This window comes from Salmo salar, chromosome 19, assembly GCF_965601325.2.
Source record: "Salmo salar chromosome 19, fSalSal1, whole genome shotgun sequence".
Lineage (NCBI taxonomy): Eukaryota > Metazoa > Chordata > Actinopteri > Salmoniformes > Salmonidae > Salmo > Salmo salar.
Genome location: NC_138309.1, coordinates 30493073 through 30637251, shown reverse-complemented (window position 1 = coordinate 30637251; position 144179 = coordinate 30493073). Strand labels below are relative to the sequence as shown.

Sequence of the window (144179 nt, the reverse complement as noted above, 5' to 3'; positions counted from 1 at the left end):
GCAACTCCACGAGGTGAGATCTTGCATGGAGCCCCAGGCCGAGGGAGATTGACAGTTCTTTTGTGTTTCTTCCATTTGCGAATAATCGCACCAAATGTTGTCACCTTCTCACCAAGCTGCTTGGCGATGGTCTTGTAGCCCATTCCAGCCTTGTGTAGGTCAACAATCTTGTCCCTGACATCCTTGGAGAGCTCTTTAGTCTTGGCCATGGTGGAGAGTTTGGAATCGGATTGATTGCTTCTGTGGACAGGTGTCTTTTTTACAGGTAACAAGCTGCGGTTAGGAGCGCTCCCTTTAAGAGTGTGCTCCTAATGTCACGTCCTGACCAGTAATAGGGGTTATTTGTTATTGTAGTTTGGTCAGGACGTGGCAGAGGGTATTTGTTTTATGTGGTTCGGACTGGTTGTGTCAGTATGGGGTGGTTGATTTATTATTTCCGGGTTTTGGTTTATGTTCTATGTTTTGTATTTCTAGGTTCATTCTAGTTCTTTGTATTTCTATGTCTAGGTAATTGGGTGTTGGACTCTCAATTGGAGGCAGGTGTTTTTAGTTGCCTCTGGTTGAGAGTCCTATATATTGGTATGTGTTTTTGTTTGTGGGTAGTTGTATTTCGCACTGCTGTGAGTATTAGCCTGTGAAACTGTCGGTCTGCCATTCTTTGTTTTGTTGGGTTTTTTTTGTGTTCACATTTATTTAATAAAATATAATGATGAACATGCAACCCGCTGCGCCTTGGTCCTCTCTACCCAACGACACCCATTACACCTAATCTCAGCTCGTTACCTGTATAAAAGACACCTGGGAGCCAGAAATCTTTCTGATTGAGAGGGGGTCAAATACTTATTTCCCTCATTAAAATGCAAATCAATTTATAACATTTCTGACATGCGTTTTTCTGGATATTTTTGTTGTTATTCTGTCTCTCACTGTTCAAATAAATCTACCATTAAAATTATAGACTGATCCTTTCTTTGTCAGTGGGCAAACGTACAAAATCAGCAGGGGATCAAATACTTTTTTCCCCACTGTAATAATATCACATTCCGGTGTAGAAGCAGTGCGACTTGGTTGGGTTGTATTTCGGAAGACCTTCGCCTCTCCCAAGTTCATATGGGCGTTGCAGCAATGAGACAAGACTAACTACCAATTGGAAACCATGAAATAGGGGAGAAAAAGGGGTAAAAGCAACAACCCAAAATTAAATAAAAAAATACAGAAAATATAAACTTTCAAAATACAGAAATCATCCCAGTATGATGCATTTTGCATCATATGACGCAAAACGCAGCATTATATGACGCAAAATGCATCATACAGGGATGATTTCTGTATTTTGAAAGTTACATATAAACTCAGCAAAAAAATAAACTGCCCTTTTTCAGGACCCTATCTTTCAAAGGTAATTCATAAAAATCCAAATAACTTCAGAGATCTTCATTGTAAAGGGTTTAAACACTGTTTCCCATGCTTGTTCAATGAACCAAAAACAATTAATGAACATGCACCCGTGTAACGGTCAGCTTACAGACAGTAGGCAATTAAGGTAACAGTTATGAAAACTTAGGACACGAAAGAGGCATTTCTACGGACTCTGAAAAACACAAAAAAGATTCCCAGGGTCCCTGCTCATCTGCGTGAATGTGCCTTAAACATGCTGCTAGAAGGCATGAGGACTGCAGATGTGGCCAGGGCACACTGTGAGACGCCTAAGACAGCGCAACAGGGAGACAGGACGGACAGTTGATCGTTCTTGCAGTGGCAGACCACGGGTAACAACACCTGCACAGGATTGGTACATCTGAACATCGCACCTGCGGGACAGGTACAGGATGGCAATAACAACTGCCCGAGATACACCAGGAACGCACAATCCCTCCATCAGTGCTCAGACTGTCCGCAATAGGCTGAGAGAGAGGCTGGATGGAGGACTTTTAGGCCTGTTGTAAGGCAGGTCCTCAACAGACATCACCGGCAACAACGTTGCCTATGAGCACAAACCCACCGTCGCTGGACCAGACAGGACTGTCAAAAAGTGCTCTTCACTGAGGAGTCATGGTTTTGTCTCACCAGGGGTGATGGTCGGATTTGCGTTTATCGTCGAAGGAATGAGCGTTACACCGAGGCCTGTACTCTGGAGCGGGATCGATTTGGAGGTGGAGGGTCCGTCATGGTCTGGGGCGGTGTGTCACAGCATCATCAGACTGAACTTGTTGTGATTGCAGGCAATCTCAATGCTGTGCATTACAGGGAAGACATCCTCCTCCCTCATGTGGTACCCTTCCTGCAGGATCATCCTGACATGACCCTCCAGCATGACAATGCCACCAGCCATACTGCTCGTTCTGTGCGTGATTTCCTGCAAGACAGGAATGCCAGTGTTCTGCCATGGCCAGAGAAGAGCCCAGATCTCAATCCCATTGAGCACGTCTGGGACCTGTTGGATCGGAGGGTGGGGGCTAGGGCCATTCCCCCCAGAAATGTCCAGGAACTTAGTGGAAGAGTGGGGTAACATCTCACAGCAAGAACTGGCAAATCTGGTGCAGTCCATGAGGAGGAGATGCACTGCAGTACTTAATGCAGCTGGTGGGCACACCAGATACTGACTGTTCCTTTTGATTTTGACCCACCCCTTTTGTTCAGGGACACATTCAATTTCTGTTAGTTACGTCTGTGGTAGTTGTTCAATTGATGTCTCAGTTGTTATATCTTGTTATGTTCATACAAATATTTACACGTAAAGTTTGCTGAAAATAAATGCAGTTGACAGTGAAAGGACGTTTCTTTTTTTGCTGAGTTTATTAAAAACTTGATTGCTGACAAGAAAACATTTTTTGGGACTATGTCAACAATGGACTAATGAAACAAACCAAAATATCATTTTTGGGTGGTGTTTTCCTTTAATGGTTCATGTTAGTTGAAAAGTCGACTTTGCCGGCTCCATACCATACGGTCAACTACATTATGCAATAACTGATTTGTAAATACAGAGCACAACCATGCAGAGAACCATGCATAGAACGTAACTTTCTCCACCCAGAACTAAATTTGCTCGTTATTGTTATGGTGATCTCTTGTATTGAGATTGCAGTGGAAGGTTACTTCCACTCCGCTAGTGCGTCGTGGAACACCCCTTCCACGCTGTTCATTATTTTCCATAGAACGCATAGCTTCTTGTTGATTCTCCATTCATAGAGACTGTGGTCATTGGGAGGAAAAGTGAGAACTGAACCAATAGAACTCCAGATAGTTGGTAGTGGGAAAAATATGCCTAAGTGAGCTTTACAGACAACGCAAGTCTTGGTTTGTACCACAAACATGTAGACACAGAAAAAATATTCTTGGCATTTCTACTGCCTTCACTTTCAGTTTGTGTAAAGTCCCTTAACTGACTTCCAGTACGAGCTTAAATGAATCAGTAGCTTAGGGGAGGTTATTTCTCAATTACTAATCTTCAGACTCTCTTTAAGTGAGGAATAAACTCAAATATACTGTGTGGGTAGAATATAGAGAGCTTTTTAGCTGCTAAAGAATAGAGTAATATCTTACTGGGGGGGGGGGGGGTGGTATGTGCATTAAGGTGTGTGAATTAGTGGTAACAAGTCTGTGGAATAAACACCTTTGGCATGTCACTATTTGAGTGTTTCACAGTACAGCATGTCACTGTATGTTTGAGTCCTGTGTGTGGCAAGGAAATTGTCTGTGTGGAATGTGTGTGTGTGTGTGTGTGTGTGTGTGTGTGTGTGTGTGTGTGTGTGTGTGTGTGTGTGTGTGTGTGTGTGTGTGTGTGTGTGTGTGTGTGTGTGTGTGTGTGTTTTCAATCATCTGTAGCCACCTCCGACTTTGGTGGGAAAGTCAGTCATCCTAGCCACACTTGGTGTCAGGTTGTCTGGGAGGAAATGGATGACAGGGCATTCCAGTCCTCCTGAGGAGGGAGGAGGGGGACGACTGAGTTGACAGCAGTTTATTTTAATTAAATCTCTGTTTGTTTAACGCTCTCACTTTCTTTCAGATCCAATTGAGCTTAAAATCAGAGAGAGAGAGAGAGAGCGAGAGAAAGAGAACAATTAAAAACATAATGAGGCATCTAATCTAGACCTACAGTATCTTCTGTGGTTCAATGGCTTCTGGTACAAAGGCAACATATTTTGTTAGGGAATTTATAGTGCCTTAGTGAAAGTTACATAGTGGAGATTGGGGCATGGGTGGGGTGGAATTAAAATAATAATATGGTTAGAAACAATAATACATTTTGACTGAATCAGTTTGAGTAATGTTTGAACAAGCTAGTGTCTGCAACGCGATCTGTAAATGATGTCATTTAACTCTGTTTTATAAAAATGTGCACAGGTGAGGGTGTGGTTTGTATGTGTTGTGTCTTAGGTTCAGCGTCAGTGTTTGGTTTTGTGTAATAAATGAGCTTCAACTGCCCGTGGAACAGCAAGAAAACACAGTCAAATGAGCTTCTGCGAAAGTGAGAGATTTATTCAGACTCAAGCATTCTGCTCCAGACTCTTTCTGATTGACAAAAGAATGATTAGTACAGATGGATGGAATGTGACAGCTACTGACAGCGACCATCACAGGAGTACAAAGCATTCTGGACACAGGGGGGAAATAAAGCCAACAGCAGCATGGCCTCAACATATTTCAGCCTATACCATGAAAATACATGACTCCACTAAAGCCTTGTCAGTCAAACACAGACACACAGACTGAGACATTCACAGACATGCGGGCACGGTGGCACAAACATGCGGACACGCTGGCACAAACACACACACACACACACACACACACACACACACACACACACACACACACACACACACACACACACACACACACACACACACAACCTCCCCATAAAACTTTACATTGCACAACTCATCATATGCTCTTTTATATTCCAGTGTTCCGTTCCACTGAAAACTGACTTGTGTTTATTCATGCTAAGTGTAAAAGATTTTAACTGGGAAAATGAAATACCTCATTTACATAAGTATTCACACCCCTGAGTCAATACATGTTAGAATTACCTTTGGCAGCGATTACAGCTGTGAGTCTTTCTGGGTAAGTATAAGAGTTTTGCACACCCAGATTTGATCCAGCAACCTTCCGGTTACTAGCCCAACGCTCCTACCCATCAAGCATTTCGCTACACTCACATTAACATCTGCTAACCATGTGTATGTGACAAATAAAATTTGATTTACCTGCCGCAAACAGGATGCATGTTCTGGAATTTTTTATTCTGTACAGCCTTCTTTTCACTCTGTCATTTAGGTTAGTTTTGTGGAGTAACTACAATGTTGTTGATCTATCCTCAGTTTTCTCCTATCACATTTCTCCTACCATTAAACTCAAACTGTTTTAAAGTCACCATTGGCCTTGTGATAAAATCCCTGAGTGGTTTCCTTCCCCTCCGGCAACTGAGTTCGGAAGGACGCCTGTATCTTTGTAGTGACTGGGTGTGTTGATACAACATCCAAAGTGTAATTAATAACTTCACCATACTCAAAGGGATATTCAATGTCTGCTTTTTTTTATTTTTACCCATCTCCCAATAGGTGACGTTCTTTGCGAGGCATTGGAAAACCTACCTGGTCTTGGTGGTTGAATCTGTTTGATATTCCCTGCTCAACTGAGGGATCTTACAGATAATTGTATGTGTGGGGTACAGAGATGAGGTAGTCATTCAAAAATCATGTTAAACACTATTATATTACACAGAGTGAGTCCATGCAAATCATGTGACTTTTTGCTCCTGAACTTATTTAGGCTTGCCATAAGAAAGGGGTTGAATACTTATTGACTCAAGACATTTCAGCTTTTAATTTTTTATTAATCTGTAAACGTTTCAAAAAATATTCCACTTTGACATTCCGTTACAGAAAAACGACATGAATTTCATGTGATCATGTGATATTATGTAAAGTTACTGTAATGTGATAACATGTCACAACATGTAAAAGCAACATGTGATAACATGAAACTACACATGTGAAAACAATCTCATGTTAAATAAATGTGACAACATGGGGATGCCAAATTTCTAAGTTTTTCACATGTGAAAATGCTATTCCACATGTCAGAATTCGATTTTCACATGTGAAAGTTTGTAAAGTGTGAAAATGCAATTCCACATGTAAGAATTTGGTTTTCAATTCAAGTGTGAGGTGAAAACATGTTAATTATTCTCAATGTGAAAAGGTTGTGTTAATATTAAATGCAATATTTGTAAACATATGTTTTCACATGTGCACAACTGACCTGTTTTCACATGTGAAAATTGTGAATTTTCACATTTCACAATTGTATTTTTTGTAAGGGAAGTAATTAAGTGGTATGGGGGTTTTAGGCTAAGAGATACACTGTTCAGCTAAAATAATGTAAACATCTTTAATCAATATGATTAAACACTTAGTGCTGACTTTTAAATATGACCTCACCTGGGATTTGAACTCACAACCTCTGGATTTAGCAAAATAGCAACATCTGCACTGCTATGTTAGTTATCATCTCATGATTCAATTTACTTATTTCAGCAATTTGAGGGGTTTTCTATACAGTTGTCTAATGTTGGTGGGCCATATTATTCTGTTTTAATGTTACTCCTAAATCACTTTGATAAATATATAGTTTTTCTTGAGTGTATTTTTAACAAAGCTGGGATTTACTTTGAAGTCCAAAGTGTAGGAATACAGGTGAAATCAGTTATTGACACAGACATGGGTGCATAGCAGGAAGATCAGAATGCCGTGAACCAAGAGGTTGTGATTTCATATTCCAGGTGGGTTGAATAATAATTACTGTATAAATTAACATGCACAATGTCAGCATGTATGTCAAAGTGTTTCCAACATGTAAGTTGAAAACACTGCGACTGCGTGATGTTCCGGGTACATCCTAATGACTCATTTTTGTTTGCAGGGCATCGCCAAATTATCCACATGTGAAATATCATGACGTGAAGTGTTCCAAAACAACATGGTTTCACATGATTTCACATGTGAAAGGTTATGTACATGTGAAAATCCATGTGAAATATCATCACATGTGAACTGTTCCAAAACAACATGGTTTCACATGATAACATAACATTTTACATGTGGAAAACTTGGACATTTCACATGTGAAATCATGTGGTTCTTCCATAAGGGTTATGGGGTTTTGTGTGTAGGCCAGTGACACAAAATCTACATTTCATTCATTTTAAATTCAGGCTGTAACACAACAAATGTGGAAAAAGTCAAGGGGTGTGAATACTTTTTGATGGTATATTTCAACATAAGATTCCACCTAAAACAATGACATGAGCTCTGTCCCAATTAATCTCAGCTCAACTCTTCACTTCCTCTACCCGCATCCTTCTCAAAACCCATTGTAGGTCTGAGCCGATGGGGTTTTATAAGGAGGTACGGAAAAAGGATGCCAGGAATCAAAGAAAGATAAAATGGCATGGAGCTGTTCTATGTTTGCCTAAATATGGAATGGCAGACCTCACTATGTGGGGCTAAGCAAAGGTGTACAATCCATGTCAGTATTATTGAGCCATAAGAAACCTTCCTTGGATGTTTAGTTAAGAAACACATAAATGAGTATACAAGTATGTTGAAGTATGTTTAAGCAGTCATACATGACTGTTGGGAGTGCGGTGCCACACCTTTAGCTCCCTGGTGCTGCAGAGCTGACATGTTTAAGATGAAGATGCAGCAGATGTCTGTGGAGGGGGTCTTGACCACACTCGGTTAGTTCCAGCATTACCGCTGTCTTGAGAACAACCAGAGTCGGTGAGTGTGCATGGGTACTGGACATCACTGAGTGCAGAGTAGAGGGGAAAGCTCAGATGAACAGCGTAGTTCATCCCTGCCTCGAAACATTGGTCTGGGGAGCACCAAATATCTGAGGAGACGAGAGAGAGAGATGAATGTCGCAAAACACTGTACTAATCCACATACAAGAAAAGTGTGTGCAAACAAAACACAGGCATGTAATACAGGGTGTATACAGACTCAGAGTAGACTCATATACACAAAACGTATATCCTACTCTACACACACTTGCATATACAGACCCATTACTCACTCTCTCACGTGCAACAAACATACACAGAGAGAGAGTGACTAGGTGTGTGTTTACTGTGATCCAGGGTGGAGAAATATCATTTGGTTGACATCACCAGGCATGGTTTTGCCACAGCGGCTGTTTGTTGAGATCACAATGAAACACATCACTGTCATCAACAACTCCTACCACTCGTCCAGTAACTATGCCAACACAACAGGTGCATAGACATTGGATAGGACTCCACTGAGGAAAATGGAGGGATACATACAGTACCAGTCATAAGTTTGGACACACCTACTCATTCAAGGGTTTTTATAAATTTTTTACTATTTTCTACATTGTAGAATAATAGTGAAGACATCAAAACTATGAAATTACACACAAAAAAAGCTGAGCTCGTTGGCTGCTTTCCCTTCACTCTGCGGTCCAACTCATCTCAAACCATCTCAATTGGGTTGAGGTCGGGTGATTGTGGAGGCCAGGTCATCCGATACAGCGCTCCATCACTCTCCAGCCTGGAGGTGTGTTGGGTCATTGTCCTGTTGAAAACAAATAAGTGTGCCTTGAATTCTAAATAAAATCAATGAGAGTGTCACCAGCAAAGCATCCCCACACCATCACACCTCATCCTCCATGCTCACGGTGGGAACCACACATGCAGAGTTCATCCGTTCACCTACTCTGCGTCTCACAAAGACACAGCGGTTGGAACCAAAAATCTCACATTTGGACTCATCAAACCAAAAGACAGATTTCCACCGGTCTAATGTCCATTGCTCGTGTTTCTTGGCCCAAACAAGTCTCTTCTTCTTATTGGTGTCCTTTAGTAGTGGTTTCTTTGTAGAAAATTGACCATGAAGGCCTGATTCCCACAGTCTCCTCTGAACAGTTGTTGAGATGTGTCTGTTACTTGAACTCTGTGAAGCATTTATTTGGGCTGCAATCTGAGGTGCAGTTAACTCTAATGAACTTATCCTCTGCAGCAGAGGTAACTCTGGGTCTTCCTTTCCTGTGGTGGTCCTCATGAGACCTCGTTTCATCATAGCGCTTGATGGTTTTTGCGAGTGCACTTGAAGAAACCTTCAAAGTTCTTGACATTTTCTGTATTGACTGACCTTCATGTCTTAAATTAATGATGGATTGTCGTTTCTCTTTGCTTTTTTGAGCTGTCTTGCCATAATATGGACGTGGTCTTTTACCAAATACGGCTATCATCTGTATACCACACCTACCTTGTCACAACACAACTGATTACCCTCTCTGGGCTAGGTGGGACGAAATCGTCCCACCTACGCAACAGCCAGTGTAATCCCGTGGCGCGATATTCAAATACCTTAGAAATGCTATTACTTCAATTTCTCAAACATATGACTATTTTACACCATTTTAAAGACAAGACTCTCGTTAATCTAACCACACTGTCCGATTTCAAAAAGGCTTTACAACGAAAGCAAAACATTAGATTATGTCAGCAGAGTACCCAGCCAGAAATAATCAGACACCCATTTTTCAAGCTAGCATATAATGTCACATAAACCCAAACCACTGCTAAATGCAGCACTAACCTTTGATGATCTTCATCAGATGACAATCCTAGGACATTATGTTATACAATACATGCATGTTTTGTTCAATCAAGTTCATATTTATATCAAAAACCAGCTTTTTACATTAGCATGTGACGTTCAGAACTAGCATACCCCCCGCAAACTTCCGGTGAATTTACTAAATTACTCACGATAAACGTTCACAAAAAACATAACAATTATTTTAAGAATTATAGATACAGAACTCCTTTATGCACTCGCTATGTCCGATTTTAGAATAGCTTTTCGGTGAAAGCACATTTTGCAATATTCTAAGTAGATAGCCCGGCATCACAGGGCTAGCTATTTAGACACCCACCAAGTTTAGCCCTCACCAAAGTCAGATTTACTATAAGAAAAATGTTATTACCTTTGCTGTTCTTCGTCAGAATGCACTCCCAGGACTTCTACTTCAATAACAAATGTTGGTTTGGTTCGAAATAATCCATAGTTATGTTCAAATATCCTCTGTTTTGTTCGTGCGTTCAAGACACTATCCGAAAGGGTAAAGAAGGGTGACGCGCCCGCCGCGTTTCGTGACAAAAAAAATCTAAATATTCCATTACCATACTTCGAAGCATGTCAACCGCTGTTTAAAATCCATTTTTATGCCATTTTTCTTGTAAAAAAGCGATAATATTCCGACCGGGAAACCGTGTTTTAGTTCAAAGAGAGAGAAAATAAAAACATGGGGTCGCCTCGTGCACGCGCCTCAGTCTCATTGTCCTCTGATAGACCACTTACCAAAGGCACTAATGTTTTTCAGCCAGGGGCTGCCTCGACATCATTCAGCTTTTTCCCGGGTTCTGAGAGCCTATGGGAGCCGTAGGAAGTGTCACGTTACAGCAAAGATCCTACATTTTCAATAAAGAGAGTCAAGAAGCCTAAGGAATGGTCAGAGAGGGCACTTCCTGTACAGAATCTTCTCAGGTTTCTGCCTGCCATATGAGTTCTGTTATACTCACAGACACCATTCAAACAGTTTTAGAAACTTTAGGGTGTTTTATATCCAAAGCCAATAATTATATGCATATTCTAGTTTCTGGGCAGTAGTAATAACCAGATTAAATCGGGTACGTTTTTTTATCCGGCCGTGTAAATACTGCCCCCTAGCCCTAACAGGTTAACACAACAAATGCATTAAGAAGGAAAGAAATGACACAAATTCACTTTTAACAAGGCACACATGTTAATTGAAATGCATTCCAGGTGACTACCTCATGAAGCTGGTTGAGAGAATGCCAAGAGTGTACAAAGCTGTCATCAAGGCAAAGGGTGGCTACTTTGAAGAATATCAAATATATTTTCCCAACACTTTTTTGGTTACTACATGATTCCATGTGTTATTTCATATTTTTGGTGTCCTCACTATTATTCTACAACGCAGAAATAGTCAAAATAAAGAAAAACCCTAGAATGAGTAAGTGTGTACAAACTTTTGACTGCTACTGTATGTTCTCTACAGTCAAAATATGTCAGGAATTGTCAGAGTTCAATTGGAGTTGAAAAGTTTTGCATTCAAGGCAACAGTCTATTTTAGTATTGCAGCTGTATTAAGAGGCAACTATGGATAATCATTTAGCCAAGTAAGTGATAATACTGTATACAATGTGGGACTGAGCCAAGCTGTATTAATCCACGCCATTCGTCAGTCAGTATGGCTCAGTATTGAACAGCCTGCTGTCATTTCATGCCCGACCCTCGTCGTGGGGAGCTATCCTCCTATTGATTTTCACTTCATCCCTTACCTAACCTACTTGTACACATTCAGTATAGAACCATCCTCTGTATAGAACCATATTTCTAACCAAAAAGACAGCAGGTGGTCAAAGTCAATAATATGTCATCCTCTCTGCGTGACAGATGTCCTCATAACAATGCCTCCATACAGCATCAAAGCAATTAGAGGAACTTAGTACCACCAATGATTAAGTTACGGGGGTGATTGATAGAAGTCATGGTTACCTGCAGCAAGTCCCCAGAGTGCTGTGCATAGAAGAGACCCGAGGTACTTTAAACAGTGGACTCCTGTATCTCCTATCTCTGTCAGCCAAGCACTGAATAACTTCTCCACCACATAGTTAAAGTGGGCCTGCATGGAGAGGTAGATGGAGAGAGAGATGGTTAGAATCATTCTCTTTTGTTGTAACTGCACAAAAACTGCCAGAGTAAAAGTGAATCAAATCTGGGTTTCAAATAGTCTATAACTCAAAGTACGCAGTTAGCGGTTTATAATATTGGCTATTTACTTCAGAGTTTGATCTCTCTTGGCTCCCCCTCCTCTGCCACTCCCTCCCAGTTTTTGACAACTTTTACTTCACTACATTCCTAAAGAAAATGTACTTTTTACTGCATACATTTTCCCTGCCACCCAAAAGTACTGGTTACATTTTGAATGTTTAGCTGAATAGGAAAATGGTCTAATTCACACACTTATCAAGAGAACATCCCTGGTCATCACTACTGCCTCTGATCTGGCGGTCTCACTAAACACAATCTTCGTTTATAAATGATGTCTGAGTGTTGGAGCGTGCCCCTGGCTATCCGTAAATAAATAAAACAAAAAAATGGTGCCGTCTGGTTTGCTTAATAAGGAATTTGAAATTATTTAGACTTGTACTTTTACTTTTGATACTTAAGTATATTTTAGCAATTACATTTACTTTGATGCTTAAGTATGTTTAAAACCAACAGCTTTTAGAATTTTACTCAAGGTGTATTTTACTGGGTGACTTCCACTTTTACTTGAGTCATTTTCTACTAAGGTATCTTTACTTTTACTCAAGTATGACAATTGGGTACTTTTTCCACCACTGTAGACATCCTGCTTCAATAACAGAAGAACAAGTAACTAGCTAGCTTCCTACATCAATTTCAATTTCGAAATCACAGGTGATAAGTTGGTTGGTTAGGTTCTCTACTGAAAAACTATAGAGCTTACCTTTTTATCGTCAGCCATCGTCCCTACTTCACCACCACCACCAAAGATTTTTATAACAAACCCATCACCTTGCCTTTCACTGCCAAAATCCGGTTTCCACTAGATAACACAGCCACAAAGTCAACATTGGCTGTATCGTAAAAATGTAAGAAAACAAACATTGCTTTTTGGTCTTAACTTAAGGTTAGGCATAAGGTTAAATATGTGGTTAAGGTTCAAATCTGATTTTAATAAGTGAAATTGTAGAAATAGGCAGGGTTTGGGGCTCCATTACATTTTACATTTACATTTAAGTCATTTAGCAGACGCTCTTATCCAGAGCGACTTACAAATTGGTGCATTCACCTTATGATATCCAGTGGAACAACCACTTTACAATAGTGCATGTAAATCTTTTAAGGGGGGGGGGGGTTAGAAGGATTACTTTATCCTCTCCTAGGTATTCCTTAAAGAGGTGGGGTTTCAGGTGTCTCCGGAAGGTGGTGATTGACTCCGCTGTCCTGGCGTCGTGAGGGAGCTTGTTCCACCATTGGGGTGCCTGAGCAGCGAACAGTTTTGACTGGGCTGAGCGGGAACTGTGCTTCCTCAGAGGTAGGGGGGCCAGCAGGCCAGAGGTGGATGAACGCAGTGCCCTTGTTTGGGTGTAGGGCCTGATCAGAGCCTGAAGGTATGGAGGTGCCGTTCCCTTCACAGCTCCGTAGGCAATCACCATGGTCTTGTAGCGGATGCGAGCTTCAACTGGAAGCCAGTGGAGAGAGCGGAGGAGCGGGGTGACGTGAGAGAACTTGGGAAGGTTGAACACCAGACGGGCTGCGGCGTTCTTGATGAGTTGTAGGGGTTTAATGGCACAGGCAGGGAGCCCAGCCAACAGCGAGTTGCAGTATAATACTCCATAATAATGATAACTTTTTTGCTGTGTTAACCAGTGTTCATTGGCTAGAATTTTCACCTGTAATAAAAAAATTGAGTAAAAGATCGCAGTTGCGAGAGCAAGATTTCTTGTTGTGAGAGAATAAAATCCATGTGGGGAAGCGGTGTATTTGTGAAAACGCATTTGACAATTTTTTAATTTGCATGTCTCCGCTGCCTGTGCGCTCTCAGGACCCATCCTTTGCTGGCTCGACCACATTCTGCGCTCTCGACTTGTCTGTGCGCTTGTTGCAGTCATCCTCTGCTTGCAGTAACCATCCTCTGCGCTCTCGACTCAGTGTTTGCTTGCTTGCTCAACTATGTTTCATCTTGCTCGACAGCCCCATCTTGCCCAATTGGCTTTAGAGGCTGATTTGACGCCATATACCCACATAGAACAATGAGATAGATTAGAACATTGAGATAACTCTCGCATAGATGAATGTCTTTGTCAGGACAGACACACACGCATGAATGCACGCACGCACACATGCAGGCACTCACACACGTACGTACAGCATGGTGAGACTGCACGAGTACTGTTGCTTTCACTAGAATAAGACTGTGGTAAGCGGATGTGGTACTACATGACATTTGTGACATTAGGTACTTCCCGGCCACAGTACCGTTCACAATGTACCGTACCACTGGGGCCCCTTTCACGATGGGTCTGTCTTCAACATCAGCACGACTCAAAGAAAAGTGGAAGTGAGAAGTATGTAAAAACAAAGCTACTTCTTTCTTTCCTTTTTTATTTATTTATTTAACTTAAATTCTGACCTTCATAAAGCCTCTGGGTTTGTATTCATAAAGCATCTCTGTGTGGAAGTGCGGATCTAGGATCTTTATGAATACGAGCCCCAGTTGTAAAGCCAATAAGCAACTAGTTGTAAACTGAGTGGCAGGAGAGGAAGGAAAGGTGATGACCACTGTTTAAATATTCCCTCGGGACGCCCCTCAATCCCTGTCTTGACCTGGAGGTGTGAAGTGAACTGACCTCTGATAGTGTGTTAACGAGGGGAATTGTGTTACGTATGCGTGAGTGTGTCTGTATTAGCTTCAGAACTGAGTTATTTCACTTGACTTTATTCATAGATACACTTAAAAGGGAAGAAGTGGTCATTCTAAAACCATGTTCTATGGCTGGCTTCATATCATACAGCAGACTCCATTGATAAAAATATAAGGAACAGACATTACAACATAAAATCCCTTATTGAGCATGATCAAACTCCTTATTCTGTTTCCACCTTTTCAGTCTTTGCATCCAGGTCCATGTCTTGATTAGAGATCTGCTCATCCTGGTTGATTGACAGCTGAGTATAGCAGAAAGGGGAGGGTCGTCAACAGCCATCCTGCAAACACAGAGAAAAAGAAACTCATCAGAGGGCCATTACCAAGAGTGAAATAATTACCCTCCTTACTGATTTATGAGTGTGCATGTTAAAGCTGCTCTCCTTTGAAGGGAAACCATTTACCAGAAGAACTGTCTGGGTTTTTCACACTTGGCCCTAGTTTCATCTTAATTTATAAATCACAACTCTTAACGCAGAACCACTCGCAGGCCAAACATGCAGGCTAAAGTGCGTACACACACCCACTTATAATATGCATCCCAATTGGCACCCTATTCACTTCATAGTGCACTACTTTTGATCATGGCCCATGGGGCTCTGATCAAAAGTAGTGCACTACATAGGGAATAGGGTGCCATTTGGGACATACACAGTGTTGCCTCAGCTTTGTAAAAAATATGAATAGAGGATGTTAATCAACACAGCGTAGCCTAACTGCTAAACCAATAATGATCCATGCGACGGTTCAAACATATTAGCCTTTGACAGGTCTGCTGCACAGTAAATGCTAATGATTAGCCCAGAACATTTAGCTCTACAGCTCTGGGTGTTCATATCGATATAGCACAACTCAGAATGTGCTGATGTCATCAAATGACAAGGGTGTTCTTGCATACATGGGACTAGAAGAGTTGAGACAAATCAAGGCATTGAGGAGACAAGACCAACTGGAATGTGCATTCTGTTATTTTAAATAGCTCAATTTACACTCCACCTAATGTTGCCTAGCTGAAGGGAGCGTCACCTTTGGAATACCTATGCAGAACATGTCATATCTTGACAGTGGTGAGACCGTTTTTTCAATATTGTTTAACAGCTCTGTGAGAATGGATGCCTTAAAGCATCTCACGTTACACCCACTGGTTGCTTGTAGCTCAGGTATGGGGAAACAAGGTTTGCTAACAAAGAAAACAATGTTCTTGGTCATTGTTTGCCCTCTTAATCATATTTGTTCAGGAAATAGTACAACTCTTTGCAGAATGAAATCCATACCACGCATTCTCTGTGTATAAGATCATCTCTCAGCTATTTTGCCATGCTATAAAAATGTTTGGATTATAAACACACAATATCCTGGGAATAAATTTAAAGAGTACATATGAACATCAAATACACTGCTCAAAAAAATAAAGGGAACACTTAAACAACACATCCTAGATCTGAATGAAATAAATAATCTTATTGAATACTTTTTTCTTTACATAGTTGAATGTGCTGACAACAAAATCACACAAAAATAATCAATGGAAATCCAATTTATCAACCCATGGAGGTCTGGATTTGGAGTCACACTCAAAATTAAAAGTGGAAAACCACACTACAGGCTGATCCAACTTTGATGTAATGTCCTTAAAACAAGTCAAAATGAAGCTCAGTAGTGTGTGTGGCCTCCACGTGCCTGTATGACCTCCCTACAACGCCTGGGCATGCTCCTGATGAGGTGGCGGATGGTCTCCTGAGGGATCTCCTCCCAGACCTGGACTAAAGCATCCGCCAACTCCTGGACAGTCTGTGGTGCAACGTGGCATTGGTGGATGGAGCGAGACATAATGTCCCAGATGTGCTCAATTGGATTCAGGTCTGGGGAACGGGCAGGCCAGTCCATAGCATCAATGCCTTCCTCTTGCAGGAACTGCTGACACACTCCAGCCACATGAGGTCTAGCATTGTCTTGCATTAGGAGGAACCCAGGGCCAACCGCACCAGCATATGGTCTCACAAGGGGTCTGGGGATCTCATCGCGGTACCTAATGGCAGTCAGGCTACCTCTGGCGAGCACATGGAGGGCTGTGCGGCCCCCCAAAGAAATGCCACCCCACACCATGACTGACCCACCGCCAAACCGGTCATGCTGGAGGATGTTGCAGGCAGCAGAACGTTCTCCACGGCGTCTCCAGACTCTGTCACGTCTGTCACGTGCTCAGTGTGAACCTGCTTTCATCTGTGAAGAGCACAGGGTGCCAGTGGCGAATTTGCCAATCTTGGTGTTCTCTGGCAAATGCCAAACGTCCTGCATGGTGTTGGGCTGTAAGCACAACCTCCACCTGTGGACGTCGGGCCCTCATACCACCCTTATGGAGTCTGTTTCTGACCGTTTGAGCAGACACATGCACATTTGTGGCCTGCTGAAGGTCATTTTGCAGGGCTCTGGCAGTGCTCCTCCTGCTCCTCCTTGCACAAAGGCGGAGGTAGCGGTCCTGCTGCTGGGTTGTTGCCCTCCTACGACCTCTTCCACGTCTCCTGATGTACTGGCCTGTCTCCTGGTAGCGCCTACATGCTCTGGACACTACGCTGACAGACACAGCAAACCTTCTTGCCACAGCTCGCATTGATGTGCCATCCTGGATGAGCTGCACTACCTGAGCCACTTGTGTGGGTTGTAGACTCCGTCTCATGCTACCACTAGAGTGAAAGCACCGCCAGCATTCAAAAGTGACCAAAACATCAGCCAGGAAGAAAAGGAACTGAGAAGTGGTCTGTGGTCCCCACCTGCAGAACCACTCCTTTATTGGGGGTGTCTTGCTAATTGCCTATAATTTCCACCTGTTGTCTATTCCATTTGCACAACAGCATGTGAAATGTATTGTCAATCAGTGTTGCTTCCTAAGTGGACAGTTTGATTTCACAGAAGTGTGATTGACTTGGAGTTACATTGTGTTGTTTAAGTGTTCCCTTTATTTTTTTGAGCAGTGTATCAGGATTCAGTATCCACAAGTGGTTAGGGAAATGTTGCAAATGTTGAGTGCAATATAACAGCAAATCTTTGGTTTCTAGGGGTGGATGTTAATGTTACTTGAAGGTACATCCCTCCCCACAGGTACCATATACAGTAGTATACAGTAGTATACAGTAGCCATATCCAGTAGGCTCAATGAACACAGCAAGACTCCCTCCACATAACATATTTCCACTGACATATCCATTGCCTCCATCATTGTCCTGCATGTAGAGCACTATACACTGCCCTCAGGGGTGTGATTGCTTAGTAAGGCAGCTGACTGGTTGTAAAAGTAAGGTAGCTACAGTACACGTCAGTCTGACTGTGTTTCAGGAGGGGGACAAAGTATTGAAAGGAATGCGTGTGAGTGAAGGGAGGGGTTGTCGCTTTGGTCCCCAATCACGTGATGGTGGCACCCTATTTTTGGCAGGGTGGTATCCATGAGTGACCTGGCTAAATGACACACATATCATGTACAAAAATATATATAGTATATAGTGTCAAATAAGGGTTCTTAAAGCGGATCCCTTTTTGGTGGTATAGAGAACCGTTCTATAGACCTATTTAACAGCTTTCGGAGGAGGTGCGGAAGTGAACCCTGGAATCCCAAAGAAGTTCCGGTGCGTTTGTAAACAACGGCTGTTCCGTCGTGGCTGTAAACACCTAGCCAACTAAACACCTAGCCAACTAAACACCTAGCCTCCCCGGCCTTTACGACCGGGGAGGAATCTCTTTTTGAATATTGAAGTTGATACATTTTCCAAAGAAGCATTGCAGCGGGCTGCATTGCCTGCATGGATAGTAACATTAGCAGCAAGAAGTGGCAGCTTTAGGATGATGTGTAACAAACGGGTAAGTTGTTTATCAACAATGAAGCAAGTCCTGATCTAACTTAATCCCCTTTTGCCCCCAGAAAAGCCTAAATTCGTCAGGGCATGGACTCTACAAGGTGTCGAAAGCGTTCCACAGGGATGCTGGCCCATGTTGATTCCAATGCTTCCCACAGTTGTGTCATGTTGGCTGAATGTCATTTGGGTGGTGGACCATTCTTGAAACACATGAGAAACTGTTGAGCGGGAAAAACCCAGCAGCATTGGAGTTCTTGACACAAACCGGTGCGCCTGCACCTAATACCATACCCCATTCAAAGGCACTTAAATATTTTGTCTTTCCCATTCACCCTCTGAATGGCACATATACACAATCCATGTCGCAATTGTCTCAAGGCTTAAAAGTCATTCTTTAACCTGTCTTCTTCCCTTCATCTACACTGATTGAAGTGGATTTAACAAGTGACATCAATAGCCTGCACCTGGATTCACCTCGTGGAAAGAGCAGGTGTCCTTAATGTTTTGTACACTCAGTGTATGCTATTGGTTAGAATTGGTGTTAAAAGTAACAATGCATAGACGTAGAACATGCATGGCCAACCTTGCTCCTAGAGATCTAGCTACTGGACGTAGCTACTGGACGTGCAGGTTTCTGTTCCAGCCCAGCCCTGACATTCTGCTTATTATTTGTATTAGACAATATTCATTTAACTATTCAATCATCCCTTGTTTTGGATTAAGATGGATGGTAAACTCACTAACCCTTTACATGGGCATTCCTTGTATGATATGAAATAAAGTGTTGATTCTTTGAATTAAGTGTAGTGTATATTTTTTTTTTGGTCTGTTTTATTTGGTTGTCACGCACTCTCAATTTGTCTGATGATATTGCACAGATTTGCAGCTAAGGCTGATGTCCTCGATCATTGGGTGTGGGTGTAACAATCTCTATATGGCTGACCTTAGCACATGACTCTCAGTCCCATTACATTACACATAAGAGTCATTGGACGAAGGCAACCTCTGTATGGGGGAGTTTTGTTAAAGAGCCCAGCGCTGGGTCTAAACATTAACACACATCGCTTGTGGTACGGTTTTGGAAGCATAAGGACCTTATCTTTAATATCAGTGAGAAATAATTTCCAAAATACAAAAGGTTAAATTGATACAGACTTTTATAGTTAGTGTTCCCACACGGTCATATCTCCATGTTACAGAATATGTTGATGCTGCAATGATGCTCACGCATCAAGCACACAACAGGGAAGAGACTATGGACCCAACATACACATACTGTAGCAGCATACCCCCCTACATCCTACTGCTGGCTTGCATCTGAAGCTAAGCTGGGTTGGTTCTGGATGGGAGACTAGATTCTGCTGGAAGTGGTGTTGGAGGGCCAGTAGGAGGCACTCTTTCCTCTAGTGTAAAAAAAAGATCCCAAGACAGTGATTGGGGACATTGCCCCCGTGTAGGGTGCTGTCTTTCGGATGGGATTTTCAACGTAAATGAGAATGTGTCCTCAGTCAACTTACCTGGTAAAATGAAAAAAATCACCTCTACTGTACATATTGCATGCACACAGACTGGAAGTATAAGAAGTTATAATTTAACTGCTTAATTAATGTTTAAAGCATCAAAAGGAGGTTGCCGACAGAGTGCTTTTCCTTTACTATGCCATGCTTCAGTGGGAACGGGGAATCCCAATTTGACTTGGTGTTTATTCAAGCAGGTCACCTGTAGTGCTGAGCGAATAGTGCTTTTTGGGTTCGCTTTGATTAAAACATAATCGTGGTTTTCAACTTTCGGTTTCGATCATTTCTTTGGACATTAAATGCACTGCATTATGTGGGTTGAATGCTGTAACACAGAATAAAACAATTAATGAAAGTCCCATTACTGCTTATCACTTAACATAATTTATTCACATTACTTTAATAAAATATTTCAGTTGCTGTGTATATTACATTTGTTTTAGGCCTATTTGATTAATTTGTTATTGAATTCCAAGTCAATATCTCATGTCTGTAGAGCTGCGGTCTGACAAAATCATGATTTTAGGAGTTCTTCAAAGTAAATAAGGCATATTGTCACTAATAATCTTAGATTCTGAATTTTTCGAGATACCTCATGAAGCAACTGCTCTCTATCCCTCTCGATTGTGTATTCTTCTATCTCGTCTCTTTGTCTCAGACCGGACAAGTAGGCAGCGATGGACTATGGTCATTATAGTTAATTACCACGTTTTCTGCGATAAACTACACTGAGTGTACAAAACATTAAGAACACCTGCTCTTTCCATGACAGACTGACCAGGTGAACTCAATATTCGGAAGGTGTTCCTAATGTTTGGTATACTCAGTGTACTGTATGTAGAATATTGATCTGTTGGCAACTACAACTCCCTACTACATCGCACAGGTCGGGCTTGATCGAATTTATCTCTTGAGAAAATGTGCATTGCGCTCACAGATTGAACCGACGTAGGTCAATTAGTTGTTTAACCCTTTACACTCGTACCCGTGTACAGGTTGAAAATGGCAGACTTGGGCATTGATAAATGCCTAAATTGGAACACAGTGGCTGTACAGTAACACGCTATACATGATGTCAGAGCTCAGGCTCTGTGCTTCACAGCGTTGTATTGGTTCTGACTGACAGACGTTCTGAACTTGAGCACCCCAATCCCTCCCACTAATTGGGCAACTTTTGCAAATGTTTCGTTGTCTGAGTGAGGGAAATGGTTGTAAATGTATTTGAAAGATGAGACGTTGAGGATTATAAGAAATACCGCTGTCATACAAGCAAGCCAAACACCCATCCAAATGTGCACTTCACATAGCCATACCATAAAACTCATGTCATATACAGTGTCAACATTTATGATCACTCACTATGTTTGATGTACAGTCCAAAATGACATGGCATCATACCCTGGGTTGTCCTGAACAGAATTAGCCTGCGTTTGTCTATTGTGAAGAAAATTTGTTGCGGCACACGCACAAGAATGCACTCCTTTCTATTCGCACCAAAATTATCTGTTTCCTTGAATTGCATTGTGAAAGCCTAACATCGTGTTTTATAACTTAGTTAGTCATGTTTGCAATAGAACAGGCTTTCAAATGATGCCCACCTCACCCAGATTGGGATTTCTAATGGACCGTTTTTGGATTGCGTAAACCACAACAGTAATTGTGTGATGGTGGGGATGCAGGGCTACGTTCCAAACAAAACTACAAGTGTGTTTGCTCTAGTTCCTCAATGGCACAGCTAGGAGAGCTCAAAAAAGCACTTTATACAGTAGTTGAATACTCTTAGAAATTACTTATTTAGGAACTGTGCACATTTTGGAGAGGTGTGTGGCACTTGGCGACACCAGTTAGTCCAGCCAGGTGTGTGGCCACTTGGAGACACCAGTTAGTCCAGCCAGGTGTGTGGCCACTTGGCGACACCAGTTAGTCCAGCCAGGTGTGTGGCCACTTGGCGACACCAGTTAGTCCAGCCAGGTGTGTGGCCACTTGGCGACACCAGTTAGTCCAGCCAGGTGTGTGGCCACTTGGCGACACCAGTTAGTCCAGCCAGGTGTGTGGCCACTTGGCGACACCAGTTAGTCCAGCCAGGTGTGTGGCCACTTGGAGACACCAGTTAGTCCAGCCAGGTGTGTGGCCACTTGGCGACACCAGTTAGTCCAGCCAGGTGTGTGGCCACTTGGAGACACCAGTTAGTCCAGCCAGGTGTGTGGCCACTTGGCGACACCAGTTAGTCCAGCCAGGTGTGTGGCCACTTGGAGACACCAGTTAGTCCAGCCAGGTGTGTGGCCACTTGGCGACACCAGTTAGTCCAGCCAGGTGTGTGGCCACTTGGCGACACCAGTTAGTCCAGCCAGGTGTGTGGCCACTTGGAGACACCAGTTAGTCCAGCCAGGTGTGTGGCCACTTGGCGACACCAGTTAGTCCAGCCAGGTGTGTGGCCACTTGGAGACACCAGTTAGTCCAGCCAGGTGTGTGGCCACTTGGCGACACCAGTTAGTCCAGCCAGGTGTGTGGCCACTTGGAGACACCAGTTAGTCCAGCCAGGTGTGTGGCCACTTGGAGACACCAGTTAGTCCAGCCAGGTGTGTGGCCACTTGGAGACACCAGTTAGTCCAGCCAGGTGTGTGGTCACTTGGAGACACCAGTTAGTCCAGCCAGGTGTGTGGTCACTTGGAGACACCAGTTAGTCCAGCCAGGTGTGTGGTCACTTGGAGACACCAGTTAGTCCAGCCAGGTGTGTGGTCACTTGGAGACACCAGTTAGTCCAGCCAGGTGTGTGGTCACTTGGAGACACCAGTTAGTCCAGCCAGGTGTGTGGTCACTTGGAGACACCAGTTAGCCTGCTCACTCATGTTGCACCTACCCCACATTTTCCAAGAATATTCTTATCATGTTACTGAATGTATCCAGAGTATTTTCAGATTTTGTTATCAATAAATGCGGCGAAAAGTACAGTAAATGTAAAATGCACAAAAAAAATCTACAGTCCTAATGTTTGGATTCATTCTTGTGTATGGTGAACTGTTGTGTCCTCACCTTTTGGTCTAATAATTTTCCAATACTCTCCAAACTGTTACCTTTCAATTGCTACCATTGTCATGCATTTCATATTTCTTCTGTAAGAAACATTTAAATTTAGCCATATCCATATAGGCAATTTCCCACAAGTGTAAAGGCTTAAAAACGAGTCACCTGATAACAATGGTGTTTAAAGCAGTGCCCTGGTTTACAGTAGGTCACAAGAGGAGGAAAGTTTTGGCTGCGGCCCACACATTCTTTACGGAGAAGAACAAAGAAGCATTCCTGGCTTCACTAACAGAACAAATTTATTTTTCACAAGTTTTTCACACCACACATATTGGGAAATCCTCTTGCTGTACACCCATCAGGCCTGACAGGGTAATTATGCTCTGATTAACGAAAGATAACCATGATATGTAGGCGTACGTACAGTCATAAACGTTGTCAGAATTCCAATACTGAGTGACAAACAGCCCTATATTGGACTAGTCATACTGCAAATAAAATATTTCCCGGTCCCACTCTAGTTGGGTTTGTCTCCTCTCAGAGGGTGGGGCAGGAAGGGATCCAAATGGTTCCCCGAAAGCCATGTCAGCCCCCTCCAAGAGATCATTTACTGAATGTGTCAAACTCTAGCCAAGTGCTTCATATCTCCACTGAATCATGATACCTATGGAATGTGTGACTGTAGAGGGGGTGTCGGAGGGGAGGAGTTCGATCTCCAGGGTGTTAATCTGCTCTACTGAGTAATGAGCTTGTTGTCGATGACTGGCAGGCACTAATTCACGAATGGTGCAGACGCTTCTGGACGGAGGAGCCTGTCGCCATGCCAACAGGCTGCTCCGGAGATCTTGGAGTGAGGTGAAATGTTTGACCTGTGCGATGATGGCTCAGAGTACTTCACCGACTGAGTAACCAATGTGATCAACCCAGTCAACTACTATATAACAGTGACTGTGCAGTTAACATGCGACGCCTTACTACATACACAGTAAACAGAATAGACACTAAACCACATGAGGTATAATATCAGTCAACATGAGTCAAAGATTGAACAGAACATCCATGTTTTTTTGGGATCTGTTCGTACAGACGTCATATTGAACCCCCCCCCCCCCCCCCAACCCTTGGAGCCCCCCAGGAGTCCCCCAAAGGCAGCAGGTAAACCAATTCACTTAACGGGCTCCATGTGATGTGGCTTTTCCTCTAGAGGGTTCAGGGCCAGGTCTTCCTAAAGAGCTCAGGGTTCATTAGCAGTCTCTGTTCTAGGGATTACCCACTGACGCGCTGGCCAACAGCTGCTCCAGTATAGCAAGAGAAGAGAGAGAGCTGGAAGGGGTGAACGGGGTCATACGACCCCCTTATGAGGACTTCCTAAAACCATAAGATAACCAGCCAGGACTATTTCCCTTCAGATTTCTCCACAAACGTGTCGCACGACTTGTGGCTCTTACTGTATACAGTATGTGAATTTGCTGCCAATAATACCAGGAATAAATTGGCCCAATGTGTTTAGGCCACTCTGTGCAATGAGTTAGCGTGCCTAATGTCCCTCACAGCTGCTGGCCTCATAAAAGCATGAGTCCTTCTTCTGATGCCAAAGCCCACACAGCTACAGCACAGCTAGAGGTTGCATGGTAGTAAAAATAAATACAAATTAAATAAGATTTTTTGTTGTCACATACACTGGATAGGTGCAGTGAAATGTGTTGTTTTACAGGATCAGCCATAGTAGTACACCCCCCCCAGAGCACCACCCCTGGAGTTCACCTTGTCAGCTCAGGTACACTACCATTCAAAAGTTTATGGTCACTTAGAAATGTCCTTGTTTTTTAAATAAGAGCACATTTTTTGGTCCATTAAAATAACATACAATTTATCAGAAATACAGTGTAGACAATGTTAATGTTGTAAATGACTATTGTTGCTGGAAATGGCTGATTTTCTATGGAATATCTACATAGGTGTACAGAGGCCCATAATCAGCAACCATCACTCCTGTGTTCCAATGGCACGTTGTGTTAGCCAATCCAAGTTGATCATTTTAAAAGGCTAATTGATCATTAGAAAACCCTTTTGCAATTATGTTAGCACAGCTGAAAACTGTTGTCCAGATTAAAGAAGCAATAAAACTGGCCTTCTTTAGACTAGTTGAGTATCTGGAGCATCAGTATTTCTGGGTTCAATTACAGGCTCAAAATGGCCAGAAACAAAAAACGTTCTTCTGAAACTCGTCAGTCTATTCTTGTTCTGAAAAATTGTGTCTATTCTATGCGAGAAATTGCCAACAAACTGAAGATCTGGTACAACGCTGTGTACTACTCCCTTCACAGAACAGCACAAACTGGCTCTAACCAGAACAGAAAGAGGAGTAGGAGGCCCCTGTGCACAACTGAGCAAGAGGACATGTACATTAGAGTTTCTAGTTTGAGAAACAGATGCCTCACAAGTCCTCAACTGGCAGCTTCATTAAATAGTACCCGTAAAACACCAGTCTCAACGTCAACAGTAAAGAGGCGACTCCGGGATGCTGGCCTTCTAGGCAGAGTTCCTCTGTCTATGGTCTGTGTTCTTTTGCCCATCTTAATCTTTTCTTTTTATTGGCCAGTCTGAGATATGGCTTTTTCTTTGCAACTCTGCTAGAAGGCCAGCATCCCGGAGTCGCCTCTTCACTGTTGACCTTGAGACTAATGTTTTGCAGGTACTATTTATGCTGTTGGAAGTGGTATTGAAGGGCCAGTAGGGGGCACTCTTCCCTCTGGTCTTAAGATCAATGTCCCAGGGCAGTGAAGAGGATATTGCCCTGCGTAGAGTGTGGTCTTTAGGATGGGATGTTAAACTGGTTTCCTGACTCTTGTGGTCATTGAAAATCCCATGGCACTTATTGCAAGAGTAGGGGTGTTAACCCTGGTTTCCTGGCTAAATTCCAAACCTGGCCCCATTTTCGTCATGGCCACCTAATCATCCCCTTCATTCCTGATTGGCATATATCACTCCTCACCTCTCCACCATGCTATCAGAATTGTGGTCAGTGTTCTGGCACAAAATGGTTGCCGTGCATCACCCAGGTGGTTGTGCCACACAGTGGTGGAGTATGAGGTGAGTTTCCCCCTTACTATGTAAAGCGCTTTGAGTAGCCTACCTCAATTGGTAGAAAGGTGCTATTTGAATCCAAGCCATCATCATCGCAGCTTCTCTTCTCTCACAACCATAAGACACAAACAGTGAAATACAGCAGTCACCAACTAGAGCTCCACAATAATGAACCTCCAAGGAAACTTACTATGACTGTGATATGTGGTTCATCAAATTAGACAGATGTCAACTTTTATGGCCTGAGTTGATAATCAATATCTTTTACATGGGGAGTCAGCGAGGACATCCCAGCCAGCGGCTGTAGCCATCCTATAGAAGACAGAGTTTAATGTCGTTTCTACAGCTGAAGGCTATAAATTCAGGATGGAAAACGTGAAGGACAGAAAGCCACTCCACTCAACAGGTGTACATCTAGAATGAATGGAGAATGATTTTTCTTCTAAAGAGATTGAGTGTATAGAAACTTTATTATGCTCAATTAGGCTCGTCGTTGGTGCAGAATGTATGTCTGTGTATGTTTCATTGACACATTTACGGACCATGATTCCATGGTTAATATGATTTCCAAAGTATATTTTAGGGCTTAACTCTTCTCTATAGAAAAAGAGGTGGTAGAAAAAGGGGAATATTCAAGGATCTGGCAACTCTACTGTTATGTGGATTCTTCACGAAACTAGAACAACAACAAAAATATCGTGATTCGGATTTTCAGCTTATTCAAATTTATATTTTAAATATACATTTGGATATTTTTCAATATTCATTAATGTAAGAAATGTGTGATTGAAATGAAAATACTACTCACATTAAGGACAAGCGGAAAAGCTTCAGATGACACCAACTTTTGCTTTGTAGCACCTACAGATCAAACATTATAGAGTCTTAAGAAACCTGGGTAAGGACAAAATGTCAAATATTCCAACTTCAATTAATTATTTCACAATTATGCTTTAAGATACAAATATATGTCAACAACCCTTCCTCTAAAGGACCCTTCTATTGATTACATTTCGTGAAGAAAAAAATGAAAAAAAATCATGCAATTTTTACTGTTCTAGTTTGGTGAGGAATCACCGTTATACCAGACCAATTGCTCTTCAGTTCAGCCTAAAGGCTATATTCTATATTCTCTGCATCCCTCTCATGCTTCTTTCATCTCCACTTCCAGTTATTATTTCATTTTTATTCAATTTATTTATTTCACCTTTATTTAACCAGGTAGGCAAGTTGAGAACAAGTTCTCATTTACAATTGCGACCTGGCAAAAAAAAAAAGAAAAAAAAAAGATAAAAGATAAAAGATAATTATAGCGAAAAGCACAACTGTCTATGAGGCACAAGACATGACAAAATGATGTGCACCACGCTGCCACTTGAACTCACTGACATCTGCCGCGTCGACTTGAGTTGAACATCTCGGTTTCGTTTTACAACCTCATAGACTAGGAAAATTCACCTCAGGTGGTTCCACGTTCCAAAAGCCCAAGCTTTTCCAAGAACCCTTTTAGAGAATATTTCTGTGGGAACCTGCATTGTCTTTGAAGTTGATTAGATATGCATAGCTGTTTCATGGGCCTTGATAGACAGCTGTGACATTTCCCACAGTTAATTTGTCATGATTAACGGGTGGTCGGTTAATGAGCCTTCTGCTGTTGTAGATAATAAAAATGTGTTTCTGATTGATCTTTACTAATTTTGTGATTGTAAAACAGATCGTCAGGCCATGCTACTCCGGTACATCATGATAAAAGTTGCATGATATTATTGCAGTAAATAATATTGTCTCGGGGCAGGAGCTGATATTCAGTGTGCAGGCTAGGGAGTAAGACACAACCCACTGGGCACACACTGGTTGAATCAACGTTGTTGCCACTTCATTTAAATGAAATGACGTTGTACCAACGTGGAGTAGACTGTCTGTGCCCAGTGGGAAGTCAGTAAATAGAAGTGGCTTGGCATAACAAGTTTGATTGATCTAATTCATATGCTACTTGGATTTGCATGTAAACCTTCAGGTTGTCAAACAAAAAAAACAACATTTGACAAAAGATCATAATAATATTCGAAACGGTCCAGACAGGCTTATCCACATCAAATGATCGTGATGATTCATTAAGACATCCTAACCTTTAAACTTGGGATCAGTAGAGCTCTCGAACCCCAACTGATTAACGTCAGGAAGTTCTAAGGTTCTAAGGTTCATGACTTCTATGACCTGAATGTTCAGCTGGCAGTGGAAACACACCCAGCAGCATCTGAAGGCTATTACTCGTGTCTAAATGCCCACAGGAGCAGGACATCAAGGCACATAAGCTGTGTGATGCTTCCTACGGGTATTTGTGCTTTTAGTCCTTCTCAATTTGCACATCAAAAAACCTATTGGACCCGTGATCTGGTAGATTCTAGTTTAAATCTGGGGTTGGTCCAGTGTGTGTCCTCTATTCAACATGCAACACAAAAGACATTGTGATTAATTGCTTCCTCTGCCATAATGAAGCCATCGCCAGTTAAAGAGCAAATTACTTTTCCAGTTTACAGGTCTCTGGAATTTGCTTTGTTCTCCTGTTAGCACTCAGATATGGCCATTCATTTCAGACTCCGTTATCAGAGCTTAGATAAAATGCTGTGTTTACTGGGAAGCCAGAGAATGTTTTTCATTCACTTGTACAGGCCGCCTTTGAACTCGTGCAAACATGGAAGGCTAAATATTTACACGTTGGCCCCTGCTTGTTTAACGTTGCAGACACACTTGCGCCGTAGAGTAAATTAATGAAAAAGGTTTAAACAAAACACCTTCAGGCATGTGATGGCTGCCAGGCCACTTTGTGGTGCTGGCCTCCCCAGGTTCAACCTCCTTTTGAGGGCATGGGGACTGGGGAACCAGGGGGCTCGCTGGAGGGCCAGAACACTGCTGATGTTGTGGTCTCTCTCTGAAGAGAGATCAGAGCATTAAAGTTGTCTCAGGCTCAAAGAGATTACGCAGAGGTGTAGAGCACTAAGACTGGGAATTTCCAGGGACCTCACAATATAATATTATCACGATACATATGTGCCGATAAGATAAAGTGGCAAGAAAAAGTATGTGAACCCTTTGTAATTACCTGGATTTCTGCATCAACTTTGATCTGATCTTCATCTAAGTCACAACAATAGACAAACATAGTGTGCTTAAACTAATAACACACAAATTATTGTATCTTTCTTGTCTATATTGAATACATAATTTAAACATTCATAGTGTAGGTTGGAAAAAGTATGTGAACACCTAGGCTAATGACTTGTCCAAAAGCTAATTGGAGTCAGGAGTCAGCTAACCTGGAGTCCAATCAATGAGACGAGATTGGAGATGTTGGTTATAGCTGACTTTCCCTAATAACCTGTTGTGGATAGGGGGCAGTATTTTCACGGCCGGGTGAAAAAAACGTACCCGATTTAATCTGGTTACTACTCTTGCCCAGAAACTAGAATATGCATATAATTAGTAGATTTGGGTAGAAAACACTCTAAAGTTTCTAAAACTGTTTGAATGGTGTCTGTGAGTATAACAGAACTCATATGGCATGCAAAAATCTGAGAAGATTCCAAGCAGGAAGTGGCCTGTCTGACAATTTGTAGTCCTTCTGTTGCATCTCTATCGAAATTACAGTATCTGAGCTGTTACGTGACACTTTAAGGCTTTCCATTGGCTCTCTAAAGCCTTCAGAAACCGGATTGACACTTCTCCTGTCTCTGGGCAGAGTATACTAGCACAGTTTGTCAGTGGACTGCCTGGTGACAGAGAGATTGGAGATGCGCGTTCACGAGACCTCACTATTTTTTCTTTCCCTCTTTGAATGAATACAACATTGTCCGGTTGGAATATTATCGCTATTTTACGAGAAAAATAGCATAAAAATTGATTTTAAACAGCGTTTGACATGCTTCTAAATACAGTAATGGAATATTTTCAATTTTTTGGTCTCGAAATGCGCTCGCGCGTTACCCTTTGGATAGTGACCTGAACGCACGAACAAACGGGGATATTTGGACATAACTATGGATTATTTGGAACAAAAACAACATTTGTTGTTGAAGTAGAAGTCCTGGGAGTGTATTCTGACGAAGAACAGCAAAGGTAATCCAATTTTTCTTATAGTAATTGTGAGTTTAGTGAGCCCCGAAGTTGGCGGGTGTCTGAATAGCTAGCCTGTGATGGCTGAGCTATGTACTCAGAATATTGCAAAATGTGCTTTCGCCGAAAAGCTATTTTAAAATCTGACATAGCGATTGCATAAAGGAGTTCTGTATCTATAATTCTTAAAATAATTGTTATCTATTTTGTCAACGTTTATGATGAGTAATTTAGTAAATTCACCGGAAGTTTTGGATGGGAATGCTAGTTCTGAATATCACATGTTAATGTAAAAAGCAGTTTTTTGATATAAATATGAACTTGATTGAACAAAACATGCATGTATTGTATAACATAATGTCCTAGGAGTGTCATCTGATGAAGATCATCAAAGGTTAGTGCTGCATTTAGCTGTGGTTTGGATTTTTGTGACATATATGCTTGCTTTGAAAATGTCTGTGTGATTATTTTTGGCTGGGTACTCTCCTAACATAATCTAATGTTTTGCTTTCGCTGTAAAGCCTTTTTGAAATCGGACAATGTGGTTGGATTAACGAGAGTTATCTTTCAAATGGTGTAAAATAGTCATATGTTTGAGAAATTGAAGTTATAGCATTTTTAAGGTTTTTGTATTTCGCGCCACGCTCTACCATTGGATATTGGTGAGGTGTTCCGCTAGCGGTAGCCCCTTCTTTGTGGCCTCTGGCCTCAAATCTTGTTTCTTACAATGCCTATAGAAAGTCGACACCCCTTTCAAAATGTTCACCTTCTGTCTTGTAGCTGAAATAAAAATACATTGAAATAGTTTTTCCCGCCATTGATCTACATATCTTACCCCACAACTTCCAAGTGAAAAATCAATCAATTTAATCTGAAATAGCTTGGTTGGATAAGCGTCCACCCTCCTTGTAATAGCGATCATAAATTAGCTCAGGTGTAACCAATCTCCTTAAAAATCACACACCAAGTTAATTGGCCTCCACTTGTGTTAAATTGTAGTGATTCGCATGATTTCAGGATAAATTCAGCAGTTCCTGTAGGTTTCCTCTGCTGGGTAGTGAATTGCAAAGTAAACACAACCATGAGCAGGAGCTTTCAAAAGAATGCCGGGACAAAGTTGTGGAAAGGCACAGATCATGGGATAAGTATAAAAAGCGCTCTACAAATCTGGCATGTATGGTAGGGTGGTATGACAAAACTAAAATGTAACTTTTTGGCCTAAATGCAAAGTGTTATGTTTGGCACAAACCCAACACGGCACATCACCCAACGAACACCATCCCTACTGTGAAGAATGGTGGTGGCAGCATCATGTTATGGGGATGCTTCTCATTGTCAGGGACTATCAGGATTGAAGGGAAAATTAATGGAGCAATGTACAGAAAAGTCCTTGAGGAAAACCTGCTGCCGCTGCAAAAAAGCTAAAACTGGGATGGAAGTTCACCTTTCAGCATGACAATGACCAGAAGCACACAGCCAAAGTTACAGTGGAGTTGCTAAGTAATAAAACGTTAAATGTCCTTGAGTGGCCCAGTCAGAGCACCGCACTAAATCCAATGGAAAATGTGTGGCATAACTTGAAGATTGCTGTCCATCAACACTCCCCAAGGAACTTGACAGAGCTTGAACAGTTTTCTAAAAGGTCAAATATTGCCAAATCTAGGTGTGCAAAGTTGGTAGACACTTATCCCAACAGACTCACAGCTGTAATTGCTGCCAAAGGTGCTTCCACCAAGTATTAACTCAGGGGGGTGGAGACTTATCCAATTCTGATATTTCAGTTTTGTATTTTTTTTCACACACTAAAGAAATCCCCTTAAGTGTGGAGTAAGGAGTAATGTTTTAGAAGCTCGAAGACTGACATTTTTGGAACAATCATTTCTGCTCAGGGTCTGATTGGACAGCATGTCCTAGATATGTCCACAATGTGCCCTGTAGAGGGGGCTTGAAATCAGGGTATGTGGGTTCGCTACATGTTATGTGGTAGTAGAGCTGAGAGTCTATGGCAGCAGCAGCACATCTACACATATCCATAGGGTGACACCCCTGCCAGGACTCGGTCTCACTCCCAGAGCATAATGCAGTGAGTATATGACCTATGGGACAGGCTGTTATACAGGGGAACCAGTGGGGCTGAGGAAGATTGAGGATGCTCAGCGGCCAAGAAGTGCAAACAAGCAATGGCCCCAGTGGCCCATCTGTTGTTGGAAAATAAACGGAAGCTCAGTCAGTTCGGTCAATGGTTGAAATTAAGGCCTGCTCGTGTGCTCCTCTCCCCCTCAGGAGCCATAGTAGACAGCTCCATTAATCACCTCTAGAATGAGGCTCCTGCTCTCATGGTGAAATGACAGCAGAAGCTTCACGCTTTCCTTACCTCACAATTGCAACTCCATTACAAGGCAAGCTCACTGCTGTACTAACTCCTGTCGTTTCTGGTGTTGTCACCTGTGTTTTCACAACTGTCCCCCATCAAATTGCAAAAAACTAATGGTGAGATGGATGATTTGATTTGTAGACTGTCATTGATATCACCAGGTAAAGTTCATATTTGTTTTGCAACTCAAAAGGTGGTTTTACCTATACTGTAGGTGTGCAGGTGGGGATTGCTGCATAAAGTCATAAAATAATCATTTGTGACCTGGGTTCGATTCCGGCCCGCTGCTTTGTGACACACTCTTTCTTTCCCACGGTGTCTCCTTTATGCAATAAAACATGCACAAAATACATTAGATTTATTTTAGTTGTTAGCTATAATATGATGGGGGGGAAAAGTATATTTTGCACTCTGCAAATCCTCTATAGAACCTATATTGTTATAACTTCTCCACCACTTCCAACAACACGGTCTAAAAGTTTCCTGGGCAGATATGCACTGTGTGTCGGTGCCTTCAGAATGTATTCAGACCCCTTGATTTTTCCACAGTTTGTTACGTTACAGCCTTTATTCCAAAATGGATTTTAAAAAAAAACATCAATCTACACACAATACCCCATAATGACAAAGCAAAAACAGGTTTTCACAAAATGTTAGCAAAGTGAAATATCACATTTACATAAGTATTCAGACTTCACTCAGTACTTTGTTGAAGCACCTTTGGCTGTGATTACAACCTTGAGTCTTCTTGGGTATGACCCTACAAGCTTGGCACAGCTGTATTTGGGGAGTTTCTCCCAGTCTTCTCTGCAGATCCTCTCAAGTGCTGTTAGGTTGGACGGGGAGCGTCGCTGCACAGCTATTTTCAGATCTCTCCAGGGATGTTCAATCGGGTTCAAGTCCGGGCTCTGGCTGGGCCACTCAAGGACATCCAGAGACTTGTCCTGAAGCCACGCGTGCATTTTCCTGGCTGTGTGCTTAGGGTCATTGTCCTGTTGGAAGGTGAACCTTAACCTGCTCCAGAGTGCTCAGGTCGGGGCTTTCATCACATTCTCTCTGTACTTTGCTCCGTTAATCTTTCCCTCGATCCTGACTAGTCTCCCAGTCCCATCGGGGGAGAAGGGCATTGGTCAGGGAGGTGACCAAGAACCCAATGGTCACTGACAGAGCTCCATGATTCCTCTGTGGAGATGGGAGAACCTTCCAGAAGGACAACCATCTCTGCAGCACTCCACCAATCAGGCCTTTATGGTAGAGTGGCCAGATGGAAGCCACTCCTCAGTAAAAGGCACATGACAGCCCGCTTGGAGTTTGCCAAAAGGCACCTAAAGGACTCTGACCATGAGAAACAAGATTCTCTGGTCTGATGAAACCAAGATTGAACTCTTTGGCCTGAATACCAAGTGTCAAGTCTGGAGGAAACCTGGCACCATCCCTACGGTGAAGCATGGTCGTGGCAGCATCATGCTGTGGGGATGTTTTTCAGCGGCAGGGACTGGGAGACTATTCAGGAACGAGGCAAAGATGAACAGAGCAAAGTACAGAGAGATCCTTGATGAAAACCTGTTCCAGAGTGCTCAGGACCTCAAACTGGGGTGAAGGTTCGCCTTCTAACAGGACAACAACCCTAAGCACAACGCCAAGACAATGCAGGAGTGGCTTCAGGACAAGTCTCTGAATGTCCTTGAGTTGCCCAGCCAGAGCCTGATCAAACATCTCTGGAGAGACCTGAAAATAGCTGTGCAGCAACGCTCCCCATCCAACCTGACAGAGCTTGAGAGGATCTGCAAAGAAGAATGGGAGAAACATCCCTAATACAGGTGTGCAAGTCTGTAGCGTCATACCCAAGAAGACTCGAGGCTGTAAACGCTGCCCAAAGTGCTTCGACAAAGTACTGAGAAAAGGGCCTCCTAGCCTTCCACACATGCTTTCTGTCCCTAACACTAAATAATATGAAAACAAAATAAATATTTTTCTACAACTAAAACCTAGGAAATCAGGTTTGAAAATTAACTGAAACTAAACTGAATTTCAAACAAATGGAAAAAAAGAAATACAAACTAATGCAAAATTATAATAACATTGGTGTGCACATTAACATACTGCACTGTCTGTCCATCAGTCTAATTAATTAATCATGCAAGACAGACTGACCTCCTGACAAGCAGGTGATGGAGAGTTGGTGCAGGTCCTGAAAGGTACCCATTAACCTGTTGGGGATAGGGGGCAGTATTTACACGGCCGGATAAAAAACGTACCCGATTTAATCTGGTTACTACTCCTGCCCAGTAACTAGAATATGCATATAATTATTGGCTTTGGATAGAAAACACCCTGAAGTTTCTAAAACTGTTTGAATGGTGTCTGTGAGTATAACAAAACTCATATGGCAGGCAAAAACCTGAGAAGATTCTGTACAGGAAGTGGCCTGTCTGACAAGTTCTTGTTCAACTTGGCTCTTTTTATTGAAGACTGAGGATCTTTGCTGTAACGTGACACTTCCTACGGCTCCCATAGGCTCTCAGAACCCGGGAAAAAGCTGAATGATATCGAGGCAGCCCCTGGCTGAAACACATTAGCGCGTTTGGATAGTGGCCTGTCAGAGGACCATTAGACTGGGGCTCGTGCACGAGGGCACGAGATGTTTATATTTTCTCTCTCTTTGAACGAAAACCACCACTCCCGGTCGGAATATTATCGCTTTTTTTACGAGAAAAATTGCATAAAAATTGATTTTAAACAGCGGTTGACATGCTTCGAAGTACGGTAATGGAATATTTAGAATTTTTTTGTCACGAAATGCGTCGTGCTCGTCACCCTTCTTTACCATTCGGATAGTGTCTTGAACGCACGAACAAAACGCCGCTATTTGGATATAACTATGGATTATTTGGGACCAAACCAACATTTGTTATTGAAGTAGAAGTCCTGGGAGTGCATTCTGACGAAGAACAGCAAAGGTAATAACATTTTTCTTATAGTAAATCTGACTTTGGTGAGTGCTAAACTTGCTGGGTGTCTAAATAGCTAGCCCTGTGATGCCGGGCTATCTACTGAGAATATTGCAAAATGTGCTTTCACCGAAAAGCTATTTTAAAATCGGACATAGCGAGTGCATAGAAGAGTTCTGTATCTATAATTCTTAAAATAAACGTTCACAAAAAACATAACAATTATCGTGAGTAATTTAGTAAATTCACTGGAAGTGTTCGGTGGGAATGCTAGTCACATGCTAATGTAAAAAGCTGGTTTTTGATATAAATATGAACTTGATTGAACAAAACATGCATGTATTGTATAACATAATGTCCTAGGGGTGTCATCTGATGAAGATCATCAAAGGTTAGTGCTGCATTTAGCTGTGGTTTGGGTTTATGTGACATTATATGCTAGCTTGAAAAATGGGTGTCGGATTATTTTTGGCTGGGTACTCTGCTGACATAATGTAATTTTTGCTTTCGTTGTAAAGCCTTTTTGAAATCGGACAGTGTGGTTAGATTAACGAGAGTCTTGTCTGTAAAATGGTGTAAAATAGTCATATGTTTGAGAAATTGAAGTAATAGCATTTCTAAGGTATTTGAATATTGCGCCACGGGATTACACTGGCTGTTGAGTAGGTGGGACGCAAGCGTCCCACCTAGCCCATAGAGGTTAAATATTTAATTAACCTTATTTTAAAGCTGATTAAAGTGTATCTAGGTACAGAGTGGTCCCACATTAGCCAGCACACTTGACCCACGTTGGGTCAGCTCTCTCTCCTAAGTCTTAATCTCTTAGCTGTCGGACAGGTTTCATTTTCCACAGCATGTGTTCAATAGAACAGGTTGTTAAAACAAAACAGCAATTAGTGTTATAACGGTTCATAATTAGTTAATGACCCATTTTCTAAGACTATTACTTGTATGAATCGCTTTTTAGGTAAATTAAGAGAAGTTGAAGCTGAGCAGTTAGTATTTTTTGAGGTCGGTTCGGTTTGTAATTTATTTTTTAATCACGGTTTTAGATTTCGGTTCCGATTTATTTAAAACAAAAATACATGAGGAATTATGACCTTTACATTATTTTAGATTTCTTTATGAAATTTCAAAGCCAAATATGGAAAACATTCAATTGCCAAAACGTTGTCTAACACAGAATAAAACTATAACAGCCCAATGATGGTAGTGACTGCCAATTAGTGCATGTTTATCACTTATTAACCATCATTTATTCACATTACCTTACTTTAATAAAATATTTAAGTTGTGTATATTACAGTGTTTTATTTGATTGCTTTATTATTTTCCTAAAGTTACCACGATCTTATCTCTGCTCAGGCAGTAGAAGACGGCCAGCCAGACAACCATGTAACGTGATCTCTGTGCTCCCCGTTGAGTCATCCTATTTACCTCGACTAGTAGTTACCTGACTAGCTAGTAGCTGACTGCCTATGCCTCAGAGGTGTCTGACGAAACCATTTTAGTAGTTCTTCAAAGTAGATAAGGCATACTTTCAAGACGGCTTATTACCAACTACTATAAGGATCAATCAGGTAGAGCTACCGCTCATTGTTGTGTTGTGTACACTCCTCTCTCATACGGTTTCTTGGTCTGTGTGTATCCACCTCTGTCCGGCAGAACAAGCGCAATGGATTATGGCAATTGTAGTTAATTACCACGTTTTTTGTGCCGAACTAGGTTGAGTATTTGTGACCCGTTTTAACCTCTTACATCTAGATGTTCCGCTAGCGGAACACCGCTCCAATATCCAATGATAGGGCGTGGCGCGAATTACAAAGTCCTCAAAAATCCCAAAACTTCTATTTTTCAAACATATGACTATTTTACACCATTTTAAAGACAAGACTCTCCTTTATCTAACCACATTGTCCGATTTCAAAAAGGCTTTACAACGAAAGAAAAACATTAGATTATGTCAGGAGAGTACCCAGCCAGAAATAATCACACACCCATTTTTCAAGCTAGCATATAATGTCACAAAAACCAAAGCCACAGCTTAATGCAGCACTAACCTTTGATGATCTTCATCAGATGACACTCCTAGGACATTATGTTATACAATACATGCATGTTTTGTTCAATCAAGTTCATATTTATATCAAAAACCAGCTTTTTACATTAGCATGTGACGTTCAGAACTAGCATACCCACCGAAACTTCCGGTGAATTTACTAAATTACTCACGATAAACGTTCACAAAAAACATAACAATTATTTTAAGAATTATAGATACAGAACTCCTTTATGCAATCGCTATGTCCGATTTTAAAATAGCTTTTCAGTGAAAGCACATTTTGCAATATTCTAAGTAGATAGCCCGGCCATCACAGGCTAGCTATTTTGACACCCACCAAGTTTGGCACTCACCAAACTCAGATTTACTATAAGAAAAATTGGATTACATTTGCTGTTCTTCGTCAGAATGCACTCCCAGGGCTTCTAGTTTACACCCAATGTTGTTTTGGTTCAAAATAATCCATAGTTATATCCAAATAGCGGCGTTTTGTTCTTGCGTTCAAGACACTATCCGAAGGGTGATGCGCCGGTGCATATCGTGACAAAAAAAAATCAAAATATTCCATTACCGTACTTCGAAGCATGTCAAACGCTGTTTAAAATCAATTTTTATGCGATTTTTCTCGTAAAATAGCAATAATATTACGACCGGGAGACGTCGTTTTCGTTCAAGACTGAAAATGTAAAATGGACTCTTCATGTGCACGCACCCACCCGTTTCATTGTTCTCAGATCGGCCACTATCCAAATGCGCTACTGTTTTTCAGCCAGGGACTGCAGAGTCATCATTCCCCGTTCTGGCACCTTCTGAGAGCCTATGGGAGTCTTAGAAAATGTCACGTTACAGCAGAGATCCGCTGTATTCGATAAAGAGGCTATAGATAGGATAGGATAAAGTAATCCTTCTAACCCCCCCCCCCCCCCCTTAAAAGATTTAGATGCACTATTGTAAAGTGGTTGTTCCACTGGATATCATAAGGTGAATGCACCAATTTGTAAGTCGCTCTGGATAAGAGCGTCTGCTAAATGACTTAAATGTAAATGTATAGAAGGCCAAGAAATGGTCAGAGAGGGCACTTCCTGTTTAGAATCTTCTCAGGTTTTGGCCTGCCATATGAGTTCTGTTATACTCACAGACACCATTCACACAGTTTTAGAAACGTTAGGGTGTTTTCTATCCAAATCAAACAATTACATGCATATTCTAGTTTCTGGGCAGGAGTAATAACCAGATTAAATCGGGTACGTTTTTTATCCGGCCGTGAAAATACTGCCCCCTATCCTAAACAGGTTAAGAAGCTAGGTGTATGTCGCAAGTCACTACTTCACAGGAGAGGCATTTGAACGTAAAAGTATATATTTATTTTATCAAAATGCATTTTATTTGGCAGAAATTACTTCTGGAACGTGTGAACTTCCATGTGCCTTAATAACAAACTTATATGCCATCTGTAAATACTAATAAAATTGTTAAAATTACGAGCCTAGTTGGTTTAGCCACAGAAAAAGTCAGGAACCTTCCCCCTAGCCATGATTGGCTGAAATAATGGATGGGTTGGACATGCCGAGAGATGAGTTTGGATTAGTCTGCCATGTAGCATGCGTCTGTCTATAACATGAGTTGCTGTATGTGTAGATAAAAAAAGCTGCGGTAGCAAGGATTAAATAAAAAAAGAACTGCAAAAGTGTTGCTCTCAACATTGCTGCCCTGGATTTAACAGGGCAGACCAGTGGAAAGAATTGTGGCCTACTTTCTGGAAGACGATCGTGCGATGCTGACTCTGAAAATGAATCAGACGATGAGGAAATCCCTGATTTAGGTAAAAACATTTTCATTGAACGAGACACAGATGGGGAACATAGATCAACAGTGTTGTTGTCACGGAAGAAGTTAACAGAGTTTTGAAATCAGTGGAATACCCGGTGGAAGCAGAGTATGATTGCAAATGCAGAGGGAGTCAAAAAGAGAACACAGAAGGCTGTTGTATAAAACACCTGTCTCCAGATTACATCTTCAAAATGAAGGACATCCATGTATACGTGTAAGAGTCTAGCTACATTTTCAGATATTATACGTTTCTAATTTAGTCAGAAAGTTGTTTTCATTGCAAGTTAAAGCCTACTGTTAGCTAGCTAACATTAGCTGGCCTGCTAGCTAACATTACATTAGTGATCTGTGTAGTAATATTATTCGTACCTCAGAAAGACATTTGCATTGCTAGTTATAGACTAATGTCAGTTAGCTAGCTAACATTGAACCTAGTTGGTTAGCTTTAGCTACCTCCAGATTCATGCATGGTGGCTAGCTATGACAATCAGTTTGTATTGCTAGTAGTATGGGTTGGGATTAAGGTTCATTGTTTACCTCACTGTGTTTAGCACATGGCCTCACATGTGACTCCTTAGAGATGGGTGGGGCTAAGTCGTAGGAGGGTGTGAATGATGTGGAATGGGTGTAGACAACGAAGAGCTCTCCAGTAGGTGTACCAAAACATTTCCGCCCATTTTCTCAAAAGTGGGGTTACAAGTTTATCTACTTTCAAAGCAGAATTACTTTCCCCATTGTTCCTCAACTGCAGTGTATGATACAAACTCAGTAAAAAAAAAAGAAACGTCCTCTCATGGTCAACTGCATTTATTTTCAGAAAACTTAACATGTGTAAATATTTGTATGAACACAACAAGTTTCAACAGACAAACTGAACATGTTCCACAGACATGTGACGAACAGAAATGGAATAATGTGTCCCTGAACAAAGGAGGGGGGGGGGTCAAATGTGGCCACAAGCTGCTTTAAGTACTGCAGTGCATCTCCTCCTGATGGACTATACCAGATTTGCCAGTTCTTGCTCTGAGATGTTACCCCACTCTTCCACCAAGGCACCTCCCAGACATTTCTGGGGGGAATGGCCCTAGCCCCCACCCTCCGATCCAACAGGTCCCAGACGTGCTCAATGGGATTGAGATCCAGGCTCTTCGCTGGCCATGGTAGAACACTGATATTCCTGTCTTGCAGGAAATCATGCACAGAACGAGCAGTATGGCTGGTGGCATTGTCATGCTGGAGGGTCATGTCAGGATGAGCCTGCAGGAAGGGTACCACATGAGGGAGTCTTCCCTGTAAGTCTTCCCTGTAACGCACAGCATTGACATTGCCTGCAATGACAACAAGCTCAGTCCGATGACGCTGTGACACACCGCCCTAGACCATGACGGACCCTCCACCTACAAATCGATCCCGCTCCAGAGTACAAGCCTCGGTGTAATGCTCATTCCTTCGACGATAAACGCGAATCCGACTATCACCCCTGGTGAGACAAAACCACGACTCGTCAGTGATGAGCACTTTTTGCCAGTCCTGTATGGTCCAGCGACGGTGGGTTTGTGCCCATAGGCGACGCTGTTGCCGGTGATGTCTGGTGAGTAGGTCACCTTACAACAGGCCTACAAGCCCTCAGTCCAGCCTCTCTCAGCCTATTGCGGACAGTCTGAGCACTGATGGAGAGATTGTGTGTTCCTGGTGTAACTCGGGCAGTTGTTGTGGCCAACCTGTACGTGTCCCGCAGTTGTGATGTTCAGATGTACAGATCCTGTGCAGGTGTTGTTACACGTGGTTTGCCACTGTGGATGATCTCCCTGTAGTGCCGTCTTAGGCATCTCACAGTACGGACATTGCAATTTATTGCCATCAGCAGTCCTCATGCCTCCTTGCAGCATGCCTAAGGCACATTCACGCAGATGAGCAGGGACCTTGGGCATCTTTCTTTTGTTGTTTTTCAGAGTCAGTAGAAAGGCCTCTTTAGTGTCCTAAGTTTTCATAACTGTGACCTTAATTGCCTACTGTCTGTAAGCTGTTAGTGTCTTTACGACCGTTCCACAGGTGCATGTTCATTAATTGTTTATGGTTCATTGAACAAGCATGGGAAACGGTGTTTAAACGTTTTACAATGAAGATCTGTGAAGTTATTTGGATTTTTACAAATTATCTTTGAAAGACAGGGTCCTGAAAAAGGGACGTTTCTTTTTTGCTGAGTTTGTGTTTGCACTTGAAATTTTAATAACACTTATTTTGTCACAATATTATTTTAGGTTAAAATATAAGGTGTTGAAAACCAGTACTTTTTGGTGGATGTCATTTTCATTGACAGATGCAGCTACTCAAAGTTTTCCCAAGCTATACTAGCCTCCTTCCACAGCAACGATCTGAACCTGAATGATGCCCTGGTAGTGGTCACAGATAATGCCTCCTACAGCCTGAAGGCATACAAGGAGGTTCTGAAGGAGTGATACCCAACAGTGTCCATGTAACCTGTCTCTGCCATGTCATCAGGCTGGTGGGTGAGACCTGGCAGCACTACAAATACTTCTCTGAAGTTGCATCACTTGTGACATGGATGAGATATGGCTTCTTCAAGAAGCCTGCCAGAAAGAGAAGATGGGTGAGCTTCCTCATTATAAAGGATTTTGTGCAGGCCAAGGCTCCTCCTGAAGTAGTGAGCTCCAGATGGAATAGCTGGTTTGAGGCAGTGAAGTACCATGCAAAGCATGTTCATCTGTGCAGAGAGTTTTTGTTGGAAGAAAAGTTATCATCCCAGGCAGTCACAAACATCCTCAGCCAGCTGGAAAGAGGAGAAGGTGCACGCCCTCACTGTTAAAATAACCTTAATCTCTGGGCTGCTCCAAACTGATGACATCGCTGTCAATCCTGGAAGGAACCCACCGTCCCACAGCAGTGTCTGCATACAATGTCATGGAGGATCTGGGCTCTTACCTAGTGAATGGAACGGCAGAAACATGTGGGTATGGTGTCAAGACAGATGAGCTATTGAGAAAGATGGGGATTGAAGAGAGGATGCATCTCCATGATGCATTCCACTTGCATTCACAAAGTTCTTAACACTGGGACACACATCCAGCCAGAGGTTTACAGACTGGCTAGGGTGTTCGATCCTAGGCAGGCTCCAGCCATGGAAAAGCAGATTGAAGCCTACAGGCAACTGAAACCCACGGCAAGCCTATCAACAGATCTCAGTGAAGAATGTATTGCCTATCAGCACTGTGTGTCCAGGGAGCCCTCACCTGCTTTGGAGCTTGCTGATTACTGGAGGGGCCTGAGTGCGAGATTCCCAACAGCTGCAGAAGTGGCAGTGCCCTACATCTACTTCCCAGTCAGCTCAGTCGACTGTGAGAGGAGTTTCAGCAAATACAAAACTCTACTCACAGACAAGCGAGAGGCACTCACCGAGCTCAACAAAAAAGAGGCTGACAATCATGTACTTCAATGGAGATGTCTGTGATATATGGAAAACTTACAATGGACAGACATAGGAGCTCATAAGGTAGTTCCATAGGTTTTTCCTATTGCTGCATTATTGCCTAGATTCTTGCATTACTTTTTTCCATTTATAATGAAACACTTATTAGAACTCTGTATTGAAGCACTTGCCTTGATAAATAGTACAATGTTGTGTTGCATCATTACAAATTTACTGTTCTCTTATTAAATTGCTGATGTTTTATTCATTCACATTATTAGATACTTTTTCTGATAAAATTAGCGTAAATCCTAACACACAGTATTCAGAAAAATAAAACCCGAAAAAACAGAATGTGAAAAAATAAAACGGAATTCGGAAAACAAAACGGATTTCATAGGGCCCTACGACAGCAAAATCAAAGATTGTTTGAAGAACATGACTCATCACGTCTACAGAACCTGGGAAGTAGAGCAAGATCACACTTCTGTTGTTACCCGGTTCTCTCTCCCTGCCAGCTAAAATTCTTACTTTCTCTTCATAATTCTGTGTGTGTGTGTGAGACTTTGTGCGATGTGTATGTGCGTGACTACATGGAGGGGCATAAAGCATACGACAACTCCCCACTAACTTTCTTCTCACCCTCTCCCTCCCTCTTCTCCTGGCCCTGTCCATCCCTTTAAACTCCAGACTGTGCTCTATTGACTCACAAACCCCAGCACAAACAAGGCTGTGTGCAATATGCATCTATGGCAGAGAGGAAAATCTCAGAGGAGAATTAGTTGTAATCCAGCCAACACGGCATCATTAGCGCATTGACACCCAGCACATCCAAATACAAAAAGGTTCTACAGATTCCAGCCATTCAGCAGCTTTTTATCTGCCTTCCATCTGAACATGGATTGACTGATGGGGCCTGAAAAGTCTTAGTGTGACAAAAGGCTTTTCAGGCAGACTTTCTATGAGATAACTATGGTCCTGTTCTGAATTCAACCACTATGTTAGCGAGGCAACACAAAGGTTGGCTGACACCTCTAGGTTTCCATAGGCAGTATTATGCTTCAACTATATAAATGCTAAGCTATAGCGTCTTAGTAAATCTATAAACTGAAAGAGACATTTCATTTCCTGCCATAGTTAGGCCTGTAAGTACGGTGATTTACTTTGTTGAATGCACCAACTAAGTTTATCTGGATAATAATGTCTGCGTAAAATGTGATGTAGCTCACCATTCTGTGTGTAAACAAAAAAAGTTGGCCTGTTTATCAAATCCATGTTGTATTACTTCTGCATAAATAACCAAACAAGGGAAAGAAAATCCATGAGAGAGACATACAGTTCAGTTTTCCAACTTCTCCCTTTCCCCTCCCCTATCCAGTTAAATATTCCTTAAACGTGCCTGAAGCAAGACAGTGATTTCATTCAGCAGGGGGAATAGCATTACATAACAGACAGACAGACAGACATGCATGTGACTACCCCACAGCGCTGCTCTATGCTTTCAATTATTCCAGAGAACTCTCTGGGGTACTTTACTATGAAAAAAAATCCTGAATTTGACCCCAAGAAAACACATGTATGTATAATGTGATGATATGGCTGTAATGTTAATCACTTTAGAGATTTGTGATGTGCGTCTGTTCTTTACCATTACTGATGGAAGACCTGTGATAGCAGCCACCATTTTTAACGAAACCTCCTCGACATGAATGTTTTTCATTTGATTTCAAACTGCAAATAGGATTTCATTCTATTGTAGATGAACATGATCTGCCATGGTCACATTATGCTACCTGTGACCTTTATGTTAAAACATTCTCCTTAAAATAAATCAATAAATACATAAATACCATCAACAAAAGTCCTGAATGAAACATTCACACATTTTGTGTTAAGAAAATATGCTGAATAATGCTTTCTTCCAGTGTGGAGTTGTAGACCGTCATTGAAAAACAGTGTTTTAATCAATTATTTGGTGATGTGAATATATTTAGTATAGTTTGATCTATACTAAATATATTCCCCCCCCCCCCCCCCCCCCCCCCCACACACACACACTTTTTATTCCACAACTTTTATTTCTGACTGTGCCTCTCATACCCCATCTCTCACACTGAAAACATTGTGAGGGGATCCAGGCACCCACTGCCAAAGAAAACACAGACAGGCTGCCGTCTAATGGACAGAAAGAATGAGAGCGCAAGGGAGAGAATGAGTGCGTGAGAGAAACATTGAAAGACGGGGGGGGGGGGGCAGAGAGAGACAGAGGCCACCATAGGCAGACCTGGCTCTCAAGATAACGGTCTATGTGCACACCGCCCCACAAAATGAGGTGGAAACTAGGCTGCACTTTCTAACCTCCTACCAAATGTATGACCCATATTACACACTCACAAAAAATAAAATAAATGAAATAACATTTTGATAGGAGTTTATCTATTGGGTGAAATATCACAGTGTGCAATCACAGCAGCAAGATGCGTGACCTGTTGCCACAACGGCAACCAGTGAAGAACAAACACCATTGTAAATACAACCCATATTTATGTTTATTCATTTTCCCTTTTGTACTTTAACTATTTGCACATTGTTATACTGTACATAGTATGACATTTGAAATATTTTGTGAGTGTAATTTTTATTGTTCACTTTAGTTTATTATCTATTTCACTTGCTTTGGCAATGTAAACATATGTTTCCCATGCCAATTAAACCCTTTGAATAGAGAGAGAGAGAGAGAGAGAGAGAGAGAGAGATTTCACGTGTGATCTTGTAATCTTATCGGAAGTTAATTTGATCACGTGGCAACATGTAAAAGCAATGTGATAACATGATCTCGTGAAATAAATGTGACATGGGTTGCAAATTTTCAACATGTAATACCATGAGACCCTCAAGATGGCGCCGACAGACATGGCAGCTTTGTAATATGTCGTTTTTTGGGGGGGTTATTTCTTCCATTATTAGCCCAGAAAGGTTGTGTTATTACATACAGCCGGAAAGAACTTTTGGATATCAGAGCGACGGTAACGCATCAGCATTACGACGTTCCAGAATTGGATCCTTTGTTCGTACCCACTTGGGCATTTAACTTATCCCAGAGGCTGCCCCCAAGACGCCGGCCGGTGGAGAGGAGGTATTTGGAGTGGACTTCTAGTCCGACTAACGAGGCGTGCACACCATCCACCACTTCCGAGTGTATAACATCAGGGACTGTAACATATTCTGTTTCACGGAGTCATGGCCCTCTCCGGATTTTGATTTGATATCCTGTCCCGTCCATACAACCAGATGATGTGCAAACTGGAAACCACAAATTCTGAGGCCACATTTATTGTAGCTGGGGATTTTAACAAAGCAAATTTGAGGAAAACACTACCAAAGTTCTATCAACATATTGACTGTAGTACTTGCACTGCTAAAACATTCGATCACTGTTACTCCAACTTCCGGGATGCCTACAAAGCTCCTCCCTTCCTATAGGCAGAAACTCAAACAGGAAGTACCCGTGCTAAGGTCTATTCAACGCTGGTCTGACCAATTGGAATCCATGCTTCAAGATTGTTTTGATCACGCAGACTGGGATATGTTCCGGGTAGCCTCTGAGAATAACATTGACATATACGCGGACACGGTGACTGAGTTCATCAGGAAGTGTATAGCGGATGCTGTTCCACTGTGACAATTAATACCCACGCAAATCAGAAACCGTGGACAGATGGCAGCATTCTCGCAAAACTGAAAACGCGAACCACCACATTTAACCATGGCAAGGTAACTGGGAATATGGTTGAATACAAACAGTGTAGTTATTCCCTCCGTAAGGCAATCAAACACGCAAAACGTAAGTACAGAGACAAAGTGGAGTCGCAATTCAATGGCTCAGCAACGAGACGTATGTGGCAGGGTCTACAGACAATCACTACAAAGGGAAAACCAGGCACATCACGGACACCGACGTCTTGCTCCAGGACAAGCTAAACACCTTCGCCCGCTTTGAGGAGAGCACAGTGCCACCGACGCGGCCCACTCCTAAGGACTGTGGGCTTTTGTTCTCCATGGCCGACATGAGTAAGACATTTAAAAATGTGTTAACCATCGCAAGGCTGCCGGCCCAGAAGGCATCCCAAGCTGCGTCCTCAGAGCATGCGCAGACCAGCTGTCCCCACTTGCTTCAAGATGGCCACCATTGTTCCTATACCCAAGAAAGCAAAGGTAACTGACTAAATGACTATCACCCTGTAGCACTCACTTGTCATCATGAAGTGCTTTGAGAGGCTAGTTAAGGATCATATCACCTCTACCTTACCTGACACCCTAGACTCACTTTACTTCGCATACTGCCCCAATAGATCCACAGACCACACAATCGCCATCGCATTACACACTGCCCTATTCTATTTGGACAAGAGGAATGCCTATGTAAGAATGCTGTTTATTGACTGTTGCTCAGCCTTCAACACCATTGTACCCTCCAAGCACATCATTAAGCTCAGGGCCCTCACAACACCTCCACTTCGCTAGTCCTCAAAAAAGAATCTCACATGTGAAACTGCAAATTCCACATGTGTTAATCTGCAATTCACATGTGTGGTGAAACCATGTTTTTCTCCTCACATGTGAACTCTATATTAAATACATGCGAACCAGTGAAGGCTCCTCAGAGGAGAACCATCCTACTCCGTGAATTTCATAAAAAATAGTGCAACCTTCAGATTACATTTTTTAAATTTTTTATTTATGTAACCAGGCAAGTCAGTTAAGAACAAATTCTTATTTACAATGACGGACTACCCCAACCAAACCCGGACGACACTGGGACAATTGTGCACTGCCCTATGGGACTCCCAATCACAGCTGGATGCGATACAGCCTGGATTCGAACCAGGGACTATAGTGATGCCTCTTGCACTGAGATGCAGTGCCTTAGGCTGAGCTACAGTCAATAAACAGCATTCTTACATAGGCATTCCTCTTGTCCAAATAGAATAGGGCAGTGTGTAATGCGATGGCGATTGTGTGGTCTGTGGATCTATTGGGGCGGTATGTGAAGTGGGTCTAGGGTGTCAGGTAAGGTAGAGGTGATATGATCCTTAACTAGCCTCTCAAAGCACTTCATGATGACAGAAGTGAGTGCTACAGGGTGATAGTCAGAGGGATGCTATGTTACCTAGCTGGCTATGACTATCCAATACTGGAACACTTCCAAGTCAAGGTAAGCTTTAGGTTTTATTAATTTATTGCCACGGGGCCCGCTGGTGTACCTGCTAGCTAACTGTACTGCATGATTGTAGCAGGTTTACTAGACGTTAGCTAATAGGGGACAACTGATGTAGGCTGTGTATATGATATGAAGGTTTGGCTTGGAAAGGTTTTTTCACCTGGTCACAGACAGCTGATGTGTTGTGCACTGTCCACAAGCGAAGGGAAAACGTGAGAGGAGAGAGCGTAGATCAAAGGGCTCATGCTGTTTGTATGTGGTTGCTATGAAAGTAGGGGTGTGCAGACATGGCCATACTAGTATTCGTATCTGTAAATTCAGTTGATAGTCGGATCGGATGATACTAGTGATCGGAAACCACTGAAGTGTTTTAATATGCCTAAATCAGGGCTTCTTAAACATGTTCAGCCTGGGACCCAAATGAGAAATTCAGTGTTTTCCTGAGACCCAAGCTTATGAAAACATGCAACTACAGTATATGTAAATATCTGTACATTTTATTGCCCTTATTTCTAAAACAAATGCAATATAGACAAAAACAAATAACAATGAAATGAAATACCCTTATATAGTACAAAGCAATTCATGTTTATTTTACCCCATTTAAAACACTCGTATATACAGTATCTGTCTGGGTTGGAACAGTTTGTTAAAATACAATAAATCATTTTCATTCTTTACTGGAATAAACTGATTGATCATATCACACAGATGTATAACAGAAGAAGACACACAGTTTTTGATAGGGTTGCACTAAGTAACAGTACAGATGAAAAAGGATCAGGCCTATTGTACATCTTACTGTAGAAAGTATTGTTGAAAAAAAAGTATAGGTTGGAACTGTTGCTGTTAAACTTAACTGGAATATATCGATTGATCACATCACACAGATATAGACCAGAAAACACACACACACACCTAATAAGGCAGGTAAAGTTTTCAACCATTTTTGACAGTGCAACCCTGAGGTCATGCCCAGCATTGAGTCGGTTTCTGTACTTGTTTTTTTTTAAGTATGCCATAGTTAAGAACCCTGACTTGCATAGGTATGTGGGGCCAAACTGGATCAGAACATCTGCTTTCTCAGTCAGGCAGGAGACAGCTTCCTGATGCAGATGAGCAACCCAGAACTGTAAGTGTGTTTGCCTCAAAAAGCATTTTGCTTTAATCAGTTTATTCCAGTTCAGAATAAAAATGATTACTTGTATTTTAACAGCAACAGTTCCAACCTAGACTTGTTTTCATTCTGCCCTGTTCTGAAAGAACTCCCTGGGTATATCGTCATGCTGTGGATGTTTGGTCAGGGCGCTTTCATTTGTTCGTTTTGAGAGACTCATTACTAAGTACTTCCCAGCACAAAACACATTGTGGGCGCTCCTCGTTATTTCTCAAAGTTTGTATGAAACCAACAGAGAAAACTCATCGCTGTACTTGCATTTCATGACGATTGAGCTCAGTCAGACCTTGTGGCTAGCTTGAGTCCACTGATGACAGAGGTGAGTGGGAATGACAAAAATCAGTGGCTGACAGCGCATCATCTGCTGCTGAACGACAGCGCTGCAGCGTTTGGGTCACTGAGTGATCTTCAAGAAAACTAGAAAAAAAAGACCTGGTGAACCACGACGCATACGGACATCTCCCTCCCACTTGCCCGCAGGAGCCAAACTGAGCAGAGACGCTGCTAAGCAAAGAGCGCACTAATGCATTTACTCTGACACGTTGTGACCCACCATTAAGAGGAGTGGGTTGTGACCCATACTTTAAGAAAGGCTGGCCTAAATAGATGTTGGCAAAATACCTCCCTGCACATTCTCACATGCTGACCACACCTCTCACGTAATATGTGCGAGCGTTGCTAAATAAATGTACACATACGTGTTAAATCAATCATTGCATCCAAACTGCTCACGCGAGTCAATGAGCGTCTGCGTAGACAGGCGCCAAAATAGAACTTGGTTTTATTTGTGACGCTTGATGCGCTGCAAGTCCGGCCTCTCCCATCTCCTGATTGGTTTTTAGGAGCATATACCCACGCGGGTGATTGAAAGAGGAACTGAGGTCCACACTCCAGTCCAGTTGGTGGTGGTAATGCACCTTAAAGTTGGTTGCCAACCGCAAAATAAAAAGTCCAAAGAAGACGACAACCGAAAGAGGAGAGATTACTAGAAACTAAATCGGTTTACCCTTTTATCTGTGGATTAATTGTTGGAGTAGAGGACCTTGTGTATTACATGTCAAATAAACAACCCAATGTTTATATTCCAAGACAAATTAGTTCGCAACAGCTAGATAGCCAGCTAAATTGCCATGAATGTTTAATGCTTTTTGATCGGTACCCAAATTAATATAGCTGGTTCAGAGTTCATTTTGATAGTTCAACCTGCGTGTCTTGATTGCATCTGTGGATGGACAAAATCAACATGTGCGTGATGGCGCATGCGGGCGGGCACGCACGCTCTTGTCAGCATGTCACTGCAAAAAGCTGTAAAAAAGCTGCAGCGTGCTGTGGTGTGTGTGTGTGTGTTTGTGTTCTCAGCTTGCAGCGGGCAGCAAAGTTTTCATATTTTTTCCCTAGCCTTGCACCACTTGTTAAAGATTATACACATTGATAGCTTGATGTCAAACGTCCTCGCAATGTTATTTATCATAGTAGCAGGCAGCAACAATCTAAATGATCAGACCGAAAACACGAGAGAAAAGTGATCGAATGAAATTATGAAGTGAGTGGACGGAGAAATACAGCTTCACTCTATCCAGTCAGAGCAGCAGGATCAATGTACAGCCCGCTCTTCTCTTTACCGACAGGCAAACTAGTCACTTGAGTTATTTAGACTGCACATTACTGACTCAAAGACCATATAGTATGATTTAAAAACTGACTGACTGATATAAGAAAGATCCTTGCTGGTACCCGAAAGAAACAGTAACTTTTGTTCAGATGACGGATAACTACAAAAAAATGCTTGGATCATAATCGTATCCAGAAAACTGCACATATCCATACTCGTTTTGTCTGAGCACTTGGCCCACCCCTATATGAAAGTGAACTCCCAGCTAGCAATGAGGAATCGGCCCAGAAGCAGCCCCCGGAACTGATTGAATCGGCCCAGAATCGGGTGTCGGACTCAGCCCGGAATCAAAATGAATGACTGCCCAGAATCGGCCCAAGTACGTCGGGCGTTTCCGTCTACCGGAATTCAGCCGACTTGGCCGGTATCTTAACAGAATCCCCCGAGAAGCAGCCCGATGCAAATTTAAATAAATTATTTAGTCATTCAAAATATTACTATTATACACTTTATACAGTTGATGTCGGAAGTTTACATACACCTTAGCCAAATACATTTGAACTCAGTTTCACAATTCCTGACATTTAATCCTAGTAAAAATTCCCTGTCTTACGTCAGTTAGGATCACCACATTATATTAAGAATGTGAAATGTCAGAATAATAGTAGAGAGTGTGATTTATTTCAGCTTTTATTTCTTTCATCACATTCCCAGTGGGTCAGAAGTTTACATACACTCAATTAGTATTTGGTAGCTTTGGCTTTAAATTGTTTAACTTGGGTCAAATGTTTTCGGTAGCCTTCCACAAGCTTCCCACAATAAGTTGGGTGAATGTTGGCCCATTCCTCCTCACAGAGCAGGTGTAACTGAGTCAGATTTGTAGGCCTCCTTGCTCGCACCTGCTTTTTCAGTTCTGCCCACACATTTTCTATAGGATTGAGGTCAGGGCTTTGTGATGGCCACTCCAATACCTTGACTTTGTTGTCCTTAAGCCATTTTGCCACAACTTTGGAAGTATGCTTGGGGTCATCGTCCATTTGGAAGACCCATTTGCAACCAAGCTTTAACTTCCTGACTGATGTCTTGAGATGTTGCTTCAATATATTCACAAAATGTTCCTACCTCATGATGCCATCTATTTTGTGAAGTGCACCAGTCCCTCCTGCAGCAAAGCACCCCCACAACATGATGCTGCCACCCCCGTGCTTCACGGTTGGGATGGTGTTCCTCAGCTTACAAGCCTCCCCCTTTTTCCTCCAAACATAACGATGGTCATTATGGCCAAACAGCTCTATTTGTTTCATCAGACCAGAGGGCATTTCTCCAAAAAGTACTATCTTTGTCTCCATGTGCAGTTGCAAACCGTAGTCTGGCTTTTTTATGGCAGTTTTGGCTTCTTCCTTGTTGAGCGGCCTTTCAGGTTATGTCGATATAGGACTTGTTTTACTGTGAATATAGATACTTTTGTACCGGTTTCCTCCAGCATCTTCACAAGGTCCTTTGCTGTTGTTCTGAGATTGATTTGCACTTTTTTGCACCAAAGTAAGTTAATCTCTAGGACACCTTCCTGAGCGGTATGACGGCTGCGTGGTCCCATGGTGTTTATACTTGCGTACTATTGTTTGTACAGATGAACGTGCTACCTTCAGGCATCTGGAAATCGCTCCTAAGGATGAACCAGACTTGTGGAGATCTACATTTTTTTTCTGAGGTCTTAACTGATTTCTTTAGATTTTCCCATGATGTCAAGCAAAGAGGGACTGAGTTTGAAAGTCGGCCTTGAAATACAGTGGGGCAAAAAGTATTTAGTCAGCCACCAATTGTGCAAGTTCTCCCACTTAAAAAGATGAGAGAGGCCTGTAATTTTCATCATAGGTACACGTCAACTATGACAGACAAAATGAGAAAAAGAAATCCAGAAAATCACATTGTAGGATTTGTTATGAATTTATTTGCAAATGATGGTGGAAAATAAGTATTTGGTCACCTACAAACAAGCAAGATTTCTGGCTCTCACAGACCTGTAACTTCTTCTTTAAGAGGCTCCTCTGTCCTCCACTCGTTACCTGTATTAATGGCACCTGTTTGAACTTGTTATCAGTATAAAAGACACCTATCCACAACCTCAAACAGTCACACTCCAAACTCCACTATGGCCAAGACCAAAGAGCTGTCAAAGGACACCAGAAACAAAATTGTAGACTTGCACCAGGCTGGGAAGACTGAATCTGCAATAGGTAAGCAGCTTGGTTTGAAGAAATCAACTGTGGGAGCAATTATTAGGAAATGGAAGGCATACAAGACCACTGATAATCTCCCTCGATCTGGGGCTCCACGCAAGATCTCACCCCGTGGGGTCAAAATGATCACAAGAACGGTGAGCAAAAATCTCAGAACCACACGGGGGACCTAGTGAATGACCTGCAGAGTGCTGGGACCAAAGTAACAAAGCCTACCATCAGTAACACACTACGCCGCCAGGGACTCAAATCCTGCAGTGCCAGACGTGTCCCCCTGCTTAAGCCAGTACATGTCCAGGCCCGTCTGAAGTTTGCTAGAGAGCATTTGGATGATCCAGAAGAGGATTGGGAGAATGTCATATGGTCAGATGAAACCAAAATATAACTTTTTGGTAAAAACTCAAAAAAGAACTCTGGAAAAAGAATTACTGAAATGTTAATTATATAAAGCTGCCCCAATTGGCCAGAGCCCCAGTAATACAATTGGGCCAGATAACTCACACCGGAATTGGCTCGAGATCAATCCCCGCATCCTAGGCATAAGTAATACTGCCGAAGACGGCCCAGACTTGGGCCACATTAAGTCGGCCGAGTCTGACTCTCAGCCGGAATCAGCCTAGATCCACTGTGCTAGCTGGGCTGTGTTTGCGTGTGATCAGGGTTGTATTCATTCCGTCGATTCTATTAAAACGTTTCTTAAAACGGAAGCCAACGGAACGGGGATAAACATACCTGAATTTTTCCAATAGAAACTCTCGTTTGCAACTGTTGGACTAATGATCAGCTAGATGCAGGCAAGATTATGCAAGGCGGTATTTAATGTGTCAATTTCTGTCACCAACTAAAATGTATCTTGGCCTGTGCATTTACGTTGTAAACTGTCATTCATAGACTAGGTCGTAGCAACCTCATGATGGGTATAGGGAAAATGTGAGTATAATGTAGTAGGCGAAACCTATCGATGTTACATTGAGCTGGGTGAATGGAATATGAATGACAGTCATCCAATATGCTGTAATAGAAATGAGGCCATGCTCGTAAAAAAAATAAAAATAAAATCTGGCCTCCCTCATCCACTGATATGAACACATGATTTCACATATGAACAACGACCTAAAATAATGGTAGACCTCCACAAGTCTGGTTCATCCTTGGGAGCAATGTCCAAACACCTGAAAGTACCACGTTCATCTGTACAAACAATAGTACGCAAGTATAAACACCATGGGACCACGCAGCTGTCATAGCGCTCAAGAAGGAGACACGTTCTGTCTCCTAGAGATGAACGTACTTTGGTGCGAAAAGTGCAAATCAATCCCAGAATAACAAAGGACCTTGTGAAGATGTTGGAGGAAATGGGTACAAAAGTATCTATATTCACAGTAAAACAAGTCCTATATCGACATAACCTGAAAGGCCGCTCAACAAGGAAGAAGCCACTGCTACAAAACCGCCATAAAAAAGCCAGACTACGGTTTGCAACTGCACATGGGGACAAAGATTGTACTTTTTGGAGAAATGTCCTCTGGTCTGATGAAACAAAAATAGAGCTGTTTAGCCATAATGACCATCGTTATGTTTGGAGGAAAAAGGGGGAGGCTTGTAAGCCGAAGAACACCATGCCAAATGTGAAGCACGGGGGTGGCAGCATCATGTTGTGGGGGTGCTTTGCTGAAAGAGGGACTGGTGCACTTCAAAAGAGATGGCATCATGAGGTAGGAAAATGATGTGGATATATTGAAGCAACATCTCAAGACATCAGTCAGGAAGTTAAAGCTTAGTCACAAATGGGTCTTCCAAATGGACAATGACCCCAAGCATACTTCCAAAGTTGTGGCAAAATGGCTTAAGGACAACAAAGTCAAGGTATTGGAGTGGCCATCACAAAACCCTGACCTCAATCCTATAGAACATTTGTGGGCAGAACTGAAAAAGCATGTGCGAGCAAGGAGGCCTACAAACCTGACTCAGTTACACCAGCTCTGTGAGGAGGAATGGGCCAAAATTCACCCAACTTATTGTGGGAAGCGTGTGGAAGGCTACCAAAAACGTTTGACCCAAGTTAAACAATTTAAAGGCAATGTTACCAAATACTAATTGAGTGTATGTAAACTTCTGACCCACTGGGAATGTGATGAAAGAAATAAAAGCTGAAATAAAATCACTCTACTATTATTCTGACATTTCACATTCTTAAAATAAAGTGGTGATCCTAACTGACCTAAGACAGGGAATTTTTACTCTGATTAAATGTCAGGAATTGTGAAAAACTGAGTTTAAATGTATTTGGCTAATGTGTATGTAAACTTCCAACTTCAACTGTAAATTGAAACAGTGTGGCTATTTCGTGACATTCTGGGGACATCCTATTGACACATTTGTTTGCAAGGCATCATGTAAAAATGTTTATCCACATATAAAAGGTTATGTGATCACGTGAAAATCCACATGTGAAATAGCATCACATGTGAAGTACTCCAAAACCACATGGTTTCACATATGAAAAGGTTGTGATTTTCCAAATGGCAAAACATAAATCATGTTGTTTTCTATAAGGGTAGGATTAATATGCGCTTAATCTACTTCAGCTCCTTAATCTAATGCAAAGACACACATTCTTACAGACTGTAATACATAATGTCAGACGGTCCCCTGTGTAGTCCTGCTTTCACACGGAGGCTGTGCACTGGTTTAACCCCAGACTATTACGTAACAACTCATCCTGTGTTGTGCACCCTTACCTACAGTGCCAGTCAAAAGTTTGGTCACACCTACTCATTCAAGGGTTTCTTTATTTTTACTATTTTCTACATTCTAGAATAATTGTATAGACATCAAAACTATGAAATAATACATATGGAATCATGTAGTAACGAAAAGAAAAGAAAAAATGTTGAACAAAGTAGCTACCCTTTGCCTCTGACAGCTTTGCACACTCTTGGCATTCTCTCAACCAGCTTCATGAGGAATGCTTTTCCAAAAGTCTTGACAGAGTTCCCACATATGCTGAGACTTGTTGGATGCTTTTCCTTCACTCTGCAGTCAAACTCATCCCAAATCATCTCAATTGGGTTGAGGTCGAGTGATTGTGGAGGCCAGGTCATCTGATGCAGCATTCCATCACTCTCCTTGGTCAAATTGCCTTTACACAGCCTGGAGGTGCGTTTTGGGTTATTGTCCTGTTGAAAAACACTAAGCTCAAACCAGATGAGGTGGCGTATCGCTGCAGAATTATTATTATTATAATTTTTTTTCACCTTTATTTAACCAGGTAGGCAAGTAGAGAACAAGTTACAAACTGCAAAGCAGTTTGACACATACAACAACACAGAGTTACACGTGGAGTAAAACAAACATACAGTCAATAATACAGTAGAAAAATAAATCTATATACACAATGTGAGCAAATGAGGTGAGATAAGGGAGGTCAAGGCAAAAAAGGCCATGCTGGCGAAGTACATACAATATAGCAAGTAAAACACTGGAATGGTAGGTTTGCAGTGGAAGAAAGTGCAAAGTAGAAATAATGGGGTGCAAAGGAGCAAAATAAATAAATACAGTAGGGGAAGAGGTAGTTGTATGGGCTAAATTATAGATGGGCTATATACAGGTGCAGTAATCTGTGAGCTGCTCTGACAGCTGGTGCTTAAAGCTAGTGAGGGAGATAAGTGTTTGCAGTTTCAGAGATTTTTGTAGTTCGTTCCAGTCGTTGCCAGCAGAGAACTGGAAGGAGAGGCGGCCAAAGGAGGAATTGGCTTTGGGGGTGACCAGTGAGATATACCTGCTGGAGCGCGTGCTGCAGGTGGGTGCTGCTATGGTGACCAGTGAGCTGAGATAAGGGGGGGATTTTACCTAGCAGGGTCTTGTAGATGACCTGGAGCCAGTGGGTTTGGCGGCGAGTATGAAGCGAGGGCCAGCCAACGAGAGCGTACAGGTCGCAGTGGTGGGTAGTATATGGGGCTTTGGTGACAAAGCGGATGAGACTGTGATAGACTGCATACAATTTATTGAGTAGGGTATTGGAGGCTATTTTGTAAATGACATCGCCGAAAGTCGGGGATCGGTAGGATGGTATGTTTGGCAGCATGAGTGAAGGATGCTTTGTTGCGAAATAGGAAGCCAATTCTAGATTTAACTTTGGATTGGAGATGTTTGATGTGAGTCTAGAAAGAGACTTTACAGTCTAACCAGACACCTAGGTATTTGTTGTTGTCCACATATTCTAAGTCAGAACCGTCCAGAGTAGTGATGCTGGACGGGCGGGCAGGTGCAGGCAGCGATCAGTTGAAGAGCATGCATTTAGTTTTACTTGTATTTAAGAGCAGTTGGAGGCCACGGAAGGAGAGTTGTATGGCATTGAAGCTCGCCTGGAGGGTTGTTAACACAGTGTCCAAAGAAGGGCCAGAAGTATACAGAATGGTGTCGTCTGCGTAGAGGTGGATCAGAGACTCACCAGCAGCAAGAGCGACATCATTGATGTATACAGAGAAGAGAGTCGGCCCAAGAATTGAACCCTGTGGCACCCCCAAAGAGACTGCCAGAGGCCCGGACAACAGGCCCTCCGATTTGACACATTGAACTCTATCAGAGAAGTAGTTGGTGAACCAGGTGAGGCAATCATTTGAGAAACCAAGACTATTGAGTCTGCCGATGAGGATGTGGTGATTGACAGAGTCGAAAGCCTTGGCCAGGTCAATGAATACGGCTGCACAGTATTGTTTCTTATCGATGGTGGTTAAGATATCGTTTAGGACCTTGAGCGTGGCTGAGGTGCACCCATGACCAGCTCTGAAACCAGATTGCATAGCGGAGAAAGTGCGGTGGGATTCGAAATGGTCGGTAATCTGTTTGTTGACTTGGCTTTCGAAGGCAGGGTAGGATAGATATAGGTCTGTAGCAGTTTGGGTCAAGAGTGTCCCCCCTTTGAAGAGGAGGATGACCGCAGCTGCTTTCCAATCTTTGGGAATCTCAGAAGACACGAAAGAGTGGTTGAACAGGCTAGTAATAGGGGTTGCAACAATTTCGGCAGATAATTTTAGAAAGAAAGGGTCCAGATTGTCTCGCCCGGCTGACTTGTAGGGGTCCAGATTTTGCAGCTCTTTCAGAACATCAGCTGTCTGGATTTGGGAGAAGGAGAAATGAGGAAGGCTTGGGCGAGTAGCTGTGGGGGGGTGCAGTGCTGTTGACCGCGGTAGGGGTAGCCAGGTGAAAAGCATGGCTAGTCGTAGAAAAATGCTTATTGAAATTCTCAATTATAGTGGATTTATCAGAGGTGACAGAGTTTCCTATCCTCAGTGCAGTGGGCAGCTGGGAGGAGGTGTTCTTATTCTCCATGGACTTTACAGTGTCCCAGAACTTTTTTGAGTTTGTGTTGCAGGAAGCAAATTTCTGCTTGAAAAAGCTAGATTTAGCTTTTCTAACTGCCTGTGTATATTGGTTTCTTACTTCCCTGAAAAGTTGCATATCACGGGGGCTGTTCAATGCTAATGCAGAACGCCATAGGATGTTTTTGTGTTGGTTAAGGGCAGTCAGGTCTTGGGAGAACCAAGGGCTATATCTGTTCCTGGTTCTAAATTTCTTGAATGGGGCATGCTTATTTAAGATGGTGAGGAAGGCATTTTTTTTAAATAACCAGGCATTCTCTACTGACGGGATGAGGTCAATATCCTTCCAGGATACCAGGGCCAGGTCGATTAGAAAGGCTTGCTCGCTGAAATGTTTCAGGGAGCGTTTGACAGTGATGAGTGGAGGTCGTTTGACCGTAGACCCCTTACGGATGCAGGCAATGAGGCAGTGATCGCTGAGATCTTGGTTGAAAAGAGCAGAGGTATATTTAGAGGGCAAGTTGGTTAGGATGATATCTGTGAGGGTGCCCGTGTTTTACGGCTTTGGGGTGGTACCTGGCAGGTTCATTGATAATTTGTGTGAGATTGAGGGCATCAAGCTTAGATTGTAGGATGGCTGGGGTGTTAAGCATGTCCCAGTTTAGGTCACCTAGCAGCACGAGCTCTGAAGATAGATGGGGGGCAATCAGTTCACATATGGTGTCCAGAGCACAGCTGGGGGCAGAGGGTGGTCTATAGCAGGCGGCAACGGTGAGAGACTTGTTTTTAGAGAGGTGGATTTTTAAAAGTAGAAGTTCAAATTGTTTGGGTACAGACCTGGATAGTAGGACAGAACTCTGCAGGCTCTCTCTGCAGTAGATTGCAACACTGCCCCCTTTGGCCATTCTATCTTGTCTGAAAATGTTGTAGTTAGGGATGGAGATTTAAGAGTTTTGGTGGTCTTCCTAAGCCAGGATTCAGACACGGCTAGGACATCCGGGTTGGCAGAGTGTGTGAAAGCAGTGAATAAAACAAACTTAGGTAGGAGGCTTCTAATGTTAACATGCATGAAACCAAGGCTATTACGGCTACAGAAGTCATCAAAAGAGAGCGCCTGGGGAAATCAGAGTGGAGCTAGGCACTGCAGGGCCTGGATTCACCTCTACATCGCCAGAGGAACAGAGGAGGAGTGGGATAAGGGTACGGCTAAAAGCTATGAGAATTGGTTGTCTAGGACGTCCGGAACAGAGAGTTAAAGGAGCAGGTTCCTGGGGGCGATAAAATAGCTTCAAAGTATAATGTACAGACAAAGGCATTGTAGGATGTGAATACAGTGGAGGTAAACCTAGGCATTGAGTGATGATGAGAGAGATATTGTCTCTAGAAACATCATTGAAACCAGGTGATGTCATCGCATGTGTGGGTGGTGGAACTGAAAGGTTGGATAAGGTATAATGAGCAGGGCTAGAGACTCTACTGTGAAATAAGCCAATAAACACTAACCAGAACAGCAGTGGACAAGGCATATTGACATTAAGGAGAGGCATGCTTAGCCGAGTGATCATAATGAGTAGTGAGGTTGGTTGGGGTTACGGCGATTCAGACAGCTAGCCGGGCCATGGGTAGCAAGCTGGCAGAAGATGGTCTGTTTTTAGCCACCTCGTGCGTTTCCGTCGGTAGATTAGTGGGGTTCCGTGTGGTAGAGGGGACCAATCCAATTGGCAAAATAGTTATAGTTATAGTGGCCCAAGAAAATTGTCCGATAGACCTATTCAGATAGCAGCCGATAAGACAGCTAACGATTAGCGGGCCGCAGATGGGCGTTCAGGTTACGTCGCGACAGAGGGGCCAGTTGGATAACTCCCTCGGGCAGATAACGTCGGTAGTCCAGTCGTGAAGGCCCGGTGGGGCTCCGCATCAGCAGTAAAACGGGTCCGGATAGGTTGAACTCTTCAGCTGGCTAGCTCCGGAATAATTGATGTTTGCTCCGGGACCGACCTTAGCCAATAGTCACTCGGATAGCAGCTAGCTAGCTGCAAGATCCAGATGTAAATGTCCAGAGCTTGCGGTAGAAATCCGGGGATATGGAGAGAAAATAGGTCCGGTATGCTCTGGTCTGAGTCGCGTTGTACAAAACTGGTGACAGCTTTTCGAGCTAAAGGATAGCTGATAACCGCCAACCGTGGTTAGCTGACTTCTAACGTTAGCCAACTTCTGGCTAGCTTCTGTTGTGGATTTCAGATTTGAGGTGAATAATACTTTTTTATTTTTAAAACAATTGGTGAGGCGGGTTGCAGGAGAGTGTTTTGAAGTTGAGTTTTTAGAAAAAAATATAAAAAGATATGCGAAGAAATATATATATATATATATATATATATATATATATATATATATATACACACACATACATACACACACACACACACACACACACACACACACACACACACACACACACACACACACACACACACACACACACACACACACACACACACACACACACACACACACACACACACACACACACACACACGGGACCCGACAAGACGAGGACGTCTGACTGCTATGCCATGCTGGTTAAGTGTGCCTTCAATATAAAAAATACAAAACATTTATATTTTTTAATCACCTACAGCGTCACCAGCAAAGCACCCCCACACCTCCTCATCCATGCTTCACGGTGGGAACCACACATGCGGAGATCATCCAAAAACCTCAAATTTGGACTCAGACTAAAGGACAGATTTCCACCAGTCTAATGTCCATTGCTCATGTTTCTTGGCCCAAGCAAGTTTCTTTTTCTTATTGGTGTCCTTTAGTAGTGGTTTCTTTGCAGCAATTCGACCATGGGGGCCTGACTCACACAATCTCCTCTGAACCGTTGTTGAGATGTGTCTGTTACCTGAACTCTGTGAAGCATTTATTTGGGCTGCAATCTGAGGTGCAGTTAACTCTAACGAACTTATCCTCTGCAGCAGAGGTAACTCTGGGTCTTCCTTTCCTGTGGTGGTCCTCACAAGAGCCAGTTTCATCATAGCGCTTCATGTTTCTCTTTGCTTATTTGAGCTGTTCTTGCCACAATATGGACTTGGTCTTTTTCCAAATAGGGCTATTTTCTGTATACCACCCCTACCTTGTCACAACGCAACTGATTGGCTCAAAGACATTAAGACGGAAAGAAAAATGTGATATAGTGTACAATCACTTCAATTCTAGCCTAAACGCTGCACATGCCATACTGTATAATATGGCTTACTACAACAAGACGACTGGATAGTAAGGTGCCACCATTTCATCTAACCCTTGACATCTTTAACTATAATGATGTGCTGACTATAGTATATAATTGCTATAATAAAACATAGTCCCCCTTTGTTTATTCTTCTGAGTTGATATCGGACAGGCAATGGATTGCTCATGGCTGCCTACCCTCTGAAATATGTTGTTTTGCAACATAAAAAGGAAGTGAAACAATGCAACTGAGTGCATCAATATTCACAAATATGACAAACATGCAGCAGCAACCATATGATATGGCATATATCAAAAAGAAATTAGAAAAATAAATCCATATATTAATAAATGTTGGAGTGGTGGAGGTGTTTGATTTAAGGAACTGATCATAGAACAAATAGAATATAACACCAACTCAATAACATTATCATCAACAAAAACATTGCAAACAATGAAGTGTATATCCTACAATGAATTTACACTAGGTTAAAGTATTTGAAAGAGAAGCTTTCAACGTAATAATATCTTTATATATGGGATCAAATTAGATGTATTATTGTTGTCCACAGAACTGTTTCATAGCTGAGCCATTTGATTTAAGGGGAAATAAACATTCAGCCCATGATAAGTGATACATTTGGCATCATGTTAAAAAACACCCATAAAATGATATCTGGAAGTTCACTGAATAACCAAATAAGTTTTAACATGAAGAAATTATATCCCAGATTTAATTTCATAAGCAAAATAACTGTAGTTGAATAAGGTTAGCCGAATGAAATGCACAGAAAGGATTTTGATTGAACATAAACATTGACAAAATGATGTAAACCAGAGATAGATAGTATAGAGCACTCTTACCCTTTCCCTGACTCCGTTTTGTGCATTATGATTTATATTCCATTTCGGATAGGTGCGTGTCTTTCAAACACAAATCTCGACCTCCTTTCCATGTGCTCGCAGCCATGCGCTCTATGGAGCGCTGCATACAGTCAGATACAGTGGGTGACGTCACGATAGGGAGTCCTCATGATGATGATGATGATATCACCTCCACGTAGGCATATCGACGTGAAAGCACGCATGATTGATTGGGCTCGTGCTATAAATAAGGCATCGCGTAACGTCTACGTCCAACTCACATTCTCAAACACATCGATCCCCTGAACGCAGCTCACTCTCCAGATCACCTGTTCACACACCTGTATGTCATTATCACACACTATTAAGTTCAGTTTTTTTTCTGCACCCCTTCATTGTGAGGTATTGTTTGTTTTGTGACACACTTCTATTCAGAGCTCTGGGTTTCCCCCGTAATTGTATTCCTCCCGTGTGTGATAGTTTTTGCCTGCCTCACTAACGACGCCTTTTGCCTATTCCCTGCCTGTACTTTAGCCTATCGGATTTCCTGTTATCAACCTATTGCCTGATCTCCTGGACGACGTTACTAGCCTTTTCCCTGCCTGTACCGTTGCCTTTTTGGACCCCTGTGTATGACCTTCTGCCTGCCCCTGGACCCAGCTACCTGCCTCCTCATGTGGTCCTTTACAATAAACACCTGCTGCGCCCTGCGCTTGAATCCAGCTCTGTCTCCCATCCTGTTCACTATTCATCTACTGTAGGTGCAATTCTTATTTCTGCAAATGCATTAAATAATAAATAGCCACTATCCAGTAAGAAAAATACGTATCTTCAAGACCTTGCAGTTAGGTTAATTTTAGGATCTGTATGAAAAGTGAAAATACATTTTCTGGACATTTAAAATACATATTTTTGGGTTACGTATTATATGGCCAAATTTAAACTGCACATACATTATCAATTAAGCATTATATCACAATAATTATTGGGAAGAAGAGCCAATCAAAGATTTCAATATAGAATATTTATTATTGCTCCCATCAGTCACCTGCACTTATGTTCGCTTTTTCAAAAGCTTTAACACTGGCATCAATGATGTTCAAAATTGTCGAACAAACACAATAAACCAACAGACTACTTCAACTACAATAACTTTCTCAGTAATGGTTATATTTGTATCTTGCTATGACTGTGATATGTTATCTACCTTAGTTGAATGTACGGACTGTATTTTTTTTGTAACTGTTTACATACCACCACAGTCAGAGGCTGGCACTACGACAGCATTGAATGAGCTGTATCCCACCATAGGCAAACAAGAAAACGCTCACCCAGAGGCGGCGCTCCTAGTAGCTGGGACTTTTAATGCAGGGAAACTTAAATCAGTTTTACCAAAATTCTATCAGCATGTTAAATGTGCAACCAGAGGAAAAAAACTCCAGACTACCTTTACTCCACACACAGAGACGCATACAAAGCTCTCCCTCGCCCTCCATTTGGCAAATCTGACCATAATTCTATCCTCCTATTTCCTGATTACAAGCTAAAATTAAAGCAGGAAGCACCAGTGACAAGATCAATAAAAAAGTGGTCAGATGAAGCAGATGCTAAGCTACAGGACTGTTTTGCTAGCATAGGCTGGAATATGTTCCGGGATTCCTCCGATGGCATTGAGGAGTACACCACATCAGTCATTGGCTTCATCAATAAGTGCATCGATGACGTTGTCCCAACAGTGACCGTACATACATATCCCAACCAGAAGCCATGGGTTACAGACAACATCCGCACTGAGCTAAAGGTTAGAGCTGTCGCTTTCAAGGAGCAGAACTCTAACCCAGAAGCTTATAAGAAATCCCACTATGCCCTCCGACGAACCATCAAACAGGCAAAGCATCAATACAGGACTAAGATCGAATCGTACTACACCAGCTCTGACGCTCATCGGATGTGGCAGGGCTTGCAAACCATTACAGACTACAAAGGGAAGCACAGCTGGGAGCGGCCCAGTGACATGAGCCTACCAGACGAGCTAAACTACTTCTATGCTCGCTTTGAGGCAAATAACACTGAAACGTGCATGAGAGCACCAGCTGTTCTGGAAGACTGTGTGATCACGATCTCCGCAGCCGATGTAAGAACTTTAAACAGGTCAACATTCACAAGGCCGCAGAGCCAGACGGATTACCAGGACGTGTACTGCGAGCATGCGCTAACCAACTGGCAAGTGTCTTCACTGACATTTTCAACCTCTCCCTGTCCGAGTCTGTAATGCCAACATGTTTTAAGCAGACCACCATAGTGCCTGTGCCCAAGAACACTAAGGTAACCTGCTTAAATGACTACCGACCTGTAGCACTCACGTCTGTAGCCATGAAGTGCTTTGAAAGGCTGGTCATGGCTCACATCAACACCATTATCCCAGAAACCCTAGACCCACTCCAATTTGCATACCACCCCAACAGATCCACAGATGATGCAGTCTCTATTGTACTCCACACTGCCCTTTCCCACCTGGACAAAAGGAACACCTATGTGAGAATGCTATTCATTGACTACAGCTCAGAGTTCAACACCGTAGTGCCCTCAAAGCTCATCAATAAGCTAAGGACCCTGGGACTAAACACCTCCCTCTGCAACTGGATCCTGGACTTCCTGACGGGTCGCCCCCAGGTGGTAAGGGTAAATAACAATACATCCGCCACGCTGATCCTCAACACAGGGGCCCCTCAGGGATGCGTGCTCAGTTCCCTCCTGTACTCCCTGTTCACTCATGACTGCACGGCCAGGCACAACTCCAACACCATCATTAAGTTTGCCGATGACACAATAGTGGAAGGCCTGATCACCGACAACGATGAGACAGCCTATAGGGAGGAAGTCAGAGACCTGGGCGTGTGGTGCCAGGAAAACTGACAGCTTCATTAAATAGTACCTGCAAAACACCAGTCTCAACGTCAACAGTGAAGAGGCGATTACGGGATGCTGGCCTTCTAAGCAGAGTTCCTCTATCCAGTGTCTGGGTTCTTTTGCCCATCTTAATCTTTTCTTTTTATTGACCAGTCTGAAATATGGCTTTTTCTTTGCAACTCTGCCTAGAAGGCCAGCATCCCGGAGTCGCCTTTTCACTGTTGACGTGAAATGTTGTGTAGAAATCCGAAGAGGGTGGCCAGCAGAGATAGGTGGGACGGGCTGAGGGTTGGGATATGGAATTGGAGACAAGTGGGAGTGGAGTTGCTGGGCGGGGGATAGAATGATGGTCAAAGATAAAATTATAAAAAATAAAGTCAAAATGAAACATAATAAAAAGTCAGTTTGAATGACACTGAGGGGTAATGTTTTTACAGCTATTGCCGGTTTTCCTGAGGCTGATGCCGTGCAGGTGTTTGTACACATGCATATACACACACTCATTCAAATGCACACATACACAGACACACACACCTGTAAATAGTGCCAGACATGCACTCAAACATTTACAGTTGGCCTTGCTATTATGATTTTAGTTGTTCTTGATGTCCTTTGTTTTTTGCATCGTTGTTTCCTGTTTTCCTTTGTCTGTGGGAGGGGTCTCGGATGGTTGAGGGACAGCTCTTGGGGAACTGTGGGGGGGATCTTGGAGGGTTTGGGTCCCTGTTTTTGGCATTGTGGGAAACCTAACGACGTGCCCTTGAGCAGGACGTTGACCCTGGATGCTTCCACAAATTAACTTTTAACATGGCACACCTGTTAATTGAAATGCATTCCAGGTGACTACCTCATGAAGCTGGTTGAGAGAATGCCAGAAGTGTGCAAAGCTGTCATCAAGGCAAAGGGTGGCTACGTTGAAAAATATAAAGTATATTTTCATTTGTTTAACACTTTTTCGGTTACTACATGATTCCGTATGTGTTATTTCATAGTTCTGATGTTCACTATTATTCTACAATGTACAAAATAGTAAAAATAGAGAAAAACCCTTGATTTTTGACTGGTACTGTATACATATACATAGTAGATGGCTTGAATCTGACATTGCTCGTATTGATATTTCTTAATTTCTTTATTGTAGAATTTTTGGATTATGTGTGTATTGTTTTGTATTGCTTGGTATTATTTTACTGTTGGAGCTAGAAACACAAGCCTTTTGCTGCAACTGCAATTAAAATCTTCAAATCTTTGTCCGCAACTAACACATTTAGATTTTATGGCTGCATTAGATGGCTTTGGCTATGTAACTGCTGTTTGACTTGACATGAAACTAAACTAGAGTTTTAATCCCGGTGTTTAGCTGGTGCGTAGCATCAAATTCTTGTATGACGTGTTTGTTGAATGTTAAGTCCCCTGTGACTGAGGGAAATGAAGCTGCAGCAAAAAGGTGATAATGGCTGGAGTCACTTTTGCTTATATTTGCTGTTCTCCACATGCCCCCCTCCCCAATGCCCCCCTCCCCCTGATTGGGAGTGACAGGTGAGATACTCTGTTACACCCTCATGATTACAACACATTTGTATGCAACAGTCTGCCATGCAGTGTAGAGCACTCAACCCAGGGAAGGTATGGGTTATGATATAGGGTTAGCAGCATCATTGTGAAATTAAACAGTCCCCTTGCAAATAGCTACTGATGCACCATGTTACTACAGACAGATAAAGGACATGTGAATGTGTCCTGTCAAGGTCTCATGTACAAATGTGTTTCCCTATGTTACACAAGGACAGTGGAATGGACATGGGAATGATAACTCACATTATGGTCATTGCAATGACGTGAGGTGAGGTCTGTGGCTGGGTAGGCACTGGCAATTATCAAAGTCAGATTTACTGACAATTAAACCTTTACGAAGGCCTAGTTCACCATACAACAGATACCTCCAACATCCAGAGAAACATAGGCTATTAACAGAAATTAACAAACAATTTTCACCAAATGTAAATACCAACGTAGCCAAGATACACAAGCGATATCCTCCGATGGCAACATATTTCATATCATCTGACAAAATGACACACTGCTCAACTCATAGAGCCATAGACCGATGTAAAATCCACAGCTACATTTCAAACATGGCTTTCATTTCAACACTGATATTGTCCAATTTTTTTTAAAACATTCCTCTCATCTATGATCGTCTGTCTGCTCCAGGTTGCTGTGTCTGTCAGGCCGAGTGTGGTGCATTCGATCAGATGATTCTCTGTCCCTTCCTCTGATGAAGGTCAGGAAGCGCAGCTGTTGGTCTCTTTCTGAATTGTACCAAGTTTTCAGAGGAAATCCAGTGAAATCCAGGTGCAGTGAAGGAGATCCATTTGTCAGGTTGTTTTTGCTAGCTAACTTCGGTCATTTAAAGAGATGCGGGCTCCAAATTATGTAGACACGCCCAAATGTGCAGAGCTTAGCACACAACATGTTTAGCCAATACGTGTGCAAAATATGAAATCGTCTCAATGGAACAAATTTAAGCTAGGCAAAGCAGTAAGGCCTATGCTGACCCTGTCCATTAACAGTTACTGGAGTCAGGAATAGATTTATGTCAACGATTTCAATGGAGGTTTTGATGCAGTTTCAGCAAATGTTTTGATTTTGAGCATAAAACCGACCAGTGTAAGCCCTGCATAACCAGACTTGACATCACTGGGTCATTGGTGATAAAAAAAAAAAACGAGGATAGAAAAGAGAAATTAATGCAAGAATGAAAATAATGCTGTGGATGTCTGGAATCTAATCCCGAGGCTACACTTTCAATTTCAACAGACACCTATGATGCTTCACAATTGAATCAGTTACAGCAAATATCTGTCATCTGCACCATACCAGGTAATCAACTGCATCTTGTGACTAGTTGTATACTTAAATGATCAAAAATGAATTGTGATTCAAGTGGCTATTTCTGAAGATAAAACTATGACCAGTGAGTGAGTGATTGCAAGAACAAGGGTATGTGTGGAAGATAATATTGGCAACCCAGAATCAAATCTTGCATAACATTTTAATGTTTTCATCTGTTTTGTATTGTGATAGACTTCAGAGGTCAGTAGGTTCAAGGCTTTAGTCAATGATGAAGAGGGCTCCATCCCAATTCTCCACCCTTCTTTTGAAGTGTGCACATACATACATTCTTGCATGGATTTAACAATAGTCCGGCACCCATGGGCATGTCATAATACCCATAAAACCTAGCAGTAAAATCCAGTAATGGTCTGTGTTTCTTGTAGGCTTACCCTGGTGTGACATTTAGATACCTGTGTAATTCTTTCTCGGACAAGGTGAGTTTTTTCAATATACACTACATGACCAAGAGTATGGGGCACCTGCTCGTCTAACATCTCATTCCAAAATCATGGGCATTAATATTAACAGGTGAATATATTGATAAAAGTTACCTTGTCCGAGAGATTTTGTACCCCAACACAGACCTTATATGAAGTAGTTCTGAAATCCCCGACACAAAAATGAATGGTGAAAAAACGATAGGAACCATTTCCTGGTTTTACCACTAGGTTTTATGGGTATTATAGCTCATACTGTGGAACTCAATGGTGTAAACTCCCTCCAGCAAATGCTTCTTCTTCTTTGGGTTTTATGGCAAACTACACACAAAATGTGTAATGTCGCCACTAACTGGACAGGGGTGAAAAGATTTACAAAAATAAAGGAAATTCCATATGGGAAGGGAAAATTTACATTAATCCACACAAACGACAAAAAAATGTATTCACACAAAATATATACATTTCAGATCCTTCAGTCATTGGAAAACTCAAATACCCTGCTCAGGCTCTGAGGCCTGAGCGGGTGGGACTGCACGAGACAGTAGCTCCTCAGATATCAAATATTTTAATCCCAGAGTTTAGCTGCAAAAACAATGTTGATCTTTCTTGACTTCTTTTCAATTTATGCACTTCCATTTATCACCATTGCCATAAATGACACAAAGTCCACTTTTTTCACATGAAAAATATCTGGGTCCTGCTGGTAATACTCAGGATGCGGTGAAGGCTCCAGTGTAGACCTACTGGTCTTCATTACTACTGGACCTTCAGAGATACTGTACCTTTTGAAAGCCTTGGCATAGGAGACTCTCAACTGCCCTGATTTTGGCAACCTCAGTCTCGTTCACCCTAATCGGGCAATCCAAGGATTGCGCTTCATGTTCGCCACAGTTTGCTCCTTGTCTTCTAATAAACATGCAAAATCTCCTTCATAGTGATGTTTCCCACACATCGCCTTCTCCCTTCTGCAGACACTTCTTACATGTCCAAACATTTTACATCAAGAACATTGTAAAGGCTGGTTTACAAAAGCTGACAGGATAGTACACATATCCCAGCCGCACTTGAATAGAGACTCCACATAAAAAACACTAGAACAGACAAACTCTTCTCCTTCCTGCCAATCCTATGTACATAGACCACTCCTGGAATTTTCTTTAATAGAGCAATCTCAACATCCCCCGACACTCGAGAAATTACTTATTTGACAGGTGCCCTGCTCCGTAGCTCAAAGCATAATGAGTGATATCCACACTTTTTTTTCTGATCCACAGAAACACAAGAAATCAGAAAAAAAGCCACTTCTCGTTCTCTTCACTGATTTTACTGTACCTAAAGTTTTAGCCATCATTTTGGATGTTTCCAACAAGTCCCAGAAGTCTGACATACCCTTATTTTCCAAAAAACATACTCCTACCAGATACAATAGGGTATTATCAGAACTATACATTATTTCCCACAGTTGTATGTATTTTCTCATTGGACAAAAGTCCATTCATCCCCTTTCCCACCGCCATGAGATTCAAGCTCCAGCTACACTTCCGTCATAGTCACCATACCCTTAGTAGTCTCTTTCCCAGCCAATGCTTACAACATTCCTGTGCTTTTGAATCCATAAACAGGAAGTTATTCTAAAAGGGTGGAGAACAGGACATAGACCAGGTCCTTTTCAATGTGCCTTGGTTTTCTGCCATCTGGACTATGTAAATTAGGACATCAAATCTCCAGTGCATGCTAGGTTCACTCATCTAAGACAGAAATAAGTTGTAAGACCCAATTGCCTTCAATTATAAGTTGGTTCCCCTGAACTGTATTTGACAACTGACTGTCCATACCAACTTGTGGTATGGTCAACTCCAGATAGATCGGTTTATAGCTGCAGCCTTTTACCAGGTCAAAGTCCTGATTAAAGGTGATTCTACTGGTCTTTTAATTGTTAAGACTTCAAAGAGAATACACATTAAGTGCAGATCCATGTCCATTTTAACAGTCAGCCTTCGGACCCCCTTTCCCCCCCACGAGTATATTCATGTGGTCATCAACTGTTAATGCAAACAGATCTTGTGAGACCTCATTCAAGTGACTCCAAGAGACAAAAAAAATAAAAACAGGCAATTGTTATGAAATGCATTTATATTTCAAATGAATTGAGGAACATATGGAAACCCATATACTGCCTGAACTTCCTAACAATTGAGATCCAAAAATACATTTTAGGAAATATTCCGAAATTATATTACAAAACATTCATATTTTAGGTCGGGCATGCAACACATGTAGCCCAATTTCATATTTTATTAATAAAATAAAATATTTTACTGCCGATAATTCAATTAAGGCAGTTAAACATTTAAATCAGACAGACCCCAAAAACTTTTTTTGCATGCAATATCAACTATACACACCATGTCTTAACTTGCATTAAAAACGATGAGGCCAAAAAGCCTATGCCGCTTTGATTTCAAACATGAGAGTCCTGCAACCGGGCCAGCTTCTGTTTCAAATGTTCACTTTTCCTCGTTAGCTGCTCTTTGAAGTTGACTAGTCTCTGCTCGTCTGTCTGCATGCTGTAAATACACTCTATAGCCTTCTTCAGGATGACCACTTTGGCTGCCTTTTCGTTGTTAGCCACCTCCGGTATCTTGTCCCGTAGAGCGAAAAAGCTCAGCTTGAGCTCGTTCCTCCGCTGGCGCTCCAGTACATTATGAGTCCTTCTTTTGTCATAGTCCTCAGTGTCTGACGTCCAGGGACTTGGGCATTTGCGGTTGCTGCTAATCTGCTTGAGGACCCGGCTGCTGCTGCTGCCACTGTTACTACTCTCTAGCCTCAGCCTCTTGACAGCCGGTTGCTCGTGCCGCGTGGAGGGGTGAGCTGCGTAGTTGTGCTGGTGGGTGGAGACATGGCACCTCTTCAGCACAAGGGGACTGTGATGTCTGGTCCCAGACATGTTGGGGTCGCACCGCTTCTCTGCGTGCCTCTTCTCCACAGTCACGACATCTATCTCCTCATATTCTGCAATGATAAATAAAACTCTTCAGCATTGACATTCTTTGAGGAGAATCACTAACCACAATTGAGCCCCATACAACACAGCACGCCTTCATGTCTGAAAAATCTCTGCTTTACACTCTCCTCCCCCTTTTTCCACATCAGCTGATTTTCAACATTCCAGCCTGAAACCCTTCCCCTCAACACAGACTAGTCTGTGGACAGTTAACTACAGCACAGTCTTGACTATAGCACTTGTGGTAGAGGTTATGCGGGGCGGCAGGTAGCCTAGTTGTTAGAGCGTTGGACTAGTAACCGAAAGGTTGCAATAGTGAATCCCCGAGCTGACAAGGTAAAAATCTGTTGTTCTGTCCCTGACCAAGGCTGTTCCTAGGCGGTCATTGAAAATAAGAATTTGTTCTTAACTGACTTGCCTAGTTAAATAAAAATAAATAATGCAACTGCCTCTAGCCTTGCAAACCCATCCATGTCAAAATTCCAGTTCACACCCTTGATGTCAAGGACATGAGTGAGGTCCATCCATTTACCGCAATTTATTAATAAGCAAACATTAATATTCAACAGCACCAATCAATCAGAGTTGACATATGCAATGAGGGAATTAATGCATGTTGCTAGAAAACACTGGCATTATACAAATGGTTTAGTCAGAATAATCATAAATAGCAATAAGTTATAACACTGCTATTCAGCTTACCTGAGTCACTACCACTGCTGCTACTGCTGTTGGGTGGGGTGTCCAATGCCAAATCCGTGGGTGGTGCCACCTTGCTTGATTTGGAAGTATCAGTTATTGGATAGGGAAAGACCACTGAGGGATCAATGCATTCTGACGCGGATGTGTTCAGATCCTGCAAGTAGTTTGCGTTCAACCGAGTAGTAGTCCACTCCGCGTTGTCGCTAAAAGCTGATTCTTTCCTAGCAGCCTGGAGACTGGCGAGTCTTTCAGACACCACTTTTTCCAACTTGGCTGCAGCCGAGAACCCGCTCCACATACAGTCCTGGATGATGATAGACTTGAGGAAGGGTTGAGAGTAATCGGCATCGCAGATGAAACTCTGGTTTACAACGTCATCCCCGAGAAACTCTGTCACCATTTCGAGTTGGTCTGAAGTTGAAGGGAAAAGACTAGACAGTGATGGTCGCCGGCTCGGGGAGAGAGGAGGAGTGGGCAGCAACTCAAATTTCTTCCAGATGTCCTCACTTGGAGCAGGTGGCTGAAGTTGTCCTTGTTGCTGGTGATAAAAATCCTCATCTTCGTTATCAACATAAAAATATGGCTGGATAGAGTCGTAGTCGTAGTTTTTACTTGCCAAACTTGAATATAGCTGCATTGTCGCGCTTTCCTGAGTGAAAAAGAGTGAATTAGTTGGTTAAAGAACTATAAAATAGGCTACATCAACTTGCATGCAAACTGATAATGGTGCGTTCACCTAAAGTATCACATTTCATAAACGCCTTGTCAGACACATTAACATGCAAAACCAATCTGCAGTTGACAGCTAGTCTGCGTGGCGCGCAGGACATTTAAACCCAAGCAGACTGCATAAAAAAATAGTGGCTAGCCAGTAACTATAAAATGCATCGGACTATAGGACGTAAATCTACAAATATGTAACAGCTGTTAAAAAATATATATATACATCACATCTTTAAAACAGAAATAGCATTACAAAATAAATAGCACGCAAACAATCTCCTTAGCGAACGGCGGTCTTACACCGAACATGCAATGTCATCTCAACACTCCCCCTTACCTTACGTTGGAAAACAAAGTGGAGGACAGGCAATTCACGAAGTCAAAAAAAAAACGGAGATTGTGAGAAGTATCCCAAACAAGAAGGTCGAGTTAATCCCTGCCAGTGTGTGTGACGAGGTGTTCGCTTCCTATTAAAGTGTCTGTCTGAGAAGCATGCATACCAGCTCTTTGTCCGTGATGTCGGATGTCATCTGCTGCAGGAGAATCACAGCTGAGTATTCACCCGGGTTCAGTAAAAACACTCCACCGATCCCTCCGCCGCATCTCTTTTCCCGCCAAACCACCATCCGCCTTTTTAACAAGAATATCATGGAGAGTCCCGTGTTTCCTCTATCGATCATTATTATCGTTACAGTCTTCAATGTATTTCTGAATGATCATATAATTAATTGATTGCCATTTCCTTTTTGGAAATCCTTACACAACTAGAACTAGTCGTTGCGGAAGGATACTTAAGTGGGAGGAGTTTAAAAAACGCAGTATTCCGTGCAGAAACAGCTATAGGTCTCAGCAGCAGATAAGAAGGAAATGATAACTAATTGGAAATTGCATGCATCCATTCAAGGTAGATTGTGCTGTCCACTGCATTTATGGAATAACATTATTTAGCCTACCTACCTAGCCAACATTCTGCTAAATATGGTGTGAGAATGAGAAGATGCATGCCCAGTTCATGTGCACAACACTTCAAAGCCTGTCATATTCTGTATCTGAAATGAGTTAATGTATTGATAAATCAGAGGGAGGGATCATAATCAGAAATACATATAAAATACATTAAAAAAAAATGTTTCAAACATTTTTTTATGCACATGTTTTTCCCTGTAAACTCACCAAAACTAGGGGAGATAGAGGAGACCAGAGTATTTAAATACATGGCTCTGGGAGACTAGGGAAAATAATAGTGAAGTGTGGTTCAGCAGGGACTGGGTCATCTGACAAATCCTAGAATGACCAGATCGAATACTTTACCTGATGGACAAGAAACATGCAGCAAGAAGACATGCTTGATTAGGTAGTCTACTGCATGTAAACCCAGTTGATCATATGATATGTAGGGTAAGAGCTTGAACTTTGAGGATCCAGACCTTGGTGTGACCAAAGGCAATAGTGACGAGATAAGATGTTGGCTTCTAACAGGCCAGATATAACTGCACTGCTAAAGATTCGTTTTAAAAATGAGCACCTCCACAAATTTGGCCAATAAGAGCATTGAACGTGAAGAAAGACATTGGAATGTCCTCAATAAAAACAGACGATTAATCGATGTATGGTTATAAAGCACCCTCTAGCGTCTAAAAAGCGACAGTGCAGCGCAACATCAGAACGTGGGGGGAGACAAACGTTCTTAAAAACACCATTTAAAAAGGTGTTTATGAAGAATAACAGGTTTATAAATGCAGCTGGAGTCAGGGCCCGTTGATGCTACTGGGTTTGGATTATCTTTTAAATTCAAATTTAATTAAATCAGTAATATCCAAAGATAGTACAGGTGGTATACAATATAATATTTGACAGTAAAAAGCAGCTTCAATATCATAATATTCCATTATTCTCATTGATTCTCTTGAACATGGTAATCTGCAATTGATTCTCCAATTAGCTCTTTCCTAAATGATTTCAGAAAAAAATCCATGAATTTTGCTGAGACAATTATTCAAGTGTACTAAAATGTAGTGGAAAATAGTTGCTATCTATTTTGTGGTGTAAAACCCTATCAATCCATACCATAATCAAGTTCATGGGTTTTTGTTTCATGGTGTAGCGTAGAATCACTGATTTTTAGATCACCTAAACTAAACTTTTCCTGGACAGGTAATATGGTCAAGAAAAACTCCTGGCCCGACAGACTCCAGACATTGAAATGTCAGAATAATAGTAGAGAGAATTATTTATTTCAGCTTTTATTTCTTTCATCACATTCCCAGTGGGTAAGAAGTTTACATAAACTCAATTAGTATTTGGTAGCATTGCCTTTAAATTGTTTAACTTGGGTCAAATGTTTTGGGTAGCCTTCCACAAGCTTCCCACAATAAGTTGGGTGAATTTTGGCCCATACCTCCTGACAGAGCTGGTGTAACTGAGTCAGGTTTGTAGGGCTCCTTGCTCACACACGCTTTTTCAGTTCTGCCCACAAATTTTCTATAGGATTGAGGTCAGGGCTTTGTGATGGCCACTCCAATACCTTGACTTTGTTGTCCTTAAGCCATTTTGCCACAACTTTGGAAGTTTGCTTGGGGTCATTGTCCATTTGGAAGACCCATTTGCAACCAAGCTTTAACTTCCTGACTGATGTCTTGAGATGTTGCTTCAATATATCCACATAATTTTCCTCCCTCGTGATGCCATCTATTTTGTGAAGTGCACCAGGCTCTCCTGCAGCGAATCACCCCCACAACATGATGCTGCCACCCCCGTGCTTCACGGTTGGGATGGTGTTCTTCGGCTTGCAAGCCTCCCCCTTTTTCCTCCAAAGATAATGATGGTCATTATGACCAAACAATTCTATTTTTGTTTCATCAGACCAGAGGACATTTCTCCAAAAAGTACGATCTTTGTCCCCATGTGCAGTTGCAAACCGTAGTCTGTCTTTTTTATGGCGGTTTTGGAGCAGTGGCTTTTTCTTTGCTGAGCGACCTTTCAGGTTATGTCGATATAGAACTAGTTTTACTGTGGATATAGATACAGGTACCTGTTTCCTCCAGCATCTTCACAAGGTCCTTTGCTGTTGTTCTGGGATTGATTTGCACTTTTCGCACCAAAGTATGTTCATCTCTAGGAGACAGAACACGTCTCCTTCCTGAGCGGTATGACGGCTGCGTGGTCCCATAGTGTTTATTCTTGCGTACTATTGTTTGTACAGATGAACGTGGTACTTTCAGGCGTTTGGAAATTGCTCCCAAGGATGAACCAGACATGGAGGTCTACAATTTTTTTGAGTTTTTTTTTCTTCTTCTGAGGTCTTGACTGAAAGCTTTTGATTTTCCCATGATGTCAAGCAAAGAGGCACTGAGGTTGAAGGTAGGCCACAGGTACACCTCCAATTGACTCAAATGATGTCAATTAGCCTATCAGAAGCTTCTACATTTATGTCATTTAGCAGACGCTCTTTTCCAGAGCGACTTACAAATTGGTGCATTCACCTTATGATATCCAGTGGAACAACCACTTTACAATAGTACATCTATATCTTTTTTTTTGGGGGGAGGGTTAGAAGGATTACTTAATCCTATCCCAGGTATTCCTTAAAGAGGTGGGGTTTCAGGTGTCTCCGGAAGGTGGTGATTGACTCCGCTGTCCTGGCGTCGTGAGGGAGCTTGTTCCACCATTGGGGTGCCAGATCAGCAAACAGTTTTGAAGGGCTGAGCGGGAACTGTGCTTCCGCAGAGGTAGGGAGGCGAGCAGGCCAGGGGTGGATGAACGCAGTGCCCTTCTTTGGGTGTAGGGACTGATCAGAGCCTGAAGGTACGGAGGTGCCGTTCCCCTCACAGCTCCGTAGGTGAAGCACCATGGTCTTGTAGCGGATGCGAGCTTCAACTGGAAGAAAGTGGAGTGTGCGGAGGAGCGGGGTGACGTGAGAGAACTTGGGAAGGTTGAACACCAGACGGGCAGCGGCGTTCTGGATGAGTTGTAGGTGTTTGATGGCACAGGCAGGGAGCCCCGCCAACAGTGAGTTGCAGTAATCCAGGAGGAGGATCTGATGGTTCACAGTATCAAAGGCAGAAGATGGGTCTAGAAGGATGAGAGAGAGTTAGCTTTAGCAGTGCGGAGAGCCTCCGTGACACAGAGAAGAGCAGTCTCAGTTGAATGACCAGTCTTGAAACCTGACTGATTTGGATCAAGAAGGTCATTCTGAGAGAGATAGCAAGAGAGCTGGCCAAGGACGGCACGCTCAAGAGTTGGAGAGGAAAGAAAGAAGGGATACTGGTCTGTAGTTGTTGACATCGGAGGGATCGAGTGTAGGTTTTTTGAGAAGGGGTGCAACTCTCGCTCTCTTGAAGACAGAAGGGACGTAGCCAGCGGTCAAAGATGAGTTGATGAGCGAGGTGAGGTAAGGGAGAAGGTCTCCGGAAATGGTCTGGAGAAGAGAGGAGGGGATAGGGTCAAGTGGGCAGGTTGTTGGGCAGCCGGCCGTCACAAGTCGCAAGATTTCATCTGGAGAGAGAGGGGAGAAAGAGGTCAAAGCATAGGGTAGGGCAATGTGAGCAGGACCAGCGGTGTCGTTTGACTTAACAAACGAGGATCAGATGTCGTCAACCTTCTTTTCAAAATGGTTGACAAAGTCGTCCGCAGAGAGGGAGGGGGGGAGGATTCAGGAGGGAGGAAAAGGTGGCAAAGAGCTTCCTAGGGTTAGAGGCAGATGCTTGGAATTTAGAGTGGTAGAAAGTGGCTTTAGCAGCAGAAACAGCAGAAGAAAATGTGGAGAGGGAGTGAAAAGATGCCAGGTCCGCAGGGAGGCTAGTTTTCCTCCATTTCCGCTCGGCTGCCCGGAGCCCTGTTCTGTGAGCTCGCAATGAGTCGTCAAGCCACGGAGCAGGAGGGGAGGACCGAGCCGGCCGGGAGGATAGGGGACATAGAGAGTCAAAGGATGCAGAAAGGGAGGAGAGGAGGGTTGAGGAGGCAGAATCAGGAGATTGGTTGGAGAAGGATTGAGCAGAGGGAAGAGATGATAGGATGGAAGAGGAGAGAGTAGCAGGAGAGCGAGAGCGAAGGTTGCGACGGCGCAATACCATCTGAGTAGGGGCAGAGTGAGTAGTGTTGGAGGAGAGCGAGAGGGAAAAGGATACAAGGCAGTGGTTGGAGACTTGGAGGGGAGTTGCAGTGAGATTGGTAGAAGAACAGCATCTAGTAAAGATGAGGTCAAGCGTATTGCCTGCCTTGTGAGTGGGGGGGACGGTGAGAGGGTGAGGCCAAAAAAGAGGAGAGAAGTGGAAAGAAGGAGGCAGAGAGAAATGAGTCAAAGGTAGACGTAGGGAGGTTAAAGTCACCCAGAATTGTGAGGGATGAGCCATCCTCAGGAAAGGAACTTATCAAGGCGTCAAGCTCATTGATGAAATCACCAAGGGAACCTGGAGGGCGACAAATGCTAAATTCTAAATAAATGATCAATTCTAAAGCCATGACATCATTTTCTGGAATTTCCACACAGTGAACTTAGTGTATGTAAACTTCTGACCCACTGGAATTGTAATCTGTCTGTAAACAATTGTTGGAAAAATGACTTGTGTCATGCACAAAGTAGATGTCTTAACAAACTATAGTTTTGGCAAGTTGGTTAACAATACATTTGTGGTAGGTTGAAAAACTAGTTTTAATGACTCCAACCTAAGCATATGTAAACTTCCAACTTCAACTGTATTATTAATATATCATGTTGCTTTGACACCTAGTCGTTGCAAACATAACTAGTTTAATAGCTTTCAAATTAAAACAGGTCCAAAGTACCCAGGGGGCCCTGGGCCAAACTGACAATTTAACACACTGCCACAGATTCAACAGTTTTATAGGGCCTACATTTCTCAACTCAGTGGCATTGTGGCTAGAGTATCACCATGAGATTGCAACGTTGTGGGTTAGATCCCTGATCGAGTTGTACAAAGTTAGTCATTGGGATACAATGTTGCAAGTTTACAAGTATATTATTGCACCAATTTTCTATATAGGTTCCTGAATTTTTTTTTCCTTCCTAAAGGCATCAATTTTACTGCACAACCCATAAAACATTATAGCGTAGGATCTTGAGGATACTGTAAAAATATTCCATGTAGGCTAGTAGTTTGTGTGTGTTTTGAAGTTTAATCAGCTGCTACCTTTATAGTTTGGACTTTTGCTTCTTCAGCAACCCTCATAGGCCTACAAACTCTGCATTCAACTGTGGTGAAGGTAGGCAACAACACCTTCACCACGCTGATCCTCAATACTGGGGCCCCACAAGGGTGCGTGCTCAGCCCCTTCCTGTACTCCCTGTTCACCCATGACTGCGTGGCCACGCACATCTCCAACTCAATCATCAAGTTTGCTGACGACACAACAATGGTAGGCCTGATTACCAACAACGATGAGACAGCCTACAGGGAGGAGGTGAGGGCCCTGGCAGAGAGGTGCCAGGAAAATCACATCTCCTTCAACAAATGAAGGAATTCAGGAGACAGCAGAGAGAGCATGCCCCCATCCACATCAACTGGGCCGCAGTGGAGAGGGTGAAAAGCTTGAAGTTCATCAAATGGTCACACCACACAGACAGTTGGATGAAGAAGGCACAACAGCAAGTCTTCAACCTCAGGAGGCTGAAGAAATTCAGCTTGGCCCCTAAGACCCTCACAAACTTCGACAGATGCACCATTGAGAGCATCCTATCGGACTGTATCACCGTCTGGTACGGCAATTGCATAATCCGCAACCACAAGGCTCTCAAGAGGGTGGTGAAGTCAGCCCAACACATCACTGGGGGCACACTGACTACAGTACAGCATCCGGTGTGTCATGAGGGCCAATAAGATCATCAAGGACCTCAGCCACCCGAGCCACTGCCTATTCAACCCGCTATCATTTAAAAGGCAGAGACAGTACAGGTGCATTAAAGCTGGGACAGAGAGACTGAAAAACATATTCTATCTCCAGGCCTTCAGACTGTTAAGAGTCCCCACTAGCCAGCCTCCGCCCAGTACCCTGCCCTTAGTCACTGTTACTAGCCGTCTACCACCCGGTACTCTACCCTGAACCTTAGAGACTGCTGCCCTGTGAACATAGCCATTGAACACTGGTCACCTTAATAATGTTTACATACTCAATCAATCAAACGTATTTATAAATCCCTTTACCTGCTTCATATGTATATACTGTATTATAGTCAAGGCTCATCCTATATAACTACTGCTGTACTCACCATTTCTATTCATATACTGTCCATTCACACCATTATATAATATACACTACATGGCCAAATGTATGTGGACACCTGCTTGTCAAACATCTCATTCCAAAATCATGGGCATTAATATGGAGTTGGTCCCCCCTTTGCTGCTACAGCCTCCACTCTTCTGGGAAGTCTTTCCACTAGATGTTGGAACATTGCTGCAGGGACTTGCTTCCATTCAGTCATAAGATCTTTAGTGAGGTCGGGCACTGATATTGGGCGATTAGGCCTGACTCACAGTCAGCGTTCCAATTCATCCAAAAGATGTTTGATGGGGTTGAGGTCAGTCAAGGCCAGTCAAGTTCTTCCACACCGATCTCGGGCCTAGCCCGAACCATGAAAAACAGCCCCAGAACATTATTCCTCCTCCACCACACTTTACAGTTGGCACTATGCATTGGGGCAGGTAACGTTCTCCTGGTATCCGCCAAACCCAGATTAGTCCGTTGGACTGCCAGATGGTGAAGCGTGATTCATCACTCTAAAGAAAGCGTTTCCACTGCTCCAGAGTCCAATGGCGGAGAGCTTTACACCACACCAGCCAATGCTTTGCCCACTGACTGCAAGCCACGCCTAATTGCCCAACATCAGTGCCCAACCTCACTAATGCTCTTGTGGCTGAATGGAAGCAAGTCCCCGCAGCAACTTTACAACAACTAGTGGAAAGCCTTCCTAGAAGAGTGGAGGCTGCTATTGCAGCAAAGGGGGAACAACTCCATATTAATGCCCATGATTTTGGAATGAGATGTTCGACGAGCAGGTGTCCACATAATTTTGGTAATGTAGTGTATATACACTTACCGGACAGTTTACTAGGTACACCATCCCGTTCACAAAAATGGGTCGCTCCTACATACAGTGAGTCACATGGCCGTGGCTTCCTGTATAAAGCAGGCAGACAGGCATTGAGGCATTCAGTTACTGTTCAATTGAACGTTAAAAATGGGCAAAACTAGTGACTTAAACGACTGGACATGGTATGATCATACATTTACATTTTAGTCATTTAGCAGACGCTCTTATCCAGAGCGACTTACAGTAGTGAATGCATACATTTCATTTCATGCATTTTATTTTATTTTTTTTATTTTTTTTGCATCATCGGTGCCAGGCACGCCGGATCCAGTATCACAGAAACGGACGCCCTGTTGGGCTTTTCGCGCATGACATTGTCTAGGGTTTCCCAAGAATGATGCGACAAAAAAAAAATCCAGTCAGCGGCAGTCCTGTGGGCGATAACCGCTCGTTGATGAGAGGTTGAAGAATGGCACGATTCGTGCAAGCTAACAGGCGGGCCACAAACAGACAAATAATGGCGTAGTACAACAGTGGTGTGCAGAACAGCATCTCGGAACACACAACTCGTCGATCCTTATCAAGGATTTCCAGCAGACGACCGCAAAGAGTTCCACACCTATCAGCTGAAAACAAGAAGAAGCTGAAAAACATTGCCTGGTCCGACGAATCCCGGTTCCTGTTGCGTCATGCTGATGGCAGAATGAGGATTTGGCTTTTATTTATTTATTTATTTATTTATTTATTTCACCTTTATTTAACCAGGTAGGCAAGTTGAGAACAAGTTCTCATTTACAATTGCGACCTGGCCAAGATAAAGCAAAGCAGTTCGACAACATACAAAAAACACAGAGTTACACATGGAGTAAAACAACATACAATCAATGATGCAGTAGAAAAAAATATAAAAAAATAAGACTATATACAATGTGAGCAAATGATGTGAGATAAGGGAGGTAAAGGCAAAAAGAAATGCCATGGTGGCAAAGTAAATAAAGTATAGCAAGAAAAAGACTGGAATGGTAGATTTGTAGTTTGAAGAAAGTTCAGAGATAAAATATAAATAATATGGTGCAAAGGAGCAAAATAAATAAAATAAATAAATAAATAAATACAGTAGGGGAAGAGGTAGTAGTTTGGGCTAAATTATAGATGGGCTATGTACAGGTGCAGTGATCTGTGAGCTGCTCTGACAGCTGGTGCTTAAAGCTAGTGAGGGAGATAAGTGTTTCCAGTTTCAGAGATTTTTGTAGTTCGTTCCAGTCACTGGCAGCAGAGAACTGGAAGGAGAGACGACCAAAGGAGGAGTTGGCTTTAGGGGTGACCAGAGAGATATACCTGCTGGAGCGCGTGCTACAGGTGGGTGCTGCTATGGTGACCAGTGAGCGGAGATAAGGGGGGACTTTACCTAGCAGGGTCTTGTAGATGACCTGGAGCCAATGTGTTTGGCGACGATTATGAAGCGAAGGCCAGCCAACGAGAGCGTACAGGTCGCAGTGGTGGGTAGTATATGGGGCTTTGGTGACAAAACGGATGGCACTGTGATAGACTGCATCCAATTTGTTGAGTAGGGTATTGGAAGCTATTTTGTAAATGACATCGCCGAAGTCGAGGATTGGTAGGATGGTCAGTTTTACGAGGGTATGTTTGGCAGCATGAGTGAAGGATGCTTTGTTGCGAAATAGGAAGCCAATTCGAGATTTCACTTTGGATTGGAGATGATTGATGTGAGTCTGGAAGGAGAGTTTAGTCTAACCAGACACCTAGGTATTTGTACTTGTCCACAAATTCTAAGTTAGAACCATCCAGAGAAGTGATGCTGGACAGGCGGGCAGGTGAAGGCAGCGATCGGTTGAAGAGCATGCATTTAGTTTTACTTGTGTTTAGGAGCAGTTGGAGACCACGGAAGGAGAGTTGAATGGCATTGAAGCTCGTCTGGAGGGTTGTTAACACAGTGTCCAAAGAAGGGCCAGAAGTGTACAGAATGGTGTCGTCTGCGTAGAGGTGGATCAGAGATTCACCAGCAGCAAGAGCGACATCATTTATGTATACAGAGAAAAGAGTTGGCCCAAGAATTGAACCCTGTGGTACCCCCATAGAGACTGCCAGAGGTCCAGACAGTAGGCCCTCCGATTTGACACACTGAACTCTGTCAGAGAAGTAGTTGGTGAACCAGGCGACGCAATCGTTTGAGAAACCAAGGCTACTGAGTCTGCCAATGAGGATGTGGTGATTAACAGAGTCAAAAGCTTTGGCCAGGTCAATGAATACGGCAGCACAGTATTGTTTCTTATCGATGGCGGTTACGATGTCGTTTAGGACCTTGAGCGTGGCTGAGGTGCACCCATGACCAGCTCTGAAACCAGATTGCATAGCGGAGAGGGTGCGGTGGGATTCGAAATGGTCAGTAATCTGTTTGTTGACTTGGCTTTCGAAGACCTTAGAAAGGCAGGGTAGGATGGATATAGGTCTGTAGCAATTTGGGTCAAGAGTGTCACCTCCTTTGAAGAGGGGGATGACAGCAGCTGCTTTCCAATCTATGGGAATCTCAGACGACACGAAAGAGAGGTTGAACAGGCTAGTAATAGGGGTTGCAATAATTTCGGCAGATAATTTTAGAAAGAAAGGGTCCAGATTGTCAAGCCCAGCTGATTTGTAGGGGTCCAGATTTTGCAGCTCTTTCAGAACATCAGCTGAATGGATTTGGGAGAAGGAGAAATGGGGGAGGCTTGGGCGAGTAGCTGTGGGGGGTGCAGTGCTGTTGAATGCAGTAGGGGTAGTTAGGTGGAAAGCATGGCCAGCTGTAGAAAAATGCTTATTGAAATTCTCAATTATAGTGGGCTTATCGGTGGTGACAGAGTTTCCTATCCTCAGTGCAGTGGGCAGTTGGGAGGAGGTGTTCTTATTCTCCATGGACTTTACAATGTCCCAGAACTTTTTAGAGTTGGAGTTGCACGAAGCGAATTTCTGTTTGAAAAAGCTAGCCTTGGCGTTTCTAACTGCCTGTGTGTATTGGTTTCTAACTTCCCTAAAAAGTTGCATATCGCCGGGGCAGTTCGATGCTAATGCAGAACGCCACAGGATATTTTTGTGTTGGTTAAGGGCAGTCAGGTCTGGGGAGAACCAAGGGCTATATCTGTTCCTGGTTCTACATTTCTTGAAAGGGGCATGCTTATTTAAGATGTAGAGGAAGGCATTTAAAAAAAATAACCAGGCATCCTCTACTGACGGGATGTCAATATCCTTCCAGGATACCAGGGCCAGGTCGATTAGAAAGGCTTGCTCGTTGAAATGTTTCAGGGAGCGTTTGACAGTGATGAGTGGAGGTCGTTTGACCGCTGACCCATTACGGGTCCAGGCAATGAGGCAGTGATCGCTGAGATCTTGGTTGAAAACAGCAGAGGTGTATTTAGAGGGCACGTTGGTTAGGATGATATCTATGAGGGTGCCAGTGTTTGCGGCTTTGGGGTTGTACCTGGTGGGTTCATTAATAATTTGTGTGAGATTGAGGGCATCAAGCTTGGATTGTAGGATGGCTGGGGTGTTAAGCATGTCCCAGTTTAGGTCACCTAGTAGCACGAGCTCTGAAGATAGATGGGGGGCAATCAGTTCACATATGGTGTCCAGAGCACAACTAGGGGCCGAGGGGGGTCTATAGCAGGCGGCAACGGTGAGAGACTTGTTTTTGGACAGGTGGATTTTTAAAAGTAGAAGTTCAAATTGTTTGGGTACAGACCTGGATAGCAGTACAGAACTCTGCAGGCTATCTCTGCAGTAGATTGCAACACCGCCACCTTTGGTCGTTCTATCTTGTCTGAAAACGTTGTAGTTAGGGATGAAGATTTCAGAGTTTTTGGTGGACTTCCTAAGCCAAGATTCAGACACAGCTAGGACATCCGGGTTGGCAGAGTGTGCTAAAGCAGTGAATAAAACAAACTTAGGGAGGAGGCTTCTAATGTTAACATGCATGAAACCAAGGTTATTACGGTTACAGAAGTCATCAAAAGAGAGCGCCTGGGGAGTAGGAGTGGAGCCAGGCACTGCAGGGCCTGGATTCACCTCTACATCCCCAGAGGAGCAAAGAAGAATAAGTATGAGGGTACGGCTAAAAGCTATAAGAATTGGTCGTCTGTGACGTTCAGAATAGAGAGAAAAAGGAGCAGGTTTCTGGGGGCGATAAAATAGCTTCAAGGTATAATGTACAGACAAAGGTATGGTGGGATGTGAGTACAGAGGAGGTAAACCTAGGCATTTAGTGATTATGAGAGAGATATTGTCTCTAGAAACATCATTGAAACCAGAAGATGTCATAGCATGTGTGGGTGGAGGAACTGAGAGGTTGGATAAGGTATAATGAGCAGGGCTAGAGGCTCTACAGTGAAATAAGCCAATAAACACTAACCAGAACAGCAATGGAGAAGGCATATTGACATTAAGGAGAGGCATGCTTAGCCGAGTGATCAAAGGGTCCAGTGAGATTCAGACAGCTAGCCGGGCCATAGGTAGCAAGCTGGTGGAAGATGGGAGGGAGGTCTGTTTTTAGCCACCTCGTGCGTTTCCGTCTGTGGGTTAGTGGGGTTCCGTGTGGAAGGGGGGACCAGTCCAAGTTGGCAAAATAGTTAGTTATAGTGGCCCAAGAAAAGTGTCCGATAGACCTATTCAGATCGCAGCCGAAAAGACAGCTAACGATTAGCGGGCCGCAGATGGGCGATCAGGTTACGTCGCGACGGAGGGACCAGTTGGATAACTCCCTCGGGCAGATAACGTCGGTGGTCCAGTCGTGAAGACCCGATGGGGCTCCGCATCGGCAGTAAAACGGGTCAGGATAGGTGAGTTGTAGCCGAGGAGACACTTCAGCTGGCTAGCTCAGGAATAGCCCAGGAGTGGCTGACGGAGCTCTTCAGCTGGCTAGCTGGCTAGCTCCGTAATAATGTGTGTTAATTCCGTGACCGACGTTGCCAATAGTCACTCAGGTAGCAGCTAGTTGGCTGCAAGATCCAGGTGTAAATGTCCAGAGCCTGCGGTAGAAATCGGGGAAAGGAGAGAGAATAGGTCCGGTATGCTCTGGTCTGAGTCGCGCTGTACAAAAACTGGCGATAGCTTTTCGAGCTAATGGATAGCTGAGGACAGCTAACCGTGGCTAGCTGAACTTCAACGTTAGCCAGTGAAAATGGCTAACCTCTTGCTAGCTTCTGTTGTGAAATTCAGATGAGGTAAATAATACTTTCTTTTTTAAATTGGTGAGGCGGGTTGCAGGAGAGTGCTTTGAGGTTGAGTTTTTAGAATTAAAAAAAAAAAAAAAAAATATATATATATATATATATATATATATATATATAAAAAGATAAGTGAAGAAAAAAAAAAATATGTAAATATATATATACACGGGACACGACAAGAGGAGGGTAGAGGACGTCTGAACTGCTACGCCATCTTGGAAAAAAATAAGAAAAAAAAAGAAAAAAAAGGATGGCTTAAGCAGCATGAGTTCATGGACCCATCCTGCATGGTGTCAACGGTACAGGCTGGTGGCAGTGGTGTACCGCTGTCCAATCTGCAGCAACTGTGTGATGCCATCGCGTCAGCATGGACCAACATCCCTGTGCAATGTTTCTGACTTGTAGAAGCCATGCCCGAAGAATTCAGGCTGTTCTGGAGGCAAAGGGAGGTCGTGGTATCAACGGTACAGGCTGGTGGCGGTGGTGTACCGCTGTCCAATCTGCAGAAACTGTGTGATGCCATCGCGTCAGCATGGACCAACATCCCTGTGCAATGTTTCTGACTTGTAGAATCCATGAATCCATCCATCCAAGAAGGGAGGTTGTGCTGTATTGGCTGTCACAGGCACATTATGCCTGCAAACAGTTCCATCTGAAAATAATCACTGCACCGCCATAAGAATATCATGTTCATGTCCGAATCATTTCTTGTATTTATCTCAACTTGCGCATTATTTCCCCTTGCTTCCAGCCTAGCATTTAGTTTGGTACAGCGCCTGTCCAATCTCAAAAAACAATGTTTAACTTTTTAATTTCGATCTCTGTAGTACCATACATAGATTGAACGACGCCCAGACGAGATGAGTCAACTTTTTTCTGAGCTAGACGAAATCACGCATCAACGTCATTATCATGGACAAATCGAAGTAAATGCCCATAGGGAAAAAAACAACGAAAATGCAGCTATACTGTCAATCCAGGTTCAATGTTTGACGTGACAGAGTTATCTGAAGTTGGTTAGCTAGCAAGTGACAAGAACATTATCCAGCCTGCATAGCAAACATTTTGTTTACAACGGACCACCATCCTACATTGCAACTATGCAATGTTATGTTGGTAACAGTTTTATAAAATCAATAAGGCACGCGAGGCAGTGCTGTATCTTGAATACAGTCACATGTAAATAGTTGTAAATTTTGTTAAAAACGGACGACCAGACCTTCTGCATAGCAACTATGCAAAAGAATTAGCAACATGACCAAAATAACTAACAACCACATTTTTGTCCAGACTAAATCTTCTGGTGGAAGAATTAAATTGTATGAATTTACTTATCAAAACAAAGCTTTAATGACAATTAAATATGTGGGTAAATGTACGTTTTATTAAAGCAATAAGGCATTGTATCGCGTCGGACAGAACAATGCCATGTCTTTACCTGTTACAGCTCTACCTCTTGGGCCTTATTGTGAGTCAGAACGCGCTCTGGGTCGTTCGTCAATTCTGAGCGTCGTGTTAGCTACCTTGCTAGCTACTTCCAGACACAAATAAGAGAACACCTCACTCTGACCATTATAAGTATACTGCGCTGTTGGAGCTAGAAACATAATCATTTCGCTGCACCAGCGATAACGTCTGCTAAATATGTGTGTACACGACCAATACAATTTGATTTGTCTACCTATAAATCATGACGTCAGGAGTAGGAGAGGGTTTAAATTTGGTGCCGACCCACGTGTGTGGTTTGGTTTCAGGCAAGGCGGGGATGGCTTGCTGGAATTCAAAGCTTTCTGGGATTCCCTCATTGTTGTGATACAAGCTGAGGTTCTCGCTGGATTGTCTGCAGCTAGCTGTCATTTTCTCCAACGTTGTCGCGCAATGGAGAAACGCCCATCTGCAATAATTCTTATGACCTTCGCCTCCTCTGCACACCGAAGCGTATTTCTTGGATCCAGCGATGCGGGGAGCGTTCTGACTTTGGTTGTCAGTTGAATTGACATTTATTTAACGAGAAGTGAAGTGCCTACCTACAATCTATTCTACCGATTTAACGTAATATTTTAAATAATCACGACTGAAGCAGATGCCCCTGGTTCTGTCACCCCGGCTATACTATGTTGGAATTTCCATTTCTCATTCCATATTGGCCTCTCATCCGCTTTCTGGTGCCCATGGCTATTACCAATGTAGCCATCGACCTCGGTGAACAGGTAGGTCGGCGGCATCAAATTGTCATGAGACAGCGATATTTGCATAGGATATGTGCTAGTCGGTAGCCAACATTGGGGTTTGAGGCAAGTGACGAATGAACGTCAACAATTAGCTAGATGTCAGGCTCTGTCAAAACACGGTCCTACTAACTTCTAGCGCTTGTTTGATTTGACTTGAACTAAGCATTCAACATGGTACAGAATGTTTTATCTATCCATCAGACCACCACTAGTATTGGCCTACAATTCCAGAATTTGATCAATTCAGAATAGGCGCGTGTATAATTTAAAAGCCGGCAGATGGCGATATTGAGACGGGTCATTTTACCGTCCAAATAAATGATTAGGGTTGTTGATTTCAACCGCTTGTATTCAATGGAGAAATGCAACGCTACTAGCATCATAACATGAATATGCTTAGCAATCTCCATATAACTCCGATAAGTGTTTTTTTCCGCAAAGTTACGGGGAAATCATGTGTTCTACTTATATCAATACTCCTAACAATTTAAGCCTTATGAAACTTATATTCAATTAAATAAATAGCAAATAAGCCATACATTTTTTGGGGGGGACCAAATTCGACACAGCATTGACCATACAATAACGTGCTTGGTGGGTGAGATTTTTTTTGTGTTTTACGTGTTAGGAGCATTAGGTTAAGGTTAGGAAACGGGTTAGCTAAAATGCTAAAATAGTCCCAGACATGACGCCAACATTTCTTGCCACAACCAGGTCTGCCCTGAGAGTAGTCTTGGTTTCCACCAATGCGATGCTGCCACAGCAACAGGCATAAAATAAACATAGCCCATGGTCTGGTAGTTTCAACCTGATTGGTTGAACAGATATACAACATCCAGATTAACATTAAATCACTCTATGGCGGTGGAAAATTGTGTTTCATAAGGAAAGTAAGCATATTTTCCATTACAAGAACATTCATGTGTCCAGTTTTCTGAGAGTTGGGAGAACATTACTTCCCACAGAACATGGTTGCAATGTTCTCAGAATATAATTGATATTAATGTTATAGTCACGTTTCATGGGAATGTTACATGAACATTTGTGTATAAGAAATCAACTGATTGTCCCAAAGAAGCTTTCTCCCCCTCAAAAAATGGTGTAATTTCACATCGCTCCTTGTGAGGCCCTGATTGGTGAACCACTGATCCATTCAGTGTTTTGTCTGTTGGCAAAGTTAGGGGGACACACAGTTCGATTAATCCCGCCCGGGTGCCCGTGTAGGTGTTTTGCTTCGGCTGAAAGTTGAATGCATTCTATTTGGAACCTGGCTGCCTCCGGGGCGTGAGTCGGGTGCCCTGCGAAGTCGGCTCAAAACAAAAGTGACGTAATTAAGCATGTGTAGCAATTACTAGGATTCTGTGTTTTCTCATGCAAAAGGGATTGCTTTTGATAAAAACGCTTTATCTGCCTTCCCAATGAAAACTATACATAAAATTATAAATGCAACATGCAACAATTTAAACGATTTTACTGAGTTACAGTTCATATAAGGAAATCATTCAACTGGCCTGCACAGAGCCCTGACTGGCCTGCACAGAGCCCTGACTGGCCTGCACAGAGCCCTGACTGGCCTGCACAGAGCCCTGACTGGCCTGCACAGAGCCCTGACTGGCCTGCACAGAGCCCTGACTGGCCTGCACAGAGCCCTGACTGGCCTGCACAGAGCCCTGACCTCAACCCCATTGAACACCTTTGGGATGAATTGGAACGCCGACTGTGAGCCAGGCCTAATTGTCCAACATCAGTGCCCGACCTCACAAATGTTTATGTGGCTGAATGGAAGCAAGTCCCCGTAGCAATGTTCCAACATCTAGTGGAAAGCCTTCCCTGAAGAGTGGAGCTGTTATAGCAGCAAAGGGGGACTAACTCCATAGTAATGCCCATGACTTTGGCCATGTGGTGTATGAAGAAATAAAGCTAGAATCTTAAATGTTCTAGGTGCACTGGTGTTCCTAAATTCAAATTCCAGGTCGCACAGCAAAGTATTTAGGCGCATATGCTAATAAAATGGTCCCACGGTAGAGCCCTGGCGTCAAATACCAAATAGCCTATATGATTGTTGAGTTGCGACTGTCATTGAAAAGTAGAGGCACAGCCAGGCATTAGTGCTGTGAATTGCCAGTGACCTCACAATACGATGTTATCACGATACTTAGGTTCCGTTGCGTTATGTATTGCTATCCAGTATTATATTGAGAATTGATATTGTGATTTTATTTATTGCGATTCGATTTGCCAAACATATTGCTCACCATGTCTGCTGCAGAGGGACGAGCCATGAGAAAGAGGTCGAAATCGAATTGACTCATTGTTTAAAAAGCTATGGAGTTTTGGTGCCGGTACAGCAAACTAGCAATTTAAAAAATAAATAAATAGAAAATTTGTCAAAATAATACGATAGTCAAAAATAATGTCACGATATGTAACTATTGATCCCCCATCACTACCAGGCATATTGCAATATTTCTAAACATAATTGCTGGAAAACAGTTTGGAAAGAAAATAGTTATTACTGTAAAGAGAAGACAATGAAAATACTAATATGTCTATTAGTTATCATAATTCTCAACTACATTTAGCGAACAGTATAGCCTATCTTATTGGCACCCGTGGAGAGAATTGGCTGAGAGTGTGCATATTTACTCTTCATCATTGTTGGGTCAGTGCCTGTTGAAAGTTTGATTTTGGACAACAATTTCCTCCTCCAGATTAGATGGATGTCATATTGTATTTGTGTCTCCCCTTCTTGACGTAACAGTTTGTTACATTATTATTCAAAAATGTATTTAATTGTTTTTTTCCCTCAATCAACACAATACCCCATAATGACAAAGCAAAAACATTTATTTTGTATTTTTTTTGCAAATGTATTAAAAATAAACTATCACATTTACATAAATATTCAGACCCTTTACTCCGTTCTTTGTTGAAGCACCTTTGGCAGCGATTACAGCCTCGAGACTTCTTGGGTATGACGCTACAATCTTGGCACACCTGTATTTGGGGGGTTTCTCCCCTTTGCAGATCCTCTCAAGCTCTGTCAGGTTGGATGGTGAGCGTTGCTGCACAGGTCTCTCCAGAGATGTTCGATCAGGTTTTAGTCCGGGCTCTCGCTGGGCCACTCAACGACATTCAGGGACTAGTCACCAAAGCCAATCCTGTATTGTCTTGGCTGTGTGCTTAGGGTCATTGTCCTGTTGGAAGGTGAACCTTCGCCCCTGTCTCAGGTCCAGAGCGCTCTGGAGCATGTTTTCATCAAGGATCTCTCTGTACTTTGCGCCGTTCATTTTTCCCTCGATCCTGAGTCCCTGCCATTGAAAAACATCCCCGCAGCATGATGCTGCCACCACCATACTTCACCATAGGGATGGTGCTAGGTTTCCTCAGGACGTGACACTTGGCATTCAGGCCAAAGAGTTCAATCTTGTTTCTCATGGTCTGAGAGACCTTCAGGTGCCTTTTGGGAAACTCAAGCTGACTCGTGCCTTTTACTGAGGAGTGGCTTCCGTCTGGCCACTCTACCATAAAGGCCTGATTGGTGGAGTGCTGCAGAGGTGCTTGTCCTTCTGGAAAGTTCTATCTCCACATAGGAGCTCTGTCAGCGTGACCATCGGGTTCTTGGTCACCTCCCTGACCATGGCCCTTCTCTCCCGATTGCTCAGTTTGGCTGGGCAGCTAGCTCTAGGAAGAGTCTTGGTGGTTCCATTTAAGAATGATGGAGGCCACTGTTCTTGGGGACCTTCAATGCTGCAGTCATTTTTTGGTACCCTTCCCCAGATCTGTGCCTCGACACAATCCTGTTTCAGAGCTCTACGGAAAATTCCTTCGACCTCATTGCTTGGTTTTGTTCTCTGACATGCACTGTCAACTGTGGGACCTTATATAGATAGGTGTGTGCCTTTCCAAATCATGTCCAATCAATTGAATTTACCACAGGTGGACTCCAATCATCCTTGAAATGTTTCTACAACTTGATCAATGGAAACAGGATGCACCGGAGCTCAATTTCGAGTCTCATATCAAAGGGTCTGAATACTTATGTAAATACTGTATTTGTTTTTATTTTTTATAAATTGGCAACAAAAATCTAAACCATTTTTTTGCTTTGTCATTATGGGGTACTGTGTGTAGATTGATTACATTTTTTTTATTTAATCCATTTTAGAATTAGGCTGTAACGTAAGAAAATGTGGAAAAGGTTAAGGGGTCTGAGTACTTACGAATGCACTGTATATGCATAAAGAGAAATAGTAATGGTGTCTTTTTGTAGGCACTAACACCTCCATGGTTCATTGGACAAAGCTTATGGGGAAGTTAATGGAATTTCTCTAGGTTTTTTGAATAAACGTCCAAAATAAGGTCTGTGGTAAATAGGCTTAGGAGATGCATTTTGTTCTAGGAGATAATCGGATAATCGGCCAACGCCACTTTTTGTGAATTGAAGTGTTTATGTATTTAAAAAATGTATAAAGGCTTCATAATTCATAAAAGTCATGTTAATTGACTGATATTATCTCATAGAACAATACGTATAAGATATCTTAAGTGTCTTAACCTCTGACCTCATTTATGGCGTTTATCCCAAAACCCAATTCTTTCCTCATTCTTTTTCACAAATAGGGATAGCTTAACCAACCAGAGGTAACTCATTTCTGGGTTTTAGGACTTCAAGCTGGCAAGCTCTATTGTGATATCTAGAGCAGTGAATGTGAACTAAAAAGCCCTTGAATTGTAGCAGGGATCTAGGACAGTGAGCAACAGATGTCCACTATAACATGGAAAGAAGAATAGCTTTTTGTTGAATGAGTGGTGACTGATTTTAATTATTAGTAGATGTATTGATCTACTTGTGCATCTTTGTGGCTTCTGAAAAGTCCATAATGCACACAGAACTAAAGCCCAGTTCAGTGGAGATCTTATGAATATCATAGCCCCACACCAGTGACCCACAGCAGTCCCAGTCATATGACAGATGATAGGCCTACTCATACTATCTGGTATTGTTGCCTAGTCCTAGTGGGCAGTAGGAGTCCAAGCGTTCGTCTCGGAAGAGGTTAGGATTATGCATACGTAATGGCCGTGTGAGCAGCTGTAAATCGTACCCAGCTCCCTTCTATGGAAAGTGGCAGCTGCGGACGCTCTCTGGAGGCATAGCTAAGTGGAAATAATGTCTAATTCGCCTGAATGACTAATTCAGTTGTTCAGGATCACGACAGGGTATAAAGTGTTCTTAGCATAGAAATAGAATGAGTTGAATGGGCTTGGAGTTTGGAACCTGACTGGTAAACTCCTGGGTACACTCGCAATGACTGCCTGGTAATGTAGAATGTTAATTCAAATGATGCTAACTTAAGTTGCTCATGGAATGTATTTTTTTGTATTGTCAGTTAAGTTCATTAAACTAATCACGGAACAGATTGATAGGTACACATCCTGCTTTTACATCCTGCTTTGCTACTATGGGTACATTTGCAATTTCTGCCAGTCCACCCATTATGCCATCATTAACTTGAATGGGGACACCCGTTCTATTCTTTCTATTTCTGTGGGTTTTTACATATTTCCACACACATCCATTATGTATAGGCACATGTATATTGTCTCCTATGCAGATTTTGTTACAATATTTAAGAAATTGAACTGGTAAAGGTTAATTTTGCTATATATAGTTCTCAGCAAAAAAATAAACATCTCACTGTCAACTGCATTTATTTTCAGCAAACTTAGCATGTGTCAATATTTGTATGAACATAAGATTCAACAACTGAGACATAAACTGAACAAGTTCCACAGACGTGTGACTAACAGAAGTGGAATAATGTGTCGACTGGCCCTAGTCCTCACCCTCCGATCCAACATGTCTCAGAAGTGCTCAATGGGATTGAGATCCGGGCTCTTCGCTGGCCATGGCAATCACGCACAGGACAATCACGCACAGAACGAGCAGTATGGCTGGTGGCATTGTCATGCTGAAGGGTCATGTCAGGATGAGCCTGCAGGAAGAGTACCACATGAGGGAGGAGGATGTCTTCCCTGTAACGCACAGCGTTGATTGCCTGCAATGACAACAAACTGAGTCCGATGATGCTGTGACACACTGCCCCAGACCATGACGGACCCTCCACCTCCAAATCGGTCCCGCTCCAGAGTACAGGCCTCAGTGTAACGTTTATTCCTTCGACGATAAACGCGAATCCGACCATCACCCCTGGTGAGACAAAACCATGCTCTTCACTGACGAGTCATTTTTGTCAGTCCTGTATGGTCCACCAACGGTGGGTTTGCCCATAGGCGACATTGTCGCCGGTGATGTCTGGTGAGGACCTGCCTTACAACAGGCCTACAAACCCTCAGTCCAGCCTCTCTCAGCCTATTGCGGACAGTCTGAGCACTGATGGAGGGATTGTGCGTTCCTGGTGTAACTCGGGCAGTTGTTGCCATCCTGTACGTGTCCCGCAGGTGTGATGTTCGGATGTACCGATCCTGTGCAGGCGTTGTTACACGTGGTCTGCCACTGCAAGGACGATCGGCTGTCCGTCCTGTCTCCCTGTAGCGCTGCTTAGGCGTCTCACAGTACGGACATTGCAATTTATTGCCCTGGCCACATCTGAAATCCTCATGCCTCCTTGCAACATGCCTAAGGCACGTTCACGCAGATGAGCAGGGACCCTGGGCATCTTTCTTTTGGTGTTTTTCAGAGTCAGTAGAAAGGCCTCTTTCGTGTCCTAAGTTTTCATAACTGTGACCTTAATTGCCGACTGTCTGTAAGCTGTGTCTTAACGACCGTTCCACAGGTGCATGTTCATTAATTGTTTATGGTTCATTGAACATGCATGGGAAACAGTGTTTAAACCCTTCACAGATCTTCTTTGTAAAGTTATTTGGAGTTTTACAAATTATCTTTGAAAGACAGGGTCCTGAAAAAGGTGTGTGCCAGTCAAAAGTTTGGACACCTCATTCCAGGGTTTTTCTTTATTTTGACTATTTTCTACATTGTAGAATAATAGTCAAGACAACAAAACTATGAAATAACACACATGGACTCATGTAGTAACCAGAAAACTGTTAAATAAATCAAAATACATTTTCTATTTGAGATTCTTCAAAGTAGCCACCCTTTGCCTTGATGACAGCTTTGCACACACTTGTCATTTTAGAGGGCTTTTATTGTCCCCAGGAGAAGGTGCACTTGTATAATGATCATGTTTAATCAGCTTCTTGATATGCCACCTGTCAGGTTTATGGATTATCTTGGCCAAGGAGAAATGCTCACTAACAGGGATGTTAACAATTTGTGCATAACATTTGAGAGGATTAAGCTTTTTGTGCGTATGAAAAATTTCTGCGATCTTTTATTTCAGCTCATGGCGCATGGGACCAACACTTTGTGTTTCGTCTTATATTTTTGTTCAGTGTAGGACAGTAAAAAAATGTTTTGCCGGTACCCGTGGTGCACTGTCTGATATACCATGGGATTCAACCAACCAGCATTCAGGTCACAAACCACCCAGATTTAATTAAACAACAGGGCTTGAGTGCGTGTGGTATATGGCCAATATACCACGGCTAAGGGCTGTTCTTAGACTAGACCCAATGTGAAGTGCCTGGACACAGCCCTTAGCCGTGGTATATTGGCCATATATCACAAACCCCCGAGGTGCCTTATTGCTTTTATAAACTGGTTACTAACGTAATTGGAGCAGTAAAAATACATGTTTGCCATACCCACTGTATATGGTTTGATATTCCACAGATGTCAGCCAATCAGCATTCAGAGCTCGAACCACCCAGTTTATAATTGTAAATAAATCCCATTTGAGCATGTGCATAACTGATCAATCAGACAGGAGAGTTTGAGTGGTAAAACTTGGACAGAGGATCTCAATCTCTGTGCAAGAAACACTTGGACGGACTTAAAAAAAACGAATGTTTGGCTATTTTCTGGCAGTTGTGCCAGATGTTAAGATTACAAATGTTATAAATGTCTCATTTGCTAGATTGACTTATTTATTTCAATAGGCATAGGCTACTGACTAAAATCTGGGTTTAGAATTGCAATTCAACTTTGCCATGGTTTTCTGAGCAAGATGCAGGTCTTCTATATCGCAACGTCTAATTTCAGGGAAAAGTCCACAATGAAACTAACATTAAGTTTGGAGAATGATACATTTATGATAGAGCTGTGACCATGATCACAATTGAGAACTTCGAATTGAATTAACTTAACATGGCCATTAATAATGACATAATAACACATGGCTATAACAAACTGAAGTTATAGGATATTTATTAAATCCGTTTGCCAGCTCCAGCCAGGTAGGGAACACAAGTGGCACATTGATTTGCATTGACTCCAGTGATATCTCCATTTCAACATATATTTATTGTATCAAATGGTAGGCAACAATGGCATTGAAATGAATAGCCTACTTGATGGCCAACAGATGCAAATGTATCATTCTTACATTTAATGTCAGTTTCATTGTGGACTTTTTCCCCATAACAGAAGCACACGAGGGAGTCCCATAACTTCCATTTCAAATTTCCACTCGAGCAGCCCTTGTTTCATGACGTTTTCTCAAAAGAAAAGTCAACGTTTGAATACAGTTTACTTTAAACCACCTCAGAGTGAATTTATCTAAACCACTCTAGTGCACCTAAAGTCGTTTTCCAGTGCTTTGTCGCCATTTACAGTGCTGAAATAGCAGCTGCATCTTCTGATTTACATGGACAAGGTGGACCTGTTCAGTAATCCGAGATCAGCAATGCTACTCTGAGACACTTTGTGAATACAGCCCGAGATCGTCCCTAAATTGTAGTTCTGTGAGTGAGTACGTGACTGCCAGGGGAAGAGGGCCGGGAGAGGAGTGGACTGCAGCTGTGTGGTGGCCTGGCCAGTCATTTGTGGTTCGTCTCTGTCGCCTCAGGCCTTTGGCTCTTAATCTGAATCTCTCACACAGCTCGCTACCTCTTCATTGTCACTGTTGAATGTCATTCTCTGATCCCTCAACTCTGCTCCTTTCCTCAGCCCATGCCACGACAGACAATAGCAACACCAGTAGAGCCTCAGCACCACTCATTCTGAAAGGACACCTCTTCAGAAATGATATATGATGCTCAGATTACAAATGGTTAACTAGGGAGCTAGGATATATCAGGTAGCTAACCATTTACAGTCACAGCAGTTCGTTAATAGGTCAATAAACACTAACGTAGTCACAACAATATAATCTTAAATAGAAAAGGAGAAATGTCACTATCTTGGCGTTTAATAGAGGCATTAATATGTGGGAAAATATATAGGCTGCATCACATCCGGCCGTGATTGGGAGTCCCATAGGGAGGTGCACAATTGGCCCAGCGTTGTCCGGGTTTGGCCGGGTTAGGTCATCATTGTTAATACGAATTTGTTCTTAACTGACTTGCCTAGTTAAATAAAAATGATCTATTAATAGATGCATTAACAGTTTATCCTGAGTTTAACTCAATTGACCGAAGTTACCTCGCTAACTCCTCAAACCTGACTTGTAGTATACCCCTCAGGCTAGTGCATACTGGTATGAATAATGGTTGTATGATGCTGAACCTTAGGGCTAATATGTTCTCACTCTTTCCCATCCATTCCCTTGGCCTTTTGGTCCTTGGCAGGCTCTAAACCGGGGTTTAGCAGGCTTTAAAGAGGATGCGGTTCAGATGCTTGCCAGCTATGGGCTGGCCTATTCCCTAATGAAGTTCTTTACTGGGCCCATGAGTGACTTCAAGAACGTGGGCCTGGTGTTTGTCAACAGCAAGAGGGACCGGGGCAAGGCTGTGCTGTGCATGGCGGTAGCAGGCACTACGGCATTCATCATTCATGTTCTCATAGGTGAGGATTAAACATGGTTGTTTTGTCCCAAACCATGACATTTAATAGTAACTAACTACTAGTATTTATTCTTATTCATTCCAAGTGATTTGAAATCCAGTGATATGTCAGTTGTAAACTGCTTTAAGTTCAGGTTTAAAAAAAAAAAAATTAAATTAAATTAAGAGGCCAACCCACTAGTGTTTTATCATCTCAAAAGTTTCACATTGACTTAGTGGTGTCATTTCCTCAGTCCTTATAGTATTCTGCTTCTCTCCCCTCTCTAGCCCAGACAGACCTAGGTTACTACATTATCAATAAGCTGCATCATGTGGATGACTCCGTGGGTAACAAGACCAGGAGGGCTTTCCTCTACCTGGCAACTTTCCCACTGCTGGACGCCATGGTGAGTACTGAGTAGAGTATATGGCTTGATTCAAGGCTGCGTCCCAAATGGCACCCTATTCACCATATAGTGTATTAAGTATTCAGACACCTTCCCCCTTTCCACATCTTGTTACGTTACAGCCGTATTCTAAAATTGATTAAATAAATCTTTTTCCTCATCAATCTACACACAATACCCCATAATGACCCCCCCCCCCCCCCCAAAAACGAATACCTTATTTACAGAAGTATTCAGACCCTTTGCTATGAGACTCGAAATTGAGCTCGGGTGCATCCTGTTTCCATTGATCATTGATCATTGATTGGACATGATTTGGAAAGGCACACACCTGTCTATATAAGGTCGCACAGTTGACAGTGGATGCCAAAGCAAAAACCAAGCCATGAGGTCAAAGGAATTGTCCGTAGAGCATCGAGACTGGATTGTGTCGAGGCACAGATCTGGAGAAGGGTACCGAAAAATGTCTGCAGCATTGAAGGTCCCCAAGAACAGTGGCCTCATCATTCTTAAATGGAAGAAGTTTGGAACCACCAAGACTCTTCCTGGAGCTGGCCGCCCGGCCAAACTGAGCAATCGGGGAGAAGGGCCTTGGTCAGGGTGGTGACCCGATGGTCACTCGGACATAGCTCTAGAGTTCCTCTGTGGAGATGGGAGAACCTTCAAGAAGGACAACCATCTCTGCAGCACTCCACCAATCAGGCCTTTATGGTAGTGTGGCCAGACGGAAGCCACGCCTCAGAAAAAAGCCCATGACAGCCCACTTGGAGTTTTCCAAAAGGCACCTAAAGGACTCAGACCATGAGAAACAAGATTCTCTGGTCTGATGAAACCAGGATTGAACTCTTTGGCCTGAATGCCAAGTGTCACGCCAGGAGGAAACCTGGCACCATCCCTACAGTGAAGCATGGTGGTGGCAGCATCATGCTGTGGGGATGTTTTTTAGTGGCAGGGACTGGGAGACTAGTCAGGATCAAGGGACAGATGAACGGAGAAAAGTACAGAGAGATCCTTGATGAAAACCTGCTCAGGACCTCAGACTAGGGCGAAGGTTCACCATCCAACAGGACAACAACGCCAAGCACACAGCCCAGACAATGCAGGAGTGGCTTCGGGACAAGTCTCTGAATGTCCTTGAGTGACCCAGCCAGAGCCCGGACTTGAACCCAATCGAACGTCTCTAGAGGGACCTGAAAGTAGCTGTGCAGCGACGTTCCCCATCCAACCTGACCGAGCTTGAGAGGATCTGCAGAGAAGAATGGGAGGAACTCCCCAAATACAGGTGTGCCAAGCTTGCAGTTTCATTCCCAAGAAGACTTGAGGCTGTAATCTCTGCCAAAGGTCCTTCTACAAAGTACTGAGTAAAGGGTCTGAATACTTAAGTAGATGTGAGATTTCTATTTTTTCTTTGTCATTATGGGGGTAATGTGTGTAGATTGATGAGTGGGGAAAAAACTATTTAATCCATTTTAGAAGAAGGCGGAAACTGTGGGAAAAGTGAAGGGGTCTGAATACTTTCGAAATGCACTGTAGTGCACTACTTTGAACCAGGTCCCTATGGGCCATGTTCAAAAGTAGTGCGTTATGTAGGGAATAGGGTGCCATTTAGGAAGCAGACCAGCTATTTCATGAACAAAGCATGGCTAATCATGGCAGAAAGAAGCTTAAAAACACCTCAAATGTATGTATGTATGTATAATCGCCTTGACATCATGCTGATCTTAAAACGTACGCACTCCTGTCCCTGTATTTCAACTACCGCATATCGACACATTTCAATGTGAGCCTTTGGGTTGCTTTTATTTTTACAGAAATTAACTTGGTGTGCTAAAATTATTGGGTGGAGAAGCAACAATTGTCTCCTTGTTAATTTATTTTTTCTAGTGTTGGATACATGCTGGAATCCTCCTCAAGCACAAATACAGTGTCATTGTAGGCTTTGCCTCCATCTCTGATGTCATCACCCAGGTACTCAACAGATTGCTTCATTGTTGTTCACTAATCCCCATTACAGTGAAGATGGGTCCTTGTAGCCAAAACAAAAATGCAATTCCCCTCAAAAGTGGACTTGGCAGTATGCCCTGCTCTGATAGGTTGTGAGTGTGATGTGGTCCTAAGGGAGTGTTTCTGACTGTGGCCCCCCCCCCTCTCTGTGGCAGATTGTGTTTGTGTCCGTCCTGCTGCGTAGTAACCTGCCGTGTGTGGAGCCCCTTCTCATCCCCATCCTCGCCCTGTACATGGGAGCCCTGGTGCGCTTTGTCATCTTGGGCCTGGGCTACTACTACAACATTCACGACAACATCCCAGACTCCAGTGGAGTTGACGTGGGGGTACGCTTGTTTCCTTCGTCACCCAACTGGGACCTTTTTTAAGAGTTCAACGTGTTGTTTATTTAACACTAGAACCGCTGGGCCTTTCAGGTGATAAGTGGTGGTTCACAAACTGGGTCGCAGCCGAGACGTTTGTGGTGCATTGCATGAAAATACATTTGAGGGAATGGGAAAGAAATGCTTTCAGTGTAAACTTAATGACTAAAACCAAATAGAATGTTTGTAGAAAAAATACTGCACCTGTATATTTTTTTAATAAAAGCCTATAATCTTTTAGAACCTATAATGAGCAAAATAAAAGCTAGTCAATCAGGGGTCCATTTGATTTTGCTATGTTTGAGCATAAGAACATCACATTTTCCATGTCAAAATGCGTAGAATTGCAGGAAATTAGCTTAGAAACTGCTAAATTGGTGGCCGTGGCTCAGTCTTCGTCAGAAAATCTTAGAGACCCTCTTGGCCACAGAGACAAAATGTTGTTTTAAAGCTTAATTCCCTGCAATTGTACACATTTTGCCATGGGGCGGGGAGACATTTAAAAAAAATTTAAAGCTAGTTTCCTATAATTCTACACATTGTCATGGGACTGAGAAAAAGTGGAGGTTTAAAAGCTAATTTCCTGCAATTCTACACATTTTACCATGTGGCTGAGAGAACATTTGCTATTTTAAAGCACATTTTCTGCAATTCTACAAACTTTACCATGGTTTATGCCGTGTTCTTAAGCTATCTGAGTTACTCAAATATTATACCATAATCAATTGGGGCCCCATGCCGTGAAATGTTTTTAATTTCAGATTCTCTCCGACTGTCTAGTTTTTATTTTATATACAGCTCCATTATCTTTTCTACATACTTTATATCTGTTTTTTTACTGAAAACTTTTTACCATCCTGAAAACATTTTTTTTTTTACTAATTAAAATAAGTGAAAAATCAATTGAGTGGCGGCAATGATTTAGGCCAGGTGTGTCAAACACATTCCATGGAGGACCTATTGTCAGATTTGTCCTTTCAATTAAGCCATAAACAAACCTTACTAACTAGTGAACTTAATTCATCCAAATACAAGGGAGGAGAGAACCTGCAGCCTCTCAGCCTTCTGTGGGATGAGTTTGACAACTGTGGTTTAGGGGAAAGACTGCATCAATATTCTAACAGTCAAATAAATTAATTCCATATATGCTATCGGAAGAATAATCACCTGGGTGTGTTTATGAAAGTCTTAGGTAACATTAGTATACGAAAAAAACGTATTTCAAATAACATAATAGCATTTCATTAGTTTGTTACTGTAGGCTATATGTGGAAACCATTAAAACCACCACAGTAATTTCGTTTTGGCAGGTCTTAAACATTATGGAAATAAGAAAATGTATTTCAAGTTGTATTACGTTAGTACTTTACTTAGTAGCCTGAGCAGTGATCCCACGAGTGCTCGCGTGGTTATTCTTGGAAAAAGTGATATTTTGAAATAGAGCTCACCTCTTGAATTTTTTTTGTTATTTGACAAAGGTCAGTGTCTTAAACTGCAGAATCTGCTGTTTTCTGAAACTATATAGAAATCAAAATGTCTTAACTACATGTGACTCTGGAGGAGGATTTGAAAAAGTGGTGCCCCTTTCCCTGCTTCTGTCAATGACGAGCTGCACCCATCTCTTCATGTCCAATTGGACAATTAAGTGATAATACCCGAGAAGCCAGTGTTGGAGGATATATTGGCACGGGTGTTTTTCGTGCCAATATCCTCTAAACACCAGCTTCGAGGGCATTATTACTTTTAATAATATGGACGGGAGTCAGTCATTTGTTTTAAACGTTCATGGCAACGTTTTTATCCCTTGCTTGCTAAGCTAGCCAATTTTGGCTTACACAATCATGTCAAACAGTGCAACAAGAATAACAGCAAAGTAGCTGTATTTGCATTTGTTTAAGCTGTTTTCTAGTGTTTTTTGGGGGGGATACATCCATAACAATGAGCTAATTATGTGTGATTTTTGCCTGGTGGAGAACATTTGTTCTCGCGCCAGGCCACTGTTCAGAAGAGCTAGCCATCTACACTGCTAACACAATCACTTCAAACTGAAGCTGAAAGTATTTCGTGTTTTTCTATTGACATTTATTTCTATATATCTATACAAATTATGCTGATTCATGATTTCGACTAGCTGAGAAAAGCTGCCAGCCTGTCTCGTCTCGACTCCTGACACGTTAATTTGCATAGGACAGCTGGAGATCGAATTTCAATATTGAAACAATGTTGCAAATCTAGGAGAGACAGACTGCAAGGTTATTACAAATCTCTGCTGTTGACAACCAAAATGCTAGTCTTAAAGAAATGGGAAATAATGTCTAGTTGCTTTTTAAACTGTATATCTAGAATCTAAATTGCCTGGCTGAGCTGAGACTGGATTGCGCAGTCAGATGAAACAGTAAATGGGCATTTCAACGTCATAGATTTAGCCGGTGGTTTTAACCAATCAGTATCCAGGATTAAACCCACTTGTTGTATTAAGCAATATGGCATGAGGGGGTGTGGTATATGGCCAATATACCACGGCTAAGGGCTGTTCTTAGGCATCGCGGTGTACCTGGACATAGCCCTATACCGAAAACCCCCAAGGTGCCTTATTGCTATTATAAACTGGTTATCAACGTAATTAGAGCAATAAAAATACAAGTTTTGTCATACCCGTGGTATACGGTCCGGTATACCACAGCTACCAGCCAATCAGCATTCAGGGCTCTAACCACCCAGTTTATAATTGATAATATTGTCACCCATCAGACTTTTTTGGTTACTACATGATTCCATGTGTTATTTCATAGTTTTGATGTATTCACTATTATTCTATATTGTAGAAAATAAAGAAAAACACTTGAATGCGTAGGTGTGTCCAAACTTTTGACTGGTACTATATATGTAGGAAAAGTCAAGTAAGGAGCAGGATGTTGCTTTTTTTGGGTGGTTTATTTTTTTTACATTTACAAAATCAAACATCGGTTGCCGTTGTCCTATGGCAGTTCTATTGTTAATCTTGGTCTTCTAAAACTGGCTTTGATGCAGTTGCAGACTACCTAGATAGTAGCCCATGTCCCAAAATTAACCAGGACAATTAGGTCAATGGGCCCTATTTTATCTCGTAATCATTACTACTGCGCTCACGTATGGCAAGGAGCTACAGCTACAACTCTAAGGCACCCAGATTGAACATATCCTTGTTTTCCCTTCTCATTTTGCTTCTTTGCAGGGAGATGTCACCATCGGGAAGATGTTGAGTTTCTGGTGGCCTCTGGCCCTCATCCTGGCTACCCAGCGGATCAGCAGGCCCATCGTCAACCTCTTCGTGTCCCGGGACCTCCATGGCAGCAGCACAGCTACTGAGGTGAGTTTGAAGCCTACTCGGTCCACTCCCCAATAATATCCCATTTAGCTTAGTCCCACTCACTGTAATTGCGAAGCTGCCAACCGCAATGGCCTTTATACTACAAATCAAGCTAGATCTAATCAGGGTTTTCTAAAGCTAACCAGCTTCAGTTAGCTTCGCATTCCAGCTCAGGCTTTATCTGTACTACGACAGTGGATATTGCTTGTCTGCCTGATGCTAACTCTAGCAGGCCTGTAACTGCGTGTGCATGTCGCACGTGGCTAGTCGAACACTGAACTCTTCATTGAGACAATGCATGAAAAATGGGCAAGTCAAGGCCACTTTTTCATTTGTGCCAAAATGAAGGAAAAGTTAGCCTGAGGCACTTGTCCAGGACCTCCATACCAGGCGGTTTCAGAGGAAGGCCCCAACAATTGTCAGACTCCAGCTACACGAGCCATAGACTGTTCAAATCAAATTGGATTTGTCACATGATTTGTAAACAACAGGTGTAGACTAACTGTGAAATGCTTACTTATGGGCCCTTCCCAACAATGCAGAGAGAGAGAATTTTGAAATAATAAAAAAAGTTGACGATAACTTGGCTATATACAAGGGGGCTACCAATACCGACTTGATGTGCAGGGGTACGAGGTAATTAAGGTAGTTATTTTTGTATATATAGTGTATGTGGACACCCCTTCAAATTAGTGGATTCGGCTATTTTAGCCACACCCGTTGCTGACAGGTGTATAATATTTAGCACACACTCATGCAATCTCCATAGACAAATGTTGGCAGTAGAATGGCCTTACAGAAGAGCTCAGTGACTTTCAATGTGGCACTGTCATAGGATGCCACTTTTCTAACAAGTCAGTTCGTCAAATGTCTGCCCCGCTAGAGCTGCCCCGGTCAACTGTAAGTGCTGTTATTGTGAAGTGGAAACGTCTAAGAGCAACAACTGCTCACCTGCGAAATGGTAAGCCAAACAAGCTCACAGAACGGGACCGCCGATTGCTGTAGCACGTAAAAATCACCTGTCCTCGGTTGCAACACTTACTACCGAGTTCCAAACTGCCTCTGGAAGCAAAGTCGGCACAAGAACTGTTTGTCGGGAGCTTCATGAAATGGGTTTCCATGGCTGAGCAGCCGCACACAAGCGTAAGTTCACTATGTGCAATGCCAAGCGTCGGCTGGAGTGGTGTAAAGCTCACCGCCATTGAACTCTGGAACAGTGGAAACACGTTGTCTGGAGTGATGAATCAAATTTCACCATCTGGCAGTCCGACGCACAAATCTGGGTTTTGCGGATGCCAGGAGAACGCTACATGCCCCAATGCATAGTGCCAACTGTAAAGTTTGGTGGAGGAGGAATAATGGTCTGGGGCTGTTATTCATGGTTCGGGCTAGGCTCCTTCGTTCCAGTGAAGTGAAGTCTTAATGCTACAGCATACAATGACATTCTAGATGATTCTGTGCTTCCAACGTTGTGGCAACAGTTTGGGGAAGGCCCTTTCCTGTTTCAGCAGGACAATGCCCTGTACACAAAGTGAGGTCCATACAGAAATGGTTTGTAGAGATCGGTGTGGAAGAACTTGACTGGGCTGCACAGAGCCCTGACCGCAACCCCATTTCAACATCTTTGGGATGAATTGGAACGCAAACTGCGAGCCAGGCCTAATTGCCCAACATCAGTGCCCGACCTCACTAATGCTCTTGTGGCTGAATGAAAGCAGGTCCTTGCAGCAATGTTCCAACATCTAGTGGAAAGCCTTCCCTGAAGAGTGGAGCTGTTATAGCAGCAAAGGGGGGGACCAACTCCATATTAATGCCCATGATTTTGGAATGAGATGTTAGACAAGCAGGCGTCTACATACTTTTGGTCATGTAGTGTATGTACATATAACTAGGAATAAAGTGATTTCATTAATAAACAGTAGCAGCAGCATATGTGATGAGTCAAAAGGGTGAATGCAGATAGTTAACTAGACTATTTAGCAGTTTTATGGCTTGGGGGTAGATGCTGTTCAGGTCCCTGTTGTTCCGGACTTGGTACATTAGTGCCGCTTGCCGTGTGGTAGCAGAGAGAACAGTATATGACTTGGATGGCTGGGGTCTTTGACAAATTTTAGGGCCTTCCTCTGGCACTGCCTGGTATAGAGGTCCTGGAGGGCAAGGAGCTCGGCCCCAGTGATGTACTGGGCCGTACGCACTACCCTCTCTAGAACCTTGCGGTTGGATGCCAAGCAAGTTGCCATACCAAGCGGTGATGCAGCCAGTCAAGACGCTCTCAACCGTAGAGCTATAGAACTTCTTGGGGGTCAAAGGGCCCATGCCAAATCTTTTCAGACTCCTGACCGGGGAAGAGGCGTTCACGTGCCCTCTTCATGATTATTTTGGTGTGTGTGGACCATGATAGATCCTTAGTGATATGGACACAGAGGAACTTGAACCTCTCCACCCGCTCCACTACAGCCTGTTGATGTGAATGGGGGCATGCTCAGCCCTTCGTTTCCTGTAGTCCACGATCAGCTCATTTGTCTTGTTGACGTTGAAGGAGAGGCTGTTCTCTCTGCTACCGCATGGCAAGTGGTACCAGTGCACCAAATCTGGAACTAATAGGAACCTGAACGGCTTCTACCCCGAAGCAATAAGACTTCTAAACAAGACAGCTAAATAGTAATGAATGGCTAGCTGGGCTACATGCATTGACCCTTTAATTTATTTGTATTAACTCTCTTGCTCTGACTCTACCCACACACTCACACATACTTGCACTCCAACACACACATACAGTACACTGACACACACATGCATACTGATGCCACACACACACACACACTTTCACACTCACGACATACTCTGCTCTACTGCTCACATAAGCTGCTGCTACAGCGGTCTATTATATCCTGTTGCCTAGTTACTTTACCCCGACCCTTGACTTATTCCACAATTTGTTGTTAAAACCTGAATAAAAAATGTATTAAATATATATATTTTTTCTCACCCAATACCCCATAGTGACAAAGTGAAAACATGTTTTTAGACATTGTAGACAAGTTTAGTATTCACACCCCTGAGTCAATACATGTTAGAATCACCTTTGGCAGCAATTACAGCTGTGAGTGTTTCTGGGTAAGTCTTTAAGAGCTTTGCACATTATTATTTAAAAAAATTGGTTGTTGATCAAATCCAGTGTATTTGGCCTTCTGTTTTAGGCTGTCCTGCTGAAAGGAACAGTTGTCTACCAGTGTCTGTTAAAAAGCAGACACAACCAGGTTTTCCTTTAGGATTTTGCTTGTGAATACTTTAAGGCACTCTATGTACAGTGCCTTCGGAAAGTATTTAGACCCCTTGACTTTTAACACATTTTGTTACGTTACAGCCTTATTCTAAAATGGATTTTAAAAAATAATACAAAATCCTGAGCAATCTACACACACTACCCCATAATAACAAAGCGAAAGCAGCTTTTTTGAATATTTTTGCAAATTTAATCAAATAAAAAACATTTTTAACTAGGCAAGTCAGTTAAAGAACAAATTCTTATTTACAATAACGGCCTACCAAAAGGTCTCCTGCGGGGGCCTGGGATTAAAAATAAATATAAGACAAAACACACATCACAACAAGAGAGACAACACTGCATAAAGAGAGACCTAAGACAACAACATAGCAAGGCAGCAACACATGACAACACAGCATGGTAGCAACACATGGTAGCAGCACAAAACATGGTACAAACATTATTGGGCACAGACAACAGCACAAAGGGCAAGAAGGTAGAGACAACAATACATCACACAAAGCAGCCACAACTCAGTAAGTGTGTCCATGATTGAGTCTTTGAATGAAGAGATTGAGATAAAACTGTCCAGTTTGAGTGTTTGTTGCAGCTCGTTCCAGTCGCTAGCTGCAGCGAACTGAAAAGAGGAGCGACCCAGAAATGTGTGTGCTTTATGGAACCTTTAACAGAATGTGACTGGCAGAACGGGTGTTGTATCGGGAGAATGAGAGCTGCAGTAGATATATCAGATAGGAGGGAGTAAGGCCTAAGAGGGTTTTATAAATAAGCATCAACCAGTGGGTCTTGCAACGGGTTTACAGAGATGACCAGTTTACAGAGAAGTATAGAGTGCAATGATCTGTCCTATAGGGAGCATCGTGGAACCACCAAGACTTCCTAGAGCTGGCCACCCAGCCAAACTGAGCAGTCGGGGGAGAAAGGCCTTGGTCAGGGAGGTGACCAAGAACCCAATGGTCACTCTGACAGAGCTCCAGAGTTATTCTGTGGAGATGGGAGAACCTTCCAAAAGGAAAACCATCTCTGCAGCACTCCACCAATCAGGCCTTTATGGTAGAGTGGCCAGACTGAAGCCACTCCTCAGTAAAAAGGCACATGACAGCCCGCTTGGAGTTTGCCAAAAGACACCGAAAGACTCTCAGACGATGAGAAGCAAGATTATCTGGTCTGATCAAATCAAGAAATCTTTGGCCTGAATGCCAAACGTCACGTCTGGAGGAAACCTGGCACCAAAATAGCTGTGCAGTGACGCTCCCCATTCAACCTGATAGAGCTTGAGAGGATCTGCAAAGAAGAATGGGAGAAACTCCCCAAATACAGGTGTGCCAAGCTTGTAGCGTCATACCCAAGAATACTCGAGGCTGTAATTGCTGCAAAAGGTGCTTCAACAAAGTACTGAGTAAATTGTCTGAATACTTGTAAATGTTTTATTATCGGGTAGTCAGTTAGGAAAGCTAAGGCTAGCTTTTTCAAACAGAAATTGGCATCCTATAGCACTAATTCCAAAAAGTTTTGGGACACTGTAAAGTCCATGGAGAATAAGAGCACTTCCCCCCCAGCTGCCCACTGCACTGAGGCTAGGAAACACTGTCACCACCGATAAATCTGCGATAAGCAATAATTTCAATAAGCCTTTCTACGGCTAGCCATGCTTTCCACCTGGCTACCCCTACCCTGTCCAACAGCTCTGCAGAAACTTGCCTAATCTATCACAGTGCCATCGTTTTGTCACCAAAGCCCCATATACTACCCACCACTGCGACCTGTATGCTCTCGTTGGCTGGCCCTCACTTCATATCCGTCGCCAAACCCACTGGCTCCAGGTCATCTATTAGGCGGGGCTTTACCTAGCAGAGACTTATCTCAGCTCACTGGTCACCATAGCAACACCCACCCGTAGCACGCGCTCCAGCAGGTATATCTCACTGGTCATCCCCAAAGCCAATTCTTCCTTTGGCTGCCTTTCCTTCCAGTTCTCTGCTGCCAATGACTGGAACGAATTGCAAAAATCACTGAAGCTGAAGACTTATCTCCCTCTCTAACTTTAAGCATAAGGAATAAATACACATAGAATAACAATAACATGGCTATATACAGGAAGTACCAGTACCGAGTCAATGGGCAAAGGTATGAGGTCATTGAGGTAGCTTTCAGAAAGTATTCAGACTCAGAGCAGCTTACTGATCACTGTACCTGTACACAGCCCATCTGTAAATAGCACACCCAACTACCTCATCCCCATATTGTTATTTCTTTTTTTGCTCTTTTGCACCCTAGTATCTCTACTTGCGCATCATCATCTGCACATCTATCACTCCGTGTTAATGCTAAATTGTAATTATTTTGCCTCTATTAATTGCCTTACCTCCCTAATCTTACTACATTTGCACACACTGTACATAGACTTTTTCTATTGCGTTATTGACTGTATGTTTGTTTATCCCATGTGTAACTCTGTTTTTGTCGCACTGCTTTGCTTCAGCTTGGCCAGGTCGCAGTTGTAAATGAGAACTAAATTGTTCTCAACTGGCCTACCTGGTTAAATAAAAAAAATAAAAGTATTGTGTGTAGATTGAGGGGGGAAAACTAAGCAATTTTAGAATGACTAACCTAACAACATTTGGAAAAAGTCAAGGAGTCTGAATACTTTCTGAAAGCTACCTCAATGACCTCATACCTTTGCCCATTGACTCGGTACTGGTACTTCCTGTATATAGCCATGTTATTGTTATTCTATGTGTATTTATTCCTTATGTCACTTGCTATTTATTTTATCTTTAACTCTGCATATTTGGAAAAGGACCCATAAGTAAGCATTTCACTGTTTATCTACACCTGTTGTTGACCAAGCATGTGATAAATAACATTTGATTTGATAGTTATGGGAAAATCCACATGTGATTACCAACTTAGCACATATTCATAATTGTATTTGCTGACAGGCTTTGGCTCACAGTCGTGTCTTAACAACTTTTCTACATTACTGTAAGCTGTTCAAAAAGGAAATGAATTATGTGTCCTAATGACTTCTGTCTCTCTCTTTGCTTGGCCAGGCTGTGGCTGTCCTCACTGCCACCTACCCTGTGGGTCACTTGCCGTACGGCTGGCTGACCGAACTGAGGGCCATCTATCCTGCTTTCGACAAGGTAAACCAAGACCTCATCCACAGTCTAAGAATAGCCTCTTGTTGCAGATCACAACATAGTAAATATCATCAGATTTAAATGAATACAGGTGACTTGTATTGGCGTCCTTTATTCCCCAATAATGACACTGTTCTCTTCTCCAACAGACCAATCCCAGCAATAAGCTTACTTCTGGCACACCGGTTACAAAGACGCATATCAAAAAGTTTACAGCCTGTTGTTTGGCACTATCACTTACGGTAAGAAGGATCTATAGATGGAAGGATGTATGGATCTGTTTTTATTCCAATACTGTATTTTGATAAGTCACAGAATCAAATTATATTGTGAAGTATACCAACTCTACAGAAAAAAGAAGTCGGAGTATAGAATTCAGAGCCAAAACAGGTTGAGACTCACGCAAGCAGGGCAAATCGCCCCTTAAGATTCCTGCACTGACAAATGCTTGGCATTTCTACCTCTGTCAATGCTTCTTACATAACATCCGGTGTCTTACTTATTCATTTCCTGAACTATAGCCTACTTTTTTGGTCCTAGCTGAAAATGATTGTGAGAAAAGGAGGAAGGCAAAGCTGGCACATCTGATAGATTAGCACAGTGCCATGGATGGATGGATGGATGGATGGATGGATGGATGGATGGATGGATGGATGGATGGATGGATGGATGGATGGATGGATGGATGGATGGATGGATGGATGGATGGATGGACGGATGGATGGATATACAGTACGTCAAAAGTTTGGACACCTACTCATTCTAGGGTTTTTCTTTATTTTTTACTAATTTCTACATTGTAGAATAATAGTGAAGACATCAAAACTATGAAATAACACATATGTAATCATTTGAGATTCTTCAAAGTAGCCACCCTTTGCCTCGTTGACAGCTTTGTGAACTCTTGCCATTCTCTCAACCAGCTTAATGAGGTAGTCACCTGGAATGCATCTCAATTAACAGGTGTGCATTGTTAAGTTACTTTGTGTAATTTCTTCCCTTAATGCGTTTCAGACAATCAGTTGTGTTGTGACAAGGTAGGGGTGGTAAACAGAAGAAGGCTCTATTTGATAAAAGAACACGTCCATATTATGGCAAGAACAGCTCAAATAAGCAAAGAGAAATGATAGTCCGTTACTTTAAGACATGAAGGTCAGTCAATCTGGAAAATGGCAAGAACTTTGAAAGTTTCTTCAAGTGCAGTCGCAAAAACCATCAAGCGCTATGATGAAACTGGCTCTCATGAGGACCGCCACAGGAAAGGAAAACCCAGAGTTGCCTCTGCTGCAGTGGATAAGTTCATTAGAGTTACCAGCCTCAGAAATTGCAGCCTAAATAAATGCTTCAGAGTTCAAGTAACAGACACATCAACTGTTCAGAGGAGACTGCATGAAACAGGCCTTCATGGTGGAATTGCTGAAAAGAAACCACTACTAAAGGACACCAATATGTAGAAGAGACTTGCTTGGGCCAAGAAATATGAGCAATGGACATTAGACCGGTGGAAATTTGTCCTTTGGTCTGGAGTCTAAATTTGAGATTTTTGGTTCCAACCACCGTGTCTTTGTGTGAGACGCAGAGTAGGTGAACGGATGATCTCTGCATGTGTGGTTCCCACCGTGAAGCATGGAGGAGGTGTGACAGTTTCACCAGCAAAGCACCCCCACACCATCAGTGATTTATTTAGAATTAAAGGCACACTTAACCAGCATGGCTACCACAGCATTCTGCAGCGATATGCCATCCCATCTGGTTTGCCTTAGTGGGACTGTCATTTTGTTTTTCAACAGGACAATGACCCTAAACACACCTCCATGCTGTGTAAGGGCTATTTGACCAAGGAGTGCTGCATCAGATGACCTGGCCTCTTCGATCACCCGACCTCAACCCAATTGAGATGGTTTGGGATGAGTTGGACCGCAGAGTGACGGAAAAGCAGCCAACAAGTGCTCAGCATATGTGGGAACTCCGTCAAGACTGTTGGAAAAGCATTCCTCATGAAGCTGGTTGAGAGAATGCCAAGAGTGTGCAAAGCTGTCAGAGGCAAAGGATAGCTACTTTGAAGAATAAAATATATATGGTTGTTTCACACTTTTTGGGTTACTACAGGATTTAATGTGTTATTTCATCATTTTGATGTCTTCACTATTATTCTACAATGTAGAAAATAGTAAAAATAAACAAAAACCCTTGAATGAGTAGGTGTGTCTAAACTGTTCACTGTGTGTGTGGCTCTAGATAAGCCCTGGGGCTTGAAGCGCTAAACCACCAAACGAGCAGGTATAGAACCAGGGATGTTGAATAAGTGGTTAACTACCTGTATATTTGGACTGAATGTACAGTATTTTGACCACCAGTGTTTTTTGGTCAGTTCTAATTCTGGCTTTAGTATCAGGTTGCAGTGTGTGTGTGTGTCAGATTAAGAGAGAGAGGCACACCATGATGGTGGCTGTTGTTCCCCCTGACACTTCTACTCCTGGTTTAAGGGGTATAAAACATATCATATTTCCCATAAAACATACCAGTTTATATATGCATGCATTTCAAAATAATGAAAGCTCACTTCTATTTTACATTCAGCTCTATATGTACAAATAATAGACATTAACAGAGCACAACAGGTTGTTTTTGTAAAAGCGCTGTTGAGAGAACATATATCCCAATGGATAGAAACTCAGCAAAAAAAGAAACGCCCCTTTTTCAGGACCCTGTCTTTCAGAGATAATTTGTAAAAATCCAATTAACTCCACAGATCTTCATTGTAAAGGGTTTAAACACTGTTTCCCATGCTTGTTCAATGAACCATAAACAATTAATGAACATGCACCTGTGGAACGGTCATTAAGACACTAACAGCTTAGACGGTAGGCAATTAAGGTCGCAGTTATGAAAACTTAGGACACTAAAGTGGCCTTTCTACTGACTCTGAAAAACACCAAAAGAAAGATGTCCAGGGTCCCTGCTCATCTGTGTGAACGTGCCTTAGGCATGCTGCAAGGAGGCATGAGGATTGAAGATGTGGCCAGGGCAATAAATTGCAATGTCTGTACTGTGAGACGCCTAAGACGGCGCGACAGGGAGACAAAACGGACAGCTGATCGTCCTCGCAGTGGCAGACCACGTGTAACAACACCTGCACAGGATCGGTGCATTTGAACATCACACCTGCGGGACAGGTACAGGATGGCAATAACAACTGCCCAAGTTACACCAGGAACGCACAATCCCTCCATCAGTGCTCAGACTGTCCGCAATGGGCTGAGAGAGGCTGGACTGAGGGCTTGAAGGCCTGTTGTAAGGCAGGTCTTCACCAGACATCACTGGCAACATCACTGGCAACAGACATCACTGGTCTTCACCAGACATCACTGGTGATGATGGGCACAAACCCACCGTCGCTGGACCAGACAGGACTGGCAAAAAGTGCTCTTCACTGACGAGTCAGTTTTGTCTCAAAAGGGATGATGGTCGGATTCGCGTTTTATCGTCGAAGAAATGAGCGTTACACCGAGGCCTGTACTCTGGAGCGGGATCGATTTGGAGGTGGAGGGTCCGTCATGGTCTGGGGCGGTGTGTCACAGCATCATCGAACTGAGCTTGTTGTCATTGCAGTTAATCTTAACGCTGTGCGTTTTAGGGAAGACATCCTCCTCCCTCATGTGGTACCCTTCCTGCAGGCTCATCCTGACATGATCCTCCAGCATGACAATGCCACCTGCCATACTTCTCGTTCTGTGCGTAATTTCCTGCAAAACAGGAATGTCAGTGTTCTGTCAACTGAGACTTGTTGGATTGGAGTGTGAGGGGTGGGGCCATTCCCCCCTGAAATATCTGGGAACTTGCAGGTGCCTTGGTGGAAGAATGGGGTAACGTGTCACAGCAATAACTGGCAAATCTGGTGCAGTCCATGAGGAGATGCACTGCAGTACTTAATGCAGCTGGTGGCCACACCAGATACTAACTGTTTCTTTTGATTTTGACGCCCCCCCCCCCCCCCCCCTTTGTTCAGGGACACAATATTCCATTTCTGTTAGTCACATGTCTGTGGAACTTGTTCAGTTTGTCTCAGTTGTTGAATCTTATGTTCATACAAATATTTACACATGTTAAGTTTGCTGAAAATAAACGCAGTTGACAGTGAGAGGACGTTTGTTTTTTTGCTGCGTTTAGTTATGCCCTGTTATAAATCGTCTGGTTTTTCACTTTTTGATTTGTTTTTATTATTTAAAAAGGACTGGAATTGGTGAAACTTGCAGTTTGAATAATAATAATAATAATCATAATAATAATTCAACTTCTTTAGAGCTTTTCAAAGAATTTCAAAGCACAGAGCTGCCAACTCTCAAGCATTGGCTGTGAGACTCATTTGGACCCTCTTCTCACTCCCTCACACCTCTTATATCTGGCACATTGAAAACTACTGCTTTTATTTTTGTAATTAGTCCATTTGTGTACTCGGCGTTAACTTTTCAACTATGCTCCAAATCGTTTTGAAATTGCAGCATCTGCGCCTGCAATTTAACATCATGAGTGGTCTTATCTTGCCACAGCACTGTGAGCTGCGGCACATTGAAGCATATAATTTGTATAGTTATGTAAGGGACCAAGGGGATTGGATGCATGTTTTAAAGAGAGCTGGAACTTTCTCCGCTGAGTTTATAAAACTGTAAAAAGAGCAGCACTGTAGCGCTTTTTTATGTACAATGTTGTCAACGAAATTAGGTTGCCTTTATACCCGTCCCTATTCCAGAATGCAGCCTTTTGACAGCATGTACTGAAGTTAATTTAATCCGTACTTGCCTTAATCCCCTCGTTTGGTGATTGGCATTTAGGCTGTGACAAAGAAATGGCGGCAGCAGACAGACCTACAGTATGTTTTAGCAGGGAAGTTTGGTAGGGTGACCTGATTTTGTCAAACAGATTGTGAACCCAAAAGTGTGAGTTTTGATTCTAGAGGGGGAACAATACATAGAACAATTATTTGGTTGGAGTGTAGGGGCATATTTATGTAAACTTGTCTAAAACATATTTTATCTCTTTACTATATGTAGTTTGATCAGTGGAACAATAATCGGTCTTAATGGGCTAAAATATAGGGTAATTACTGTGCTTGTCAGCAAGAACACTACAGTTATTACCCACACTTATTTTATTATTCCACCACTTCCCAATTTTGCCAGTGTAATCACATATTTGAAATCTGATATGCCTACTTGTCTTAAATTAATTATATGAGATGGTAGGGGGACTCAACTCAAACACATCCTGTTTTGTCTATGTAGAGTAAGATGGCAAGGATCTTCAACTAGTAGGCCTAAATCCACTTAATATTGGTATTCATTAGATTTGTCTTGAAGGTTGGGTGATTTTCAAAAATTAGCCCTGTTTTAAAGAGTTCACCCAAATTACAAAATACGAAATGTTTCTGTCCTTACCTTGAAAGCAGTCTATGGACAAGGAGACTGCAATATATGATTTAGTTATCCACTGCCATCAACCATTAATATAAAAATGGCCTGTGCGGCGACTTGGTGTAGTGGTAACACTCCCCGGCAGGTGTTGCATATAACTTTACACTTGAGAATAGGGATCAATCCCTACTTCCAATGTTTCTACCGTTTGCCTATCTAATTACTTTCTGAATAAAGTGTCAAACCACCCAAAACAAATGATCATACATTAAATGTAATCCCACAAAATTCTGACGGTAACAAAGTTGTCGAATTTCGAGTGTTCATTTAATGTTCAAAGCATCCTCAATCCACATGATCTGGGGTTTTATTTAAAGATGTTCCACCCTGGTCATAGGCCTAAGCCATGTCAAAATACATAGAAATTAGTCCCCCGTCTAGAGGTTGTGCCAAAGGGCAATCCAATTCACATAGCAAATCTCACTCCAAGTTTTTATCAAAAGTTGGCAGCCCTGAAAGCACCAAAAAATCCATGTAATTAAGAAAAACAACATTACAACTTCATGATGGACAGTCATGAGAAAGTTCATGGCTTGAGTGATCATCTGAGGGAGGTGGTCAAGCAGGGAGAGAGAGACCGGAGGCAGGCAGGTAGCTCATCAAGGTGTCTCACTGTTTGTCTTTTCCGTAATCTGAGCTAAGCCACTGCAGCCCATGAACTCTGTAGTAGGTAGCTAGCTAGCTATTTAACTACTACTAAAATGAAGCAGCCATTTGGATGACACTGCAGCAGTTACGTGGCACCAGAAAGCACACCATAATTCAAGAGCAGCCTCCCTACGATCCTCATCGCTCTGCCATCTTGCTTTCGGCTTCTCTCCATCCTCAACCTCTGGAATTCGAATCAAAACAGCTAGCCAGCTAATATTAGCTAGCTAGCCAAACAAACAAATGACTTGCCAGCTTCAGTCTTAATGCTGTGGTTGATTCTGATATGTATTATCTATATTAAATATTCATTCTTAAAACCAAAATGAATTGATGACAAATATTTACAAAATGTACAGGAGCTGTCCGCTTAGGCTGGTAGGGCACCATGGAAACTGTAGAACTATGTACAAAATAATCCTCTTTCCCTAAAATCATGGTCAGTACTTTTTTTACATTAAAGGGGAGGATAACTGGGCCCCACAGACAATTGATCTGAAATCAGTCATCGGATTTTGTTTTGCTTTAACCCCTGTAGGGTGGAAATGGGAATAGTAAGAAACTGGTTTGAAGTTTGTGGCCAAAGTTAGGTCTTGGAACCAGAGAAAGAAATGGCATTCCAGCCAGATGTGGAATTCCAGTTTTAAACAAGTGGGGTGTGGGCTCATGCCTGGCAGCACACAACACGTTAGGCCACGATAGGCATGGACTATGGGCTTGATGAAAACTCGGGCAAAGCCTGTTTGACAGACCACAGACAAAGACTCCGAGGGAAAGACAACGGAGAACAGCACAGAGCGGACAAGATGGATAACGGTGTACAAGAAACACCACAGAAATGATCAGTGTAAAGTTTACACTGTAAACAAAGCAAATGGGTTTTAGATATCCCTTATAATAACAAATTGACTTTAGGGGGCGGCAGGTAGCCTAGTGGTTAGAGCGTTGGGCCAGTAACCGAAGGGTTGCTGAATCGAATCCCCTAGCTAACAAGGTAAAAATCTATCGTTCTGCCCCTGAGCAAGGCAGTTAACCCACTGTTCCCCGGGCGCCAAAGACGTGGATGTCGATTATGACAGCCCCCCTCACCTCTGATTCAGAGGGGTTGGGTTAAATGCGGAAGACACATTTCAGTTGAATGCTTTGTTGTACAACTGACTAGGTATCTGTCCTTCCCCCCTTTTAGATGGCGTTTAAAGATTTAGACTGAGTGAGGAAGTCTGGTGAAAAAGGGAGGAAAACCACTGATTCATTGACTCAAAATGACCTCTATTTGTGTACAGTATGACAGGTGACTGACTAACCGTCTACAACTAGAAAAACATCTGATAGTAATCAGCACGACTACACTGAGCCATTTTCTTTGACAATACAATGTTTTTTAACCAGAACCTGATGAGCACTACAGATGGTTAATAAGTTGATTTGCAATATTGTTATATACTGTATCGACAGTACATTGCTACCACAATTTGAATGAATGAATTCGGTCACACGTCTGGCTTGTGTTAACTTCTAAGGGACCACAGTGAATCGAAAACCACTCGCCTTAAAGGGGAAATATGCAGTTGCTACCTACATTTTTGGATTTATAAATGAATGATGTTAATGGTAACTTTTAAATGGCTCATGAGCTTAGTTGTCGTACCTCATCAGAACCCAAAATATAAGCTTGTTTTATTCCAATGTTTGTAAACAAATAAACGTAATCAAACACCATATAACCTTTTAAAACGGGGTTAAAACTGTCATTTTGATATTGTGGATGGTCTCCAGCCCCATCCTTCAGCTTTTTACTGAAAACTGGGCGGGGAGGACGCTTTATTTTTGTTATAGCTGCTGATTACCGCTTTAATGATGTAGTAAATTCTAACGAGGCATGGTTTTGGCAAGGTTGCCCAACTTTGGTGTGTGTGTGTGCTTAACACCAAGTTAAATTACTGTTTATTTGCCCAGCTGTGTGTGATGTACCGAACACCTCTGTTTGTTAAACTTTGGACAGCTCTGCTTCGTGGTGTTCTGGACCCCTCACGTCTCGGAAATGATCCTGGTGAATGTGATTGGGGTGGACTTGGCCTTCGCTGACCTCTGTGTTCTTCCACTGAGGATCTTCTCCTTCTTCCCTCTGCCAGGTAAGAAGAACCACTCTTCTTATTTCAGCATTAAAACACTCCCTATGCCTCTTGCGCAGTTGGCTGGAGCGTAGTGGTTGCAACACTAGAGTTGTGGGTTTGATTCCCGATGGGCCACATAGGTTAAATACAATATATATTAACAAAGTTGTTTTAACAGAAAATATCTGCTGGAAATGTTTGACCATGATGATTAGTCCCAAAATGCAGTGTTTTGTTCCTCTCTTGTCTGTGTGAACAGCTATGAGCCATGGTTTAGCTGAGAGAGCAGTATGTCTGGGATGTAATGTTTCCACTGACTTCCTGTGTGTGTGTGTGTGTGTGTGTGTGTGTGTGTGTGTGTGTGTGTGTGTGTGTGTGTGTGTGTGTGTAGTGATAGTCCGGTCCCACCTGACCGGTTGGTTCATGACCCTGAAGATGACCTTTCTGCTGGCCCCCAGCTCTGTGCTCCGCATCATCGTCCTCATCACCAGCCTGGTCGTGTTGCCTTCTATTGGGTAGGTGGACACAGACCAGCCTCTGTGTCCCAAATGGTACCCTATTCCCTTTATTAGTGCATTAATTTTGACTAATATGACAAATGATGTTCTATTCTAAAACTGGATCACTAAAAATGGTTAATTTTGAATTCAGCAAACTTTGCTCAGTGTGATTTTGATTGGACTTCAATCTGACAGAGTTGAAGAGCTGCTCCCTGTTTCATGATGAGCTAATATTCATAGAAATGTATTCAGAGGTGAGTTTAAATCAGGACAATGTAAAGGTTCACCATTCACTGCATCACCTACCATCAAATGCAGTCTGTGCAAATTCATTGTGAGGTACGCATTAATGGGTTCTCTGCAGTTTTGTATTGAGCGAATATACACATTAAATCTTTATACCGGTTCCTTGTGCATGGTTTTGAATGAAACATAACCTTATGCCTTATCAAAATATGAATTTATGGGCTATGCCACCAGAATTTGACCCATCTGCAATACTAGCTGCCCTTATTTTACTCTACCTTATCCGTAAATGTAAGTGAATATGTTACTGCCGTTTCTCGCAAAGCCATTTTTATATCTGAAACGTATGCACCAGAAAACTGTCACTTCAAGATGGTTGTTTCTCTGTGGGCAAACTGCACCTGCACTTATTCCGCAAAAATATTAGTGAGTTACAAATCAAATGTATTGTTATATACGTCACCATAAAGACTGGCCATATAGAGATTACATTTCTTCCTTCGCTTAGCAACACCTTTCATCTGGACTGACAAGTGGACCAGACCTGCTGCTATAGCGAAGACTCACAGGAGTGGAAAATCCTTTTTATCTTTACCCAACCAACAATATCCATCTGTGCCAGATGTCAGGCTATTTCACAACAAGACATCTCAGATGACTCGTGTTCTTCCGGAACCCGCTCGCACATTTAGCGCTCGCCACACACTATAATAAACCTACAACTAAATGGCTGCTTTGTTTTTGTTTATGAGGAAGGGTTAAGTGTCTTATTTTAATCTATATGGATCCTCAAAATGTATTAAAAAATGGTAAGCCTGTACCACATAGGCCTACTGTATATCCTGTATTCTGATCTCTACTGGTCAGTGATTCCAGTGTTAATGAATTTGGGTTTGTGTTTCAGTGTCCACGGGGCCACTCTGGGGGTTGGGTCCTTGTTGGCTGGTTTCATAGGGGAATCTATCATGGTGGCCCTAGCTGCCTGCTATGTCTATCAAAAACAGGTGAAGTTCCATCCCTAAAGGCAAAAGCAGAGTAAGAAACTGTATAGTCATAGTGAAGTACAACATCACTCTTCATTCCTTTCATGTCTCTCTCCTTTCTTTCGATCTCTACTTTGCACAGAAAAACTATGAGATGGCCAGCAAGCTGGTGGTGGAGGGAGAGGAGTCTGTTCCTCCGAGTGAGGTGTGTTCCAGAACTCAGAAGGACGCCATCGAGGAGCTCCAGGAGGAAGAGGAGGAACTGGAGTAGAGGCACTCGGAGGGAAAGGGACAGGAGAAAATGGAGCTAAAAGCCACAGAGAAAGGGAATTCCAGTGGGTAGGCCCTAATAGGACCATCGGTAGGCCCTAATACCGGACCTGAGAGAATCACACAGAGTCCTTAACCCTTTACACTCATACTCATACTGGTTGGAAAGTGTAGATTTGGGCACTAATAAGAGCCTAAATTGGAATGTTGTGGCTGTACCGTAACATGCTATATATGATTTCACAGCACTGTATGGGTTTTGACTGACAGCCATTCTGAACTTGAGTACCCTGTGCGACAAGAAGTTGCCCCCATCCCTCCTGATAATTGGGCAACTCTTGCAATTTTTGTCTGAGAATGCTTTAAATTAAAAAGATGACTATATTTTGAAAGATGAGATGATGATTATAATAAATGCCGCTTTGATGTCAAACCAGCAACCCGAACAACTTGTCCAAATTTGCACTTCACATTTCCAAATCATAGAACTTATGTAATATACAGGTATCACTGTTTGATGTACAGTTACAAGATGACATGGTGCCATACTCTGGGTTGCTCTGAACAGAATGAGCCTATGTTTGTTTATTGTGAAGAAAATTTGCTGCAGCACATGAACCTGAATGCACTCATGACTCCTTTTCTATGCTCACCAAAATTACGATCTGTTTCTCTGAACTGCCTTGTAAAAGCCTAACACTGCAACAGCGTGTTTTATAACTTAGCTAGTCATGTTGGCAATAGAACAAGCTTTAAAATCATGCCCACCTCACCCAGATTGCGATTTATGGCCTGTTTTTGGATTGCGTAAACAACAGTAATTGTGTGATGGCTGGGATGCAGGGTTGTTCCGAACAAAACAATTGCAGGTGTGCTTGCTCTAGTTCCTCAACGGCACAACTAGGAGAACTAAAAGTACCTTATTGTTGAAGACTTCTTTGGCTGCATTAAGTCATCCCAATTCTGATATCAGCTGTGAAAAAGAAAATAACTGATGTGATTGGTCAAAAGACCAATCAGTGGAAACATTTCAGAATTGAGCTACCTGTGTAAACGCAGCCTTAGTCATTAATGGACATTGAAATTGCTGTGCACACTTTGGGAAGGAGTGGCCACTTGAGCCTATTTTATACCTGTCGCCAAAATGTCCTTCGTCATGATCTTGACCTATTGTCTTGATCTTGTCTGTTTACACTTTTAAGATCTGGTCACAATCAGATCACTGTGTATTTTAATCGTCAACATGTGTCTAAAAATGTAGGCACAATCAGAACGTGAACAAGATCAGGACAAAATACAATGTTAGCACCAGGTATAAACCGGGATATGGACTCAAGTTAGTCCTCACTCAAACCCTTGTAATTTGTTTTGTCTTATGGTCCATCTAACCCACATTTGGTCCACCTAACCCACATTTTCCAGGAATAGTCTTGTTACTGAATGTATTCAAGTTTTGTTTTCATGATCAACAAACGCTGCAAAAGTACAGTAAATGTGAACTGCACAAAATCAAATGTACTATTTGGATTCAGTTGTGCTCACCTTTTGGACTAATAATTTTCCCATTATTTGCAAACTGTATCCCTTTCAGATGCTACAATGGTTATGCATATTATTTTCAGATTTCTTCTGTAAGAAACGTTTAAATTAAGCACTAATCCATATAGGACAATTCCCAGGAATGTAAAGGGTTAATTGGCTCCTTGGCCGTGGACAGTCAGACAATAAGGGTGATCTGCCATGATGAGGAACACACACTGGACAGACAAGCCATGCACTAGTGTTCATACATTTAAATAACTTCCATCGTGTTGCTGCTAATTGAGCATGGGAAACAACTGACACAGGAGAACCTGTCCTCAGCAATGAAAGGGAAACAATTTGTTACTTGATCTTAAGGCCTGTTAAGTTGGGCAAGTGTATTGTATTGCAAAGTGTGTATTGACTAACAGTGAGGGGGTCGGGAATACCTCAGATTGTGTGACCTTGGGCCCGATTCAATCAGATCCGCTTTAGCCAAAATCCACAAAGCTGATGTTTCGACGTGCCGAGGTGGTACTGCGAACTGTCAAATCCACGAGCGCACATTATCCTGAAGCGGACATTGCAGACGGAGTCGCAAAGAGAGAAATCCCATTGCAGAACACTAGAATGTGAGATGTAGGCTAATCTACGCCTCGATTAGGCTGATAGAAATCCTCATTACATTGAATGATTTTTTTTTTACATTTGAGGGTCCTTATTTCTATATAGCCAACACCAGGGGTATTCCAACTCCACGACAGGGTTTCCCAAACTCGCGCGCATTGTATCGTGTTAGGGCAACAAACAAGTTTGGGAAACTCAGCCTTACGAGTTCTGGAACCAGCTGGTTTTCTTTTCTACCTGATAATTAATTACACCCATTTGAAATCAGTCCCTAATTAGTGATGAAAAAATGCAGGGGAACTGGTTTCGAGGCCAAGAGTTGAGTTTGAGGGGCCTACAATTCCTCGTTTTGAACTTCTAACGTGAGTGGAACGGGTTTGGCTTCGTGACCACACGAGCAGCCGCTCACCAATTTGACAGCTCTATTGAAGTTACACCTCTGACATCGTCAAAGCACCGGGTATCGCTGGTTAACGCTTGATCTGATTGAATACCAGCCTTAAATTTTGCACAGTGTACTTTTCTGATACTATAACAAACTGTCCTGTATTAGAATTTGAACTTTCAGCTCTATCAAATGTGTCACACATTTGGAAATCTAGTTAATGAAGCCTATTGAGCTTATTGGAGAAAAAAAATATTTGCCCAAGCTTATTATTAGAACAGAATGCATCAGTGATTCCTATTTCCTGCAACTTTCTGAAGAGGCAACAGTAGGCTACGGCAATGCCCCTGTCTTTGTGTGTGCAGTGCATGTACACTACATGACCAAAAGTATGTGGACACCTGCTCATCGAAAATCTCATTCCAAAATCATGGGCATTAATATGGAGTTGGTCTCCCCTCTGCTGCTAAAACAGCCTTCCCTCTTCTGGGAAGGATTTCCACTAGATGTTGGAACATTGCTGCGAGGACTTGCTTCCATTCAACCACGAGCATTAGTGAGGTCGGGCACTGATGTTGGCTGATAAGGCCTGGCTCGCAGTCGGCGTTCCAATTCATCCCAAAGGTGTTACGTGGGGTTTAGGTCATGGCTCTGTGCTGGCCAGTCAAGATCTTCCACACCGATCTCAACAAACCATTTCTCTATAGACCTCGCTTTGTGGACTGGGACATTGTCATGCTGAAACAGGAAAGGGCCTTCCCCAAACTGTTAGCACAAAGTTGCAAGCACAGAATCGTCTAGCATGTCATTGTATGCTATAGAGTTAAGATTTCCCTTCACTGGAACAAAGGGGCCTCCCCCAAACCATTATTCCTCCTCCACCAAACTTTAGAGTTGGCACTATGCATTGGGGCAGGTAGCGTTCGCCTGGCATCCCTCAAACCCAGATTCGTCGATTGGACTGCCAGATGGTGAAGCGTGATTCATCACTCCAGAGAACTTGTTTCCACTGCTCCAGAGTCCAATGGTGGCGAGCTTTACACCACTCCAGCCGACGCTTCGCATTGCACATGGTGATCTTAGGCTTGTGTGCAGCTGCTTGGCCATGGAAACCAATTTCATGAAGCTCCCGACGAACAGTTATGCTGACTTTTCTTCCAGAGACGGTTTGGAACTCGGTAGTGAGTGTTGCAACCGAGGACAGACAATTGACACTTCAGCACTCGGCGGCCCCGTTCCGTGAGATTGTGGCCTACCACTTCGCAGCTGAGCCGTTGTTTCTCCTAGACTTTTCCACTTCACAATAACAGCACTTACAGTTGACCGGGGCAGCTCTAGCAGGGCAGAAATTTCACAAACTGAATTGTTGGAAAGGTGACATCTTATGTCGGTGCCACGTTGAAAGTCACTGAGCTCTTCAGTAAGGTCATTCTACTGCCAATTTATGTCTGAGATTACATGGCTGTGTGCTTAATATTTATACACCCGTCAGCAACGATCAGATCTCTTTTAGCCAACATCCACATAGGGGTTGTTTTGATTGTGTCCGATTTGGAACTGCGTTAGAGATGTCAAATCCACAAGTGGCTCCTGGCATTATACTGTACCTAAAGCAGGCATTGCCATTGGCTGCACGGAGTCAATCCCATGCAGCCTTGTTTACAAATTCAAATACTGGAATGTGAAATGTAATCTACACCAAAATTAGGATGATAGAAGTCTTCATTATTTTATACATTTAATTTGAGTGTAATTATTTCTATATAGCCTACAATTTCTCATTCTGAACTCGTAACGCCAGTGGGGGCAAGTGTGGCTTGTATCAATGATTACAAGAGCAGCTGCTCAACGATTGGATGCTCCGACTGCAGTTCCACTGACATCGCTGGTTAACTCTTGATTGGATTGAATCTACATGTAGGCCTTGAGTACAACTAAACGTTAGGTACAAATTAGCCTACACCTACCTGGCAGAATCATGACTGGCATCAATCCAGTGGACATTTGTTTTGCAAATTCCAACACGTGCATTACCGAAAACACTGCTAATAAAAAACTGCTAGGTTTATATGCATTTGAACTACAGGGTATTAAACTACTCAAACCTACAGTTCTTACATTTTTCCCAGACCTAAAAATGTGGTCTCCTGGTGTGGTTCAGAACATCAAATGTTTTTCTATAAAAAAACCTAGCTGCTTTTTTGGTGGTATTGAAATCAAAATTCTGGCATCGTGACTGTTTACATCATTATGCTTATCCACTTTTAATGCAGACTGGGAATCTGCACTTTCATTTTATTTTGACAAGTATAGCTATTTTCTTCATATTGTAAAGGCATCTTATTTGGCAAATAAATAGATCAAAAATAATAGAAGACTATTGAAACATTGACATGTAGTGAATAAAAACATTTTTTACAAATGTAATCTCTGCACAAATTGAACACTGTAGAAAAGCCTTTACCCAAGTGGTATAATCAGTGTTACCTTTATCTTTCCTTGCTAAATGGTCTATAGGCAGCAATTGCCAATCTTCACCCCTATTGCGCATAAATGACTCAAGGCAACATGGAGGACCCAACTGAGGTTAAAGGCAACATATCGAAAAAAGATCACACCTTCAGTCAAGAGCATAATGACAAAAGAAGAGACCATGCATGCCTTTGACACAGGGACGAATGATCAAAATCTCCTCTCGACTGTATTCTAGTTTAAGCCCATCTTCAAATACGTTATTGCTAGTGCTAACCTTACGATTGTCACAAAATGCAAGTGTATATCATGTTTTTTTATTTTTAAATGTCACATAGCAAATACTGGTATCAAAATGGTTTCAGTGTCAAACAATGTCAACGTTAAACTCTTAACATGAAGTAGTAGTCATCTGTTCTATTTTAAATGACGTGCTGTGAGGTTTCAACTTCTGCTTACTGTAGTTTGCTCTGGTCACCTTTTGCAGGATGGTTAAGTGTCCATCTCTCATGCAAGTGGACATCTGACAGACACCATTTACACCTGATATTAAAATGCATCGTGATGGTATTGTGCAAAGCCTGTGATCTGATATATTTATTCATCAGTTCTGGGGCCGGGATTCAACGCAAGCAAGCCACATTGGGGCGGCAGGTAGCCTAGTGGTTAGAACGTTGGGCCAGTATCCGAAAGGTTGCTAGATCGAATCCCCGTGCTGACAAGGTTCAAATCTGTCGTTCTGCCCTCGTCATACTCCAAAAGCTATTTTTAACTAAGTGTAAACTGTCAATAAGCAGGAGTCTGTTCTTCCAGTCAACCTGAGGAACCTTCTGACATTATGGCCATGTGTGCATGCCATGAGCTTTTTCTTCAGTGGCAATCAGCCTGCCGTGAGGTCTTCTGGGACTTAGATTCCAAACAGTCTGGAGGGACGTCCTCTGGGATAGCAATGACGTCTTCTGGGACTTGGAGTCCATTGGGCTGGCCCACTGGGACGTTGTAGTGGCGGTCATCCTCTGTAACCAGACACACACAGGGCCAGTCTTCCTTATGGTCATCAGGATAATAGGTGACAAACTCCTCGGTGTCTGTCATGTACAGCCTGTAGACCTGGATGGTGCACTGCAAGGCATATCCCAGCAGAAACATCTCCACCTGAAGGAACCAATGAGATAGGGAGTTGATGCTTTAAAACATAATTACACACTGTATTTAAAAACTGGGCATTTAGATGTAATGGGAGCGTTTGCGTTGTTCAGTATTCGCTGTTTGAGGACTTTGAAAATGAGCTTTTATCAGTAGAAACCTCTAAAAAGTACTGTTGTGTAATACATTCTTCCCTGAGACACCGCACTGTCATTGATGATAATAACCTTCAAACCAAAATTAAGGTCACTGAACAAGTCAGACAGACCCGGAGGCTTAGACTGGACAGCTGTTGAGTGCAAACAGAACAGCTGGTGCGGTGCAACTGTATGCATGTTAGGCTTTCAGGGTTTAGTTTGTGGGAAAGCTGCACTCCCATCCTACTGTATCCTCCTGTTTGTGATTTACCACCATTTCATTGAACAGGGAACCATGAATGTGTTTTCTATAGTCATACGGTCACAGCTCTGGGGTGAAGTTTCCCTTAGGTAAAGATCCAGGATTATCGCTTTCCCAATCTTAACCATTAGTGGGGAAAATGCTAAACTGACCCAAAAATCAGAATCTAGGGACAACTTCAGTGCTCACCTGCTCTAGACCCCCACTGAAACCCAGTCGACTCAGGTGGTTGGAGAGGAATGTGCGTGGGCAGTCGGAAGAGTCACGTGCATAGAGCAGCCAGCAAAAGACTGGCACATCCCCTCCCTCTTGCATGGTGGTATGGAACTCCGATGCCCGGACCAGCATGAGGAGCTTCAGGGCCTCCAGCAGCCCCAGCTCCTCCTCCCCTCCCTGGAACACACGCTCACACAACCGCTGTCTCTCCTCCATGCTGGAGCAGCCCACCGCCGCCTGCCACTGGGCACAACACACAGACATGCCACATACTGTCAACATTACCATGGCTGGAAATAATACACAGCATGTATATTGAATTATTGCCCTTTTCTTGACTGCAATTCACACACACACTTACTGTCATCATTAGTGTAAACCATATTGAATATTCAACTTTGCTCTTTCCGCAACTGCAATTCATGACTTCACTGTCAGTTTTCACCATAATACAAAAGGTGACAGTGTGCACCATTTTCCCCTTAGTTGGCGATGCTAGGGTACAGCCACCAACCATTTAACGACAGAATGTATTAAACTGCAAATGTGCCTACTACACATATGTATTAAACTGTTTCCTGAAGACTGAGGGTCCATCTATCCTGGTTCAATTAAACACAGCAATCCACAAGGAAGGGTATAGTTGTTGCAGTATACCACAAACTATCCTGAAACTGCCATTAAAACCCTCTTCTATATGGCCATAATTACAACCATAAGGATTGGGAATGAGCAACATCCCCATTGACAGTCTAAAAAGGATATCAGTGTTTGAGTGTTTAAACTAGAGAGCACAGTACATATACTTGAAGTCGGGAGTTTACATACACCTTAGCCAAATACATTTAAACTCAGTTTTTCACAATTCCTGACATTTAATCCTAGTAAACATTCCCTGTCTTAGGTCAGTTATCACCACTTTTTTTTAAGAATGTGAAATGTCAGAATAATAGTAGAGAGAATGATTTCTTTCAGCTTTTATTTCGTTCATTACATTCCCAGTGGGTCAGATGTTTACATACACTCAAATGGTATTTGGTAGCATTGTTTAACTTGGGTCAAACGTTTCGGGGTAGCCTTCCACAAGCTTCCCACAATAAGTTGGGTGAATTTTGGCCCATTCCTCCTGACAGAGCTGGTGTAACTGAGTCAGATTTGTAGGCCTCCTTGCTCACACACTTCAGTTCTGCCCACAACTTTTCTATAGGATTGAGGTCAGGGATTTGTGATGGCCACTCCAATACCTTGACTTTGTTGTCCTTAAGCCATTTTCCACAACTTTGGAAGTACGCTTGGGGTCATTGTCCCTTTGGAAGACCCATTTGCGACCAAGCTTTAACTTCCTGACTGATGTCTTGAGATGTTGCTTCAATATATCCACATAATTTTCCTTCCTCATGACGCCATCTATTTTGTGAAGTGCACCAGTCCCTCCTCCAGCAAAGCACCCCCACAACATGATGCTGCCACCCCCGTGCTTCACGGTTGGGATGGTGTTCTTCGGCTTGCAAGCCTCCCCCTTTTTCCTCCAAACATAACGATGGTCATTATGGCCAAACAGTTCTATTTTTGTTTTGTTTCATCAGACCAGAGGGCATTTCTCCAAAAAGTATGATCTTTGTCCCCATGTGCAGTTGCAAACCGTAGTCTGGCTTTTTTATGGCGGATTTGGAGCAGTGGCTTCTTCCGTGCTGAGCACCCTTTCAGGTTGTCGATATAGGACTCGTTTTACTGTGGAAAAAGATACTTTTGTGCCCATTTCCTCCAGCATCTTCACATGGTCCTTTGGGATTGATTTGCACTTTTCGCACCAAAGTACGACCATCTCTAGGAGGCAGAACGCGTCTCCTTCCTGAGCGGTATGACGGCTGCGTGGTCCCATGGTGTTTATACTTGCATACTATTGTTTGGACAGCTTTGAAATTGCTCCCAAGGATGAACCAGACTTGTGGAAATCTACAATTTTTTTTTCTTTAGAGTTTCCCATGATGTCAAGCAAAGAGGCACTTTGAAGGTAGGCCTTGAAATACATCCACAGGTACACCTCAAATTATGTCAATTAGCCTATCAGAAGCTTCTAAAGCCATTACATAATTTTCAGGAATTTTCCAAGCTGTTTAAAGGCACAGTCAACTTAGTGTATGTAAACTTCTGACCCACTGGAATTGTGATACAGTGAATTATAAGTGAAATAATCTGTCTGTAAACAATTGTTGGGAAAATTGCTTGTGTCATGCACGAAGTAGATGTCCTAACCGACTTGCCAAAACTATAGTTTGTTAACAAGACATTTGTGGAGTGGTTGATAAACAAGTTTTAATTACTTCAACCTAAGTGTATGTACACTTCCGACTTCAACTGTATGGCTGTGGAAGGAAGACATGGGCGGTACCCTGTTCTCGAGGAGTTCCATGTAGCGTTTGAGCTGTTGGACGGCGTCTTCGCTCCCATTCCCCTGTCTGCACTCCGAGGGGAACATCCACTGGCCAATCAGCCCCTCACGTGCCTCCAGCTCCTCCGCCCACTGTGGAGAAGAAACAGAGTCATATTCATTATGCACCAAACGGAAGAAAACAGACAAACAGGGAGGGAAAAACTTTTCCACCCAAAGAATTTGCTAATTTTAGTTCTGTTGCAAAATGTTTTGCTACAGTGTGCACTAATGATACGACCCACGATTAATACAATAAAACTAACGGCAAGCCACACTGACCATCAGCTAATGTCCACTCAACTGTATACTTGGACTTCCACTGTATGTACAGACAGTATGAGGGCTAGTGACTTATATAAGTGTCACAGTGTAGTCAGCATTAGTTACGCAAGCATGGTGTACCGTGGAGATGTGTTCGACCTGCAGCCAGAAAGGCGGCTGGGTGCTGGTGGAGAGCACCTGGAACAGAGTGGCTCGGAGGGCACAATAGTTATCACCTCTCACCCGTCTCAGGCTCTCAAACCTCTGAGACAGCTTAGTGTAACCCTGGGACCAGACAGGAAGAGGGATCTAGGTGAATCATGAACGATTTATAAGAATGTCCAAAATATTTATTTGAAAATATAAGATCATAATAACTGGCTAATCAACTGACCTTTCTAATAAGGGTACTTTTGGTAGTGTTTCCCTTCCACTCATTCTCACTGTAAGACAGAATATCCACCATCGGCTCCAGACTGCATCTGTCCTCAACCTTTGGAACTGAGATATGGAGAAGAAAGTGAGAAGGTGCAAACTAGAATTGTTTCAAAAATATGTTGGGGTATACCATTTAAAGGGCCAATCCACAGTTGAAACAATAAGAGGGCACACCGCCTCTTTTTTGGTAAAAAGCTGACGGATGGGTCTGGAGAAATGTATGGAAAAGAATAGGAGCTCAGATGCAATAATTGTACAACCGACATTTAGACAGCCAAGCTGTCTTCATCAGGGTATAATGACAAACACTGCAGGTTACTAGTTTATATAGTTTGGACTGACACACAGGTATCTAATCATGGCAGCTGTGGATTTTTATATATATATATATATATATAAACATGAATGGATAACATACTATCATAGATGCAATTAGGCTACATCGGCCTACAAACATGATTTACAATGGATAGCAAAAACACAATCACAAGAATGGCTTCAGATCAAACTCTACGTTGAGACCGAAGGGAGCAAGTGCTTTAAATTAAAGATCCAGGAGGCCACTGGTTTTAAACAAATTGTCAAGGTTACCTGGAGAAATGTAACCACAATCAAATTCATAGACAGTGCTATGGATGCAATGACTGATCATCAATGATATTATTTTAACCATGTTGAGGATATACTTTATTTTTATTTTTTACATTTAAAATGTTAACTAACATTGAAATAAAACAAGTATATATTTCCTGGGTTCTGATCGTAACATTATTCAAAATCTATGGGATCATATCATTAATTTATAAGTAAAACAATTGATCTGACAACTGCAGATTGCCCCTTTAAGGAGACACTTCTGGAATACAATTCTGGGAAAAAATGAAATGATCTGAAAGTGACTGACGTGTGATTTCAAACAGTGTCTCCGGTACTGCATGTTTGACTGGCCCTTGGGGGAGCTCATCAGCTCCTCGATACAGGTCTTCCTCCTCACTAAGTGGAAGATAGTAATTACATTATCGTTAACTGACAATTAAATAAGAGACCCCCATTTTGGATCTATTATGTGACATCGACACAGATCTGCGGTCAGTTGTGAGGTAATACAAAGCGGGACTTTGACAAACCTAACTCCCAGATCCTCCACAGCTGGACCGTATTCCTCCCTCACATCAGCTAAGGTGCTAGGCCCTTGGTGGGCCTCTTCTTTTGGGTCCTCCTCCCCTCCCATGGCCTCCATTACAGCAGCATTCTTCCTTCTCCTTTTCCTTTTCATCCTTCTGTTCCTCTGTTTCTGGCAGCTCTTCCTCTAAGAGGTCTTCCAAAGATGGGACTTCAGTCAATCCACATTGGAGATCTCCTTTATCGTCCTCATTGGAGTTCTGACTGGAGAGAAAAGAGTGGAAAAAGCCATTGTATGAAGTGCATGTTTTTGCGTGTCACGTTATACAGGCAGGGATCCCACCGTAAACTTCATGATAAGATCTTATGTTACACCACATTCCTCTTGTAGTCTGGCCTCAGGCAAGCCATAATGTTAGTAGTGTTCTAATGTTCAACTCTAGAAGACACACGATTCCTCAAGAGGTAGATTAAAGTATGTTCACAGGAGCAAACATTATGGAACATAGATCAAATTACAATCATGATAATGGTGAGAAGCCAAAGACAGATTTTAAAAGGCTTTTCCGGGAGAACAGTAATGTGAAAATGTAAACATGCTCTATGCTGCATTGCGATACCTCAAGAGGCCACTCAGACAGAATAAATCATTCCTTTCGCTCAAACTCAGTTCACTATTAAAATAGTCACGGCATTGATGGCCATGATTACACATTTATACACGGTCATATAGGAAACATCAGTTGGAGGACTATTTCTTTTTGCTTCACTTTTAAGAAATATAGGACAGTGTCCTTTTCACATTACATCATAGCATCTCATCTCTATGTTGAAATTTGTGATTTTTTTCAACACCTCAGATATTACTTTACGGTCTTTGGATGCCCCCTAATGGTGGCAAATGAGACAACAAAAAACTGCTTTGTTGTAGTAAACTGTACTTGTTAGTAATTGACAAAGACTATTATATTAACAAGATACTCGATTGACCGCTCTAACAAAGGAAATTACATGTCCCCGAAGATGGAAGGCGGCGAGATCAGGTGGGACCATTCTAGCCAATGTGAAGGCAGATGCGTGTTTGAACAACAGGCCATAGAGACAGAGTTCATCTTCGCATCTGTACCATTATAGCGCCTGAGAATGGGCAGCGCCAATGAGGCAATCTGCATCTTAAAGTAGTCAATTTTCCTTCTTCATTGGCCGATTGCTCCTAACTCATAGGCATCCCCACCCTGTTGACTACTTTAAAAATGGTGGAAGCAGTCAATGGCAATGTCCATGTTAAAACGAGTTATATCCATGATCGGTCCTCTCTCTGACAACATGCACAACTCCCGATATAAATTAATGTTTTCAACGTTGCCAAAATGCCACGTGCGTCCACTTATAAATCAGTGCATTTGTAACAACCTAACCATTACCAAGCTTCTTTTCGATAAAATAAGCCTCACAGTAGCAGTTACATTTTTTGTTGACCAAATTCGACACTCATTGACGTCATTCATGAATTCCTCACTCTTGCGTCGCGTCTTCCTTTCCGGTATTGAGCTGTATGGCAGAGACTCACTACGCACGTCTCTCCCCACGAATGCGCACCGACTCCAGCCAATTCATTGATTCAATAACGACGTTTCTATCTACCAGTTTATGGGAGTAAAGTCATACAGTATATAAAAACTACAAATTACAAAAGCTGTGATGGAAACGGGATGTTTCAGTACAATTGTATAAATGCAGACAGAATTTGTTCGATATGGTGGGATCTCAGTGTTGGTTAAATTCATTATGTGAGAAATGGCAGAGGAAACACCTTTATGAGCAAATATTGATCATATCGAATTAAAGTGGACGCTGATTGTCCCCCCACTACGACTCGGGAAACCATGCAGTGTATTAGGCTACAGATGAAAAAAGTTATGAACTTCACAGGGTGGCGAAAGTGCATAGTGATCAGTTTGTTGTTCCTTTCCAATAACTACCGAGGGTTTTATTCTGGGGACATAACCGATGCTTGACTGCCATTTAACAAATACTCCTTTACCCATAATCTCATCACGTAGACTAGCCTACCCGCATTGTATCTCCGAATTGTTGGGTAGTGTACATGCCAAGACCACAGTAGGCACATTTGCTTTTTAACGCAACAGTTTGTGTGACAAAACCATCACGCACTGATTTTTATTCTCAACAAACGCCACTGATTGGAAAATGTGCACATTTTCTTTATGCAGATTTTATAATATTCACATGAAAATCTGTCACCAATCGGACGGAGACCAGCTATTGTGTCAATTGTGTGCCCTTTGACAATGTTTATACATTCCCAGTTAAATATATAGGCCTACTCAGTATTAAAGTTACCGTTAATACCCGCATTTCCCCAGTACTTTTAGAATGTTAGTGTTACGGCAGGTAGCCTATTTTAGATTGCACTGGGTGAGGTAGAAGGTGATACAAGGTGTAGGTGTCACGGTAAGAGGACAAGGATAGTTGAGAGACTTGAGGATCTGGTTTAAATGAGGTTTAGCTACCATTTGTTCTCCCCAAACAATTCCATGTGTGCAATTTTTTATATAAAATATGAAGAAAAAAAACATTTGCGTCAGCATATTTCATATTGTATTTCATAAACATAATACCAATATTCCTTGACCTTAATATTTCAACAATCTCAGAGCCAGTAGCCAAACCATAATTATAATCAAACCCATTATTTCCATGACATAATTTAACCCATAATTTCCAAATGCATTTACAAAATAGATTCATCATAAATGTAAAATTAGATCATTTCGATACATATCCAACATTACTATCCATACATTCTAACGCAAATCACAACAGTGTGTCTTTAAATGCACACTGAATAACACAAATTAAAGGAAAATGTCAACAATATTGCAGGTTACTCACGTTGGATATTGGATTAAGAAAATAAAAAAGATGTTTTTCTGATGCTGATTAGAAACACGAGATTTCATGGACGTGTGTTTCCTGACCGATTCTGCGTTTGGTTAATGTTTGTCCCCCATGAGACACTTTCACTTCCTCAAAATCACAGAAATTCGTCTAAGATAATTACAGATTTCTCGAGTTTACGTTTATGCTGAGGATGTTTTAGATCTAACTAAGGTGTTTGGTGGAGTATTTATCAAGTAAAAAAATGCGCAACGTGTTGTCTTATGTAAACAAAGTCGGAGCTGCTGGGCAGGTCTGTCCGGCTGTCTATGCTATTGGATAGAGAGCAATCACCGCAGTTGTTCACCCCATGTAAGTGGGCATATGGACATCTTCAAATCAAAACCAAAACTTCATTTACCTGTTGCGACGCAGGGATGTTCCAAACTACATTTTAGGCGAGACTGACTTTACCAAAATGATCCCATTTACACTTTGTAGTCTGTTTAAAAAGACTGCTTTTGTAAAACCAAACACAATTGAAAGCAATGCTAGTTTATGTAAATACAACCGCGTTGATAAAATCAGCTAGGTAAGGGTTGGAGGTGCACACAATTAAAGGGACAGTTCCCTAAACTATAAGAAAATGAGAGCCTTTCCTACAGTTTGTTTACAGTCATTTGTTAATTCATTGACTATATCTAATCATTCTCATAGTGGAAACGTACATTGTTTGGAGAGCTCAAACTGTGTACCACTTGTGATAAAGCTTTTGTTTATTCAATTATTTTTTACCAGTACTGTCCATTTCTTCATTGTCTTAGTTTGAAAAATGTTGAATTGTAAATGATTAATACATACATTAACAGAAATGTATGTAACCAAATGACTGGGATGAACAATACGTTTACAGTTTACTTGGAAAGTATTTCAGGCCCCTCAACTTTTTCCACATTTCGTTATGTTACAGCGTTATTCTAAGATTGATGGAAAATAACAATTTCATCCATCTACACACAATACCCCATAATAACAAAGCAAAAACATATTTAGAAATGTTTGCAAATGTATTAAAAATACAAAACTGAATCTCTCATTTACATAAGTATTCAGACCCTTTACTCAGTACTTTGTTGAAGCCCCTTTGGCAGTGATTACAGCTTGGGTATGATCGGGTTAGTGTTCCCTCACAGCCCACATACAGTGCCTTGCGAAAGTATTCGGCCCCCTTGAACTTTTCGACCTTTTGCCACATTTCAGGCTTCAAACATAAAGATTTAAAACTTTTTTTTTGTGAAGAATCAACAACAAGTGGGACACAATCATGAAGTGGAACGAAATGTATTGGATATTTCAAACAATTTTTTAACAAATAAAAAAACTGAGCGTGCAAAATTATTCAGCCCCTTTACTTTCAGTGCAGCAAACTCTCTCCAGAAGTTCAGTGAGGATCTCTGAATGATCCAATGTTGACCTAAATGACTAATGATGATAAATAGAATCCACCTGTGTGTAATCAAGTCTCCGTATAAATGCACCTGCTCTGTGATAGTCTCAGAGGTCCGTTTAAAGCGCAGAAAGCATCATGAAGAACAAGGAACACACCAGGCAGGTCCGAAATACTGTTGTGGAGAAGTTTAAAGCCGGATTTGGATACAAAAAGATTTCCCAAGCTTTAAACATCCCAAGGAGCACTGTGCAAGCGATAATATTGAAATGGAAGGAGTATCAGACCACTGCAAATCTATGAAGACCCGGCCGTCCCTCTAAACTTTCAGCTCATACAAGGAGAAGACTGATCAGAGATGCAGTCAAGAGGCCCATGATCACTCTGGATGAACTGCAGAGATCTACAGCTGAGGTGGGAGACTCTGTCCATAGGACAACAATCAGTCGTATACTGCACAAATCTGGCCTTTATGGAAGAGTGGCAAGAAGAAAGACATTTCTTAAAGATATCCATAAAAAGTGTCGTTTAAAGTTTGCCACTAGCCACACCAAACATGTGGAAGAAGGTGCTCTGGTCAGATGAAACCAAAATCGAACTTTTTCGCAACAATGCAAAACGTTATGTTTGGCATAAAAGCAACACAGCCCATCACCCTGAACACACCATCCCCACTGTCAAACATGGTGGTGGCAGCATCATGGTTTGGGCCTGCTTTTCTTCAGCAGGGGCAGGGAAGATGGTTAAAATTGATGGGAAGATGGATGGAGCCAAATACAGGACCATTCTGGAAGAAAACCTGATGGAGTCTGCAAAAGACCTGAGACTGGGACGGAGATTTGTCTTCCAACAAGACAATGATCCAAAACAAAGCAAAATATACAATGGAATGGTTCACAAATAAACATATCCAGGTGTTAGAATGGCCAAGTCAAAGTCCAGACCTGAATCCAATCGAGAATCTGTGGAAAGAACTGAAAACTGCTGTTCACAAACGCTCTCCATCCAACCTCACTGAGCTCGAGCTGTTTTGCAAGGAGGAATGGGCAAAAATTTCAGTCTCTCGATGTGCAAAACTGATAGAGACATACCCCAAGCGACTTACAGCTGTAATCGCAGCAAAAGGTGGCGCTACAAAGTATTAACTTAAGGGGGCTGAATAATTTTGCATGGCCAGTTTTTCCGTTTTTTATTTGTTAAAAAAAGTTTGAAATATCCAATAAATTTCGTTCCACTTCATAATTGTGTCCCACTTGTTGTTGATTCTTCACAAAAAATTACAGTTTTATATCTTTATGTTTGAAGCCTGAAATGTGGCAAAAGGTCGAAAAGTTCAAGGGGGCCGAATACTTTCGCAAGGCACTGTATCTCCATGTTACAGCGCTTGTTTACAGAAAACAAAGAGAGGCGATTACCTGTCCTAATTAGTTATCAGAATGTTCCCGAGCACCTGTATGTAAGCATAACTCGGGAATTGTAGTTTCGTCGGCTGGAGGCACCCATAGCTGTATGAATCTGTGCAAAACTGCAACAGTAAGTATATTTTATTTGAAGGATTCTTTCTCGCTGATCAAAGAAAGTGCCATTTGTTTCAAAAGCCATAACAAGCGATTGACGTTTAAATGTTAAAACACAGCATCGGGATTGTAGTTCACATGAGGCAGTCGTGGGCAAAGCTAATGGCTGAGAACTGTAGGGAGAAGGAAGAATCCAGCATAGTTTGAGGGCCAGGTTAGCCCAATATTGGACTAAAGAAGGGTAACGTTACTCCTTAGTCCAAGGACCTTACATGTTCTGTTTAAAGGCGAATTAGCTCTGGAAGACAAAACAGCCAAATACTCCATCTAAACATGAATCGGTTTTCAATTGCGGTACAATTCTACCAGGGCCGGGCCGCTCATTAGGGCGTCATTTTCTGAGTTAAACTGACCAAGATGTACCTCCAACAACACATAAAACGACACACAATTATTCCCAAAAACATTGTCAATTTCTCCCAGCCAGTGGCATTTGGCCTTTTTAGGTGGGTGCTGATACCGCCCTGAGATAAGCAGTGCTCACTTTATCAAAGGCAAGGACGCCAAATATTTATCTTGTCAATTCCCAGCGTGGCTCACCATGATGCTGTTGGAGAGACCATCTCTGCAGCGCTCCACCAATATTCCGCCAAAAAACAAATCTAACATAAATCATGTAGCAGATATAGCATATGGTAGAAAGAGTATGTGTCCTTTTCTGTAGCCTACAGGCTGGAGATAAAAATGTATGACAATGTAATGAGAAGTAAACTTATTACATTAGGTTTCTACGATCAAATAGCCTAACCTAAATGTTGCCCAATCAACAACAACAAAAATGTGGTGATATGTTAACAAACATCCTAAACACAGGACAGGTCAAAGTCAAATGGACAAATCAGGCTACTCACAACTGCTGTCCAGGAGTTTCATCCCGTGGGCTAACTTGTCATAACTGGTTTCATGCTTGTATCTGTCAATTTTTTTTAGAAGCTGATCATAGCTAAAAATATACTTCTGCATTTCCTGCTGTGTAAACACATTGCAAATAGGCAATGGATAACTCGTCTTGATAAAGTTGGGTAGCTGATTCAGAGAATTTACTGCACACGGTTGCCCGGAGTGACTTGACACCGGGCCAAACAAGCTGTAGCTAGCTACAAACCAAACGGAAAAGACATGCTACCGTGAAGCGTTCATCCATCCATCCATCCATCCATATATATCTATATCTATATATATATGATTTAAGAGTCTGGCAACATTTTCATATATGTTTCTAATTTAGTCAGAAAGTCATCTTCATTGCAAGATAAAGCATACTGTTAGCTAGATAGCGAACGTTAGCTTGCCAGCTAACATTACGTGTATGATCTGTGTAGTAATATTATTCGTATCTCAGAAAGCCATCTGCATTGCTAGTTATAGCCTAATGTTAGCTAGCTAACATCGAACCTAGTTGGTTAGCTTTAGCTACATGCAGATTCATACTCCAGCATTTCATGGATGGTGGCTAGCTACTGTATGCCAATCATTTTCTACTGTAGCTATGGGTGGGACTATGGTTAATTGTTTAACTAGCTAGCTACCCGTCTAAACAAAAGACTCCACTTCACAAGAGAAGGATTACATGACCCATAAAGTTAGCCAGTTGTGTCTGGGGGTTATTACAGCCATCTTTTGTATTTCATGTACATGTGTACATGTCTAGACAATAGTGACCCATCCACTTATCTAGATATGGCTGGGATGGTGGTTATAGCATTTCTTTCACATGACCCATCAATTTAAACAAGTGTCTGTGTAGGCATCATCTAATAATTATACAATATTTTTATCTAGACCAAGGACTAGATAAAGTGTATTTTTACATGGAGTTCTCTTATTCTAGGCTACTACTTTCACCACTTTTAGTCTTTGGTTGGTTACCTTAAAGAGATAGGTGGGGCTACGGCTTAAGAGGGTGTGAACAATGCTGAATAGGTGTAGACAAAGAAGAGCTCTCCAGTAGCTGTACCAAAACATTCCAAAGGCCAAGTGGGGTTACAAGTTCATCAACTTTCAAAGCAGAATTTTCCCCCCCCCAACTGCAGTGTATGATATACCATTTTGTAGCTCTGAGTCCAATGTATGCATGTATGTATGTATGTATGTATGTATATATATATAGATATATATATATATATATATATATATATATATATATATATATATATATAAAAACTAAACACACCTTCACAAATTTGGCTACATAAGATCAAATCGAGGCGTTGGGTCACAAATGGTAGGACTACCACAGATTGGCATACCGTAAAATTCTATTTCAGGTGACACTGTAGGCTATACCTCAGTAAGCACAGACCGACGCTGGCGCCTTTTAGACGTTTTTTTTTGTTGTTCTGTCCGTGAGTCTTTTTTGGTGCAATCCGGACCGGCCTTGATTTCCACGTCCACGGATGTTGGTTTTTGGTCTGAACCAATCATAGATGTCTATGTTTGGTTCAGATTTTGTCCTGTCTGGAACAGCCTTGATTTTCCTTAAACGTAGACATCTATACATTTTCTTTTCAACTTTCATTCAGAACCCAAATTGAACCTAACTTCAACATATGGAAAAATAGGTATTTTAGGACGTCTTTTCAACATAATTTTCCTTACTGGGACTATTCTAGTAAGGGCAACAATGTGTCTCCCCCTAGGGCGGCAGAATGGCCAGGACCAGGACAATTTCAAAGATTTTACTCAGTTATAGTTCATATAAGGAAATCAATCAATTGAAATAAATAAATTAGGCCCTAATATATGGATTTCACATGACCGGGAATACAGATATGCATTTGTTGGTCACAGATAACAAAAAAAGGTAGCGGTGTGGGTCAGAAAACCAGTCAGTAGCTGACCATTTGTGACTATTTGCCTCATGCACACATCTCCTTCCAATAGAGTTGATCAGGCTGTTGATTGTGGAATGTTGTCCCATTCCTCTTCAATGGCTGTGCGAAGTTGCTGGATATTGGTAGGAACTGGAACACGCCGTCATACATGTTGATCAAGAGCATCTCAAAACATGCTCAATGGGTGACATCTGGTGAGAATGCAGGCCATTGACGAACCAGGACATTTAGCTTTCAGGAATTGTGTACAGATCCTTGCGACTTGTGGCAGTACATTAGCATTCTGAAACATGAGGTGATGGCAGCGGATGAATGTCACGACAATGGGCAACAGGATTGTGCGGCGCACAATTGGTCCAGCGTCGTCCGTGTTAAGGAAGCGTTTGGCCACCAAGGATATCCTTGTCCCATCGTGCACTAGCGACTCCTGTGGCGGGCCGGGCGCCGTGCACGCTGACAGTCGCCAGGTGTACGGTGTTTCCTCCGACACATCGGTGCGGCTGGCTTCCGGGTAAAGTGGGCATTGTGTCAAGAAGCAGTGCAGCTTTGTTGGGTTGTGTTTCGGAGGATGCACGGCTCTCGACCTTCGCCTCTCCCGGGTCCGTACGGGAGTTGCAGTGATGACAAGACTAACTACCAATTGGATACCACGAAATTGTGGAGAAAAAGGTTAAAAATAAAATAAAAATTGCCATTGATAAAATGCAATTGTGTTGGTTGTCCGTAACTTATGCCTGCCCATAACATAACCCCACCATGTGGAAATCTGTTCACAAAGTTGACATCAGCAAACCGCTCACCCATACTATGCCATTTGCCCGGTACAGTTCAAACCCAGGATTCATCCGAAGCACACACATCTCCAGAGTGCCAGTGACCATCTAAGGTGAGCATATGTCCACTGAAGTCAGTTACCACGCCAAACTGCAGTCAGGTCAAGACCCTGGTGAGGACGACAAGCACGCAGATGAGCTTCCCTGAGACAGTTTCTAACAGTTTGTGCAGAAATTATTTTATGTAGTCCAAACCCACAGTTTCATCAGCTGTCCAGGTGGCTGGTCGTCTCACCAGCCAACACAGAAGAAGACAGATGTGGAGGTCCTGGGCTGGTGTGGTCATATGACAAAATAATGTCACAAATACAAATACACACACGGACTGTACACTCTTAACACAGTTGCAGCCGACAGCATTTTCAGTAGACACACGTTTGTGACGTCTGTCTTGTTTACACAGGTTTACACAATAAGCACAGGTAGTCCACTGTCTACCGCCTGTTTTCCGTAAACAAGCGCTATAACATCGACTTATGGCCGTGTGGGAACCCTAACTGTATAAAAGAGGTATCAATTTCACTTTTTGTTAATGATTTCTCGCGGATATAAAGTCCTTATGATTCCAAACCCGGACTGCAAGCGATGCGTGTTAATGTTCAGACCGACCGTTGGCGGCTCTTGTTAACAAAACACCGCCCTACAGAAGACTGCTTCGTCCAAAATGACGTGTAATGTAATCGAACTCAGAGTCTTGATCAAGTGCTAGGTTAGCCTGGTCCCTTCCTTCTAACAAGTTAGCACAGCTAAGCTAGCATGCTAATGTAAAAGTTTGTTACAAGCACCATGCGCTTCAAGACAAAACAGCTGCAGGCGCAACAGTTCAGAGTTCTAAATCTCTGACAGCTCAGGTTTCAGATTGTATTCCTGGCAGTCAGTTGCCGCATATACTAAGTATATATATATCCATGCTTGACGTACACTCGAGACATGTCTACTTACGTTTAACGCTTCCAAAACATATTTTATACAGGTGTCCCACTTGCAAAAATGCTATATAGCCACCAGTTGATAAACGCCGTAGGATGTCTGATAGCGCAAGACTAACGTTTCCTCAGCGACACAAAAGAAAGTACTTCCGGTTCATGGAATTTACGAAATTGTCAAAATAAAAGTCCCCCACGTAACAGAAAAGTGCCAATAACCTGTATTTATTCATGAGGTAATAACAATAATTGTTTAAACATTAACAGTGATTCATTTCTGTTCATATTTAAGTTACATGTGCATTACATTTGGGTTTTTAAAACATGTTCCAAAGTCAAATAAATGCCCCCAATGCAAATCACTGAATGTGCATTCAGTGGGACCTGTCATTCATTTAGCAAAAAATTGAATAACAAATAAATTATTTAATTTTAGGGGGGGGGGGGGGGGGGGGGGGGCGTGCCTGTTTTGCATTTTATTTTGGCATTAATACGTGTCACATATCAGTTTGCAAACGATGTAAAACATATATAGAATTACATGCTACAATCACCACTGTATGCATTAGATCTTAAATTATAGAGAAAAAACGATGATGTGTGCCAATGTAAAAGTGGGGTGGGAAGTAGTCAGTAGGGTCTGTAGAATCTAAATATGGTGTCATTTCATGTGGCTCTGAATAATACGGAGTGTTGCTGGCCTTTTACTCCGCCCATTACTTTGGCCACAATTCAAATCATTGTAAATGCATTACATATTTGCTTATTATGTTAAATGTTATGTTAAATGCTTATAGAGAAAACTATTTGATTTGTGCCAATGTAAACTTGTTGGTAATTACATTGGTAGAAGTTTTTATGTTTTTTACTTCTTTTCACAGATGGATCTAATGACCCAAATAGTGGGCACACAGGAGCAGTTATTTACATTCCTGAATGTGATGTGGAGATATGTAGAAGACTAACAGATGAACTGTCAGTATACTCAGTTGAACTGTTGGCGATAGTAGTTGCCCTCCAGTGGGTGGAGGACGTTACAACCTGTTAGAATTGTAGTATGCTCATATTCTCTGTCTGTATTGAATAGTTTATCATCTAGTAAATCTAATAGGAGTGACCTACTATTGGTTCTTTGCTTCTTTGCTCGCTTTGACGTGGCACTGACACTGACAGTGCCACTGATGTTCCACAATAAAGTGCCACTGACACGGCCCGCTACCAAAACCTGCGGGCTCTCCTTCCCCGCAGCCAACGTGAGTAAAACATTTAAACGTGTTAACCCTCGCAAGGCTGCCGGCCCAGATGGCATCCCTAGCCGCGTCCTCAGAGCATGCGCAGACCAGCTGGCGGGT

General features: G+C 42.5%; 3 protein-coding genes and 1 long non-coding RNA gene across 11 annotated transcripts; 1 reads left to right on the top strand and 3 right to left on the bottom strand.

The window, feature by feature from the left end:
* Positions 1-5821: 5821 nt before the first annotated feature.
* On the bottom strand, positions 5822-63042 carry LOC123728994 (uncharacterized). Of its 3 annotated transcripts, XR_014381613.1 has the most exons (5): positions 62483-63042; positions 12595-14858; positions 11619-11745; positions 8450-8606; positions 5822-7902 (listed from the first exon to the last, which is right to left on the bottom strand). It is a non-coding gene; the product is annotated as an uncharacterized LOC123728994 (long non-coding RNA). The 3 variants fall into 3 exon arrangements; XR_006760701.2 differs by having other exon boundaries at positions 11619-14858; XR_014381612.1 differs by lacking the exon at positions 62483-63042 and adding an exon at positions 26862-27088 and having other exon boundaries at positions 11619-14858.
* A 7803-nt stretch (positions 63043-70845) lies between these two features.
* On the bottom strand, positions 70846-73800 carry LOC106578682 (transcriptional regulator Myc). Its single transcript, XM_014157774.3, has 3 exons — positions 73660-73800; positions 72437-73085; positions 70846-71742 (listed from the first exon to the last, which is right to left on the bottom strand). Exons 1-3 carry the CDS (start codon positions 73783-73785, stop codon positions 71192-71194), a joined length of 1326 nt encoding a protein of 441 aa, XP_014013249.1. The 5' UTR covers positions 73786-73800; the 3' UTR covers positions 70846-71191.
* A 14331-nt stretch (positions 73801-88131) lies between these two features.
* On the top strand, positions 88132-121724 carry LOC106578681 (progressive ankylosis protein homolog). The gene is made up of 12 exons (XM_014157773.3): positions 88132-88638; positions 98311-98527; positions 98794-98912; positions 100797-100880; positions 101072-101242; positions 104493-104627; positions 110967-111059; positions 111206-111298; positions 119178-119307; positions 119681-119804; positions 120940-121039; positions 121161-121724. Exons 1-12 carry the CDS (start codon positions 88543-88545, stop codon positions 121287-121289), a joined length of 1491 nt encoding a protein of 496 aa, XP_014013248.1. The 5' UTR covers positions 88132-88542; the 3' UTR covers positions 121290-121724.
* Positions 121725-126594: 4870 nt separating this feature from the next.
* On the bottom strand, positions 126595-142980 carry LOC106578683 (ubiquitin thioesterase otulin). Of its 6 annotated transcripts, XM_082965683.1 has the most exons (10): positions 142844-142973; positions 142101-142174; positions 141869-142011; positions 132315-132573; positions 132092-132180; positions 131144-131250; positions 130891-131058; positions 130447-130578; positions 128028-128297; positions 126595-127448 (listed from the first exon to the last, which is right to left on the bottom strand). In XM_082965683.1, exons 4-10 carry the CDS (start codon positions 132461-132463, stop codon positions 127164-127166), a joined length of 1200 nt encoding a protein of 399 aa, XP_082821809.1. In that variant the 5' UTR covers positions 132464-132573; positions 141869-142011; positions 142101-142174; positions 142844-142973; the 3' UTR covers positions 126595-127163. The 6 variants fall into 6 exon arrangements, with proteins under 6 accessions (XP_082821809.1, XP_082821810.1, XP_082821808.1 ...); XM_082965684.1 differs by lacking the exon at positions 142101-142174; XM_082965682.1 differs by lacking the exons at positions 141869-142011; positions 142101-142174 and having other exon boundaries at positions 142844-142980.
* Positions 142981-144179: the final 1199 nt, after the last annotated feature.

What these genes read in the sequence shown, in the direction of transcription:
- LOC106578683 (XM_082965682.1), bottom strand. Translation starts at nt 132,463, where the DNA reads ATGAAAAGGAAAAGGAGAAGGAAGAATGCTGCTGTAATGGAGGCCATG. An exon ending in AGGTCGAACACATCTCCACG is followed by an intron (nt 130,579 to 130,890) that starts GTACACCATGCT and finishes TCTTCTCCACAG; the next exon opens with TGGGCGGAGGAGCTGGAGGC. An exon ending in TGGAACTCCTCGAGAACAGG is followed by an intron (nt 128,298 to 130,446) that starts GTACCGCCCATG and finishes TGTTGTGCCCAG; the next exon opens with TGGCAGGCGGCGGTGGGCTG.
- LOC106578682 (XM_014157774.3), bottom strand. Translation starts at nt 73,785, where the DNA reads ATGGTGGTTTGGCGGGAAAAGAGATGCGGCGGAGGGATCGGTGGAGTG. An exon ending in ACATCACGGACAAAGAGCTG is followed by an intron (nt 73,086 to 73,659) that starts GTATGCATGCTT and finishes TTTTTCACTCAG; the next exon opens with GAAAGCGCGACAATGCAGCT. An exon ending in CAGCAGTGGTAGTGACTCAG is followed by an intron (nt 71,743 to 72,436) that starts GTAAGCTGAATA and finishes TTATCATTGCAG; the next exon opens with AATATGAGGAGATAGATGTC.
- LOC106578681 (XM_014157773.3), top strand. Translation starts at nt 88,543, where the DNA reads ATGTTGGAATTTCCATTTCTCATTCCATATTGGCCTCTCATCCGCTTT. An exon ending in CATCATTCATGTTCTCATAG is followed by an intron (nt 98,528 to 98,793) that starts GTGAGGATTAAA and finishes TCCCCTCTCTAG; the next exon opens with CCCAGACAGACCTAGGTTAC. An exon ending in TCCCACTGCTGGACGCCATG is followed by an intron (nt 98,913 to 100,796) that starts GTGAGTACTGAG and finishes TATTTTTTCTAG; the next exon opens with TGTTGGATACATGCTGGAAT.